This window comes from Loxodonta africana, chromosome 5 (genome assembly GCF_030014295.1).
Source record: "Loxodonta africana isolate mLoxAfr1 chromosome 5, mLoxAfr1.hap2, whole genome shotgun sequence".
Classification (NCBI taxonomy): domain Eukaryota; kingdom Metazoa; phylum Chordata; class Mammalia; order Proboscidea; family Elephantidae; genus Loxodonta; species Loxodonta africana.
Genome location: NC_087346.1, coordinates 117628217 through 117772395, shown reverse-complemented (window position 1 = coordinate 117772395; position 144179 = coordinate 117628217). Strand labels below are relative to the sequence as shown.

At 40.6% G+C, this 144179-nt stretch overlaps 1 protein-coding gene and 2 long non-coding RNA genes across 11 annotated transcripts; 2 read left to right on the top strand and 1 right to left on the bottom strand.

Annotated features, from left to right (window-relative positions):
* The first annotated feature begins 40553 nt into the window (after window positions 1–40553).
* On the top strand, window positions 40554–104139 carry RHOH (ras homolog family member H). Of its 5 annotated transcripts, XM_064285912.1 has the most exons (4): window positions 49208–50770; window positions 70838–70933; window positions 94763–94886; window positions 95209–104139. In XM_064285912.1, exon 4 carries the CDS (start codon window positions 95424–95426, stop codon window positions 95997–95999), a length of 576 nt encoding a protein of 191 aa, XP_064141982.1. In that variant the 5' UTR covers window positions 49208–50770; window positions 70838–70933; window positions 94763–94886; window positions 95209–95423; the 3' UTR covers window positions 96000–104139. The 5 variants fall into 5 exon arrangements, with proteins under 5 accessions (XP_023405589.1, XP_023405588.1, XP_064141982.1 ...); XM_023549821.2 differs by lacking the exons at window positions 49208–50770; window positions 70838–70933 and adding an exon at window positions 40554–40899; XM_023549820.2 differs by lacking the exons at window positions 49208–50770; window positions 70838–70933 and adding an exon at window positions 48732–49196.
* Window positions 104140–105715: 1576 nt separating this feature from the next.
* LOC111751054 (uncharacterized) lies at window positions 105716–143799 on the bottom strand. Of its 2 annotated transcripts, none has more exons than XR_002786129.2 (3): window positions 140673–141267; window positions 109770–110816; window positions 105716–106374 (listed from the first exon to the last, which is right to left on the bottom strand). It is a non-coding gene; the product is annotated as an uncharacterized LOC111751054 (long non-coding RNA). The 2 variants fall into 2 exon arrangements; XR_010322112.1 differs by lacking the exons at window positions 105716–106374; window positions 109770–110816 and adding exons at window positions 130834–139896; window positions 141309–143799 and having other exon boundaries at window positions 140673–140883.
* On the top strand, window positions 112999–131140 carry LOC111751053 (uncharacterized). Of its 4 annotated transcripts, none has more exons than XR_010322110.1 (4): window positions 112999–113604; window positions 123767–123938; window positions 126314–126416; window positions 126990–131140. It is a non-coding gene; the product is annotated as an uncharacterized LOC111751053 (long non-coding RNA). The 4 variants fall into 4 exon arrangements; XR_010322111.1 differs by having other exon boundaries at window positions 112999–113616; XR_002786128.2 differs by lacking the exon at window positions 123767–123938 and having other exon boundaries at window positions 113013–113127; window positions 113351–113604; window positions 126990–131133.
* Window positions 143800–144179: the final 380 nt, after the last annotated feature.

Below are 144179 nucleotides of genomic sequence, written 5' to 3'. Positions count from 1 at the left end.
AATATACTCGTGGACCTTGCCAGATGAAATATACAGGAGTGAAATTGAATACATTTGTGGAAATACAATGGAGAAGCTCAACATCATCAATCAGAACAAGGCCAGGGGCTGACTGCAGAACAGATCATCAATTAATTGTTCACACGCAAGCTCAAGTTGAAGGTGAAGAAAAGGAAAACAAATGTATGAGAGCCAAAGTACGGCCCTGGGTATATCCCACCTGAATTTAAGAGACCATCTCAAGAATGGATTTGACACATTGAACACATGGAATGACATCAAGGACATCCTACATGAAGAAAGCAAAAGGTTGTTAAAAAGGAAAGAAATACAAAGACCGAAATGATTGTCAGAAGAGACTATGAAGCTTGCTCTTGGACGTAGAGTAGCTAAAGTGACAGGAAGAGATGATGAAGTAAAAGGGCTGAACAGAAGATTTTGAAAGGTGGCTTGAGAAGACAAAGTATTATAATGAAATGTGCAAAGACCTAGAGTTAGAAAACCAGAAGTGAAGAACACATTTGGCATTTCTCAAGCTGAAAGAACTGCACACACACACACACAAAAACCAAACTTCACAAAAAATTTTAAGTCTCGAGTTGCAATACTGAAGTATCCTGTGGGTAAAAAATTGAATGCAGGAAGCATCAAAAGAAGATGCAAGGAATACACAGAGTCGTGGTACCTAGAAGAATTTGTTGATGTTCAACCATTTCAGGATATGCATATGATCAATAACTGATGGTACTGAAGGAAGAAGTCCAAGCTGCACTGAAGGCATTGGCAAAAGACAAGGCTCCAGGAATTGATGGAATACCAACTGAGATGTTTCAACAAATGGATGCAGCACTGGAGGTTCTTACTTACCTATGCCAAGAAATTTGGAAGACAGCTACCTGGCCAACCAACTGGAAAAGATCCATATTTGTGCCCATTCCTAAGAAAGGTGATCCAGCGGAATGTGAAAATTATCAAACAGTGTCATTAATATCAAACGCAAGTAAAATTTTGCTGAAGATAATTCAACGATGGTTGCCAGCAGTGCATCAATAGGGAACTGCCAGAAGTTCAAACTGGATTCAGAAGAGGACATAGAATGAGGGAGGTCATTGCTGATGTCAGATGGGTCATGGCTAAAAGCAGAGAATACCAGAAAGATGTTTACCTGTATTTTATTGACTATGTAAAGGCATTGGACTGGGTGGATCATCACAAATTATAGATAACATTGCAAAGAATGGGAATTCCAGAACATTTAACTTCGCTTGTTTGGAACCTGTACATACAGACCAACAGGCAGGTGTTCGATCAGAACAAGGGGATACCACATGGTTTAAAGTCAGGAAAGGTGTGCGTCTATGTTGTATCCTTTCACCATACTTTTTCAGTCTGTATGCTGAGCACATAATCTGAGAACTTGGACTATATGAAGAAGAATGGGACATCAGGATTGGAGGAAGACTCATTAACAACCTGCAGTATGCAGATGACACAATCTTGCTTACTGAAAGTGAGGAGGACTTGAAGAAATTATTGATGAGAATCAACGACCTCAGCCTTCAATATGGTTTACACCTCAACACAAAGAAAACAAAAATCTTCACAACTGGACCAATAAGCAACATCATGACAAACGGAGGAAAGGTTAATGTCAAGTACTTCATTTTTCTTGGATCCACAATCAACACCTGTGGAAGCAGCAGTCAAGAAATCAAAGCATTGCATTGGGAAATTCTGCTGCAAAAGATCTCTTTAAAGTGTTAAAAAGCAAAGATGTCACTTTGAGCACTAAGGTGGACCTAACCCAAGCCATGATGTTTTCAATTGCCTCATATGCATACAAAAGCTGGACAAGCTGAATTAGGAAGACCAAAGAAGAATTGATGCATTTAAATTGTGATGTTGGCAAAGAATACCGAATATACCATGAACTGCCAGAAGAATGAACGAATCTGTCTCGGAAGAAGTATAGCCAGAGTGATCCTTAGAAGCAAGGATGGTGAGACTCCATCTCACGTACTTTGAACATGTTATCAGAAGGGCCAGTCCCTGGAGAAATACATCATGCTTGGTAAAGTAGAGGGTCAACAAAGAAAAGGAAGGCTCTCAATGAGATGGATTGACATAACCATCTGCAACAATGAGCTCAAGCATAGCAACGACTGTGAGGATAGCGCAGGACTGGGCAGTGTTGTGTTCTGTTGTACATAGTGTCGCTGTGAGTCAAAACTGCCCAGACAACACCTAACAAGAACACGGAAGACAGAGGAATATGTCAAACACTATGGGGGTGCAATCATCAAAATATGGACTGTGAGAAAATCTAGCACATAGTTTCTTTAAAAAAGTTGCAAAAAATAAAAAACAGATGGAAGGGAACTTATACATTGAGACTTCAGAGATATATCAGTCAGTTGCAATGTTTTGACCTTATTTGGGTTCAATAAAATAATTATAAAAATTTTTATGACAATAACAAGACAATTGACAATGTGTGCATTGACTGAATACTCGACTCCATTAAAGAATGATTTTAATTTAGGGATGATAATGTTACATTTTTAAATAGTTTCTACTAAGAAAATATGCTGGTATATTTATGTAAAATGTTATGTTTAGGATTTACTTAAAAATAAGTTGGAGGAAGTGAATGAGAGTACTTATGAGAGAGGATTGGACGTAAGTTGACAAATGTTGAAGCTGAGGGTTCATTGTACTATATTGTCTACTTTGAATATATTTAAAGTTCATTATAAGAAGTAGTTTTGAAACATTGGTGGGATGGCTGGAGAAATGGACTCTAGACTGGGCTCTGAGAATGACTTCCAAAACACTGCACTACTGATCTTTCATAGGAGCTGCCACCTCTAACATAATTGGAAAGGTGAGGAGTCAGGAGGCCACCGTGGCACCATTGCTGTAAGTGTCTCTCAGTATACACAGAGCTGGTGACTAGGCAGCAAAAAGTGTTGCAGGAAAACCTGGTAGCTCTACAACTTGAGTTGTTTGAATCAGGAAAATCCATAACAGGATATGGCTTCCACTTGGACCTACCAAATCTCATAAAAAGTATATCCAATTGGTGAAAACGTTTATATCTAGAATCTTACCTGCAAATGGGGTCCAGAAAACGTAGTTTTAAACTTTTCAGCCTCTGCAGTGCAGAAAGGCTCATTAGAAGAGAGTGAACTTGAGGATGATTTTCAATTGTCCATGTCTACTACAGTGATGGTACTTGTCAAGCCAGCTACTAGAAATAAAATCCTCCTGCTCTGTGTAATAGTAGGTGAATAAAACTAGATTTAATTTTTATCAATAATACATTGGTAAGCTTTAGGAGAAAGACCTCCAAGATATCCAAAAGTAAGTTTCAAGAGATCCTCAGCAAAATGTCAGCAATGGAATTTGAGAACTTCCCAATACATCTTACTCTTCCCAAACACCAATACCGTTGGTTTAAGATGAATGTAAACTCTCTACAGTGAGGCTTTTCTAGTATTTGTGGAAATATTTTCTCTTCAGTCTGAAATAAGGATGGTAGAAAAGTAGGGACCAATGATAATAAAACTCAAAACCAAACCCAGTGCTGTCAAGTTGATTCCGACTCATAGAGACCCTATAGGACAGAGTAGAACTGCCCCATAGAGTTTCCAAGGAGCACCTGGCGGATTCAAACTGCCAACCCTTTGGTTAGAAGCCATAGCACTTAACCACTATGCCACCAGGGTTTCTAGTGATAATATATATAAAAAAATACTATTTTATACTATATAATAAAAAATATATATATATAATATATGCTATTATATACAGTGTTTTTCTAGACACCAGGTTAGAATAGAAATTGTTCAAATGGGTTACCACAAGGTTTGCTTACATATATATGTATATATTTAGTGAAGAGTTTTCCACTTGGGTTGACATTTTTTATGGAAGTCTTACATGTTAGCTAGGGTATGCCAGGGGGTACCCCAAGTCCAGGATAAACTTAGGATATCTTTCAGGAGCATTAATTTTATTCAGTGGCAGATAATATACATTACTTATTATTTAGTGTAACTTATTTGTTTAGCATTTCCCAGATGCAACATTTAACATGCTTGGCTGCTAACTGAAAGGTTGGTGGTTCTAGTCCACCTAGAGACACCTCAGAAGAAAGGCCTGGCAATCTACTTCCAGAAAAATCAGCCATTGAAAACTCTATGGAACACAGTTCTCCTCTGACACACATGGGGTCACCATGGATTGGAATAAGTGGCAACTGGTTAAAATGTTTGCATATTGAAACAAAAATAAATGTTGTTAGTTGCAGTCGAATAGATTTCGACTCCTGGTGACCCCACGTATGTAGAGTAGAACTGCTCCATAGTGTTTACAAGGCTGTGACCTTTCAGAAGCAGATCGCCAGGCCCGTCTTCCAAGGCAGCTCTGGGTGGGTTCCAACTACCAGCCTATTGGCTAGTAGTTGAACGTGTTAACTGTTTCTACCACCCAGGTACTCCCTTTCCCTAGAGTAGTAGTTCTCAAACTTAATGTACACAAGAATCACCCACAAAATACTTATTTAAAATATAGATTCTTGCCTCAGAATTGGCTGAGTCAGTCTCAGGATGTTAGACCCAGAAATCTTAATTTTAAATAAATACCCAGATGACCCTGGTATAGGTGGAACACACCGTGAGAAACATAATAATAACATTTGTTATACTCAGTTTCTATAAGTCAGGATTCTAGGAGTGACTAGCTGGGCAGTTCTGGCTTGGAGTCTTTCATGAGATTGCAGTCAGGATGTTGCCTAGGGCTTCAGTGTTCTGAAGGCCTAACTGGGGTCAATCACTTCCAAGTAGTGACTCACTCCCATTGCTGATAAGTTGGTGCTGGTTGTTGGTGAGAATCTTCAATTTCTCCTCATCTGGGCCTCTCCACAGGCTGCTTGAGTATCCTCATGACATGGCTGTTGGTTATCCCCAGAAAGAGCAACCAAGAGAACTAAACAGAAGCGACGTTGCCTTTGATGACTTAGTGTAGGCAGTCTCACACCATCACTTCTGCCACATTCTGTCTGTTAGAAAAAAGTCACTAAGTCCAGTTCACAATCAAGGGTAGGGGAATTAGCTTTACCTTTTGAAGGATAGAAGTCAAAGAATTGGGGATATACGTTAAAAGTATCACATCTATAATTACCTTCTTGAGTAAGCATTATTGTCCCACATGGCAGATGTTGTCGGCCAACCTAACAGGTATTCTTATTATCACAACTTCTTTGTTCAGGTATTTGTTGGCAATATGCTCAGGGAAGATTGGTCCGTTTATATTCTCGGGGTGAATTACGACCGATCTAAAAGCCAGTCATTTCCCTTTTCTAATGATTGGTTAAAGGGTGATTGTATGACCAAGCCAAAGGGATTAAGGAAAATTCTACTAGGGGTTTCTAGGAGAGGTTTCCCTCACTAATACTGAGAGGCCATGGGACTCTTGTTCATGCACTCTTGTTCAGCAAGATTTTGTGTCTATGTGATACTCACAACAGCAATGTCCATTAAACTGTGAAGAGACAAGCCTTAGGCCCAGGCCAATATGTTAATGATGATGGACCTTAAAGAGGAAAGAATGACATCATTGAGCCACTGAATTCAACCCTAGAACTGGCCTTTAGCCTTCTTACTATGGGAGACAATGAGCTACTTTTGGTTGGGTTTTCCGTTACGGCTAAAAGCATCCTAATGAATATATACCATTTTATAGATTAGGAAACATGTTCAGAGAGATTATGTAACTTGCCCAAAATTTCCCAGCTAATAGCGGAACCAGATTTCAGACTGAGATCTGTATGTCTTAAAAGCCTGGTACTTGTTTGTGGTATCAATTAAGTGATTTTTCTCCAGTAATTCTTGGAGTAAGAGAGGAGAAACAGAGAAATCAGTTGGTTTAAGCAGGGCTAGTGACTGACAAACAGGTATAGAAGAAGGTCAGTGTGGGAAAGAAGGGAGAAGGAATTCAGAGTGCTGTATGTATATGGTTAAAACAGTTGACTGAGTTACAGGCTGGGTAAGGAGTCAAGTGCAATCCAGAGGAGGCTGATAAAAAAAAAACAAACCTGTTGCCGTTGAGTCGATTCCGACTCATAGTAGGACAGAGTAGAACTGCCCCATAGAGTTTCCAAGGAGCGCCTGGTGGATTTGAACTGCCAACCTTTTGGCTAGCAGCTGTAGCGCTTAACCACTACACCACCAGGGTTTCCGAGGGGGCTGATAGACTAGGGAAATGGGGACAAGAAGTGAAGGTGTCGTTGAGGGTAAAGAGCAGATTCAGCATATGGGAGGGAGAGGGAAATTGGGAGGAGTTGTAGTGAGAGAATCTTGGTGTTGAAGATATTAGAGTTGGGAGCTTGTTTTGTTAGAAGTCACTCTTTCATGTTTATTTACTCATCTGAACATATGAAATCACTAAAATATACTTAAAAAAATCATCCAATATTATCTAAGTTTCTCTACTTATATAAACAATTGAGAATTAATGACAGCTTCCCCAAATCTCTTTGCTTAGATTCTGAAGTGGATGAGACTGTATGGAAAAAAGAGCTCACTGTCTTTATTAAGTTCCAGGCCAAGTTTTTCTTTTCATTGTTTTGTCTTCTTAGATAAAATTAATTTCTTTCTTTCAAAAATAATTTCTGGCTTTTGGTTACTTAGGAGTCTAGGTTTAAAACAACTTATTAATTTTATATTACATTCATGAAATGAACAACCAGAATTTCTGAGCCTAGTTTCTTCCGTGGCCCTTACATTTCTTACTTTCTGTCTTTGGAGTCATGTTAACAGGGTCATGTCCCTGTGTTTTTATCATAAACTGACTCAAACTCTTTCTGGAAATAGGCAGGATGAGGCGATGTTGCGTGTGTATGTGAACTGCAGACTGATTATGGAGGATTACAAATAGTAGAAAAACGGAAAAGGCTGCAATATGGATCAGTTGTAGCAGCCATCACAACCATCATTATCTCGGGGTAGCTCTTGTAATTAGTTAAGATCGGGGAATCACCAACTTCACTGCCTATAAGAACAGAAATAGGCTTGAATCAAAATAATGACCCTGTTATTAGCAAGAGCAAATCTGTCTTGGAAGAAGTACAGCCAGAATGCTCCTTGGAAGCGAAGAGGGCGAGACTTCTTCTCAGGAACTTTGGACGTGTTATCAGGATGGACCAGTCCCTGGAGAATGACATCATGCTTGACAAATCAGAGGGTCAGTGAAAAAGAGGAAGACCCACAACGAGATGGATTGACACAGTAGCAGCAGCGATAGGCTCGAGCACAACAACGATTGTGAGGATGGCACAGGACCAGGCAGCATTTTGTTCTGTTGTACATGGGGTCGCTGTGAGTTGGAAGCAACTCAACAGCACCTAACAACAACCATTATTAGCAAGGAAGATAGTTTAGTTTTTCTTGAAAAAGTGGTTTCTTCCCAAGTTTTATATTTGCTCTGCTATTATTTTTAAAAGAATATGATGTTGGCAATCTATCTCTTTATGGTATCATTGCTGACCTATGGGACCAAAGTCTGAATTGGTTACCTCTACTTTATGGCTTCAAAGTTCAAAGTCTATCTACTTATAAATGAGACTGGAAGGATTATTTTCTGATGTGCAAATGTTACATTCCTCTTGGTATATTGGTATTGCTATATTTTGGAAACACTTTACTATGTGTGATAAGGTGAATAATTTATTTACATGAATATTCCGTAGAGTCATACCTGCACTGTTGCACTTATGCAGGGGCCAATTATCCACACCTTTCTATCCTCTCCTTCCTTGCTGTTGGGTTTTCTTCTGATCATTAGCGCACTGATTTTCATAGATTGGGGAAGGGGAGAGTAAAGAGAACAAACCAACGCCAAGAAGTATTGCTTTGTCTGGAGTTCTTGGGTAAGGCTTGCTTGCATGAGGCTTGAAATCAGTGCTTAAGTAGAAGTCAGCTAAGGAGTTCACTAATATCCCAGCATCGCTTAGGGTCCAAGAGACCAATTTTCTCTGAGATTGTGGGTGACTGTTTTCCTTTTAGTCCTTTATAGATAAATGATAAACAAACAAACCCATTGCTGTCAAGTTGCTTCTGACTCATAGTGACCCTAAGGGACAGAGTAGAACTACCCCACAGGGTTTCCAAGGAGTGGCTAGTGGATTTGAACTGCTGGTCTTTTGGTTGGCAGCCAAGCTCTTAACCACTGTGCCACCAGGGTTCTTCTTCAATTACAGCAATTGAGAATTGAGTTCAATATATTTGAAAACCTTACTACAACTTTACCACTAAACCAAAAAAACCAAACCCATTACTGTTGAGTTGATTCCGCTCATAGTGACCCTATAGGACAGAGTAGAACTGCCCCATAGAGTTTCCTAAGAGTGCCTGCTGGATTCGAACTGCTGACCCTTTGGTCAGCAGCCGTAACACTTAACCACTTTACCACTAAAAAACTAGAGGTCAGAAATTAGCCCAAGAATCCTGCCCAACTTGAATCAAGAGAATGCTGATAGATAAACCAAAAAAAAAATGTATTTTCTATTTGGTTCATACTTCTGGTGAGGTTTTATTTAGTGGCCAGTGAAGCAGTTCAAAGCTCTCTGATGATGTTTGGCTTTAGCTTTGGATTATCCCCTAAGATTTAGGTGGAGTGTGAGAGTGACCATTTCACTGCAGCCTTCTCAGCTATGTGCAGTATCATAGCTTAACATCTCCCAATATCCAGAACATGTTGGCCATAATAATCCAGTTGCCGTTGAGTTGATTTTGGTTCATGGAGACCCCATGTGTGCCAGAGTAGAATTGTGCTCTGTAAGATTATCAATGGCTTATTTTTTGGAAGTAGATCACTAGGCCTTTCTTCTGAGGTGCCTTTGGGTAGACTTGAACCACCCTTTCGGTAAGCAGCCGAGTGTGTTAACCATTTATACTACCAGGGACTCTATGGATGTTTGTTGAATAAATGAATAAATGAATGAATGATTATATTGAATCTACGATGTTCCAAAGCTAAGAACTTTTTGTCTTTTTGCAAAAGCACCACTCAGTATTCTTTGCAGATAGCTCTAAGAATATATCTGGATGAAATCCTGTGATGTTGTCTGACTCTCTCCTACCTCCTCCCTCATCCAGAACAAAGGAGGTTCTCCGTCAACATCCAGTTTTACTCTTACCATCAGTAGAGGGCATCCCCTTGCGTGTCAGCCCAACTCCCCACCCAGCCCCTCCCCAGAGGGGCTCATTAGGAGTAAATTGCTCAGCTCTGCTACATCTCAGCCTAGACTATCTAGGACTCTCCAAACCTGGATGTGAGTGAAATGGGCAATTCCAAATTTGCAAAAGGTAACTGAATGGAAATGCTCCTAGGCCAAAGGAAGACTGATGATAAGGACCTTCCTCTAGAGTCGACAGAGGGAAGAAAGACTTCCCCTGGAGCTGGCACCCTGAATTTAGGTTTCTAGCCTACTTGACTGTGAGGGAATAAATTTCTTATTGTTAAAGCCATCCACTTATGGTATTTCTTCTGTATCAGCACTAGATGACTAAGACACATCCCCATGATTGATTGGGGATTGGACTGTTGTGACATAGGGCTTTCACTGGCTGAATTTTTGGAAGTAGATCTCCAGGCCTTTCTTCCTAGTCTGTCTTAGTCTGGAAGCTCTGCTGAAACCCGTTCAACATCATAGCAACACACAAGCTTCCAATGACAGATAAGTGGTGGCTAAACGTGAGGTGTATTGGCAGAAATCAGACCCCTGCCTCCTGCATGGAAAGTGAGAATTCCACCCCTGAACAACCAATGCCTCGCTGCTAAATGTCCTTTGAATATGAATGGCATGCTTGCCTCAGATGGGATGAGACACGTTTGTGCAGCTGCTGTTTGAGAGCCCTGACAGGGCAAGACTCACAGCTGAAACACACATTCCGTTGAGTTGTTGCAGCTGGTACTTCTAGTTGATTTCCAGTCTTCAGTTTTCTGTCTGTCTACAGTTGCGGAGTTTTATTTTTATTGATACAGACAAGTGGCAGAAAAGTTAAGACCATTTATAAGGATCAGAGGCATTTCCAGAAAATTTATCTATGTGACATATCAGATATTAAAACATTTAGGAAAATTACTATCATTAAGATGCAACAAAAATAATAGTAGCTAACGTTTATTGGAAGTTGCTATGTTGCAAGGGTTCTTCTGAACAGTTGGTATGTACTAACTCATTTAATCCTCACAAGAGCCCTAACAGGTATAAATGCTGTTAGTGACCCCATTTAACAATTGGGGAAACCAAGCCATAGGGAGGTTAAGTAAATTTCCTGAAGTTACCCAAGTAAACAGCATAATAAAGATTTGAACTCAAGAAGATTGACTTCAGAGAATGGACTCAGTCATTACATTTTTGCTGTGTATCTTTAAAGGAATTGTAAGTCATAAATGATAGAGAAATTTTGTTTATATTTTGGAGTTGTAAAGTCTTTCTCAGCTTAAAAACTTGGGCATGGCAAAAGACACCATAAGCAAAATTAAAAAACAAATGATAGATTGAGTGAAATTTTTATAAAATATATAGGGACAGATTATCAATATGTTTAATACATAAACGGATTTTATAAAGCAATATGAACACAATCAACGAAGATTTATAACCTCTAGTGTGGTGAAAACGCAGACAAATGGGCACTCTGATACCTCGTTGGTGGACTTTCTGGGGTGTGATGTGTTAATACCTACTACAACAAAAAATGTGTCTACTCTGAAACCCAGCAAAGCCATTTCCTGTAATTTATGCTACAGAGATACTTTGTTACACATATGCACAGTTACATGTTCAGGTTTTACATTGTTTTGCCCAAGCATGGTACTGTTTGCAATAGCAAAAAGTGAATTTACATAAACATGGACTAGTTTAATCAAATATGGTAGTTTGTTAAGATAGAATGCTACACAACTATTAAACAGTGTTCAGCTCTCTTATGTGATCATTTCTTCCATTTGCTTTAGGTACTCCACATTCAAGAGCAAGTTTCAGAGTCTCTTCTGATATCCATTTCGGTCTTTTCTTTCTTTCATGTCTTTTAAATAACATTTTACTGTATTTATGTATAATGTCCTTGATGTCATCCCACAACTCCAGAAGACAAAGTATTATAATGAAATGTGCAAAGACCTGGAGTTAGAAAACTAAAAGGGAAGAATATGCTCAGCATTTCTCAACCTGAAAGAACTAAAGAAAAGATGCAAGCCTTGAGTTGCAATAGTGAAGGATTCTATGGGCAAAATATTGAACGATGAAGGAAGCGTCATCTTCTTTTGAATACACAGAGTCACTGTACCAAAAAGAATTGGTCCATGTTCAACCATTTCAGGAGATAGCATATGATAAGAACCAGTGGTACTGAAGGGAGAAGGCCCAGCTGCCCTACAGGCATTGGCGAAAAACAAGACTTCAGGAATTGATGGAATATCAATTGAAATGTTTCAACAAATGGATGCAGTGCTCGAGGTGCTCATTCATCTATGCCAAGAAATTTGGAAGACAGCTCCCTGGCCAACTGACTGCAGGAAACCCATGTTTGTACCCATTCCAAAGAAAGGTGATCCATCAGAATGTGCACATTATCAAACAATATCATTAATATCACATATAGGTAAAATTTCACTGAAGATAATTCAAAAGCGGTTGTAGAAGTATATTGACAGGGCACTGCCAGAAATTCAAGCAGGATTCATAAAAGGACGTAGAATGAGGGAAATCATTGCTGATGTCAGATGGATCATGGCTGAAAGCAGAGAATACCAGAATATTTACCTGTGTTTTATTGACTATGCAAAGGCATTGGACTCTGTGGATCATAACAAATTATGGATAACATTGAGAAGATTGGGAATTCCAGAACACTTAATTGTGCTTATGAGGAACCTTTACATAGATCAAAAGATAATCATTCAAACAGAACAAGAGGATACCGCATGGTTTAAAATCAGGAAAGATGTGCTTCAGGGTTATATCCTTTCGCCATACTTATTCAATCTGTATGCTGAACAAATAACTCGAGAAGCTGGACTATATGAAGAATAATGGGGCATCAGGATTGGAGGAAGACTCATCACCAACCTGCAGTATGCAGAGGATGCAGCCTTGCTTGCTGAAAGTGAAGAGGACTTGAAGCACTTACTGATAAAGATCAAAAACTACAGCCTTCAGTATGAATTACACCTCAACATAAAGGAAAGAAAAGTTCTCACAACTGGACCAATAAGCAACATCATGATAAATATTGATGTTGTCAAGGATTTCCTTTTACTTGGATCCACAATCAATGCCCATGGAAGCAGCAGTCAAGAAATCAAGGGATGCGTTGCACTGGGCAAATCTGCTGCAAAAGACCTCTTTGAAGTGTTAAGAAGTAAAGATGTCACTTTGGGGACTAAGGCGTGCCTAGCCCAAGCCATATGGTATTTTCAATCATCTCATGTGCACGTGAAAGCTGGACAATGAATAAGGAAGACCAAAAGAGAGTTGATACCTTTGAATTACGATGTTGGTGAAGATATTGAATAGACCAGAAGTGGGAGAGCCAGCAACGGTCATTCTCCCTTGGCCCTGGGATTTGGCAAGCGCTGCTGTGGTGGCGGGGGGGTGGGGAGGGAAGGGGGCTGTAACATTCTGAGGGGGAGGATCCCCTGCCCACACAACCCCCAAGAAAAGTGCAGCACAGGGCCCCCCCCCCGAGCCACCTTCCCCGTCTGCCCACCCAGAATGCGCCTTAAAGCAAGGATGGCAGAACTTCGTCTCACATACTTTGGACATATTATCAGGTGAGATCAGTCCCTGGCGAAGGACATCATGCTTGGTAAAGTAAAGGGTCAGTGAAAAATAGAAAGACCCTCAACAAGATGGATTGACACAGTGGCTGCAAAAATGGGCTCAAAAATAGCAACATTTGTGCAGATGGTACAGGACCAGTGTTTTGTTCTATTGTACATAGGTCACTATGAGTCGGAACCGATTTGATGGCATCTAACAACATTAAAAGGTGAAGTTGACCTATTTGTCCAGACTTGGAAAGATGTCCATGGCATAAATTGGTAAAATCGAAACAAAGTAAGTTGCTAAACATGTTTAGAGTCGTTCTATTTCCGGTAAAAGATAAAAGTATGTATAATATGTATGTAAATGTATGTAAACAAAATACATAAATACATGTAAAATATTAACTCCAAAACCCATTCCACATTGAATGGAAAATCTAGCATTTCAACTCATTTTTCTAGGGGTCGGAGAGCTTATGTTTATTATAGGCTCTGATTTCCACTGAATGTACTGCTTTTTTGGCCTCACTTTTGCTACTGTTTTACTGTACCTTGACCCTTTTCCTTAATTTTCCAGAAAATCTGCTCACATCAGGCTATTGTGTATATTAAACATTTACTGATATTTTGGTGGTAACATCAGGAAATTACATTGTCAGAGAGTGCAATCAGTAAGTTAAAATTCCTTTTGCCGAATCTTTGCCCCATCACATCTCCCCCTGCCTGAAATCGTCATTGTGGCTCTGATTTCTCACCACGTTGCCAGGTCCTCCCCTCTTCTTCAGCTTTCTGTTCTTATTAGCTTCCCAGTTCCAAACCCCCAACTTTCTGCTCATTTCTTCTGGAGAGCATTCAGTTGATATTATTGTTACTCTTCTTCAAAAAGCAATTTTGCTAATAGATCATCTCTTAAATTTTACATCAGTTTGGATTAGATTAGGTTGTATGTAACAGAAAGCCCAAAAACAATAGTGGGATATGCAAGATAGAAATTTATTTCTCTCTTCTATGTAAATGAAGCCCAGAGGTAGGTGCTCCAGGCCTGGTATGGCAGCAAAACCATTATCAGGGACCCAGGTGCCTTCTATCTTATTGTTCCTCCAAGCTTATCTCCTGGCTTCCACTTCACAGTCCGAGTTGACTGCTCAAACTTAAGCACCTAAGAGGGAAATCACAAAGAAGAAAAAAGCTTTTCCCGTTAAGATCGTTCCTGGCTGTTGCCTGGAGCTTACTTACATCCAGTCGGCCAGAACATAGTCACATGACTACATCCTGCTGAAAGGAAGGCTGGGAAAGCCCTTTCTCTGGGCTATCATGTGCTTATTTGAAAATTATATTCAATTCTAAGGAAATATTCTATTGTAATCCACAGGATTTTAACAACAGAATATTTCTTTAGTAATAGAATGTAATTTTCAGCTGATAGTCTATTCTGGGCTAAGGTGCATTTGACCCAAGCCATGGTCTTTTGAATCAGCTTATAGGATTGAACGGTGAAAAAGGAAGACAGAAGAATTGATGGGTTCAAACTGTAGTGTTGGCAAAGAATATCAAATATACCATGGACTGCCAAAAAAAATGAACAAATCAGTCTTAGAAGAAGTAGGAGCAGACTGTTCCTTAGAATTGAGGATGAGGAGACTTCGACTGTCTTGGACATGCCATCAGGAAAGACCAATGGCTGACTAGAAAAGGACTTCATGTTTGCTGAAGTAGAGGGCCAATGAAAACAAGGCAAGTCTTCAATGAGATGGATTGACACAATAGCCAAAACAATGGACTCAAAGAGGGCTTCGAATTGGAATGGAACCGAAAACTGAAACCAAAAAACCCCGACATTTTTGCCAGAGTGAAACTAAGACCCAAATAAGAAAAAAATGCTTTTTCCAACCCGAATGGAAATAGAAAACTGTTGTTTTTTTCACTCTGCTATTTTTGATTCAATGATAATTTTTAAGTTGTGAGAAAGACCATTGAACCATTTATGCTTGATTTGCACCTGGTTCCCATGTATGCTGAATGCACATGGCTGGTAAGGGCACAGTTCCTCGTCCCGGGTATAGGTGATGTCTTTGGCTGTAGGTGATGTCTTTGGCTTTAGGTGATGTCTTTGGCTATAGGTGATGACTTCAGCTATAGGTGATGACTTCGGCTATAGGTGATGACTTCGGCTATAGGTGATGACTTTGGCTATAGGTGATGGCTACTGTTACGAGAGACAATTCACAGACCAAAATTTGTTATTTTGCTCCCTGCTTGACTCTCTCACAGTAACGTGAGCTGTGCCTACCAAAGATGTGAGAAATGCTCGGCGATTGAGAACACCCGTAGTCAGTAACCTGAAAGAGCTGGTTAACTGCATTGAGCTCTGAACAGTTTCATGTGAACAGAAATTTGTTAGGTAAGCATAAAAATTTTGAACATACATACATTATTTGCATTTTTAAGTGTGATATTTAAATTCAAGAAATAGAATAATAGTATATAATTTTTTGATGATTCCACTCTTGCATTCAATCTCAATTTAAATGTAATATCACACATTGTTTGTACTTATATGTTTAAATTTCATATTTATTTCACAAATTGAAATGTTAACAAACATCAATAACTAGTGGGAAAAAAATCAATGTTTCAATTGTGGTATACCATTATTTCACTAAAAACAACTTGATGGGATCACTGTGAAGTGAGATTTTTCTTCAAAATGTGCTGGATAAATGTACAAGAATTTTGTAAGGTGGGACTCCAAATGGAAGAAAGTAGCAAACCCTGCAAATGTAAAATTGAAATTATTCTGGCGTTTCTAATATACTGATGATACATGGCTAGAAGCATTTTATACATACTGGCTCTAATTCATTTCTACAAATGTATTTATACATTCTGTTCTCTTTATTATCAAAGTCTAAGACTTGTTTTTACTGTAATGTAATATAAAAAACCAGACAAACCCAGTGCCGTCGAGTCGATTCCGACTCATAGCGACCCTATAGGACAGAGTAGAACTGCCGCATAGAATTTCCAAGGAGCGCCTGGCGGATTCGAACTGCTGACCCTTTGGTTAGCAGCTGTAGCACTTAACCACTACGCCATCAGGGTTTCCGTAATATAATATAGTGACTATAAATTTTGCCCTAATATTAACATTATTTCTTATACCTTGAATTCTAGTATGAGACAAACCAGAAAAAAATCCATGTCAAGAATTTTCCAAGTATGAAAAGATTGAAAATAAATCGTGTGTAGAATTTGCAACACAGATATGGTTGTAGACAATGCATCGAATTTAGAGAGGCACCTGAGGGATCACCACACAGATGAATATAATGCAGTGCAAAGCAAGAAGACAAACAAGATTGAAGAAAGTGTCAGAAGTGCTCCAAATAAGCAAAAAAAAAAAAAAAAATTAGACCAGTTTGCCGTGCCAGAATGCCTGAAGTTGAAATTAGATAAACAATTGAACATGCATGTGTTGAATTAGTTACTGTTCACAATTGTTCATTTGAGTTAATTGAATATTCAGGATTCTGTAAAATTTTAAGTCCAATTGTTGCTTCAAGAGGTTAAAAATTTTCAATGAAACCAGAGACTATTAGGAAAATGATACCTCACTTGTCCTTAAAACTTCTTTCCAAAAGTAATCGTCATCTAGAAAAATGAATATTCCCTTTGAAAGTGGATGTTGCCAGTAGATTGAGTCAGTCAGTTCTAGAAATTAATGTTTAGTTCACACAAACAGTAAGATACATCTGTTGACCCTGGAAATGAAAGAATTAAAAGAAAGACACACAGATCTGTACGTAAGAAACACTGTGTATCAAATTTTAGAGAAGTACAACGTTGATTTACAGCAGATTTATTCTGTAGCCACAGATAATGGCTCTCAGATTAAATTTGTTGATTTTCTCAAAATTAATAGTGAAATGTAGTGTCAAATGTCAGCGCAAAATGGCAATTTTGAAGACTCTGACAGTGTGCACTCTGACTTGCAGGCATTAAGCATCACAGAGTGCTGTGAAAGCGACAAAGTTTATAAGAGACAATTGACTGGTATAAAGTGTGATGCACACACACTTCAATTAGTTATCAAAGACGCAATAAGGGATGCTGAACTGAAATAATTTTTTGGAGAATGTCGTGAACTCATTTGAATACTTTGTGTTCCAGCATTGTCTATCAAGTTTTTGGAAAATAATTTAAGGGTTGGATTGCCCAACAAGATGGAACAGTATATACACCATGTTAGAAAGCTTATTAGGATGCAAAAATCTCTGAGAAGTATTAAAAAAAAAATTTTTTTTTTTAAGAATAATATGAAATATTACTTTTCTAATGACAAATGGGCATACATCAAATTAATTTTGGAAACTTTAAACGTTTAAAGAAAGTTACTGTAAGATTGCAAAGTGAACAATTAACCATAAGTGATGTTTTGGGGTATGTGGGGTGGAAACTAAGATAAAATTAGGAAGTCTTTTTTTTTTTTAATTTCTCTTTTTTTTTTATCGTACTTTCAGTAAAGGCTTACAGAACAAACTAATTTCTTATCAAACAGTTAGTACACACATTATTCTATGGCATTGGTTAACAACTCCCGACATGTCAACACTCTCCCTTCTCAACCTTGGGTTCCCTATTACCAGCTTTCCTGTTCCCTCCTGCCTTTCAGTCCCTGCCCCAGAGCAGGTGAGCCCCTTTATTCTTGTTTTGTTCCATGGGCCTGTTTAATCCTTGGCTGAAGGGCGAACCTCAGGAGTGACCTCATTACTGAGCTGAAAGTGTGTCTGGGGGCCATACTCTCACGGTTTCTCCAGTCTCTGTCAGGCCAGCAACCCTGGTCTTTCTTTCTGAGATAGATTTTGTTCTACGTTTTTCTCCAGCTGTTTGGGACCCTCTATTGTGATCCCTGTCAGACTAATCGGTGGTGGTAGCCAGACACCGTCTAGTTTTACTGGACGCAGTCTGGTGGAGGCTGTGGTAGATGTGGTCCATTAGTCCTTTGGATCTTGTATCTTTCCCTTGTATCTTTAGTTCTTTTTATTCTTCCTTGCTCCCGAAGGGGTGAGACCAGTAGAGTATCCTAGGTGGCTGCTCACAGGCTTTTAAGACCCCAGATGCTACTCACCAAAGTAGAATGTAGGACACATTCTTTATAAACTATGTTATGCAAATTGAGCTAGATGTTCCCTGAGACCACGGTCCCCATAGCCCTCAGCCCAGCAATTCCGTCCCTCAGGGGGTTTGGATGCATCTATGCAGCTACCATGACCTTGCCTTGTACAGGTTATGCTGGCTTCCCCAGTATTGTGTACTGTCTTACCCTTCACCAAAGTTTCCACTTGTCTTTTGTCTGTTAAGTGTTTTTCCATCCCCACCCCTCTGCTCCCTAAGTAACCATCAAAGATTGTTTCTTTTTGTAGGTAAACCGTTTCATGACTTTTTACAGTAGTTGTCCCAAAATTAAGAACTCTTAATAATACATTTGGAAACATGTTGATTGAAAAATTTAATATCAGGGAAAAAGTTATTGAAAATTATGGCATATTAGGAGCAGTTTATCTAGATCCTTATTATCAAATTCTAATTAGTTGTGAACTTAAGGTGAAGGCCATATTACATTTAAAAAGCTTTTGGGAAATGATAGAAAATCTGATAAGGAGCAATACTGAAAATGTAACAAAAGAAAGCAATTCAGGAAATACTCTCATTTCAAATGATGATGTTGATGAGATGGAATTATTTCTCAAAATGAAATAAAAGAAGTTAAACTGAGATCAAATGACTGTACTGTTAATATTGACTCTATATTAACAAGCTTTGATGGTGTAAAAGAGTTGAGAGAAAAAAAAGGTATTCTCAAATTTTGGGAAGAAAACTGTCCTGGTTATCTAGTGCTGCTATAACAGAAATACCACAAGTGGTTGGCTTTAACAAACAGAAGTTTATTTTCTCACAGCTCAGGAGACTAGAAGTCCAAATTCAGAAAGCTGGCTTGTGGAGAAGGCTTTGTTGGCTCTGGAGGAAGGTCTGTGTCAATTAGAGGAGCCTTTTCTCAGCTGTGTCCACAGGCAGGTCTCTCTCTGGTCCTTGGTCCCTTGGCCCCTTGGCTCGGCCTCTGCCCTGCTTGGGCAAGTGTTACAAAGCTCTTTAGCTCCACCTCTGAGTGCCCAGAGATACACCACTCCAACAGGAAGCCTCCCACCAAAAGGCACTCAGCTCTCTTGCTCAGTGGGCTGGCTCCTGTGCTGCCTGGTGCCAGTCTCCTGGTTTTGCTGCTGCCATTTTTCTGCTGCTGCTTCTCACAGTCTTGCACTGTCTCTGGTGTTACAGCACTCTTTCTGTGTCTCCTGGTTCTAGGAGGTTCTCAGCACAGGGGACCCAGGTCCAAAGGGCTCACTCTTATCTCTTCTTGGTGGTATTGACATTCCTATCTTTGCCTGCTTTTCTCTCCTTTTATCCCTTGGAGGAAAAAAGGTGTGATTCAAGTGTCTTAGTCATCCAGTGCTGCTATAACCGAAATACCACAAGTGCATGGCTTTAACAAAGAGAAATTTATTTTCTCACAATCTAGTAGGTTACAAGTCCAAATTCAGGGCATTGGCTGCAGGGGAAGGCTTTCTTTGTCTCTCATCTCTGGAGGAAGGTCCTTGTCCTCAATCTTCCCCTGGTCGAGGAGCTTCTCAGGCACAGGGACCTAGTGTCCAAAGGATGTGCTTTGTTCTCGGTGCTGCTTTCTTGGTGGTATGAAGCCCCCAACTCTCTGCTTGCTTCCATTTCCTTTTATCTCATGAGAGATAACAGGTGAGGCAGAACCCACCCCAGGAAAACTCCCTTTACGTTAGATCAAGGAGGTGACCTGAGTAAGGGTGGTATTATAATCCCATGGTAATCCTCTTTAGCATAAAATTACAATCACAAAGTGGAGGACAGCCACACAATACTGGGAATCATGGCCTAGCCAAGTTGACACATTTTTGGGGGGACACAATTCAATCCAGGACATCGAGTAAGGGTGTAACTTGAATAACGGTGCTAAGAGTGGTGATAGGGGTAAGGGTGGTGTCTTGAGTCACGCCCTCTAGTAAAGTGACTCAAGATACATCCCAATCTAATCCTGCCTCATGAACATAACAGACAGCTCACTCCATAAGCACAGGCATAACCAAAGACCAAACCAAACCCATTGCCATTGATTTGATTCTGACTCTTAGCTACCCTATAGAACAGGGTAGAACAGCCCCATAGGGTTTCCAAGGAGCAGCTGGTGGATTCGAACTACTGACTTTTTGGTTAGCAGCTGAGCTCTTAACCACTGCACCATCAGGGCTCCCACTATAGGCACAGAAGCTGGGAGAATAGGATTTATAACGCATCAGAAAATGGAGGATAATTACATCAGATCACAAAATGGAGGGCAACCACACAATACTGGGAGTTATGGCCTAGCCAAATTGACACATATTTTGGGGGGACATAACTAAATCCATGACAAAAACTGTTCACATTATCTCCAGTTATATGAAATTTCTATGGTAGTTTTGGGTGCACGGGCTACTCAGGTCAGTCTTGAGAGAGCTTTCTCGGGTTTGAAATACATCTTGTGAGACAACAGGGACAGCGTAAATGAAAAAAATAGCGAGGACATTCTTTTAATTAGGTGTAATGGTGTCTTCTAAATGAACTGTATATATTTATAAATTAAATCTATATTTGTAATAAAATGTTTATTTTATGTAATGTTATGGCTATTCTTTAGCTTAGAACTTGGGTGAATATTAAAGTACTACCTATTTTATTGCACTTTGTCTTTATGTACTGATGTATTAGGTATGATAGCACACTTTGTGTTTCTGGTATTTTTGTGAATAAATTCTTATCAATTTTACGTGACTATTAGTACTGAAGTCTTGCCTACATCAAAATTAAGTTTTTTTTCAGTGTATTTTATAGTATTAAGTTGAAAATTTCCTGCTAAAAAAGTATTTCAAATCTTCAATTTAATATTTATACAGTATATTAGAAGTGTTTTTATCACAATACTATTTGTAGGGTGACTCAGTGCTGCAGTGAATTCTAGTATATTTTTTAAAAAAGGAATTGAAGTATTTTATATTGTATTTTCCTTTGTATTGAAATATTTTAAGACAGTGATTAAAATTGAACATCACTGTCACTGTAGATTTAATTATTAATGAATGTGTAGGAAAAAATAGTTTAATATTGTTACTTTCAAAACTAATTATAAAATCTTGAGATGGAGAAAATTCAAGTTAAAATAGAATTGCAGTATAAAAATGAATTTGGTAGCCATATTTCTTCAGATGAAATTGTTCCAGGTTATCCATTTGCAGAATATAAATTTGAGATCAGAGATTAAAAAACAGGTTTGAACCAGTTTGAACCAGTTCAATCATGGTCAACAAATTGAAACCAGAACAGAAACAACTTTTTAAAGTTTTGGTGAACCAAAACGTTAACCAGAATGGAAAAAATTACAGTTCGAAGTCCTGACTCAAACATACTGACAGTCATGAAAATGGTCAACAACACTAAGGAAAGGGATTTTTTGGTTGACTGGAAGTCTCTGCTGTGACTAACAATATTTTATCTCACATGCAAGAAAAGGCTTTCAGTCTCAGGCAAGAACATGCACAGAGGAGGCAGAGCCAATATGGTGCCCTAGACAGACACACCAGGCCGTCCTTTAGCAGCAAAGACCCAAAACTAAGTAAAATGGATACAAATGTCAATCTTGGAACCCTAAGCATCAAATGAAGGGATAAAGACCTAGATCAAATACCAAATGAAAGAAGAAATTGATGATTAACAGAGAATGAGCAGAGATATGGAGTGGCGGTCCCCTGCCAACTAACATGGCACAGCGTCACCATCTTGAAACATAGCCAGCAATGACCGTGGACAGAGAGCATGGGACAGCACCTTCATGGAGCTCCCAACAAGAGATAGAGCACTCAGGAACCAGAGAAACACTCTTACTTTGATTGTTAAGGTTGTGTGCCAACTTGGCTGGGCCATGATCTTCAGTGGTTTGGCAATTATGATGTAGCTTGGCAGTTGTGTAATGATGTAATCATGTCCATGATGAGATCTGATATAATGTAATCACTTCCATGATGAGCTCTGCTATGAGTAGCCAATCAGTTGAAAGGAAGTTTCCTTGGGGGTGTGGCCTGCATCTGATATATGTGGACTTTCTGGCACAGCTCAGTGGTTTTTGCTCTGCTCTGGATCCTGCATTCAGCTCATCAGCATCTGACCTCCAGTTCTTGCGACTTGGGCCAGCAGCCTGTCGTCTTACTTGCTGATCTTAGATTCAACAGCCTTCACAGCTGTGAGCTAGCAACCTGCCGTCTGATCTGTGGATATTGGGTTTGCTACCCCCTGCAACTGTATGAGTCAGGAGAAGCTCCAGCCTGAAGCCTAATGCCTGACCATGGACTTGGACCTTGCCACCCTCTACAACCATATGAGCCATTTCCTTGAGAAGAATTCCTCTCTCTCTCTTTCTCTTTTTATATATATGACGCTTCACTGGTTTTGCTTCTCTGGAGAACCCAGCTTAAGATACTCACTTTCGCCCCTTCTGCCCTGTATGCCACTTCCCCTGGTCCTCAGGTCTGCAGTGCTGCCCTCTTTTTTTCTTTTTCTTTCTCCCTCCCATCAAGCACTGTATGCCACATCTGCCCCCTTCCTGGCAGCACCAGCCTCTCTGCCATGGTTAGAGCATTCCTGGTCCCCACCACACCAGGACGACACCACCCCTTCCTTCCCACCACTTGACCATCTGCTGAGTGGTGGGAAGTGAGCCTGTACCACTCCTTGTCTGACACCTCTGCCCATCTGGCGATGGGCTGTAAATTGTCCCAAACTGCTGGACCAATATTAGGAGGCAGACAGAACCCACCCAGTCCACTCTCAGCCACCTCACCAAACCAGTATAGAGTGAAGCAGGCTCACCCTGCCTGCTGCTGCCCTGCCCACCTGGAGAAGGTGGTGAGACCACTTGTGCCCACAGACTGGCAAGCAGCAAAGCATGCCTGGCCTGCCACCCTGACATATTAAACCAAAAAAAGCAAGAAGAAAAAAATGAACATATAATCAAAAAAGAAAGAAGATAATACCTTAATGTCTCAGAGACAGCAGACAATATCAAACATAAAAAAGCAGGACAAGATGGCTCTAGTGAGTGACCAAAATGACGAATCGGATAACCTTCTGGTAGAAGAAAAGGCATTGAAGTTACCTGATATGGAATTCAAAAGACTAATATCTATGGCACTCCAAGATTATTAGGAAAGAGACCAAGGAAAACACAGACAAAACCAAAGAAAAAATAGACAAAATCATGGAAAACACAGGCAAAACCAACAAAAACATAACCAAAATCAAGGAAAGCATAGACAAAGCAATAGAAGAATTCAGGAAAATAAAGCAAGAAGAAAACATCAAAATAAATAAACAATTAGAAATCATACAAAAACAGCAACTAGAAATTCAAAAGATAAAAAACAAAATTTCAAATTGGACAACTCAATAAAAGGCTTTAGGAGCAAAATTGAAACAATGGGGGACAGAATCAGTGAGGTTGAAGATAAATCCAGGGATGCTAACTTTGAGGAAAAATTAAAGAAAAAAATGAGGAATAATGAAGAAAATCTAAGAATTATGTGTAATACAATCAAGAGCAAAAATCTGTGTGTGGTTGGAGTTCCAGAACAGGCAAAGAAAATGGAAAACAGAAAAGATTGTTGAAGGCTTGCTGGCAGAAAACTTCCCAAATATCATGAAAGGTGAAAAGTTGGCCATCCAAGAATTTCAATGAACCCCATATAGGATAGACCCCAAAAGAAAGTCACCAAGACATATAATCACACTTGCCAAGATCAAAGACAAAGAAAGAATCTTGAGAGCAGATAGAGAAAAATGAAAAGTCACAGACAAAGGGGAAATAATAAGACTAAGCTCTGATTACTTGACAGAAACTATGCAGGCAAGAAATTTGGAAGACAGCTACCTGGCCAACCAACTGGAAGAGATCCATATTTATGCCTATTCCCAAGAAAGGTGATCCAACCAAATGAAGAAATTATTGAACAATATTAACATCACACACAAGTAAAATTTTGCTGAAGATCATTCAAAGGTGGCTGCAGAAGTATATCAACAGGGAACTTCCAGAAATTCAAGTCAGATTCGGAAGAGGACGTGAAACTGGGGATATCATAGCTGATGTCAGTTGGATCCCGGTTGAAAGCAGAGAATACCAGAAGGATGTTTGCTTGTGTTTTATTGACTACGCAAAGGCATTCAACTGTGTGGATCAGTACAATTTATGGATAACATTGTGAAGAATGGAAATTCCAGAAACTTAATTGTGCTCATGAGGAACCTGTACACAGGTCAAGATGCAGCCTTTCGAACAGAACAAGGGATACTGCATGGTTTAAAGTCAGGAAAGGTGTGCGTCTGCGTTGTATCCTTTCACCATACTTATTCAATCTGTATGCTGAGTAAATAATCCAAGAAGGTGGAGTATATGAGGAAGAATGGGGCATCAGGATTGGAGGAAGACTCATTAACAATCTGCAAGGTGCAGGTGACATAACCTTGCTTGCTGAAAGTGAGAAGGACTTGAAGCTCTTACTGATGAAGATCAAAGACCACAGCCTTCAGTATGGATTACGCCTCAACATAAAGAAAACAAAAATCCTCACAATTGGACCAATAAACAACATCATGATAAACGGAGAAAAGATTGAGGTTGTCAAAGATTTCATTATACTTGGATCCACAATCAACACCCATGGAAGCAGCAGTCAAGAAATCAAAAGACGCATGGCTTTGGGCAAATGTCTTGCAAGAGACCTCTTTAAAGTGTTAAAAAGCAAAGATGTCACCTTGAAGACTAAGGTGCACCTAACCCAAGCAATAGTGTTTTCAATCACCTCCTACGTATGTGAAAGATGGACAATGAATAAAGAAGACCAAAGAAGAGTTGATGCCTTTGAATTGTGGTGTTGGTGAAGAATATTGAATAAACCATGGACTGCCAAGAGAACAAACTGTCTTGGAAGAAGTACAACCAGAATGTTCCTTAGAAGCAAGGATGGCAAGACTATGTCTCACATACTTTGGACATGTTGTCAGGAGGGACCAATCCCTGGAGAAGGACATCATGCTTGGTAAATACAGAGTCAGCAAAAAAGAGGAAGACCCTCAATGAGATGGATTTACACAGTGGCTGCAACCATGGGCTTAAGCAAAACAATGATTATGAGAATGGTGGAGGCCCAAGCAGTGTTTCTTTCTGTTGTACGTAGGGTTGCTATGAGTTGGAACCAACCCGATGGCACCTAACAACAAAAACAACAATGTAAAAATTGTAAACTATGAGATCCAACATTTAGAAAATGGACAAAAATATTAAAAACAACCTACTGTCTATTGTGTCACCCTAAGACAACTCTTTTTAGTGATTTGACTTTGTTTCTTTCAAAACATTGTTGTAATTATGGTGTATGTACAATTCTAAGTTCTTTCATCCTTTCTCTCCTTTCCTCCCTCTCTCCCTCCCTCCCTTCCTACTTTCCTCCCTCCCTCCCTCTTTCCCTCCATTCCTTTTTTCTTTCCTTCCCTCTTTCCTTCCTTCCTCTCTCTCTTCCCCCTTCCTTCCCTTCCTCTCTTTCTTTCTCACATAACATTACATCATGAGAATCTCCTCATATGGCCACATGGTCTTCCTAAATAATTATTTTTAAATAACTGTATAATGTACCAGTACAGTAATTTACTTAGTCATTTCTATATGACATTTTATATTGTTGGTCATTTAGACTGGGTATTTGCTAAGTTTCTTTTTAATTTCTCATTCAAAAATTTATACACATAATGTTTTGTGACATTAGCTGCAATTCCCACAATGTGATAGCACACTCCCCCTTTACACCCCTGGTTCCCTGTGTCTATCTGACCAGTTCCTGTCCCTTCCTGCCTTCTCATCCTGCTTTCTGACAGGAGCTACCCATCTGGTCTTGTACATCTGATTGAATGAAGAAGCACATTCTTCCTCACGTGTATTATTTTTTGTTTTATAGTCCTGTCTATGTCTGAAGAGTGCACTTTGGGAATGGTTTTAATTCTGGTTAACAGAGTGTCTGGGGGCCGTATTTTTGGGGGTTCCCCCAGTCTCTGTCAGATCATTAAGCCTGGGTTTTTTTTTTAAGTGAAATTTGAGCCTTATACATCTTTTGTCCTACTCTGTCCGGGACTTTCTGTTGTGTTCCCTGTCAGGATGGTCATTAGTGGTAGCCAGACACCACCTAGTTCTTCTGGGCTCAGGTTGGTGGAGTCTCTTGTTCGTTAGGTCCTTTAGTCCTTTGGGCTAGTATTTTCCTTGTGTCTTTGGTTTTCTTCATTCCCCTTTGCTTTGAATGGGATGGGACCAATTGATGTATCTTAGATAGCCGCTCACAAACTTTTAAGACCTCAGACGCCACTCACCAAAGTGGGATGTAGAACATTTTCTTAATAAACTATGTTAGGCCAATTGACTTTGATGTCCCCCAAAACTATGGTCCCAAGGCCCCAGCCTCAGCTACTCTGTCCCTTAAAGTGTTTGGATGTGTCTGGGAAACTTCTTTGCTTTTACTGTGGTCCAGTTGTCCTGACTTCCCCTGTATTGTGTGTTGTCCTTCCCTTCACCAAAGTCGATCCTTGTCTACTGTCTAGTTAGTGATCTTCCCTCACTTTCCTTCCCCACCCTTATAACCATCAAAGAATGCTTTTTTCTGTCTTTAAACCTTTTCTTGAGTTCTTATAATATTGGTCTCATACAATATTTATCCTTTTGTGACTGACCTATTTCACTTAGCATGATGCCATCCAAATTCATCAACGTTGTGAAATGTTTAGCAGATTCATCATTGCTCTTAATCGTTGCATAGTATTCCATTTCGTGTATGTACCATAATTTGTTTATCCACTCATCTGTTGATGGACATTTAGGTTGTTCCCATCTTTTTGCTATTGCAAATAGTGCTGCAATGAACATGGGTGTGCCTATGTCTGGTCATGTGACAGCTTTTATTTCTCTTGGGTATATTTCTAGGAATGGGATTGCTGGATTGTATGGTATTTCTATTTCTGACTTTTTAAGGAAGCACCATATCATTTTCCAAAGTGGTTGTACCATGTTACGTTCCCACCAGCAGGGCATAAGAGTTCCAATCTCTTCACAACCTCCCCAACATTTGTTATTTTGTGTTTTTTTTTTTTTTTTGGATTAGTGCTAGCCTTGTTGGAGTGAGATGGTATTTCACTGTAGTTTTGATTTACATTTCTCTAAAATGGCTAATGATTGTGAGCATTGCTTTTGTGTCTGTTAGCTGCCTGAATGTCTTCTTTGGTGAAGTGCCTGTTCATATCCTTTGCCCATTTTTTAATTGGGTTATTTGTTTTTTTGTTGTTGAGGTGTTGCAGCATCTTGCAGATTTTAGAGACTAAATTCTTATCAGATATGTCGTAGCCAAATTTTTTTTCTCAGTCCATAGGTCCTCTTTTTATTCTTTTGGTGAAGTCTTCTGATGAGCATAAGTGTTTGTTCCTAGTTATCTAATTTCTCTTCTGGTATTTGTGAATTTTTAGTTATGTTTTGTATACTATTTATGGCATGTATTAGGGCCCCTAGTGTTGTCCCTATTTTTTCTTCCATTATCTATATCATTTTAGGTTTTATATTTAAGTCTTTGATCCATTTTGAGTTAGTTTTTATGTATGGTGTGAGGTACAGGTCCTGTTTCACTTTTTTTACAGATGGATAACCAGTTATGCCAGCACCATTTGTTAAAGAAAATGTCTTTTCTCCATTTAACAGACTTTGGGGCTTTGTTACGTATCAGCTGCTCAGAGGTGGATGGATTTACATTTGGGTTCTCAATTCTGTTCCATTGGTCTACGTGTCTGTTGTTGTACCAGTACTAGGCTGTTCTGACTACCATGGCTGTATAATAGGTTCTAAAATCAGGTAGTGTGAGGCCTCCCACTTTGTTCTTCTTCTTCAGTAATGCTTTACTTATTTGAGGCCTGTTCTCTTTCCATATAAAGGTGGTGATTTTTTTTCTCCATCTCATTAAAAAATGGCCTTGAAATTTGGATTGGAATTGCATTGTATCTGTAGATTGCTTTGGGTAGGATAGACATTTTCGGAATGTTGAGTCTTCCTATCCATGAGCATGGTATGTTTTTACACTTATGTAGTTCTCTTTTGGTATCTTGCAGTAGTGTTTTGTGGTTTTCTTTGTATAAGTCTTTTACATCTCTGGTTAGATTTATTGCTAAGGGCTTTGTCTTCTTGGGGCTATTGTAAATGGTATTGATTTGGTCATTTCCTTTTTGAAGTTCTTTTTGTTGGTGTAGAGGAATTCAACTGATTTTTGTATGTTTATCTTGTATCCTGATACTCTGCTGAACTCTGCTATTAGTTCCAGTAGTTTTCTTGTATATTCTTTTGGGTTTTCTGTGTATAAGATCATATCATCTGCAAATAGAGATACTTTTTTTTTTTTTTTACTTCTTCTTTACCAATTTGGGTGCCCTTTATTTCTCTTTCTTGCCTTATTGCTCTGGCTAGGACCTCCAGCACAATGTTGAATAAGAGTGGTTAAATGGCATTCTCATCTGGTTCCCATTTTCAGGGGGAATGCTTTCATCTTCCTTGGTTTAGAATGATGTTGGCTGTTGGCTTTGTATAAATACCCTTTATTACATCAAGGAATTTCCCTTCTGTTCCTATTTTGCTGAGTGTTTTTTATTAGGAATGGGTGTTGAACTTTGTCAAATGTCTTTTCTGCATTGATTGACAATATCTTGTGGTTCTTATCTTTTGTTGTATTTATATGATGGATTACATCAGTTGATTTTCTAATGACGAATCATCCCTGCATATGAATCTCACTTAGTCACGGCGAATTTTTTTTTTTTTGATATGTTGTTGAATTCTATTGGCTAGAATTTTGTTGAGGATTTTCGTGTCTGTGTTCATGAGGTGATACTGGTCTGTAATTTTCTTTTTTTTTTGGTGTCATTGCCTGGGTTTGGTGTTAGGGTTATGCTGGCTTCATAGAATGAGTTTGGGAATATTCCATCCTTTCTATGCTCTGAAATACCATCAGTAGTACTAGTGTTAACTCTTTTCTGAAAGCTTGGTAGAATTCTCCAGTGAAGCCATCCAGCCTAGGAGTTTTTTTTTAATTACTTCCATTTCTTCTTTTGTTACGGGTTTATTTAGTTTTTCTACCTAGGTTTGTGTTAGTTTAGGTAGGTAGTGTGTTTCTAGAAATTTGTCCATTGTCTCTTGGTTTTCAAATTTGTTGCAGTACAGTTTTTCATACTATTCTGTCACGATCCTTTTAATTTCAGTTGGGTCTGTTGTGATATCACCCATCTCATTCCTTATTTGGGTTATTTGCTTCCTCTCCTGTTTTTCTTTTGTCAGTTGACCAATGGTTTGTTGATTTTGTCAAAGAACCAACTTTTGGTCTTGTTGGCTCTTTTGTTTTTCTATTCTTTATTTCTGCTCTAGTCTTTATAATTTCCTTTCTTCTGGTGCCTGAGGGTTTCCTTTGCTGCTCTCTTTCTATTTGTTCTAGTTGTAGGGTTAATGTTTTGATTTTGGCCCTTCCTTCTTTTTGGATGTGGCATTTATCGCTATAAATTGGCCTCTCAGCACTGCTTTTGCATGTCCCAAAGTTTCTGGTAAGATGTGTTTTCATTCTCATTTGATTCTATGAATTTCTTTATTCTGTCCTTGATTTCTTCTATAACCCAGTAGTTTTTAAGCAAAGTGTTGGTCAATTCCCATGTATTTGATTTTTTTTTCCTTGATTTTTCTATTATTGATTTTTACTTTTCTGGCATTATTGTCATGTAAGATTCTTTGTAATATTTTGGTGTTTTGGATTCTGTTGATATTTGCTTTGTGGCCTAAAATGTGGTCTATTCTGGACAGTGTTCCATGTGCATTGGAAAAGAATGTATACTTTGCTGCTGTTGGGTGGAGTGTTCTGTATATGTCTATGAGGCCAAGTTGATTAATTGTGACATTTAGATCTTCCATATCTTTATTGAGTTTCTTTCTGGATGTTCTGTCCTTCACCAAAAGTAGTGTGTTGAAGTCTCCTACTATTATTGTGGAGCTATTTCTCTTTTCAGTGCTGTTAGAGTTTGTTTTATGTATTTTGGAGCCCTGTTGTTGGGTGCATAGGTAATTATTATGGGTATGTCCTCCTGGTGTATTGACCCTTTAATCATTATATAGTGTCCTTCCTTATGCTTTGTGGTTGATTTTGCTTTAAAGTCTGTTTTGTCAGAGATTAATATTGCCACTCCTGCTGTTTTTTGATTGTCGTTTGCTTGATATATTTTTTTCCAGACTTTGAGTTTTAGTTTGTTTTTGTCTTTGTGTCTAAGGTGTGTGTCTTGTAGGCAGCATATAGACAAGTCATGTTTTTTTTTAATCCATTCTCTTTATTGGTGTATTTAGGTCATTTAAGTTCAGTGTAATTATTGATAGGTATGCGTTTACTGCTGTCATTTTGATGTATTTTTGTGTGTCTGTGTGTGTTGTTGACAGTTTCTTTGTTCCACTTAATTTTTTGTGCTCTTTCATTTTTCTTTATGTATTTTCTTCTTTTTATTATTGTTGATATTGTGTTTGCTGAGTCTTTATGTTTTTCTTCTTTTTTATTTTGATAGGTAGGTTTGTTAGCTTCCTTTGTGGTTACCTTGAAATTTACCTTTATTTTTCTAAGTTTAAACTGATCTTTTATTTCTTGATATCACCTTAACTTTCTCTCCTTATGGAAGTTTTATGACTACACTGTTTATTCCCTCTCTGTAGTTTTGACAGTTTCATTGTTTACATATTGATGTCTCTGGTTGCCTATTTTCACTTTTTTAGCTTTGATTTATTTTTGAGAGTTCCCTACCTAGCTTGATGACTGGTTGATCTGTCCTGTGTTCTAGTCTTGGATTGTTTTCTGATATTGTTGGATCTCTAAATGGAGGAATCCCTTTAATATTTCTCAAAATTTTGGTTTTTTTTTTTTTTTTTTTTACAAATTCCCTTAACTTCTGTTTATCTGGAAATGACCTAATTTTGTCATCATATTTGAAAGGCAGTTTTGCTGGATGTATAATTCTTGGCTGACAGTTTTTTTTTTTTTTTTTCTTCTTCATGTCTTTATATATGTCATCCCATTGCCTTCTTGCCTGTGTGGTTTCTGCTGAGTAATCAGAGCTTAGTCTTCTTCTCCTTTGTAGGTGACTTTTTGTTTAAACCTCACCACTCTCAAGAATCTACCTTTGTCTTTGGTTTTGGCAAGTTTGATTATAATATGCCTTGGTGACTTTCTTTTGGGGTGTACCCTGTATGGGATTTGTTGAGCTTCTTGAATAGATATCGTCTTGTCTTTCATCATATCAAGGAAGCTTTCTGCCAGCAAATCTTCAACAATTCTCTCTGTGTTTTCTGTTATCCCACCCTGTTCTGGTACTCCGATCACTCGTATGTTTTTCCTCTTGTTAGTGTCCCACATAATTCTTAGGCTTTCTTCATTTTTTTTTTATTCTTTTTTCTGATTTTTCCTCAAATAAATCGGTGTTAAGGGATTTATCTTCAGTCTCACTAATTCTGACTTCTATTGTCTCGACTCTGCTCCCATGACCTTCTATTGAATTGTCTAATTCTGAAATTTTATTGTTAATCTTTTGGATTTCTATTTACTGTCTCTATGTGGTTTCCATCAGCTTGTTAATTTTGTCTTTTTGTTCATGTATTGTTTTCCTTAATTCCTCTATTGCTTTGTCTTTGTGTTCCTTGGCCTGATCTGAGTTTTGCCTGATTTCCTTCCTGATCTCTTGGAAAGCTCTGTATATTAGTCTTTTGAATTCATTCTCAGGTAGTTCCATTACCTTATCTTCCTCTGGAAGGTTTCCTGGTTCTTTATTTTGGTCACTTGCTGGAGCCATCTTGACCTGCTTCTTTACATGATTTGATAATGAGTGTTGTCTCTGAGGCATCAATAAATTATTATATTTATTTATTGTATGTTTGTTTACTGTGTCCTAACTTTTTGTTTTGTTTTGATATACCCAAGTAGGCTGGACATGTGAGCTACTTTGGTTGTTGGCAATATTTGAAGCTCTCACGTCCCGTCTCAAGGTGGTCACAACAACTACTAGATGTGTGAGCCCAGGAGTCTGCTCTCTTTTCTCATGGAGTTGCGGCACAGGTGTCCAGGTTGTCAGTCACTGAGTGTGTGGTGTATTCTCTTACCTACAGTCCTAGACAGGCGGGGCTGTGTAGGGGTGTTTGGAGCAGGCACAGGTATGTGGCTGCAGTAGAGAGCTATGTGCAGAATAAGGCAGGGGGCTGACAGCTGCTCCCAGTTGCCTGGGTGAACGGCTTGTTCCTGTCCCCTAGAGTGCGTAGTGGGGGGGGGTATTGCAACACCCATTGCTGTTGACTGGAGGGACTGGATGGTACCACTTATTTAGACACCTGTTGTGGGTGGCTAGATGGAGTGAGTGGCACCGCCAGCCCTCATGTCCCTAGTGTGGGTGGGTGGGGCCCCTGCTTAGGGGGCAGGGTGGTGTCAACTGTCCCAAATCTACAACTCCCCCTTTGCTGGTGCAGTTGAAAATGGGGCTCAGGTGTATGCCCTGCTGTTTTATGCTAATGAGGTCACACAGTGTTGAACTGGCCCACAAAGTTCTGGGCCGGGGTGAAGGGTGCTACAAGTCTGTGGACCCCTTATACCAGTGGCTAAACAAAGTGGCCACAGGACTGGTGTGAGGGCAGAGGCCTAAGTTCCTGGCTTAGTGGGTATGGCATTTTTTAATACTGCAGGACTGGTGTTGGAGTGGAGCAGGGTAGGTGGTGGGTGAGGGGAGGAAGCACTTCTTCACTATGAAACTGTGGGATGGGGAGGGGTTATTTTGCCCCTGCACAGTAGGTTAGAAGCTTGCACTTAACTTTTGCAGGTCTGGTGCTGCTCCCGCCTGGCTCTGGAGGTATGTGCAGACTCGCCGCCACTTGGCCACACTTGATGTGATGAGACTCGTCCCCAAACACTGCTGTGTGCCTCAGTCTGCACGTGCTGTGCCAACTCAGCCAGCGGGGCACCGGTGATGTCATGACCAGCACTTCTGTGCTGCTTTTGAGTAGTCTCTCCTTCCCTCTGCTACTCAGTCCGACTCTTCAGTTTTGTCTTTGATGATCAGGGCTCTGAGATTGTGACATATAATCAATTCACTTGTTTTTTTGGGTCTTTGTTGTAAGAGGAATGACAGGAAGCATCTGACTATTCTGCCATCTTGGCCCCACCTAAGTTTTTTTTTTTTTACATTTTGTAAGATGTTGATAGCTTCAACTTCAGATTTTTGTTATTCGTTTCTGCATTATTAGAAGGCATTCCATTTCAAGTATTAGAATAACTGACTAACTGCAGCTTAGGTAATTGTCATGGATTGAGTTATGTCCCCCCAAAATGTGTGTATCAGTTGGGCTGGGCCATGATTCCTGGTATTGTGTGATTTTCCTATACGTTATAAATCCTGCCTGTATAATGTTAATGAGGGAGGATGGGTGGCAGTTGCGTTAGTGAGACAGGACTCGAGCTATAGGATTGGATTTTTTCTTGAGGCAACCTCTTGAGATATAAAAGAAAGAAGTGAGCAGAGAGACAGAGGACCTCATATCACCAAGAAAACTGTTCTGGGAGCAGAACGCATACTTTGGACTCAGGGTCCCTGCGCAGAGAAGCTCCTAGTTTTGGGGAAGATTGATGAGAAGGCCAACAGAGAAAGAAAGCCTTCTCCTGGAGATGACATCCTGAATTTGGACTTTGAGCTTACTTTACTGTGAAGAAATAAATTTCTCTTTGTTAAAGGCATCCACTTGTGGTAGATAACTAAGACAGTGATGAAAGTATTTAATTATCTTACATAATGAAGAGTAAAATATGGTGATTGGGTCAACAAGGTCAAGCTTCTGGCTCTGCATCTCTGCGGTTTTCTTGACTTTCCTGCTGGTGCTAATATGGCTTATGCAGCTCTTAGAGCATTTCATTCTCATGTGACATAACCCAAAGCATGAAAGGAAGGCAGTTACTTTCTGCCCGTGTCTCCCTGATCTAAGTGGTGAGGAACACCTTTCTCAGGAGCACCCAAAAACACTTTCATGAACATATCATTGACTAGAACTGGGTCAAGGGAAGCTGGGAAGCAAGGGAAGCTGGGAAGCCAGAACCAGAAGATTCTTTTTCACTGGCTTAGACCAGACATCATGATTCATCCCTTGGGGTGGGACATTTTGCCCAACCCCAAATAAAAATTCTTTTAGCAAAGAAGAAGAAATGACTTTTGGCCAGGTAGTCATCCATGTTAAGAGTTAAACCTTAGGACTTATTGTGGAGACAAAGAAAACCACAAAAATGATTTTTCAGGTTACGTTTTCAAAAACTATGTGGGCAGCATGGGCTAGAATGGAGAAATGGGTCCTCAAATAAGGTACCGTGATTTCACATTACTTTTTTTTTTTTTTAAAACCTTGAAACTACATCTGCCTTTTTTTAAAAATAAAAATTCCCAGGCAACCCAAAAAAAACTGAACTAAAACCAAATACAATAGAGCAGAATAAACTATATATGTATAACATTTTATTAAGAACAGCTTGAATTGTTTATTTTTCTGATTATAGAATTAATTCTTATTTATAGGTGAAAATCTGCAGAGCAGAAAAATTAAAGAAACAGAAGTGAAAAAATCACCCTCAATTCCACCATTCAGAGACAATTACTCTATTTGGTATAGTTATTTTTAGTCTTTCAGTACATTAATATTTTTAAAAGCCTTTTTATATTTCATGGGATTTTACTGCACAGTTTAATTTTATATCCTACTCTTCGTACCAATAAATCTATGACCTTCCTAAAATAACGTTTTTGTGTGTGTGTGTGTGGTTTTTTTTCCCCACATCTCTCTTCCATTCAATGTGCACTTGCTCTTGTGCTTTAATGAATTAATTTGGGTAAGTAATTTTTTGTGGGGGAGAGAAAATGCTAAAGAAGTAAATTGATTCAAAGAGTTCCCTCACTAACTGGCTATGTAGCCTTCTGCAAGTTGCTTAACCTTACTGAGTACTACTTTTCTTATTTAAAAAATGAAGATGCAGATCATAATAGTCATAATACCTGGTTTTACTATTTTATAGTGTTCTTGTGAGGATCAAATATGGTAATATGCATAAAAGTACTTGGTAAATTATAAATTAGACCTGAAAGGCAAAGACTCAAAGTTAAACAAAAACTTAGTAATTTGCATATTTTCCTTTCAAAGCATTTCTTAAAATCTCATTGTTTTATATTTAGAAGATTAATTTAAAAGGGGATTACAGAGAACAAAAAAAAAAAATTTCATATTTTGTATAATAAATGCCATAGAGATAGGTTTGGTTAAAACTAAGAACTGTTTTGTTTCTTGATAAACATCTAAGAACTTAAGATTTTTATTTGAAAAAAAATTTTAAGCCAACATTTGCCTTTTGAAACGTTTATGTGTTAAAAAAAAAGTAAGAAGAGCACGTAATAACGACTAATCTTGAATTTTATGTATAATTTTAAATGCTGTTTAAGCAGAAAGTACGTATTTAGGAGAAGTGACAAAGATACTTCCTTTTCTCCTAAACGATTAAAAAAATTGCACAGCTACAATAATTTAAATAACAATAATAATAAGAAAACAGTGGGTTTAGTTTGAAACCAAATCTTGCAATCGTTGACTGCATTTGTCACAAACATGTTTTCCCTTAATAAGCATCAAGCGTTTCCCACTACCTCTTTCTTTTTGAGCTCAGACACTGAATTAGTTTCCCGGAAACCTCACTCTTTTACTTCTGAGTACTTCTTTATCTTTCCCATGAGAAGATAAAACTATCGGAAAGCCCAGAATGTCTTCCCCAGGTATGATTTCCATTTGAAGGGAATTTTAAGACAGGGCTTTAATGTAAAAGTCCCTAGAATCCCTTGGTTTTGGATTCTGTATGGAAGTTGGAATTTGCATCTGGTTAGAATCATCTAAATGTGACCCTGTATAGGCAAAGTGACCAGGAAGATGACTTTGCAAGGTCCAGCTGTGGTTCAGTGATTCTCTGAGAATCAACTGCTATAAAATCTCTGGAAATACACGAACACATTGTGGCTGAAGCGGTGACAAGAGTTTCTGGAAAAAACTTAGGGAGACTTGCTCAATGCAGTAAAAAAAAAAAAAAGGGAACAATATTTTTTCCACTTGGTCTATATAAATAATAAATGCTCATTATAGAAAATATGGGAGAAACAGAAAAGCAAAAAGGTAAACATAAAAATCACTCATATTGTCACTCAGAGTTTACTTCTATTAATATTTATATATATGTATATAATAATATAGGGACCTTAGTGGTGCAATGGTTAAGTGCTTGGCTGCTAACTGAAAGGTTGGTAGTTCAAACCCACCCAGCAATTCCGAGAGAAAGACCTGGCAATCTGATCCTGTAAAGATTAAAAACCTGTAAACCAAAACTGCTGCTGTCGAATGGATTCCAACTCATAGCAACCCTATAGGACAGAGTAGAACTGCCCCATATGGTTTCCAAGGAGCTGCTGATGGATTCGAATGCCGACTTCTTTGGTTAGCAACCGAGCTCTTAACCACTGTGCCACCAGGGTACAACCTAAAAAAAAGCCTATGGTCAGTTCTACTCGGTCACATGGGGTCGCTATGAATTGAAATTGGCTTGATGGCACCTAATAACAACAACATTTAATAAACCAAACCAAACCCACTGCATTTGAGTCGATTCCGACTCATAGCGACCCTACAGGACAGAGAACTGCCCCATAGAGTTTCCAAGGAGCACCTGGGGGATTTGAACTGCCAACCTCTTGGTTAACAGCTGTAGCACTTAACCACTACTCCACCAGGGTTTCCAACATATAATAACAAGTTGAATTCGAATTCAAGTTTTGTCCCCTGCTTTTTCGCTTAACAGTCTGTTGTGGGCATGTTCTCATGTCATCAAATATTCCTTGACATTCCGTCCTGTACAATTTATGCTGAGCTGAAATTGCCTGCCTCTTTTTTTTTTTTTTAGGACTGAGCTGTCACCAGCAGCAGAGAAATGAAAGAAGTGGCTTCTCCAGGAAGAAAGTGGTTGCCTCTACTTCCCACACCTGTCTCTCTTTCATTGACGCCACGAATATTTTTCCCCATAAACAGTAGCAACCGGTGTCTCCGCTGGATGATGTGATGTTGTGTTTTGGTTTGCCAATCTATGGGCCTAATTGGAATTTCTAAATTAAGTACAAACTTTCACACAGATGTTTTAAGTTGGTCTCTCCATGAGAGATGCATCCATAATAAAGTTTGGATGGAACTCTCAGTTTTATTAATTGACTAAACATTTGTCTTGAGCAAGTGCATATTTCCAAGAAGTTATTTGGTAAGGGAGAAGGAATATGCTAATCTGAATCTGGCTTCCCAAAGCTCTGGACAAATATTCCAGATTTCCTAACAGGTCAAATATAAGTTTTCTATTGAAGTAAACGCCAGCTTTCTTGTGAAAGCTACATTCTGGGCATTTGTGCAAAAAAATTTAAAATTGCAGCATGCAACTAAAACACCTCTGGTCGTTTTACTTTCAGCTCAGGAATACCCTGATTTCCCCATATTGGTTGTAAGATCCTATAAAATTCATTTTCTTTTCTTAGGAGACTCATGTCTTTAGAGTATGAACTGACAAGGCATATCAATTTTAGTTTTGTGTGACTTCCAGAAGATAGTGACAGGCCCCTTCTATAAATTAGTATATGTGTGTAAGGGCTTCCAGAACTTTTTTCAGGTGACCACATGAAAGGGATCTTCTTTCACACACACGTCCTTCATATTGGTAGCAGAGCTGCTCGATAGTAGGTGAAATTCCTCCTGGTGAATTGATTGGTGGCAACAGCTAATAAAACTAGTATTTGAAAGGCAATGTGTCTAAAACTGGTGCCTATACACTAAAGCAGAAAACGAAAGGCATCTTAGAAATAGACAAAAAGGGGCAAAGAACTGTTCTTTCCAGGTGCAAGGAACAGAAAGAGGGCAAAGGAACATGTTTTTGTTTTATTGGATAAGAATAATGGTAACCTTTAAAGTTTAAAATAAATCTTTGTCAATGAGCCATTTGGAATTCAGGTTCAGGCAAACCAGCTGGAGAGGTTACGGTACCCACCTGGTGTAAGAGACATTAATATTTAGATGAGATAGTTATATCCTGTAGTCAAGGGTGCCAAAAATATTGGCAAAATTCAACTGGCTACCATCATAAAGAAATATAAAGATAAACCATGGAATCAGGAGGTGCCATTTATTGCCTGTGTGACCTTGAGCAAGATAATTTTAGCTGTCTGTGGCTCAGCTTCCTCCCCTGCCAACAGAGATAACAATGGTACCTACCTCATAATTGTTAGGACGATTAAGTGAGAATGCATATTAAGTGCTTAACTGGTTCTTATTAAGTGCTCAATAAGTGGTAGGCCAGTTGACTATTACTATTAAGGTATTATTACAGCTTGGCTAGGAAGATCAAGTCAGGAGAGAATAACAAGCTGATGAAGGCAGCATTGTGATGCTGGGTCTTAAAAATCTCCAAACCATTTCCTGTCAACTAATGGTGCCCCAGGTGTGTCAGAGTAGTCATGTGCTCCACAGGGTTTTCAATGGCTGATTTTTTTGCAAGTAGATCGCCAGGCCTTTCTTTTGAGGTGCCTCTGGGTGGACTCAAACCTCCAACCTTTTAGGTTAGCAGCTGAGCCCATTAATGGTTTGCTCCACCCAGGGACTCCAAAAAGCTCCTACTACCCTGGAATATTCCAGTAGGTACTTAGCTCTGGTCATGTTTCTCTTTAGGTGTCAGACGTTTGTAATGAACAAAGACTTACAAACGTTCAGAGTTGAAACTCAGAAAGCACAGAAAGTTGGAGGAGTGAGCAGTTAAGTGGAGGGGTGGGGCTGAGAGGGGAACACACGTGATCTCCTTCTAGTCCAGAAAGGGCTGTCTCACAGAGCAGTGTGGTCAGCTACACTCCGTCTCAGATTGGGTCAGAAGAGGAAGCAGGCCTGTCTGTGTCACTGAGAAGAAGGAGGGGACTTGGTCATGCAAATGATCATTAAACCTAGGGATATATGCTAATGTTAAAGACAATTAAATCTTAAAATCGCTATTGGATGTTTTTAAAATTACCTTCTGATTGAGGACTTTCCTTATTACTGTACTTACATTTGCAACCGTCTTCCCCTAACCTTCCTATTCCCCTCCCCTGCTTTCTTCTCCTCCTTAACATGATTAAGCACTATTCACTGAGAGGTTGGCAGTTCGAACCCACCCAGAGACACCTGGGAAGAAAAGCCTGATGAGCTGCTTCCTAAAGGTCATGGCCATGAAAACTCTGTGGGGCACAGTTCTACTCTGACACACATGGCATTGTCATTAGTTCTAATCAACTCGATGGCAACTGCTGTGTGTGCGACGTGGTATATTATACAGCTTTCTAACTAATCATGTTCATGGGTTGTCTCTCCAGTAGATGCAAACTTATGAGAGTAGGCCATTTTTTTCTCTTGTTGTTGTTGTTCACTGCTATATCTCCAGTGCCTAGCACAATGCTCAACAGTTATTATAGCAAGTGCTCAATAAATATTCATTGAACGAAAGAAAAAGATAAATTCTTATTTATCTTAAGGAGTTTGTAGTGTGGTAAGCAGATGGCCTCAGAAGACATTTCTGAAGTTTTTGTGATTGTTCAAGTTACGCATGAGGAATAAAATACCATTAACAACTTGCAGATAAGTTCCAATATTTCTGGATTTTTTTAAAACATGGAGACAATAAGCACATGACATTAAAATCCTACACATGATATAAAAGCTCAGTTGACTTTCTTCAACTAGAATTTGGACATTGGCAAAGCTTCTCAAATGTTTGCAGTTCAGCGGTTGTTATTTAAGGAGCGGTTTTTTTTTTTTTTTTTTTTTTTTTAGGGGTGGGGGAGTCCCTGGGTGGTGGAAATTGTTAATACACTCAGCATGTAACTGAAAGGTTGGAGGTTGAAGTTCACTCAGAGGTGCCTCAGAAGAAAGGCCTGGAGATTTACTTCCAAAAAATCAGCCATCGAAAGCCCCGTGGAGCATAGTTCCACTCTGACACACGTGGGGTTGCCATGAGGGGTGGAGGGAAAAAAAACCCAGAGGACAAAAATCCAAAACAGGTGTGTCTCATAATAAATAAAAAAAAATAAATAGCTACCATTTATTGTCTACTATATTTCAAGCACTATGTAGCTTTTACAAAACCCTTCCACGGTCGGTATTACTATACCTGTTTTGCAGATGGGATGATCAGGGCTATATCCTTAGTAATAAGGGATGCTGGACTTTATCTGAATCCAAAAGTGTGCTTTCTCCCAAATTTCAGAATGATTTGAGCATGCAAGCTTCAGCCCGTTCCCTCTGGGACTGTGCAGGAGATCTGGTATTTTGAAGAGATGACAAATGAGCACGGGTCTGCCCTGCCTTCTAACTGAAATGTTTTCAACACCCGCTATGAGCAGGTGTTCTGGGTTGCAGTTATCCTGTGATGTTTGTGCCCAAACTGAAGATCCCTATCAACGCAGCGAATAAAACATGAGTGCGAGAAAAAGGAGTGATGCCCTTCTTTTCTAAGCAAACAAGAATTCTGCATCAGAGGTGGTGTTGGGTGCCTTGCATTAGCCCCTGGAAGTCTGTGTACTTGACCCAGAGATGCTGCTCTTACCTCACGTTGCAAACTCCTCTTCTGGATTTGATCTCTCAGCCCAAAGCACAGTGTTTTAAATTTCTTCAATGATAACAAATCTTAGTCTGTTAGAGTGGATTTCGTTGTTGGAGACGGCTATTTGGAGCTACGTCCAGTGACTAAGGTGAGTGAGTAACACGGATAATATTTGGGGTCAAAAACAAGTGGTGAAGAGGTGACAGTGATACCGGTTTTATTTTGTAGTTTATTTTTGCAAAGGGTATCGTAAAAAGGTTCTAAAAGGACTTTGACTAGTGTCTGTGATGTCTGAAAAGTACATTAACTCCAAGGAACTACTTTGAAGGGTAATGGGCCTTGGGGTACATTAGCTCTGCTTTGACTTTTTTTTTTTTAATGTTGTACTACAACTATAGAGTCATAACTTGAATTATGACTTGGGTGCTTTCACCTTCTGGAACAAGACCCTGCATTGTTATGAATTATGGCTCTGCAATAAAAAAAGAACCCGGATGTGAGTGTTTGCTAGATAAACACAGTTATACGGGACAAATAAACCAAGATAAAAACGGCGGTTGAGAATCCTGGGAACCTAATATTCACTGAAACAAAAAAGCAATGCATTATGTTATGTTAAAATACTTAAAGAGAAAAGAGATGATGAGAATGACAGCAGGGGGGAAATGGTGTTTTTATGGTTATGGCTATAAGAGGAAAGAGAGAAGATGCTTGAAATGATATTCTTATCAGGTTAGAGAGGCTGTTGTTTATAACGAATTAAAATGCAGAAAGAGGAAATCATTCATGTGATTTCTAGCCTGTGGTGAATTTCTCAGATATTTTAATGTTTAGAATTTTAAAGGGTATTTCATCTGAAAGTATTTTTACATTGAAAGTGACACATCAGAATTAAGCTTTTTCTCTTAAGACGAGCTGACATTTTACAAGGCCGCCCACTATGAAATCTGTCCGTCAGAAGGGATGCCTGTTTTGTTTTAATACAGTTGTTTATCATTTAGTAGGAAGCTGGATAAGAATAATGATAGTATGACAGTAATACCCTGGGTTTGAAACTCAAAACGTTCAGACCAGGTTTTAGTCCTTGTTTCCTACCTTCACAACCCATGAACATCTTTTATTAGGTGGCATGTCACAAATGAGGTCTGTGTAAACATTAAAAGTCAGCCAGGAAATCTAAATCTTTTCAGTTAATACACTAATAGTGAGAAAGGAGTGCAGGGGGCATCTCACTACCTCAGGTTAGAAATAATTTAGTACTAAATGATTCGTAATGCCAGGTTTCAAAGTACAGGTTCGGATTCACAATTGCGTATAAGAGTTCTATCTGCTGTAAATGGCAGAATGCCTTTGAAATGAGCTTGAGTACAGGGTGCATGGACTGTTGTCAGATTATTTAAACACCCTCAGTAAAAGAAATCCTTGTTCTTAGGAGACTGTTAAAGAGAAAATAAGCTGTTCTTCTGTCATGTCAGTGAGTATTTCAAATGAAGACTTTTTTGAGAAAGCAAGTCTTTGCTTTTTAACCCTCACCTGTCCTGGCTGCTGTTTGCCTGCAAGTTTCAGTGAAGAGGGTCTCAGGAGAGAGAACATGGACCTTTGACCTCAGGACCCCGACTTCCCCTCCCTCTCCACAGTGGCCTGGCTCACTCTGTTAGGAAGCAGCAGTGTGAAGAGCCAAGACAGACGAGGGAATCTTGGTTCTGTTTTTTTGTTGGCTGTATGGTTTCACACAAGCCATCTAACCAGTTGGAGTCTCAGTTTCCTTTGCTATAGAATAGGTTTAAAATGTTTACCATAGAAGGCGATTCTGACTATTCGATGAGAATATCAATCAGCAAATGGTTTTTGAGTGACTATTTGGTGCCAGGGATACATGAGTGAGCAAGGTCAGGCTCAGCCCTCCAGGGCCTCTGAACTGGACATTACAGGGCAGGTGGGTTGGGGCTCAGGCAGTGTTAACATAGGGTGTTGTGTAAGCCCACTGGACAACACCTTCCCTGGGCTTGTGGTAGGGGTGGGTGGTAGTCATGGAAGGCTTCTTGGAAGAAGGGACGAATGTGGTTTATAACAAGAGACTTATTCCTAGTAGAAACTCCATACCCTTAGCTCCCTTCCCTCTCTCTGAGTTTCAATATATACCATGGTCTGCCAGAAGAACGAACAAATCTGTCTTGGAGGAATGCTCATGAGAAGCAAGGATGGCAAGACTTTGTATCACTACTTTGGACATGTTATCACGAGAGACCAGTCCCTGGAGAAGGACATCATGCTTCGTAAGCAGAGGGTCAGTGAAAAAGTAGAAGACCTTCATTGAGATAGATTGGCACAATGGCTGCAACAATTGCCTAAAACATAGCAATGATTGTGAGGATGATGTAGGACCGGGCAGTGTTTTGTTCTGTTGTACATAGGGTTGCTATGAGTCAGAACCAACTTGATGGCACCTAAGAACAACAACATTTTAAGTTTTTTGCTTCCTCCTCTCACCCATAATCCTGTCCATTAAAAGAATGAGATAGAGAAGAGTGCTAAACAAACAAACAAACAAAAAAGAGGGAGAGGTATTTCCAGGAAAGGAAGAAAGTTAGATCGCCATCCCTGATCCCCCTAGCTCCCAAGAAAATCCCTCTGAAATTAAACTATGTGTGAAGCTTGTTCTCGTTGTTAGTTGTCATCAAGTTGATTCCAACTCATGGCGACCCAATGTGTGCGGAGTTGAATTCTCCATAGGATTTTCAAGGCCGTGACCTTTTGGAAGCAGATGTCTAGACCTGTCTTCCTAGGTGCCCGTGGGTGGGTTCAAACTGCCAACTGTTTGGCTAATAGTTCAGCACTTAACCATTTGTGCCACCCAAGGACTGCATACATAGAGATTAAACCTACATAAAAGGCAATAGGAAAACTGTTTCTCACAGTCAGGAATAGGAGGAAACACCCAGCCCGGGGATATTAGAACGTCTGAAAGTGACAGTTACGTATACTGAGAGAACAAGTCCAACAGAAGAGGAGGGGTGGCGGGCCAAGGAGCCAGGAGGGAGAAGGAAGTATTGCAGCCAGATCTGGCAACACCCTTCCCAGCACCATCCAGGGGTTGCTGTGGCCTACAGACAGACCGAAGCTGTCCTGACCCCAGGGTGTGCATACCCTTTTGTGGAGAAGGTGCACAAGGCCTGAGGCCTTGAATTGTACATAGAGTTGCTATGAGTCAGAACCAACTCGATGGCACCTAACAACAACAACATTTTAAGTTTTTTGCTTCCTCCTCTCACCCATAATCCTGTCCATTAAAAGAATGAGATAGAGAAGAGTGCTAAACAAACAAACAAAAAAGAGCGAGAGGTATTTCCTCTCAATGATTGTGGTGCCTCGATCTGTTTCCCACAGGGCAGAGCCTGGTCTCACGTTTTACTGAAGGTAGAGGAGGGCTGTCCACGCAGGCAGCTGTCTTTTTGCTTTCTTAAAGGGATTAAGAAGCTATTCTTTGCTTTCTTAAGGGAATGCCCATCCTACCTCCAGCTGGGAAACTGAGCCAAACTCCTGGATCTCTTGCTGGAAGTACAACCGGTTTTGAACTCCTTGCTACACCAAATCTTTTATAAGCTTGGAGGAGAAAAGTCTTTTACTGTGAATTTTCTGAAGCATATTTGGAGTTGATCTTTATCTTTGGATTTAAATCAGTCCAGCAGAGCAGCGTCCTGGGACAGCCCACAGTATATGAATCTCCCGCCATAATTTCTCCTAACCAGTTGCTCAAATGTAGCAACGATTGTGAGCGTGGTGCAGGACCAGGCAGTGTTTTGTTCTGTTGTACACAGGGTTGCTACGAGTCAGAACTGACTCGACAGCACCTAACAACAACATTTTAAGTTATTTGCTTCCTCCCCTCACCCATTTTTTTTTTTCATTACCCTGCCCATTAAAAGAACGATATAGATAGACAGAGAAGAGGGCTAAACAAAAAAAAAGAGAGAGAGTGGTATCAACTTGACTCTGACTTATGGTGATCCCATATGTGTCAGAATACAACTGTGCTCCATCGGATTTTCAATGATTGACTTTTGGGAAGCAGATTACCAGGACGGTCTTCTGAGGTGCCTCTCGGGGGACTCAAACCTCCAACCTTTTGGTTGGCAACTGAGCATGTTAACTGTTTGCACCACCCAGGGACTCCATACCCTCCCCTAAAAGCACTGAAAGGATTGCTTCTAGTGACCTCTTTGGTGAGATGAAATCACCCGTCAGACAGAACAGGCAACTGAGAACAATGTAAGAAACCGTCTCACAAAACTTGTCGCTGGCTGTGTTTAGTCACTTCGGCCAGGATGGTTCTCTCTGTGAGGCCCCAGGGCAAAATTTCTCAGCATCGGGAAGCCTGGATGTCATTGTCATCTTGAGCAAAGAATTCATTTTTATTCAATAAGGACTAAATTTTCTATTTGGTAGTGTTTTTCTCTTCACATTGGCTGCTAAAAAGCTTTAGAATCATGTGGCATATGTTTTCCATATCATCCTCACCCCTGGTTTTAGCTTGATTTTTGTCTTCATTTTCCCTCTTGCCCTTATTTTTTAATTTCTTGTTTTTAATTTGTTTTATCTTGCTAAAGAGTATGTATCTTTACTGTTGTTGTTAGCTGCTGTTGAATCGGCCCCTGGCTCACAGTGACCCCATGCACAACTGAGCAAAATGTTACTTGGTCCTGTGCCATCCCCATGATGGGTTGCGAATCAGACCGTTATGATTCATAGGGTTTTCACTGGTTGATTTTTCAGAAGTAGATCACCAGGCCTTTCCTCCTAGTCTGTCTTAGTTTGGAAGCTCTTCTGAAACATGTTCAGCCTCATGGCAACACCTAAGCCTCCGCTGAAAAATGAGTGGTGTATCTTTATAAGCTGGCCTCAATTCTTTGATGATTAAAACCAAGGATAAAGTATCCAGAAGCTATATGTTCTGCTCACCTAATAACATCACAATGGTAATTTGGCTTTTCATGGAGAATTTTCTAGAAAGAGGTAATGTGCTGTCCAGAGAACTCAAGGACCTCACCTGGCAGATTGAGTTCTTACTGTATATGAACATATTGATGCTTGAGTTCATATTAGAGTTTCTTGTGAGCTTGATGAGTGTGTGTTCATCTCTGTGAATTCTCATCTTGTACTGTCTTCTCACTCCGTGACCATACTTCAGACATATTAATCTTTGTTCGCTTCCTTGAACACGCCAAGTTCTTTCCCACCACAGTACCTTTGCACATACTGCCTCTGCTTGTAATGTCCTTCCTTCTACTCTCCCTCGGCTACTTCCTCCTTATCCTTTCGAGTGGTGGCTGGCTATACATTAAAATAATTGGGGGAGTTTAAAATAATATTGATACTCAGGCCCCACCTCAGACCAATTAAATCTTTGGGGTGGAACCAAGGCACTGGTATGTTTTTTTTTGGGGGGGGGAACAGGTTAGGTACTGGTGTATTTTGGGGGGGATGGGGTTCAGAAAAACAATAATTTTTACTGTTGTTTTAAAATTGATCAGGTTTGATTCTCTGACCAGTTAGAAACATATTTTACTTTTGTGGAACTCAGTGGGAATTACCACATTTTTTCTAAATTTTTTTCTACAAGGCAAGATAGAAGGCAACTGGATCTTTAGAAGACAACTTCTCATTGTTTCTGTGGATATTGCAATAGATTTTTACCATTGCTATAATTTATAGATATTTTTTATTTGTTTTATTGTGTGATATGCATATAAAAATTTATGTTTTATTGCTTGATGTATATATATCACACAGCAATATATATATTGTTGTTGTTAGGTGCTGTCAAGTCAGTTCCGACTCATAGCGACGACCCCATGTACAACAGAACGAGATACTGCCTGGTCCTGCACCATCCTCACAATTGTTATGCTTGAGCCTATTGTTGTAGCCACTGTGTCAATCCATCTCGTTGAGGGTCTTCCTCTTTTTCACTGATCCTCTACCAAGCATGATGTCCTTCTCCAGGGACTGATCCCTCCTGATAACATGTCCAAAGTACGTGATATGAAGTCTCACCATCCTTGCTTCTAAGGAGCATTTGTATATACATAAAACAAAACACTTGCCAAGTCAACCATTTTTACTTGTACGATTCAGTGGCATTGATGCTTTCATCATGTTGTGCAACCATCACCACTATCTGTTTTCAAATTATTTCACCACCATTAACAGAAACTCAGCAGGACTGGTATTTTTTAAAAGCTTCTCAGACGATTCTGATTTTCAGCCAGGGCTGAGAACCACGGTTTTAGGTCTCAGCTTAAATATCAGCTGCTGAAAGAGGCCCTCCTTGACCATCTCTAGGAAGCGGATATTGTCTTTTCTAGCTCAGCCCCTTCGATTCTCAGTACAATGCTTACCCAAATTGTGATTATCACATTTACTTGAATATCTTTTGTTTGTCTTCCGCACTAGGGTTTAGGTGCTGTGAGGACAGGGCTTGATGTTTGTCTTGTTCTTTGTGCTTTTCTGCAGTGCATAGTATTAGGCAGATAACAGGATTCTGAGTCTTCAAGGATGAGGAATTCACCAAGTTGTTGAATACTGGTCTCTGGGACCTCCTGGAATCCACCCAAGCTTCTCTAGGCTATCATGAGACTATTCTCTAGACTGTTGCGTCAAATTTCGATGTCTACTTCAGCTTGCAAAATGGTTGCACTCGCTTTCCTTTATACCTGACTCTGGAGCCCTGGTGACAAAGTGGTTAAGAGCTCAGACTGCTAACCTAAAGGCTGGCAGTTCAAATCCACCAGCTGCTCCGGAAACCCTATGGGCTCTGTCCTATAAGGTTGCTATGAGTTGGAATCGACTTGATGGCACACAACGCCAGTAACTGGTGTCCCAGAGGAGTCCTTGGGTGGCACAAATGGTTAAGTGCTTGGCTACTAACTGAAAGGTTGGTGGTTGAACCCACCCAGAGGCACCTCAGAAGAAAGGCCTGGCAATTTGCTTCTGAAAGGTCACAGTCATGACAACAGTTAGTTCTCATAGTAGAACAACAGTTCTACCCTAACACATACGGGTTGTCAGAATGGACTCAATGGCAGCTGATTGTTGTTTTTTTCTTTTTTTGATGTCCCAGAATTCTTTGTGAGAGGTTTGGGACTTAAATAGATCCTGACTTACAGCATCTCCTTTATGTTCTTGTCTGTCTCCTTCACTTGACTTTGACCATAAGAAGAGATTCCATCTTCTACATCTTTGTGCTCCCCACCTCCACCCAAGGACCCGCCGCTGTATCTTGCACATAATAGGTGCTCTATAAATGTTTGTGGGCCTGACCGTGGTTGACATTATCCCTATGGCACGTAGGTATGCTGACCAAGATATCACCCTGGTCAGTGGCATTAATTATTTTTCTGGGATCTTAGGCACGAGGAGTGAGATCATATTATGAAAGTTACATTTGTGGGTTTAGGCAACTGAGCCATCATCTCAATAGTTGCAGTTGGTCTGTACACCTGGATTGCTCAGAAGGACAAAACAAGTAAATTTGTGTTTTTAGGCAAATGATGAAACTCTGAGGAGTCTGAAACAAGTCATAGTTAAGTATCTTACAACACAGGTGCCCATAAAAGCGTGGATGCATGATGGGGCTGCTTGAGTTCTCAATGTGACTGATGATGTTCTTTCCAAATTATCTAGTAACTATTAATAAACCAAGCCAGAACAACAACCCCCCCACCCCACCACCACCATTTTCTCTCCATAGTTAGTGTGGTGACTAAGCTGAAGTATAAGTCGTAAGTTTTTTTTTCCTCTAAGCTTAATCAATTTAGTGAAGCAGGCTCTTTTTTTTTTTTTGCTTGCTTCCATTTCCTTAAAGAATCATCTTGGTTTCTCACTCTTCTTTTCCTCAGTCTTATGTCAGTGATTTGCTGGTGGAAAATGGGGGAGGAGAGTGAGGAAAGTGGCCTGGGGGACTGGGGACCGGGTAAATTAAATACAAACCTAGCCTTGCTGCAAAGGCCTTCTTCTGCCTCTTATCTGGGGAAGTTTCATATGCTCATGGAGAGAAACGTGCACACATGTACACACACTTACACCCCAAAACCCACACAAATGAAACCCCTACGGTGGAGAAGCCAGCTACAGGAAATTGACTTCAGCACAGGAACTTGCTAATCTCTTTTGTCGCATTTGGATTGTTCCTGCAGCTCCAGGCACCACGCACACTAACGCAACATCTTGGGTTGGATTCTTTACCTGTCCAACTCATATATTTTTAGCTCTTCAAATGTCAATCAGTTGTATTCTTAGGGAGTGGGTCAATATTGATCCTAGAAGGGAATCACAGCGGTGAAAGGGCCCAAGTTGCTTTTGTTTTTACCCACCTGCACTGAACGAATTTGACTTCCGGAGTCACTCATTTTGGTGTCAACAAATTTCTTTGGCATTCCACAACAGGTAAGACTTTGGCTTCTTTTAAAGTATTTCTTCAGTGTCAATGGAACACTTTCTAATTTTATGTAGCTTTACTCTAGGCTACTGTCTTCTATCTGTTGTAAAACATGGAAACAGCTAATGCAGGGGTTGGGGGGTGTCTTAGTTATCTAGAGCTGCTATAACAAATACCACAAATGGACAGCTTTAGCAAACAGAAGTTTATTCTCTCACAGTCTAGGAGGCTAGAAGTTCAAATTCAGTGGGCCAGCTCCAGAGGACTGAGACATTCTCTCTCAGTCAGCTCTGGGGAAAGATCCTCGTCATCGATCTTCCCCCGGCCTAGGAGCTTCTCAGCGCAGGGATCCCAGGTCTAAAGGACATGCTCTGCTCCTGGCTCTGCATTTTTGGTGGTGGGAGGCCTACCTGTCTCTCTGCTTGCTTCTTTCTTTTATATCTCAAAAGAAATTGACTCAAAATATAGTCTAATCTTGTAGATGGAATCATACCTCATTAACATACCTGCCTCTAATTCTGCCTCATTAACATCATAGAGGTAGGATTTGACAACACATAGGAAAATCACATCAGATGGCAAAATGGAGAACAATCACACAATACTAGGAACCATGGCCTAGCCAAGTGGGTATACATTTTTGGGTGGAACAATTCAATCTGTAACAGGGGGGTGCTCTGGCATCCATCCCCAGTGAAGTCTGAGCAAGAGGCATGTAGTTTTTGAAGCATTAAAAGTTATAAAATTTGGCTTTTTAGTTTTCTAGATGTTCTCCTAGAGAATTCATATGCTTGTGACTGACTATGACTGAGCTCAGATATATGACCAGTTTAAATATCACGTAGTGCTTGATGAAGGAAATCTAAAGATCCTTTAGTTGTGCAAATATGAGTTAAAAGTTTTTCTAGTTTAGGAAAGAAACAGGACCGAAATCCAGATGATGTAGATTTGAATCAGAAATTCCTAGCTTGTTTCACCTGTTGCCGACACTAATGTCCTCTTTCTAAAAGTGATATATGGTGTATAAGTATATATTTTAGAATTAAATTTAGTTTTATGAGATGGTTGAATTTGGGGACATACTGGTAAGTAGCCTGGGCTATAACTAAACAAAGTTTGGGAAATCCCCAGTTTTAGGTGCTTTATGAAATTAAAACTGTTATTGAAGCATTCAAGCAAGCAACAAGTAGTTGATTATTGCTTATTGGTAAGAACCTAAGATGGTGCTGTGGAGGATATATGAGAAATAAAAAGACATCTGTGTTTGGAAGGACTTGTGATCTGGTAGTCATGGTAAGAAGTAAATTTAGGAAGCAGCATAAGGTGGGAATTAAGCGATGAATGGGTTGCATAAGCTTCAAGAGTTACAAGAGTTCTGAGAAGGGGACTTAGGGTGAACTAGGCAGGAAGACCTAGGCCTGGACGGATGTGAGGTTTAAGTAGATGGGGAAGGGGAAGTTTAGTTCAGACTGAGAGGATGTGTGGGCAAAGGCACAAAGATGAGACTGACTGCAGATGACTAGCCCACTTAAGGAGACTGATCCGAGAAGAGACGAAAATTTGTTTTATACATCATCGGGCGGTAAGTTTGGAAAGTTAGTGTGTGGACAGGTCATACAGGACTTTGAGAGACCACTGAGGAGAATGGGCTCCATTTAATGGTTCTCCAGTCTTGTTATACCATTAGACTCCTTATCAGCTTTCACAGCTCTCACAGAATTCCATTTGAGGGGGAGCCTGGCAATCTTTGCACCTTCATCCTTTGGGGCTCCTTTATGCATCTCCTCCACATCTGTGGTCCACCACTTGCCCTTCACTGTCTCCCCTTACCGGTCGCTGTAGAGTTGTTCATGACCCATATGTGTCAGAGTAGAACTGTGCTCCATAGGGTTTTCAATGGCTGATTTTTCAGAAGTAGACCCCCAGGCCATTCTTCCAACATGGCTCTGGGTGGGCTCAAATCTCCAACCTTTCAGTTAGCCGCTGAGCATGTTAACTCTTTGCACCACCCAGGCACTTCTGTCTGTCCTTAGCACACCATTTATGCAGAGAAGCTTTTCGTGTGACTTGGGATACTGGTCAGAACTCTGTGGTTACTACATTTTAAGGAGGACTTTCAACCATCTGGTAATTAAAGTGGCCTTCCTCTTGGGAAGATGAGTTGGTTGGCACGTTACAAGCAAGTCTCTATTCCTAAAAGCCAATTAAAAAATTCCATGAAATATGTTACTTGGTTTGCATGCCTGAATGAGATATTATGGATATGCTGCTGCTGCTTTCTCTGGTCTTTCCTTTAGGAAATATATATATAATAATTTAGGGCCCTTTTTTTCTGGACCATGAAATATTTGCATCCATATAATAACAATCAAAACAGTGTGGTGGATAAGAACCTGGACGTTAAAGCCAGGTTGCCTTGTGTTGAATTCTGGTTCTATTGCTTCTGAGCTGGGGGAACCTTGGACAAGTTACTTAACTTCTCACTCCTTAGATTTAAAAAAAATCTGTAACATAGCTGTAATGATAACAACAGTAATAATAACTGAAAATACCTACCTCAGAGGTTAGGGATACAATGAGATAAAAATGTCTAAAGCATTTAAGCCTAAAGGCCTGGTAGAAAATGAACTCTCAATAAATGTAGCTACTGTGATTCTTATTAATACTTTGGCTGTGGACATGAAAATAAAAATGATATGATTTCTTCCTTGGGAGTAAGATATATCTGTAAACTAACTTTTTTATGACAATATTTCTTTCAAAGTAGGGGTGACAGGTGGAGGTTGGGAGTTAACATTTTTGGAGTACTGATTATGGACCAGCCACAGGGTTTGGGTGTTTTATAGCGATAGCGCATATGAAAGAAGGCAAACAAGATTAGAAACTGATTTTTCAAGCCTTTCCATACCAGTTTGTCAGGCTTATAAGAGAACTCCTCTGAGTAACTTCATCTGTGGTTGCTGTTGCTCTCTGAACACTTGGGTGGAATTATCGAGGTGTTTGGAATTTTTTTTTTTAGAGGCAGAGAGCGCGACTCTTCTTCCTTGGCTACTTATCTGAAATAATTTAATTCTACGTTTTTTTTTTTTCAATGCTAGGAAGGCATAGCTAAAAATCCATTTCTATTCAGTTGTGACTAATTTTGATGACAGGTGCCCAAAGTGCTTATTTAGGTTCTGGCTGCATGGGTGTGGGTGAAAAAAAAAAAAAATTTTTTTTTTTTTTTTAAGGGCATGCCGTTTCTCTGTTCTTCTCTCTGGATTAAAGATTGTTTGGGGTTAGTAAATCACCTTTTAAAAATGCAAATACTGCTGGTATGTTAGTTATGCAAGGGATTCTCAATTATGTGTACAGATGAATCAAATAATAAAATTATTTTCCTTCTAGAAAACCCTAAAAACCAAACCCGTTGCCTTCAAGTCGATTCCGACTCGTGGCAAGCCCATGTGTTACAGAAAGAACCCTGTTCCATAGGGTTTTCTTGGCTGTGACCTTTTGGAAGCAAATCTTCAGGCCTTTTTTCGCGGCACCACTGGGTGATTTCAAACTGCCAGTCTTTTGGTTAGCAGCTGAGTAACCACTGTTTGTGCTACTGACGGACTTTTCCCTCTAGAGCCCCACATAAGGAAGGAAAACTTGGGCCTTTGTGTATGGAAAGGGGTGGGCACAAATCAGGATGGATTGTCAAAGTGGGGGTTAGAAGACAGCATGACAGTATTGAGTGCTGGGGGGCAGTGAGAGCAAGGAGGGCGTATCAGAGATGGAAAGGATGAATAAAGGGAGGTGAAAGGGTGTCAGATGCATATGGCTCCTCCTCCTTGGCTGTTTAGTCATTTTGACCCTAGCACCTGCTTAAATACCCTGAGCAACTTCTCGATGCCCTGACTTGAAGTTGAGGCACTATTCTCTGGAAATGGACAATCGTTCAGGGAAGATATTGATTTGTCTCGCTCTGGACTGGAATAGTGGTTCCTAAACTGGCTGAGCATCAAAACCACTTGGGGAACTTTTAAAAATAGGAATTCTTATGTATCATGCCCCAATCTTAGAATGAGGTCCGGGAAACTCCTCCCTCCCCCTCTCCCGTCCCCCTACCCAAGTGATTTGGAGGCAGTTGTGCCTTTCCAGCACTGAAAAAAAAATCATAGAATTAAATTATTTCAGGGTCCCAGGACCGAAATGATAAGTTGAGCAAGTGCTGAAATGAGACAAGTTGATCCTCTTTCTGCTGTGATTTATATGGTCACATAGAACATATTTTCACTCTTTTAAATTTATTCCTTAGGATGAATTCCTAAGAGTGGGATTACTGAGTCAAGCATGTGTGCAAGAAGATGGTTTTTGCCAACCATATTTACATTTTAACACGCAAAAGTAGGTCTTCATTTCTTTAAAAACTCTGAAGTGTTTAATAGGTAGAAAAGCTATTTGTTATTACTCAGGAAAAACCCAAAGAAAGGGATTCGCTTTTAGGCAGAAAGTGCCAAATCACAGTCCCATTCCTCTTTTCCTTTAAAATAGTATACTAATGAATTACTTTTGGAAGTTTCAGAGCATTACTGAATGCTCAGTGGGGTCTTGGAGTGTAAAATGGAGACTTCCTATCTCTGTGCTTAGTTCTTGTAAAACTAAAGTCAGCAATGACCTCTTCCCCATTTCGTAGAAAAGAAAAACCAAAGAAGAGAGTGGTTAAGTAACATAAGGTACAGTTCTCATCACATTTGCCATGAGAACTGCTTATAGTCATCCATTCAGTCCAGCATTTGAGCAAGTAAATGATTTAGTAGTTTGTATAGATGACCTCATGGAAAAATGCCAGTAAAATGAATGCCCAAGGAGAGCATTACCCAAATGGGGGATGAGTGGGCAGAATTAGTTGACCCAGATAGGAGACAGCTCTCCCATTCTATCCTTTTTTTTCATTATGTTCTAATCTGCTAACCTAAAAGCATAGCTATTGTTAGTGGCACAGATGGGAATGAAATACGTTTTCAATGCTTCAGTGAAAAACTAAGATGTGCATTTGCAAAATATCAGTGAGGCAGGTGCAGTGATGTGCGGGAGCCAGCCTATATTCTTTTGCAAGAGCTGATTGTAATATTTTTAGAAATTTTGCAAGCCGGTTATTAAACACCAAAAAAAAAAAAAAAAAAAAACCATAAAACCATTACCTTTGAATTAATTCCAATTCCTAGTGACCTTATAGGACAGGGTAGAACTGCCTGCCCCACAGGGTTTCCAAGGAATGGATGGTGGATTCGAACTACCAGTCTTTTGGTTAGCAGCCACAGTTCTTAACCACTGTGCTGCCATTAAAAATTAAATTATATAAATCTATAATGAAATAAATTATATTAAAAAGAAAGGTAACAAATATTCAAAACTTATCACTTCCCAATTATTTACTACATTTTGCAGTTATCTATGATCTTGGAGTTATTTACTTTTATTACTCCGTGTGATGGAAATATCTTATAACGAGTACCTCTTTCCAACTCTGTGTTCAGTGATGCCGTGTTACTAGCTTGAAATTGGCTGTGGTGGGAGTATTAACACCAGAGAAACCAGCAAACACTATAAATCAGGCCCCTACCCTTTTTATTGGAGATCCTGTTCTTTAATATTTACCAGCACACCACTGAAGAACTGTATAAAATGCTACAGTTTTAAAATGCATTGGGTAATTTTCAGAAGTAGATTGCTAGATCTTTTTTTCTTGTAAAGTAGCATATATGACAATTTGGCAGTGAGTATGAAGAGACACTAAAATGCTTTTATACTTTGATCTGTTCATTCTATCTCTGAAAATTCATTTTAAATAAATAATTCAAAGGAAGAAAAATAACATGCATAAAATCATTCATTGTATTTTTTTTTTTACATCAAAATCTGAAAATAGCCTCAATACTAAACAATAGATGTTCTAGCAACATTAACTGCATGGAATATTTTGTAGCCATTAAAAGTCATAATTATGATAGTTATGAAAATCTATTTGATAGGATAATAAGTTCATCATATCAATGTATTTTCGTAACTATCAATGAGATGGATTGACATAATGGCTGCAACAATGGGCTCAAGCATAGCAACGATTGTAAGGATGGCGCAGACTGGGCAGTGTTTCGTTCTGTGGTACGTAGGGTTGCTATGAGTCGGAACCGACCCTAAGAACACCTGAGAACAACAACAACAATATGATAAGTTAGAAAAGCAAGATTCAAAATTTCACTTACTTTCTGACTTCGTTATAAATGAAGATTAAATGGGAGCATAAAAAAGTGAAAGCAATCAGTGTGATAAAGAATGGTGAAATAGCAGATTTTTGTTTTAGCGCTGTGTGGGTAATGAAAAGATCTGGACAAAGTCTGTAAGTGAACTTAAGAAATTTTAAAGTTTAAGGGGAGAGGTATGAAAAATAAGCAAGATGGATGTGAAAATAGATCATTTTGATTAAAAAAAAAAAGCAGCAGGACCAAAAATAGAGAGGAAATAATTCTTCTAAATCATGGGTTCTCAAAGGTTAGCGTGCTTAAGATCACCTGGATGGATGGTGGATGTGTGAACAAATGCAGCATCCTAGGTTCCACCTCCATGGATTCTGGTCCAGTTGATCTGGGGGTTGGCAGGAATATGCATTTTTAACAAGCTCTTCAACCCCATAAAAATTCAGCTACAAATGGTCTGTAGACCATCCTTCAAGAAATACTAACAGACCAGAGGTAATAGTTTGGGTTGGTCCTGGGAATGTATGTCAGTGTATGAATGTATTGGGGTGAGGCTGTGTGGTTACCTGAAGGCTCAGCATCTAAGACTTTATGATGTACAAGAAATATGAAAACAGCAAAAGCCCAGAAGGGATACATTATTGTGCTGAATCTATCAAAACAAACAAAAACAGGAGTCGACTCAACGGCAATGAGTTTGGTTTTTTGGCTTGGTACTTGTGATGCTCCTTCATGGGATATAGTTTATGCCACAGACTTCCCTTCCAGAGTTAAACAACTTTTCTCAGACATTTGAACCAACTGAAAGTAGCTATGAACAGGGGAACTGTAAGGTAGTAGCACAGAGAAATGATCATAGGGAAGTCTAGGACCCATGAACAGTCTACTTCAAACCATTATTGTTGTTAACTGCCATCGAATTGGTTCCAACTCATGGTGACCCCATGTTCAACAGAATGAAACATCACCCATTCTGTGCTATCTTCACAATTGTTGGTATGCTTGAGTCCATTGTTGGGGCCATTGTGTATTTTGAGTGCTTTCCAACCTAGGGGGCTCATCTTCCAGCGCTATATCAGACAATATTCTCTTATGATCCATAGGATTTTCATTGATTAATTTTTGGAAGTAGATTGCCAGATCTTTCTTCTAGTATATCTTGGTCTGGAAACTCTGCTGAAACCTGTCTACCATGTGTGACCCTGCTGGTATTTGAAATACCAGTGGCATAACTTCCAGGATTATAGCAACATGTAGGCTACCCAGTATGACAAACTGAGAAATGGGTGGTGGTTTCAAACCATTACCCCCCCAGTGCCATCAAGTCAATTCATTAGGAGGTGGTAATTAAGAATAAACACACAATAGAATGTGGGCGTGATATGTCCAGAAAACATCTTGGGCCTTAAGGTATGATAACATTACATTAAAGAAGGAAAGAAAGTATAATTTTTTTAATGAAATGTAGCACTTTATATAATGGCACTCTAGCAATTAAAATAGTAACAAGAGTTAGACATATGCCATAACAACAATATTTCACAAAATAAACATATCAAAGCTAAACATCACTGTAGCTGTGATTCTAAGATTATCTACTTCACATGGCCTTAGAGTAATTTTAGTACTATAATAAGATCTCGAATGGCCTTTAACATTTTGGAGTCTTCTAACTTTACACTGCAGATGATTCTTTTACTTTAAAGAATTTTTCACACTGCCCGTCATCAGGGCTTCTAGTCTCTTGGGACATGGCATGATAAATCAAAGACTTACTCAACAACCCTTCTTAATATTGGAGGCACGATGCAGGGTCTGTTGAACGTGCAGGAGACTGACACCTGAAGTCAGACCTCCCTCAACAAGCACCTCTGCTGACTGTCCTAGTCCCCAGCTGATAGGGCTTTTCATGAACTGATTTGCTTACACTTTAACGCAGTGGTTCCTAGCCAGTTTTTGGTCACAAATTCCCTTGAGAGCTTGAGGAGAACGAAAAACTCTCTCCTGGAGAAAAAGCATATATACAGGAACATGCACATTTGCCATACAGTTTTAAGGGATTTATTGCTGCTGGTAGCCATTGAGTTGGCCCTCAAGCCATGGTAATCCTACACACAACCGAAAAAAATGCTGCCTGATCCTGTGCCATCCCCATGATTGGTTGCATATCAGACTGTCGTGATCCATAGGGTTTTCACTGGCTAATTTTTCAGAAGTAGATTACTAGGTCTTTCTCCTTAGTCTGTCTTAGTCTGGAAGCTCCACTGAAGCCTGTTCAGCATCCCAGCAATGTACAAGCCTCCACTGACAGATGGATAGTGACTACACGTGAGGTGCAGTAGCTGGAACTTTGGGTATCCCTCATGGACCCTCTAAAGCCCATGCACGGACTCCCGGGGTCCACAGGCCTCAAATTAAGAACTCCTATCTAAGAGGCTGTCTGTACATCGGAGGAGGTAAACATCACTGTAGCTGTGATACTAAGATGATCTACTTCGCCTGGCTTTAGAATAATTTTAGTATTATAATAAGATTTCAAAAGGCCTTTAACGTTTCAGAGTCTTCTAACTTTATACTGCAGACCATTCTTTTACTTTAAAGAATTTTTCACATTGCCCGTCATCAGGGCCTCTAGTCTCTTGGGACCCCAAAAAAAAAAACCAAACCCAGTGCTGTCGAGTTGATTCTGACTCATAATGACCCTATAGCGATGGCACTGAGTTTGGTTTTTTTTTTTTGGGGGGGGGGCGGGGGGCCTTAATTCTGAATTCTCATAAATGAAGCCAGGGTCAGTTCCCCTTTGGGAAAGCAGCCTTTCAAGATTTTACTTTAACGTCTTACCTGCTGTTATTTGATACCATGGGTGGTACAATAAACAAGGCAGCTTATAAATACAGATTTGAAACTCCAGAGGGTAGTGAGTGGTGTGTGGGGTCAACTGATGCCCTTCTATGAAAATCAGATAGCCAGCCAGGCTGCTGTTAGCATAATGCAATTGCTTCTGAGTGGAAGATGTAAGTTTTCTTCTCTGAAGCTGAGCATCTGGTTGGGCCCTGATGACTTTGGGGGTAGTTCTCTTCCTATGTAGAAACCCAGTTGACCCTCTACCATTAGTGGGTGCCCAACTTGTAATTCAGGGAACTGGCTGTTTTTGGTTGAAAGATCATGCCTTTGTTAATCCCCTGTTCACTGGGACCGTGATAGGGCCTAAGTCTTCTTCCCCCAAACCCACCTGTTTAAATTAGCCAACTCTTCTGCAAGTGATAAGATGAAATCATGTTATCATGTCATGGCCTTAGAGTTGGGGAGCCACAGGGTGGGGAGGGGAAATGCACCAATCCTCAACCCTCCAGAAAAAATGTATGTGTACCTGGGTAAATGAATTGTGAAATGAGTCAAGGTTCTCTTAGCCTGAGGATAGCGAAAGAATTGTAGATCTCTACTGGTTTCCCAGGGCTGCTCCAACAAATTACTATAAACTGGGTGGTTTAACACAATAGAAATTTATTCTCTTAAATTTATTCTGGAGCTAGAAGTCTGAAATAATAGTATTGGAGGGAGGGTCTGAGGGAGACTCTGCCCCATGCCTCTCTCCTAACTTTGGCGGTTAACAACAATCCTTGATGATCTCTTGCTTGCAGATGCATCACTCCAATGTCTGCTTTGTCTTCATACATCATTCTCCTGTCTGTGTCTCTGTATCCAAACCTCCCTCTCCTTTCTCTTATAAAGACACCAGTCATTGAATTTAGGGCCCACCCTAATCCAGTAAGGAACCCCGTTGGCACAGTAGTTGAGAGTTCGCCCACTAACCAAAAAGTCGGCAGTTTGAATCCACGAGCCAATCCTTGGAAACTCTGTGGGGCAGTTCTACTCTGTCCTATAGGGTCACTAGGAATCAGAATCGACTTGACAGCAATGGGTTTCTAATCTAGTATGACCACATCTTAACATGACCTGTTTCCAAATAAGGTCACATTCACAGGTACTGGGGAGTGAGGAAATACCCCTGGTGGTGCAGTCATTAAATACTTGGCTGCTAACTGAAAGGTTGGCAGTTCGAACCCAGCGGTCACTCCATGAGAGAAAGATGTGGCAGTCTGACTCTGTAAAGATTTTCAGCCTTGGAAACCTTGTGGGGAAGTTCTACTCTGTTCTATAAGGTCACCATGAGTTGGAATGGACTTGACAGCAATCAGCTGGGGGGTGGGAAGGGGGATTGGACTTGAACATATCTTTTTGTGGGACCCAATTCAACCCACTATCTTATCTTTGAGGTAGAAAATCTGTAACAATATATCCAAATAATTAGTGCACCTCAACTTCTATAACCATTTTAATTATTCTACACTTATGACTAGGTTTCCTGCCAATTTCATTATGTGTTTTAATAATCCTACTGCATCATAGGATCCTCGGTTACAGGCCTCAAAACAGGAATATTCCATGAACACCAAAAGCCTGGAGCAAACTCTCTTATCCCTCTTATCTCCTGGATATGGCTTCCCCAGCTTGTCACTCCACCTAGCAACGGAGTGGCTGATGCAGGGACCTGACTAGAACCTGTCTCTTTCCTGCTGCTTTTCCTTCCTTTCAGGGCTTCCTGCACCAGGCAAAAACCCTACTTTTTCCTTTGTCTTCCCTCACTCCTGGTCTAGCTATCGCTTCTCCAGCACTGTGACGTGCACATACCACACCATGAAACTTTTCCTCCCTTTCTTGCATTTTTTTCTCAGTTGTGACAAGAATTTTTGCCTGTCTTTGTTCCAGTCGTGACCTGAAAATGATGCCTGTGATTCCTCTTTCTAAAGAGGAAAAGGAAAACCAGATATTTGAATTCAAATTTTACATGATGTAAAACTCCCAACATCAACTACAAAACCCTTAAAAAAAAAAAAGGTTGCCATCGAATCCATTCTGACTCATAGCGACCCTATAAGAACTGACCCATACGGTTTCCAAGGAGTGGCTGGTAGATTTGAACTGCTACAGAAATTCCCTTTGATATACTGTACTTTCCTTTGGTAAACCTTGATTTTCCTTAAGCCCCAATATTTGTGGGCCATAACTTGAAGTTTGCATTGATCATCTCTCTTTCTGTGGTGGTGATGACGGAGCGTGGAGAACAGGTACAAGAGGGGAGAAGGCAGAAAAACCTTACGTATTGACTCTACCACAATTTCCTACATCTGCGAAAATCACAGCATCACTCTATTTCTAGACACAGAATATCTGGAAATATCAGAGAAATACTTGAAATAATGCAGGCTTTTAAAAGTCTAATAATAAAACATGCTTATTGTTGCAAATGTGGCCTATGCCTTTTAACTGAAATACGTTTGCGTACATTTTATTTGTATTTATTTAATTAAGTTTATCTAAGTTTTTACGCATTAAAAATACCATCATTCCATTCCTTTCCCTCTAAGATGTGCACATCTGTAGAAAGAAGCTTAAAGTAAAGATTGCTTCCCAAGGTGCCAGAAATGCAATAAAAATGCTTAAAAGGATTATTCGAATTAACAAAGGGCAAATATGGGTATTTTTTCTGAGGCTTGTTGTTATCTTTTCTTTTTGTTTAGCCTCTGCATCTCAGGAAAAACAATTAAAATATAGATCGTGGCAATGTGTCCATTAAATTCTAGAGCTATGAAAATACATGGACAGTCTTCACATTTTGGTGGTGGTGGGGCTCTGTGTAAACCTTGGATCAAAAGTTCAAAACCCAAACCAATAGTTTTGGATTTGTCCCAGGGTGGCCCATATGACAGTCATCCAGGACAGACCTGTCACACAGATCTATGGAAGGAAAAACAGAAGTGTTTCTTACAATAGGCACTAGACTCAGGGTTTTCAGTTGAAAAACTAGATTATGCAATTTTGTACTCAAGAAAAGAAATCATCAGCGTTTTCAGCTTAAGTTCATTTTCACTTTTTTTTTCTAAACCATAACCAGATAAGTTATGTTATCTTAAACTTTCTTCTGAGGGCTTAAATGATCACACTTTTTAAGTTTTCCTACGTTCATTCGCGCTATCTGGAGTCTAAATGTTGTGCTCCTTCTTTTATTCATTTGGGCATGACTTATCTTGTTTCTCAGCAGGTATGTAATTCATCATTTTATCAATTATAGTATAAGTATATTTATAAATATAAATATAAAAATCCCCAATATATATAATGTTTCCTTTGTCAATTTTCAGGGTGTGTAAAAACTCTTAAGTACTACTTATTAACTAACCAATAACTGATAAAAAGTAAGATAAATAACAAAATTCAGTTGCCTTTACAGTCTTTTAGGGTTTGAGTAGAAACAATTTTTTTTTTTTTTGTAATAGAGAAACCTAAAACCACCTCAAATGCCCAACAGAAAGATATGGTTAAATAAATTATCTTTCAGCTTATTAAACATTCATTAAATATTATTTCGGAAGAATGCTTAGTTACTCATAAAAAACTCAGAATATAAAACTCTGTGTTTCTGGTTTAAAAAAGGTTTACCTCCATATTTTACACACAAATTCAAAATATGGAAGTAAATAAACCGATACTTTAAAAGTTATTCTCTAATGTGTGGTAAGACTACATATGAGTTTTTAATGTTTTTTCTTTTTTTCCTAAATCTTATGTAATGAGCATGTATTATTTTTGTAATAAAAAAGTGTTAATAAGCCTTATCAAACCTTATCAAAAGAAAGTCAATTTATGGTATGAGGTTAATAATGAAACTAGTAAAATGAATTTGATTTAATAATTATTTTGACATTTTGAAAGAAACTACATGTTTGAAAATTTTAAGTCTAAAACTAAATCTTACTTATTAAGATTTAGAAAGATTTTGAGTTTTTCGGGTCTTCTACTTTGATAGGAGACCTGGTGGCACAGTGATTAAGAGCTTGACTACTAACCAAAAGATGGGTGGTTTGAATCCACCAGCCACTCCTTGGAAACCCTGTGGGGCAGTTCTACTCTATCCTATGGGGTCGCTGTGAGTTGGAATTGACTCAATGGCAAGGTTTTTTTTTTTTTTTTGTAATATCAGAATTTAAGCAAAATAGAAAATATCCCAGTGGTGAATACAGATGATATTTAAAAATTTTTAACATGTGCAAAGATTTCCAAAAGAATCTTTTGTAAGTGCGTTTTCCTTACTCATCATAAATATCCAATTTAAAAATAACTGATTTATGAACATTTTAAAAGACACACCTATTAGATAAATAAAGATATATTTATTCATTCTGGTAAAAAGAATGAAAATTATCTTGTCCCTTTCGTGGCCATTTCTCTATACAGTCATACCAAATAGCTAAAAGTTTGTTAGTTTTAAAATACCAAATATTAGTTGGGATATTTTGAAATTATTTGAACAGTGGATTAGTTTAGCGAAGGAGCAAGTTTTCTTTTTAAACATGTAAGGGAAACTTCTCGTTTGATTTGTGTAATATTCCTGATTACATGTTTTGTTTTTGTGCATCTTTCTTTCTCTGGTTTTGGTGTAGCAACAACTCTTACGATGATACTAGGACAGCTATAGCTCATGAGACACTATATCAGTTAGGAATGCTTTCAGCTGCAAGGTATACAATACCTGACTAACAATAGCTTAAAAAATCAGGATTTATTTTTCTTACATAACAAGCAGTCTGGAATTCTGTGTTGCTGGCACACAGTGGCTCAATGATACTCTTTTTTTCTGCGTGGTTGTTCTGACAGTCTTTTTTCATGGTTTTGAGATGGCAGCTGCAGTTTCCAGCACTGTGCCTCCTTTGAGAGGGTTGGGGCTGGGTGGTGGTGGGAAGGAAACTGAACTGGCAGTGGCTGTTTCCCCCCCACCCCAGGAAAACAAGAATTTTCCCAGAAACCTTCCAAACAGATGTCAGTTTTGGTGTCATTGGCTAGAACTGGGTTATTTGACCACCTCAGTTGTGAGAGAGACAGGGAAACAGGAAATAGAATAGCTTAGGCTGCGCATTCTTAATGGGGAGAGGGGTGAGGGATGGGAAGGTAGTGGGATTGGTAATAGGTTAAGGCGTTGTTGTAGTGGTGGTGTTGATATCATTCCTAAGGGTGAGAATTTTTTTTTTTTGGGGGGGAGGCTGAAAACATTTTACTGTTTATATATATAAGGCACAGATATATATATACAATACATAAACAGGTATATAGTCTATGCATGGTATTAAAATTTCATGGGTGGGGCGATTATGAAAATAGTGTCTAAAATGCTCTGGGTTTGTAGGGGGTGATAATGAAATAAAGGTTGAGAAACACTGGCCTAGACTAAGCATCATCTATTGCCTGAGGCTTTGCACATTGTTTTATAAACGAAACTGGTTTCTATTCCCAAAGATGAAGAAGGCACGGGTATTGAGTAGAAAACTAACAACACCTGCCACATATAATGTCATAAACTAAATTAAGGAACAGCTTATACTATCTTGTAATAGTTGGTCTTCTCCCACTGGAGAGTGAACTTCTTAAGAGTAGGAATGAGTCTTATTCATCTTTGCGTATTAGTTTGCTAGGCCCTCAATAAGCACTTAGCTGCTAACCGAAAGGTCGGCATTTCAACCCACCAGCTGCTCTGTGGGAGAAAAGACCTGGTGATCTGCTCACATAAAGATTACAGCCTAGGAAACCCTATGGGGCAGTTCTACTTTGTCATATAGGGTCCCTATGAGATGGAATCGACTAGATGGCACACAACAAGAATGAATGGTATAAACATTTTACATTTTACCTAAATATGTTTTACTGTTGGATCAACCTTCCCCAGACACCAATTTTAACATATATTCCTACACAAAAGCCTTCAATCTCTTCCAACCAAGGAACCCTGGTGATGCAAGGGTTAAGCACTCGTCTGCTAATTGAAAGGTTGGCAGTTGGAACCCAACAGCAGCTCCACAGACAAAAGACCTGGTGATTTGATTCAGTAAAGATTACAGCCTAGGAAACCGCATGGGGCAGTTCTACTCTACCATATAAGGTCATTATGAGTCAGAATCTACTTGATGGCACATAACAACAATAGCTTCCAATTTTTTACAGGCACAAGGTCCATCTTCTCATTCTCATTTCCTACCACTTCTCCAACTCTCCTCTGAGGTCCAGGTGCGCTGAACTATTGGTGCCTAAACACCTCTTGCTCCCAGGCTTCTGTCCCTTTGCACCTGCAGTTTCCCCTCGGCACCCTGCCAAACTCCTTCCCCCTTGCAACTGTCTTCAGACATCACTTCCTCCATGAGGCCTTGGGCAGTAATGCTGACCTGGAATGCCCTTTCCTCCTTCTTCCACCTTTTCAAATCCTTCCCTGCACAGAGTAGCTAGGTCCCACTTGCTCCACAAGTTCTTCCCAGCCCATGCACATTTCCATCCTCCTTAAATCCTATTGTGTTTCTGGCCTGTTTAATTCTTTTATGTATCTAGTTAAGAAATTATTTGGCTTCCCAATTATGGAACAAAATGGTATTCAGTAAATTTCAGATTGGGCCATTGTGATCCATAGGGGTTTCAGTGACTGATGTTTTGGAAGTAGATCACCAGGACTTTCTTCCTAGTCCATCTTAGTCTGGAAATCTGTTCAGCATCATAGCAACACACAAGTCTCCACTGAGAGATATGTGGCTGCATCTGAGGTACATCAGCCAGGAGTCAAACCCAAGTCTCCCCCATGGAAATGGAGAATTCCATCACTAAACCACCGTTGCCCTGAATGAAGTAATTAGGTGTACCTAATGTCTTTAATTGTTGCTGGTCTGATTCAAACATCCACAGCAGGATAAATTCCAGGAGGGTAAGGAATTACTCACAATTCTTATATGCAGTGTTGTGCATTAAAAAGACAAAAAACAAACAAAAAAAACTGCCGTCAAGTCAATTCCGACTCATGGTGACCCTACAGGACAGAGTAGAACTGCCCAGTAGGGTTTTCAAGGAGCACCTGGTGGATTCGAACTAACGACGTTTTGGTTAGCAGTTGTAGCTCTTAACCACTGTGCCACCAGGGTTTCCAAATGGCCAAGAAGTAGTTGGAAATTCTGTTTAATTTGTAGTTCTAATGCCCACTGTACAGGCATACCTCAGAGACGTTGCAGGTTTGGATCCATCAGAGGAATCACTATCTATGGCGGCTATAGCCTTATAAAGTAAGCTTCTTCAATAATAAGACTTGAAAGTTGACATTACTCCTTGATCCATGGGCTGCAGAATGGATGTTGTATTGGCAGGTACGAAAACAACATTAACCTCATTGTACATCTCCATCAGAGCTCTTGTGTGACCAGATACATTGTCAATGAGCAGTAATATTTTGAAAGGAATCTTTTTATCTGAGCAGTAGTTCTCAATGGTGGGCTTCAAATATTCAGTAAACCATGTTGTAAACAGATGTGCTGTCATCTAGGCTTTGTTGTTACATTTATAGAGCACAGGCCGAGTAGATTTAGCATAATTCCTAAGGGCCCTAGGATTTTCAGAATGGTAAATGGGCATTGGCTTCAACTTACAGTGACCAGCTGCGTTAGCCCCTAATAAGAGAGTCAGCCTGTCCTTTGAAGCTTTGAAGCCAGGCATTGACTTATCCCTAGCTATGAAAATTCCAGATGGCGTCTTCTTCCAATACAAGCCTGCTTCATCTACATTGAAAATCTGTTGTTCAGTGTGGCCCCCTTCATCAGTTATCTTAGCTAGATCTTCTGGATGACTTGCTGCAGCTTCTACATCAACACTAGCTGCTTCACCTTGCACTGTCTTATTAAGGAGAAGGCTTCTTTCCTCAAACCTCACTAACCAACCTCTGCTAGCTTCCAACTTTTCTTCTGAAGCTTCCTTACCTCTCTCAGCCTTCACAGAATTGAAGAGAGTCAGGGCCTTGTTCTGGATTATGTTTTGGTTTAAGGGAATGTTATGGCTTGATCTTCAGGTTTGATCTTCTATCCAGACCACTAAAGTTTTCTCCGTATCAGCAATGAGCCTGTTTTGCTTTTTTATCATTCGTCTGTTCACTGGAGTAACCCTTTTAATTTGCTTCAAGAACTTTTCTTCTGCATTCACAACTTGACTATTCGGCGCAAGAGGCCTGCCTTGGCTTCCAACATGTCTTCCTCACTATGCTTAATCATCTCTACCTTTTGATTTAAAGTGAGAGATGTGTGGCTCTTCCTTCCACTTGAACACTTAGAGGCCATTGTAGGGTTATTCAGTGGCGTAATTCCAATATTATCGCGTCTTAGGCAATAGGGAGGCTTGAGGAGAAGAAGAGAGTTGGGGGGAAGAACAGCTGCTCCATGGAGCAGCTAGAATACACACAATGTTTATTGATTAAGTTTGCCGTCTTATATGCGCACGATTCATGGCACCTGAAAACAGTTACAATAGTAACATCAAAGGTCACTGACCACGGATCACTATAACAGATGTAATAATAGTGAAAAAGTTTGAAATATTTACCAAGATGTAACACAGAGACACATAGCAAGCACATGCTTTTGGAAAAATGGCGCTGATAGACTTGCTCAACTCAGGGTTGCCACAAACCTTCAATTTGTAAAAAACCCAGTATCTGTGAAGTGCAATCAAATGAGGTATGCCTGTATTTGTGTTTTAATACAGATATGCCCAACATCTTGGGGATTCACTCTCAAGAGAAAAATCTAAAGACTTGACCTAAGAACTAAATACTGTCCACTAGCTTCCTTCTGCTCTCTAGTTCCTGATCCTCAATGCATGAGAGGACTGGAGGCACTGAAGTGCCATGTGAAGTACAGGACTTGATAGTTAGACAGACCTAGATTTGAGTCAGCCCTGGTTCTGCTACACTTAGCTGTGAACCTGGGACAAGTTATTTAATTTCTCTACACTTCAGTCTCATCATCTGAAAAGTGGGGGTAGTATTATCTACCATGTGGGGTTGTTGTGAGGATAAAATGGGGTCACTTGTGAAAGTCTCTGGCACCTTGCAGGCACTCAGTAAATGATGGCATGGCTTATCAGCCTCATATTTTGGGGGCAAAATTCCTTTTGTTTTACTTAGTTTGCCTCACACGTTCTCTTGAAGAGAGGAAGTCACTTAGGTAAACTTGTTTAGAAAGTATTTCTATCTGGGGTGCTGGAATAAGAGGAATACCTGATCTTCATAGCATTTGGAGGGGGAATGAAACCCTCTTGTTTTATGGATGATGAAACTAACGCCCAGAGAGGTTGAGTAACTTGCTGCTAAGAGATTGGGAGCTGCTTCCTTTGCCATTTCCCTATGGGTAGTGTTCCCCTAAGCTGGACGGCTTGATTATCCCAAGTCAAGAAGAGTGCTGTGGGGGATGTTATCAGATGCCTCTGAGCCACAGTCCTTCTTAAAAAATGAGGGGCCTAGAACACTCAGTTCTATGCAAGAGTAGCAGTGGTGACTTATAGCTGAGAAGACACTGACATTCAGCAAGGGGAAGATCATTGTTAGAGAAAGGGAAGCCCTCTATGTCATTATGTGCACAGTGGTGCAAAAAAGGAGGAGATATGGTTTAACCCAAAGATAGTCGACTCTATGGTAGGGAAGTTTCCTGGGACCCTGTTATGGAAAAATGGCAAGTGTAGGTTTCACTGCTCTGGTTCCTGCTGTTATTTCTCTATCTCTGTCTCTATCTCAACTCTATCTGTCTCTACATCCATCATCTTAGACCAGGTTAGTAGTTTCATGGGAAATGGAACCCTGAAGAGGCCACTGAAAGGTTATCAAATTTAGTCTTACTAGGTAAGATTTATTAATATGAAACTAAACAAAATCACAATAAACCAAAACCAAACCCAGTGCCATCAAATTGATTCTGACTCATAGCGACCCTATAGGACAGGGTAGAACTGCCCCACAGAGTTTCCAAGGAGCACTTGGCTGATTTGAACTGCTGATGTAGCAGCTATAGCACTTAACCACTACACCAACAGGGTTTCCGCAGAATCACAAAGTTATCTAAAATAAATAAACCTGTGTTGATTTGCAAGTTTCTGGGTCTGGTTGAGAGAAGCAATAACAGTAACAGACGTGAAGGAATAGTTACCAAAGAGTCCCTCTGTTGAGAGAGGCGGTGGAGGAAAATTCCAGTTGGTGCTTGGGGAGAACAAGTGTTTTCAGCTATACCCAGAAAAAAACCCAGTGCCATTGAGTCGATTCCGACTCATAGTGACACTATAGGACAGAGTAGAACTGCCCCATAGAGTTTCCAAGGAGTGCCTGGTGGATTCGAACTGTCGAGCCTTTGGCTGGCAGCTGTAGCACTTAACCACTATGCCACCAGGGTTTCCAATAAGGTTTTCAACCAACACGTGGTGGATTTGAACTGCTGACCTTTTGGTTAGCAGCCATAGCTCTTAACCACTACATCACCAAGGTTTCAGCTATATAATTCTAAAACAACTGCCCCTATTCAGCTGTACCTTACCCTCTTCTAGTTCATTTGGTTTAAAAGTTTATTTGCACAAGCTTTGTATATTGTAGGGGTACTGTGAAGATTTCCTCCTTGTAATGCAAGTTCTTTAGTTTCTACAATCTCCTCTTTGGAGATTTGGTCAGAGGCCTGTGGTATGGGTGGCACTTTTAGAATGGTGAAGAGGAAGGAAGCTTTATTATGGATGTCTGCATGGTATATGTGAGTGTGCACCAGATAACATACATAATGTACAAGTGAAGAGTTGGTTAGAGGTGGGTAGAATGGTGGTGGGGTGATTAGCTTCTGGTGCATTTCAGCTTCTTTTAAGATTATGGGATTAAAAAAAGGGTTAGCTAATGCTGGTGCCCAGGGTGGTCTCTTTTGGAGTTTTCCTATTGTCTCCTTGAATGTAATTTGAGGAGGGCTTTTGAATTACTAAGGCAAGACTGGGGAAGCCTAATACATGAAGATGACATTTCCTGAGAGCCAGATTTAAGTTGAGGATTAAGGTCTAAATTAGCATGTAATGGATCTAAGTATTCACTGTCAAGAGCTGGAATCGTTCCCTAAATGGAATTGTAGTCTGATTGAAGAAAGTAATTTATATGTGTGAACGTATTATATTATGTAAGAACTAATTATATAATATAGAATATAAATATATATCATTTATATTATTATGATATATTATTATATAATAACTAATAATATAATATGTAAAATTATATATGCAGTCATGTGCCATATAATTGCATAATAGCAGTTAGGAAAACATTCGATCACATATACGTCTGTGGTCCCCTAAGGTCTTTTTTTTTTTCCTAATGGAAATATAGCTTTCCTTTTGTTTATTATTTCCCCCTAATGGTTTTTAGGAGCCTCTGTGCACAGTGGTTAAGAGCTTGGCTGATACTCAAAAAGGCTCACCAGCTACTCTTTGGAAACCCTATGGGCAGTTCTACTCTGTCTTGTAGGGCCCCTATGAGTCAGAATTGCCTCCATGGCAACGGGTTTGGGGTTTTTTTTTTTTTTGGTAATGGTTTTAAAGACCCCAAACCCTCAGAGTGAAAGAGTAGCAGTGCTCCAGCGCGCATCCCAATACTCCAGCGCTTCCTCCTCTGCCTCCTCCTCTTCCTTCCATTCCTCCTGGGTTCATTCACCTGCCCAGCAGCCTTGCGGCTTGGCAGTGCCTGCCGAGGCTCCTCCACTTCTGCCATGGGTGCTGAGGATGTGCTGGCTAGCTCAGGGCACTTGCAGGCTGCTGGCTCCGTGGCAGCAGCTCCACATGATTAGGAAGCAGCTGCACCCAGGGTGGCAGCTGCCAGGGCCATCACCACCAGCCTAGCTCCTGACACCTGCACATCTGCTCCCCACCTGGTCCCTGCTGCCACCTCTCTGCGCCCCCGCATGCAGCCTCTACTGTGCCTAGCTGTGTGAAAAGTCCCCATCTGGCTGCCTGAGTAGCGTTTGCCTGGCCACCAGCTGCACACCAGTAAGGCTGGCCTCTTGTATCCAGTGGATACAACTCTTGAGCTTTGTCTGATGAGCTCCCATAAGATTTTAATAGGCTTTAGGGGGGTTTGTTGGTAACTATGGTTTTTTTTTTCTTTTTATGGGTTGTATGGGGACTGCCCGTATGTAGTGTGTTCCCACAACGTGCAACTTGTATAACATCCTATTTCACAGGACGTATCATGGATGTTAAGCGACCTTGACTATAAATTATAAAACAAGAAGTTAATCAGAAAGCAAGGTTTATTTTTCATGAAAGCATAGACAACAAGAGAGAATGAGACTCATTCTTTGGCACCTCCCATCCATGCATTGTCAAGAATCTTGGCTAATGGACTTTCTGTATTTCGATCACATTGACAAGACCATCCTTATCAGGAAAAAGGATGCTTTAGGTTGAAGTATGTCCTTAGATCATTCAACTAAGTCCTGTCACTCTGAATCCCTGCTGACCAGCACCGGTTTTCATTATAGTTTGCTTTCCGATAGCTCTCCCTATGAAGAAAGAATATACAGATCGTGTTGATGGTTTCAGTGTTCTAGCCTTTATGATAACTGCATATCTCATTGTCAACAAGTGAATCGGTATGTAAACAAATCTCATGAGTTTGGTTAAAGTGAGTTTCCACCTGGAAAGTCAGATATTTTCTTGGTAATTGTCAGAATCAGATTTTGAGGCTATGAGGTAAGGCCAAAAGCCATAGAAAAGTCATTAAGTTGACGAGAACTGCCTGATAAGGCTGCCCATTTTCTTTCAACCTGGAACAAATATATTCATGAAGTTTAGTCTTCATCAGACATCAAGAGTGCTGGGGGCAGGGGGGCGGGGAACAAGCTGGTGGCAGGGGAGATAGGAAGGCAGTTAATTTTGAACACCACAACAATTTCCCTTCCATATTAGTCAGTCTTGCTTTGGGTAGTAATGCATGCCTTAAGGGAATAAAAATGGTGTCTTTGATGGCACGTTGCCCTCTATCCTTGAAAAATTATTTGTATGAATTTGAGGAGCCCCGCTGGTGCAATGGAGCCCTGGTAGCCCAGTAGTTAAGTGTTAGGCTGCTAATCAAAATGTTGGCAGTTGGGATTTATAAGCTGCTCCTTGGAAACCCTACGGGGCAGTTCTACTCTGTCCTATAGGGTCACTATGAGTTGCAATCAACTCGACAGCAACAGGTTTGGTTGGTTGGTGGTGCAATGGTTAAGTGCTTGGCTGTAAACTGAATGGCTGACAGTGACTTTGCTGGGGTGGGGGTGGTGTGCGGGGGATGCTGGCAATCTGCTTTTGTAAAAATTAAACTAAAAAATCAATCCGTTGCCATTAAGTCAATCCCGACTCACAGAGATCCTACAGATTACAGCCTAGAAAACTCTATGAGGCAGTTCTACTCTGTCAGTATGAGTTGAAAATTGACTTGAAGACACCTAACAACCACAACCAAGGCTTAGGATGAAGATGCTTTTCTTTGGAGAGAATTTGAAAACTTCTGCCATGTGCCTGGGTTTGCCAGGTGCCAAATACATTGGGCTGCAAATCCCTGGGAAGGTCTCTGGGTACGATCTTTCAAGGACAGATTTTCTGGTCCCTTTCTTCCTTACCTCCCGTCCTCCTTCCCTTCATTTCCCCTTCTGTCTAAACAAGGCCTAGGTAATGCCCCCTCCAGTTCCTTGGGAATAGAATAGATGGTGGGTTTATCTCTGATTCACCTGTATCCTGATGGTATGCCCTTTGATGTCCCAGCTAATACACGTGTGTGAGATCCATTAGTTTATCCACCCTGGGGAGGAGGGGACTGGGCTTTGACTTCTGCCATTCTTGCCCCATGAGACCGTCAGGACTGCAGATCATTTTTCATTTTTTCAGCTCTGTTCTCCAGGTAACACGTGCTTCAGGACTAAAGCTTCTGCTTACCGCATCAGGTTCTCCTTTTCTGTTAGGTTTAGCCTGGGAGTTTGTTATATTTTCAGCTCTTTGATACTTCTAAAAAGATGATTTTTATATTTTAAAGAGTATTTTTAGTTTTTTTTTTTTTCCAAGAGGGAATTGAGGCAAAAAACACAGCTCTACATTATCGAAAGCCTGATCATTAAAATGTTTTCTTTATCCTTGCTAATCAGAAGCTGACCGGCTGCTAACCAAAAGGTCGTGGTTTGAATCCACCAGCCACTCCTTGGAAACCCTATGGGGGCAGTTCTACTCTGTCCTATAGGGTTGCTATGAATTGGAATTGACTTGACCACAATGAGTTTGTTTTTTTGAGTCAGAAGTTGTTTACTTTTAGTCTCTATTAAGAAAACTTTAAAAATTTATTTTTTTAAACCTGCAGAGCCCTGGTGGTACAGTGCTTAAGAGCTCAGCTGCTAAACAAAATGTCAGCAGTTCGAATCCAATAGCCACTCTTTGGAAACCCTAGGGGGCAGTTTTACTGTGTCCTGTAGGGTCACTATGAGTTGATAGACTTGATGGCAATGGGTTTGGTTTGGTTTGGTTTTTGGGTTTTCTTTAAACCTGATTTGGATGATTAGAAGCGTGAATTTAGTTAGAGTAATATTTTGTTAACCAAATAACAGGCTAGTGTACCGGTATCAAAATAGCACTCGGATCACATTGTTTCAGTATTTCTTGCAAATTTAAAGTGAAAACTTGTATGAGATATATTTATGGAACTTATGCTTTATGAAATGGATCAGTCCAAGTTTCTTCAACAAAATTTTTATTTTGTCTAAGTATAGATGATATTAAATCTTCAATGGAAATAAAGTATGAAAGTGCCATATTTGACTAAACAAAGACTAAAAGGAGCCTTAACATTTTTGGAAAGCAGGTCCTTATGAAATAATGATTCATTACCGCCCTGTTAATTGGTATCAGCAGGAAAGAGCAAAAGATGATTATAATCTCTTTGTGTTTCTGCTCCATCAACAAAACCAAGTTGGCCTGCTCCAGAAACTGTCTACTCAACTGCAAGTTAGCTGAATTATTTTGGGGAGAGGCCAAAGAATAAAATAAAAGAGAAAAAACAAAGCAAAAAAGAAAGAAAGAAATATAAGATCTTCTCACATTAGATATGAGTCTTTAGGCAAGAGGTTTACTTCTTTGAGTGTCAGTTTTCTAAGTGAAAATTTTGAGGATTAGACTGGATATGTGTTCCCCAAGCATGTTATGCAAACCAATGATAATAAGCAAGATCATTTTAGGGCAGGCATTTAAAAAGGTTTTTTATAATAATTATGTGTTTATTTTAATGTTTTCAAAAATATATATAATTACCAAGCAAATCTATGATTTCATGAATTTTATTGCTTAGGGCAAGGGCAAGGGCAGGTACAAAATGTGAGTTTATTTAGTGATGATTTTTTTAAAAACCAAGTAAATAATAGTTTGGCTACTTATAGGTATGGCAAAAATGACAAGTAAGGCAAACAGGTGACTAAAATTTGGGGTTGGATGAGATAACCTTTTAGATTTCAATCAACTTGATCATTCTGGGAATCAATGACAAAAGGGAAGTTTCAATAAATTCTGAAAGTGAGATCCATGCCCGTTACCTAGAAATCTCTTTTCCTAGGAGTTTAGTTGCCCCAGGAATTTTTCTAGCATGCTAAGCAGGATGGTCTGGCCACAATCCAAATCACTGGAATATTCTATGCTTAGAAAAAGATTTTTTTGTTTGTTTGTTTAAACTTGAGTAGTATCTGAAAGAGCCCTGTTGTGAGGAGTTACAGACTGAGAATGAGAAGGGTCCTTATGGACCCAGTGGTTCTATCTGCTCATTTGACAGATGAGGTGACTGTGGTGGGTGAGAGAGGGCCTTGAACTTCTTGAAGGTCATTTCCTTAGTCAGAGTCTCAGGACCCAGGCCTCCTGTGCTACTTTTCTTGGAAGTACTGTCCAGTGATACTAACAAGTGGTGCTCTTGCCCAGGGAGGAACTTCAGGATGCATTTATATTTTTTTTACCAAAGGATCTTGAGATTTTGTTTTTATAACTTTTTTGTTACAAAAGTAACATGTATGTTATGAAGGAAATTAGGAAAACATAAACACATAAGAAGAAAAAGCAATCATGTCAGTGAGAGCATTGTTAACATCTTAGTGTATTTTCTTACATCCTTTCTCTTTCTCTATTTTTTTAATTAAAAAATAAGGATCCTATTGTTTTGAGCTTGCTTTTTTTTCATGCAAGAATGTTGCCATACACTTTTCTCCACATAATTAAATGTTTTTCTATATTGGTAAGGAGTTGAATGACAAAAGAGATGGTCTCCCTTTCGCCCATGTGGAATGTTACCCTGTGAGGCACGTTGTCTTGCATTTAAAAAGTGGATGCAAATGAAGGCAAAAACAAACAAAAATGAAAAAATAGCACCAGTCAATTCCACAGTCAAGGACTGTGTTTTCTGAAAAACTCTGCTGTGAGAACAGATTTAGGATTATGCTTCTTGGTTTCACACACATTGATGATAGCTGTGTAGAGGCGTAAGCATTGGCATAATAGATGAATGTCAAACTCTAGTTAGGAAAAAAAGTTAGGAGCTATGGATAATCTAATGAGAGCTGCAATTCACTCTGCCAAGGGCAGATTGTTATCGAGAGCACCTCTCCATGATAGGGACTATACTAGTTGCTTCCTACAGGCATCTGGCCAACAATTTTTGGTTGTTTTAAGGCAATGGAACACTTGGCCTAGAACTTGCATCTTTGGTATGGTTTCTAACGATAAATGAGTGAAGTGGCCAATGGTAGCCTTTTTGTCCAAGAAAGCCACAAAGGTGTCTTAGAGAACTGAGGGATTTCATGGAGCCCAAACAATACTCACCTTTGGGTCTCTTGGCCTATTTGAACAACTACTACTCTGCTGTTGAGGGTCTTCAAATGGGTGGTAATTTCTCCAAATAGTCTCTGAGAGCTCTCTAGGTTCTCACTAGTTGCAAGTTCCTTTTGTCACAAATTAGGCCTGAGAACTCTAAACTGCATTGAGATATATTCCCAGGGAAAGGTGTTCAGGTTCTGTTTCTATCTTTTGTAAATCAAAGATGGTTCCTACCAAATGGAGCCTTGAAGTTAGACATACAAGAGGGCCTCTTGTGCTTAGTTTGGAGAAATCATCCATGCTGAGGGGTTCTTGGGACTCCTGCCTTGGAGTCAAAGTTGGGGATGGAGAAGGAAGGACAGGAAAGAGAAGGCAAGCCAAGACACGGGAAAAAGCCTGGGAGTCCAGAAGGCCATTTGTGGCAGATACTTGGGGATGTCTGCTCCTTCACCCTTTTCTCTGTTAGAGCCTGCTCTCAAGACAGCACATATGATATCCTGCCTTACTCTGGAGGCTCTGCTGAAATCTATTTGGCATCACAGCAATATACAAGCATCCACTGACAGATGGGTGATAGTTGCACATAAGGTGCATTGGCTGGGAATCAAACCTGGGTCTCCTATGTGGAGGGTGAGACTTCTACTACTGAATCACCAATGCTTTCAGAGAAACACAGAATATCAGCAGTGAAGGGACCCTCAGAGCCCATCTAATTCAATCTCTAATTTTACAGATGAGAACACTGAGGTTCAGAGAGGTTCAATAGCTTGAGCAAGATTGCACAGTTAGTGGTAGAGCCAGGATTTGAACCTGACTCTCAGCCTGGGGCTCTAGTCACTACAAGCTGCCTCTAGTGACAATACTGTGTGAAAAAATCTGGATTACTGTGCTGACTCTGCTAGGGGTATTTACATTTAAGATTTACCCATAACCAAGGGGGGATTTTTTAGTCCTCTATTACATCAGGCAACTCAAAATCTACCGATAAGGAAAAAAACTCCACCACATATTGTTAAGTGAAAAAGGCGTCCCAGGGATTATAGTGTGGTATGCTACAATTTTTGTATAAAAAAAAAGGATATGCGTGTGTGTATATGAATGATCTTTATACACATACATGTATACATATATGCATGTGAGTATATGTAATAATGTAATAGCTTTGGAAAAAATGCATGGGAATCGTCATTGCTTCAGAGAAGGTGATCTTCAGCCCCTGAGGGCCACCCTGAAGGAAGGCATGTTTTCTACTTTTTTACTCTTTGAAGTTTACTATATAAAAAAAGGCATGTACTAACTATTAAAAAAACTAAACATAAAGATACTTGAAGGTGATATGTGAACTCAAATAAGGGAGAAAAATAATACTCATTGAGGGTTTCTGGGAGGCCTCGTGAACAAGGTGGCATTTGAGCTGAGCTCTGGGGTGGGTAGTACTTTACCAGGAAGAGTCGGACAGGGAAGTTTCAGAACAGCTTGTACACTTATTTCTGTACAAATGGGTGCTTTCAGGAGGTGAGAACAGCACAATTGAGGGTATTGAAGCAGGAATAGCAGGGAGAGCTTTGGGGAGCTAGGTAGTCTGGACAGTTCGCAGCAACAATTAGGTAAAGGAAGGACAAGGAAAAAGAGAAAAAGGAAACAGAGGAGTCCCTGGGTGGTGCAAATGGTTAAGGCGCTCAGCCACTAACTGAAAGTTTGGAGGTTCGAGTCCACCCATAGTTGCCCAGAAGAAAGACATGGTGATCTACTTCCTTAAATTCAGCGAATGAAAGCCCTGTGGGGCATAGCTTTACCCTGACACACAGGGGGTTGCCACGCATTCGAGTTGACTTGATGGCAAATTTTTTTTTTTTTTAATGAGAGAGAAGGCTGAACGGAGGGTACATTCCACCTTAAGTTGCCATAAAGGGCTCTTTTTCAATTGGCTCAGGTGTCCCTTCCCAGGGTCACCTCCCACCTCTGCTTCAGCCGCGAGGACCAGCTCTCTGCTCCTCAGATGCACAGCCCTGTCTTCCCACACGCGCACCTCAGCACCAGCTGCATTTTCTGCCCGAATGCCGTCTGCCAATTCCATTTTCTTGCCCTCCGTGGAGACCCAGTTTAAATGTCACTCCTCTCCGCCCCCACCACCCTGGCAGATTTAAGCCCTCTGTCTTCAGTGTTCTCTTGGCATTTTGCATTTGCCTTCATTGCAGCACTTGTCCATTTACATTTTAATCTTTTGTGGGATGAAACCGGGAGTGAGATCATTTGTATGCAGAATGTTGCTTTTCTTCTCTCTAATTTAAAATCTCACTCTCTGAGGTCCCAGCTAGATGGGGCCTTATTATGATGAAGTACAGCCACAGTCATGCTCTCTTTGCCCGGCCATTGAATTACCTCTCCCCATGAAGTCACTTCTCCTATAATTAAAAGTCAGAAAACGAAAAAAAAAAAAAAAAATGAGAGTCAGGGACATTATCAATTAAGTAAAAAAAAAAAAAAATTAAGCCTCGAGTCCCAGTCTAAACTATATTAACATTTTCTTTGTTATTTTCTGTCCCCATTAGGCTCTTTACCAGTAGACCTAATTTAAAGCCAATTAGAGGTAGCTATTTTTTTTATCCTGCCATTTTTTCAGACCTCTGTGAATTTGGAACTTAATGTTAATAGAATATTATATATGCATAAGTAGTCAATCAAACAATTAAATAAGGATTTTGCTCTGGAGTATCCTGGTACTTTCAGGGTCATTATGAACTTGTGTCTCTCAATTTCTGTAAGTCCTTGTTCAGAGCAAAGCATTTAGAGGAATATTTAATCCTATCGCTATGTATTACATCTGCAATGTAATATATATATAACATATATATATTATATACATAGTGTTATTAGGTGCCATTGAGCTGGTTCCAACTCGTAGTGACCCTGTGTACAACAGAATGAAACTCTGCCCAGGTGTGCACCATCCTCACAGTCGTTGCTATGCTTGAGTCCATTGTTGCAGCCACTGTGTCAATCCATCTTGTGGAGGGTCTTCCTTTTTTTTGTTGACCCTCTACCAAGCATGATGACCTTCTCCAGGGACGGGTCCCTCTTGATAGCATGTCCAAAGTATGTGAGATGTAGTCTCATCATCCTTGCCTTTAAAGAGCATTCTGGTTGTACTTCTTCCAAGACAGATTTGTTCGTTCTTCTGGCTGTACATGGTGTATTCAATGTTCTTCATCAACACCATAGAACAAAGGCATGAATTCTTCTTTGGTCTTCCTTATTCACTGTTCAGCTATAGCAAATAAAAAGCACCTATATCTTATGGCTTCATAGGAATAGAGTTTTTGTTGGAGGTGATGACAAAGGTTTGAAAATAGTAGCAATGATTGCATAACGTTTTGAATGTACTAACACCATTGAATTATACGCTTATAATTGGTGAAATTGCAAATTTCCTGTTGTATTTTACCACAATTAAAAACAAAAAACACTAAATGACAAAAAAATAGACATACATCTATATTCCAAAAGCGGATTTTAAAAAATCTAAGCAAATATGTTCGAACTGTGTTCTTAGATTATTCCTCTTTGTTCCTCCTCTCCTTTAGACAATTTAAGAACTTGCTGTCCTCCTAGAGCAGTTTTATTTACAGAAGGACATTTGTAAGGTGAGCTGAGAATTTATCACAAGGCTAAGTTTGCCCACCATTACACACAGATAGACCTGTCCTTTGCCTGGAGCAGGCAGTGCACTGCTAGGCAAGGGAAGACAGTTCCCACCAAGGACACCAGACTGGGATTATGCATTTATTTCTATATAAATGGGTGCTTTTTTCAGTTACTAATATAACATGGGCATCCTTACTGAACAGTACATATGTTGTTGTGTGAGCTGCCACCAAGTGGGCCCCAACTCATGGCAACCCCGTGCATGACATGCACAACAGAACAAAATGCTGCCTAATCCTGTGCCATCTCCATGATTGGCTGCAGCTTGGACCTTTGTGATTTTTGGAAGTAGATCACCAGGTCTTTTCTCCTAATCTGTCTTAGTCTGGAAGCTCTGCCTAAACCTGTTCATCATCATAGCAACATGCAAGCCTCCGCTGACATACAGGTGGTGGCTTAGCATGAGGCGCGTTGACTGGGAATTGAACCCATGGATCCCACCTGGATCAACTGGACCAATAAGCAACATCATGATAAATGGAGAAAAGATTGAAGTTGTCAAGCGTTTCATTTTACTTGGATCTGCCATCAACATCCATGGAAGCAGCAGTCAAGAAATCAAAAGATGCATTGTGTTGGGCAAATCTGCTGCAAAAGACCTCTTTAAAGTGTTGAAAAGCAAATATGTCACCTTGAAGACTAAGGCGTGCCTGACCCAAGTCATGTGTTCTCGATAGCCTCATAGGCATGTGAAACTGGGTGATGAATAAGGAAGATCGAAGAAGAATTAATGCCTTTGAATTGTGGTGTTGGCAAAGAATATTGAATATACCATGGACTGCCAAAAGAACCAAGAAATCTGTCTTGGAAGAAGTATAACCAGAATGCTCCTTAGAGGCAAGGATGGCGAGACTATGTCTCACATACTTTGAACATGTTATCAGAGGGATCAGTCCTTGGAGAAGGACATCATGCTTGGTAAAGTAGAGGGTCAGGAAAAAAGAGGAAGACCCTCAAAGAGATGGATTGACACAGTGGCTGCAACAATGGACTCAAGCATAACAATTGTGAGGATGGCGCAGGACTAGGCAGTATTTTGTTCTATTGTGCATGGGGACTGGCTCCACAGCACCTAACAACAAGGGCAACAACTCTTACCTGGAAGTCAAGAATTCTACCACTGAACCACCAAACCTTCACTATTAGAAATTAGGCTGGTAGTAAGAAACAAATCACCCACCCGGACAGAAACGTCTTTTCAGCTCTCCTTCCTCGCCTCCTACCTTTATTTTAGGATTGCTTACTTTCATCAACGAGGAAACCCTGGTGGCGTAGTGGTTAAGTCCTACAGCTGCTAACCGAAGGGCTGGCAGTTCAAATCCGGCAGGTGCTCCTTGGAAACTCTATGGGGCAGTTCTACTCTGTCCTATAGGGTTGCTATGAGTCAGAATCGACTTGATGGCGCTGGGTTTGGTTTTGGTACTTTAATCAAAGGAGCCCTGGTCGTGCAGTAGCTAAAGCACTTGGCTGCTAACCAAAAGGTTGGTGGTTTGAACCCACCAATTGCTCAATGGGAGAAAGAAGTCTGCTTCCGTAAAGACTACAGCCTGGGAAACCCTATGGGGCATTTCTACTCTTATAGGGTGGCTGTGAGTCAGAATCGACTTGACGACAATGGCTTTGGTTTGGTTTGGTTTACTTTCATCCAGGTTACCAGGTGGGCAGTCTTCACCCAAGTGAAAGGCATGTTTGGTGTGTGGGAGAGGAGGAAGAGTCAGCACAATGAATGGCCTCTGAGGCCAGACTGCCAGGGTTCAAACCCAAGCCTCCCTTATCAGCTTGTTATATTGGGCAAGTCTGTCCTTTACTTCTCTGTGCCTTAGTTTCCCCAGCTGTAATATAGGACAAAAATGATATCAGTCACACAGTATTGCTGTAATTATTATATGAATTACTTTTTATAAGGAACTTAAAACTTGCCCGGCTAATGGTAAGCGCCATGTGTTTACTGTTACCATTATCTACTAAGAGTCAGACACTCCACTAGGCAATGGAGATAGTCTTTTTAATTGCCTTCAAAATCCTGTAAACTATGCATTATTAGCCACATTTTACAGTTCCAGTTATATGACTCACCCAGGGCTATGTTGCTAATCAATTATGAAGATGAGAGTCCTACCTACTCTATAACCTGGGCTCTTTGCAAACGATCGGGTATTGGCAGTTTTATACATAGAACCTAAAATTAAGCCACCTCATTTCATTTACTGTTTCATGCTTTATGAAAAGTGTTTCCTCCCCTTCCCTAATATATGAATCGGTCTGGGCTAAATACCCAGAACAAAATACTTTTTCCTTCTTTTATAGTTTAAGCCCTTTGTAAACTAAGGATTTATCCAAATTCTAGAGGATGTTTGAAAGCTTAATGATTGCCCCTAAAAAGAGCTATCTTCTTGAAGGTAGCTAATGAGAAAGGGAAAATCTGTTTGAAAAATATTTCTGTATTAAAACCAGGTGCACACTTTTGAATAAAAAGTCACCAGTATACAGTAAGATCTTTCTCTAAAAAAAAGCAAAACTGCTGCTATATGAATGATTTGAAATATCTATCTAGCTATCTACATGGCTTTTGCACTTAAAATATGAAGGAAATTTAGCATGGGCTATAAAATGTAGACATACTATGTATTTGAAAAAATTATTTGTAGATGGAAAGAGTGCTGATTCAGCTGATCAAGTTTCTGGGTTTTGAGTAGGGCCCTTCCCCGCATCTCTCATCCCCTCCTCCCTGCTCCCCATACTTCCCTTACTTAAACCGTTTTTCTTTAGTCATTGATATTCTCATGAGAGAAATGAGTGGGCTAAACTACATGACCTTTTAGGCATGCGATGATGCTAAGTTTTTTTCCATAGGGGGAGACACATTACTTTGCATTCTGTTTAGGAGTTGCTTGGTGATGGGGGGAGTACCAGGAATTTGGGGAATTTCCCAGAATACTTGGTCACAAAATGTATTTAAAAAATTGCAATTTGTTTAACCAGGATAGGATTAATATCCTTAATCTCTAATGATCTTTTAAAAATCATTAATAAAAGATGACTGCCTTGCTAGCGAAGGCCATAAATGGATGATTTCTAAAAGAAAAAAATGTAAGTGGCCAGTAAGCATATAATAGAATTTTAGTTATCACTAGTCAAAAATGAAATGCAAATTAAAACAAATCAAACTGGCAAGTATTATACCCAGTGATGGTGATAGTGTGGTGAAATGAACACTCTCATACACTGGTTTTGAAAATCCAAACCCGTTGCCATTGAATTGATTCTGACTCATAGCGACCCTCCAAGACAGAGCTGAACTGCCCCATAGGGTTTCCAAGGCCGTAGTCTTTATAGAAGCAGATTGCCACATTTTTCTTTCGTGGAGCACTGTGTGTTTGAACTGTCGACCTTTCGGTTAATAGCAGAGCACTTAACCACTGCGCCACCAGGGCTCCTTCTGTGCACGGCTTATGGAGTATAAACTGGTCCAATCCTTTGATCTCTTTTGTCCTAGTAATTTCACTAATAACTATCTATCCACCCAAAATCATCATACACAAAATTTATATAAAAATGTTAATTTAATGTTATTGTAGTAAAACAGAAGAAATAATTTAAATGCCCAAAATAGACAGTTGGTTAAATAAATGATGTTACAGTCATAATGAAATACTAAGTAGTCATTGAAATTTTGAAGAATCTTTAATGATATAGGAAATATTTATGATAAAATGTTAAATAAGAAGGCAAGATGTTAAATGGTATATAAAGCATGATTAAAAAAACCGAGCGCTGTGATAGTCGTTTAAAAAAAAAAAACCAGGAAAAGGTACGTTAATATCTTAACAGGTTTTAGTTCTATATGGTAGGTGGTTTTTGCCTTCTCCTTTTGATCTTTCATTGTTTTCTAAATGTCCTATAATGTATATGTACTGTTTTTATAATCAGAAGAAAGGATATGTAGAAATGGTTCACAGAAAATGAGTAGAGAAGTTATGGAGAATCAGGAGACCATCTTCAGTCTGATCGGATCAGCAAATAAAAGGCGACCTGCTGTTCACCATCAATGGCTTGAATACGTGGGTTGTATTCAAGAAACTCCCCACCGCCTTTTCAGACAAAAAAGACCCCCGGGGCAGAGGGAACTCCCTCACTCTCAGAATTACTTTGATTTGTCATCTGGTTTTGTTGGGTAATACATTTTCACTCTTGAGTTTCTTTTCTTTCCTTTTAAAGTTATTTTCATTATGACTTATTGCTCTTTTGGAAAGATGGAGATGCTCTGCGGAAATAGGGCAGGGAGGGCCAAAGGAAGTTAGTGAACGTAATTATATAAGTTAGGAAGCAGAGTTTGGGTAATCTCAAAGTAACTTCAAGAGGATCCTTTCGCTGGAATAATTTCTAGAGGTGGCTCCTACTTCCCAGGGCTGGATGGTGATGTCCTGTTGAGATGCAGCTAGAGTCTGTAGTTGAAGTACAAGGTTTTCTTTTTGTGACTTGCCTGAGGAACAGTTACCCAGGGCTGTGGTTTTTCTTCTTCTTTCCCTTTCACTGTGAGTGAAGCCTTCAAATACTTGAAAAAGTCGACATAGCATAAAGAATACTTTTTAAAAAATTATTATTCTTTTCTGCATTTTTTCTATAATTAAAAAGTGAGACTAAAACTACAGCTTGGATGCAGTGCTATAGAAAACAAAAGATTTCACTTTTAAAAACTTTTATGAGAAAAAATTTTGAACATACACAAAAGTAGAGAGAACAGACTAGTGAACACTCATATACCCCATCACCCAACTTCAACAGATTCCAACATTTCCCCAATCTTATTTCATCTGTCACTGTTACTTTGTTATTATTTTTTCTTTCTGGAATAAAAAATCCCAGATATATTGATTTCACCTGTAAATATATCAACTTCACTATCAGATAAAGACTTTAACAATATATATGACCACAATATGATTATAACCTCACGAAATTAGCAATAGTTCCTTAATGTCATCTAATACCCAGGCCATATTCAATTTTTTTTGACTGTCTAAAAAGTTGTAAAAAGGACTTTTTTTGAGGCTCCATTGGCATCATGGACTCAGGCTCCTATCTTCATTTATTTAAATAATAGACTTAATTTTTTAGAGCAGTTTTAGGTTTACAAAAAAATTGAGGAAGTTGAGGCTTAGAGGTTAACTAACTTTCAGAAGATCGCACAGCCAGGAGGTAGTGGAGTTGGGAGGCAGTTTGCTTTCAGAGTTCATACTCTTTAATCACCATATTATACTGCCTCTCTTGACAAAGGAATTGAGGCTCAGAGAGGTCAAGTAATTTGCTGAACGCCACATAGTAAGTGGCAAATATTGGAGCCAAATCCAAGACTGTGTGACTCCAGAGTCTGTACTCTTCCTGTTACCCTGAGCTGCCTGTCTTTATTGCGGGGGTTGACAAACTTTTCCTATAAGGGGTCAGATATTAAATATTTTAGGCTCTGTGGGCCATAAGGAAACCCTGGTGGCATAGTGGTTAAGAGCTACAGCTGCTAACCAAAAGGTTGGCAGTTCAAATCCACCTGGTGCTCTTTGGAAACTATGAGGTAGTTCTACTCTGTCCTACGGGGTCGCTATGAGTCGGAATCGACTCAATGGCAATGGGTTTGGTGAGTCATAAGGTCTTTGTTCCAACTTTGTGTTATAGTGATAAATAATACATAGATGAATAAGTATGGCTGTATTCCAATAAAACTATTTATAGACATTGAAATTTGAATTTCATGTAATTTTCACATATCACAAAACAGTATTCTTATTTTTTTAATCATTAAAAATATGTAAAAACCATTCTTAGTTTGCGGCCCATACAAAAACAGGCAGTGGGCTGAATTTGGCTACCGAATGGGCCTTAGTGTGACAACTTTGCTTTATAGCATCATTGCACCATAGCACAATTAGATATGCATGGACCTGCTTCTTCATTCTCTCTTTCCTTGAACAATTCAACTCAGACTCTAAACATGTGTACCCAACTCAGAAAAATAAGGGGCCTTTGGTCAATGAAATTCACATTCCTTAGAAAGAAGTTCAGGGACAATGTGGTCTCTGTAAGCATGCCCTTGGGATTTGCATCTCCAGCTCCAAGCAGCTTTGCAGAGTATTTCTTCTAACTGCTTTGGGACAAGTTGCAGTAAATACATTTTTCTATTGCCTTAGATTTGAGAAAAGAGTCTCTGGGTGGTGCACATGGTTAATGAGCTTGGCTGCCAACCAAAAAGTTGGAGGTTTGAGTCTACCCAGAGGTGCCACCAGAAAAAGGCCTGGAGATCTACTTCTTGAAAAATCAGCCATTGAAAACCCTCCGTAACAGAGTTCTGCTCTGACGCACATGAGATCACCATGTGTTGGAATAGACTGTACAACAACTGGTTAAAAAAAAGTTTTGAGATGAGGTTTTAATATCCCTTAAAGATTGGTGCTATGGGCAGTTGCCTGGTTTGCTAGGCTTGTAATTTGACTGAACTTGGACCAGGCTGAGCACCCTGAGTTCAGGCAATAATGTAATTATTGTGCTACTTGTTGTGGAAGGAACCATTCAGGTCAGGGCGTCTGGAAGAGAAGAGATGCCAGGTTCCTCCTTGGCCTGGGGCATCAAAGGGGCATGGCTTATGACTCAGAGGGGCTTCAAGAACTAAGGTGCTAAGATATGAAAGGTCTCAGGACTTGAGATGCTCCATATTAATTAAACTAAATATGCTTTCAGCTTAGGAAGGTAAATACTGCTTAGAACCTTGACTCTGGGGAACATGCACTAAAATTTGCAGACTAGTGGCTTGCAAATGAACTTTCAGAACAAAATTCATTTGGAACCGTGATGATCCATGTATACAAATAAAATGACGTAAAAGTGGTTTCTTTTTTTATTTGGAGGAGAATTTAATGATTCTTTATAGCAATTAAAAACATGCTGGAGTATTAAAGTAGGATTGGGAATAACTGAAATAAACTTATATAAGACGAAATTTAAGGTTAAATACTCCTTGAGAAGATGTTCACTGCAAAGACAATAGCCTTACTTTAAAAAATATTCTTTATTGATATTTAAGATACGTACAGAAAACGAGCACATTGTAGGTGTTCAGCTGAGTGGATTTTCACAAACTGTGACACTTGTGACACCAGCACCCAGATCAAGAAACAGCACACTTCCTTTAAAATATCAACAACTGGTTTCTTTGTAGGAAGGAGATACGCATAGTGACCTGGATGGAAGGGGTGGCTGGGAAAAGTGTCTTGAGTCTGAGTTTGTGTAGGAAACATAGTTGTATTTGGGACACCTTTACAGGAGGCTGATAGAAATTATGGGGCGTCGAGTGATACTTAGAGTTACTGCTGCTTTGGAGTCAGACTCTGACTGAGTATAATTTACCTCTGCCACTTCCCGGCTGTGTGACTGTAGATAAGCTTCTCAACCTTCTGAAGTCTCTGTAGTTGTGAAACCATAATCGCCGTGAAAATAGCGACCATCTTGTTCACTATTGTGTCCTCAGGACCTGTTCTATTGCCTGTCACTCAAGATGTCCTAAACAAACATTTGGTTGTTTGTTTCTTTAGTTTGTGTAAAAAAGAAAATAAAAAATATATATCAACTCAACATTTGCAATTTAACATTTTTGAGGTGCATGATATCAATTACAAACAAATGTTTTTTTAACAAATATTTTTTAAAACGAACAAAACAACTAATGAAGCACTTAGCTTCTGGTAGGTTGTCAATACATGTAAATAAAAATGACAAAATGACCCAACAACCTAGCAATGGCACATTTGTGAATATATCTTCCTAGAAAATACTTCTACATCAAAAGTAATTTTTATGAAACTCTTAATGGCACAGCACAATTGTTAATTATGATGAAATCCTGGAACTAATTCAAAGCCTATGCTAACAATGGGGAATGACAAATTATGAATTATTGAATCAATGGAAAGCTATTTAGCTAATACCTGGCAAGTGCGTAGACAACATTGAGGATAACCTTTTTTTAGATATGGAAAAATGTATAGAAGGTATTATATACCAGTGTATATTTATTAGAAAATGAAAACTGAATAAGAATTTGGAGTAGCACATGATTAAGGTAATTGACATCACTGAATTATACATGTGAAGAATGTTGAATTGGCAAATGTGTTATATATATATTTTTACAATTAAAAAAAAGAATTTGGAGTGATAAAATTCAGAGACGGTTAGATTTTTTTTTTCTCTTTTATGTTGCTTAAGATTTTTTGAATTGCTCCTCTTTCCCCCAAGAAAGAGAAACGAAAACAAAGTCTCCCCCACCTCTTGCCAGATGGGTTCACCCATCCTGAGCCAGGCCTGCCCCTTGCTCTGGTCCCTGCTAGGCTGAGGAGGGACCACTGAGGGAGGGCGCTGGCAGCAGATGAGCTGCCGAGCAGTGGGAGGATTTCCTAATCATCTAAACGTGTTGGAGTTGTGGCGCTATCAATAACCTTAGTGAACGAATTGGTCGGCTCAGGTCCTTTGCCAAAAGCTCTCTGAGGGTTTTGACATTTAGATATCTTCTCTGTAATTGACAGACCATGCATGACTAATGACTGCCACGGGTTCATACTTTCTAACAAGAAAACTGAGGATTCCATCAGCATTTTGGAGTGAGCCTTCAGCCAAAGAGCCAAGACCCTCCTTATATTGAATCCTTATCATAATTGGATGATTCATTTTAGGAAGAAACCAAGACTCAGAGAGGTTAAGTAATTTGGCCAAGGCCATGTGTTTAAAAAAAATGAATCCATGAAAATCATGTGAATTCATTATTTGATTACTCATTTTTAAGGTGTAGTCCATTTGCAGAATTCTCACCTTCCATGGCTCCTTATAGGTCCCTTTGACTTCCAGGCAAAGACTGCAGCAGGGAGTGTGTTTGAAGAAGGGGTACTAGTTAGAATTGGCATCTGCCCAGCTAACCTAAAACCAGTGATAATAATAATTAGTTAATCTTATGTTCATAATTTTACCTTATGCTGTATCATTCTGAAGGACCTTTCTCACAAAACAAACGGAAGCATTTCCAACTGTACAAAGTGCTGTAAAAGCACAAGCCCAGGTTATTGCTGTGCTGTCTTTTCCACTTGAGCCTTACAAGTTCTGGGCAAAGAAGGTAGGACGGATCTCACTCGAGTTTTACAGGTCAGGAATAAACACAAGAGGACCAACAATTTCAGCAGAGTGTAATTATTGCTATGTTAGAGGTAACCAGTTGCCGTCAAGTTAGCTCTAGCTCATGGCAACTGTATGTGTGTCAGAGAACTGTGCTCCACAGGGTTTTTTTAAAAAAAATTTTACCGTGCTTTAGGTAAATGTTTACACTATAAATTCGTTTCTCATTGAAAAATTTATACATGTCTTAGTTATCTAGTGCTGCTGTAACAGAAGTACCACAGTGGATGGCTTTAACAAAGAGAAATTAATTTTCTCACAGTCTACTAGGCTAGAAATCCAAATTCAGGGTGTCAGCTCCAGGGGAAGGCTTTCTCTGTTGGTGCTGGAGGAAGGTCCTTGCCATCAATCTTCCCCTGGACTAGGAGCTTCTCTGCACAGGAACCCCGGGTCCAAAGGGCACGCTCTGCTCCTGGCACTGCTTTCTTGGTGGTATGAGGTCCCCAACTCTCTGCTTGCTTCCCTTTCCTTTTATCTCTTGCAAGATAAAAAGTGGTGCAGGCCACATCCCAGGGAAACTCCCTTTACATTGGATCAGGGATGTGACCTTAGTAAAGGTGTTTCAATCCCACCCTAATCCTCCTTAACGTAAAATTACAACCACAAAATGGAGGACAACCACACAATACTGGAAATCATGGCCCAGCCAAATTGATATACAGATTTTTTGGGGGACATGATTCAATCTATGATAATACACAAGTTGTTTTGTGACATTGTTTGCAATCTGTGCGGTGTGTCAGCACTCTCCCCCTTTCCCTTTTCCTTTCCACTCTGGGTTCTCTGTGTCCTTTCGTCCAGTTTTCCTGTCCCTTCCTGCCTTCTTGTTTTTGATTATGGGCAGGTGTTGCCCATTTGGTCTCATATACTTGATTGAACTAAGAAGCAGGTTTCACACGTGTGTTATTTGTTTTACAGGCCTATTTAATCTTTGGCTGAAAGGTGGACTTAGGGAGTGGATTTAGCTCTGAGTTAGCAAGATGTCTGGGGGTCATTGTGTCGGGGGTTCCTCCAGTCTCTGTCAGACCAGAAGGTGTGGTCTTTTATTGTGAATTTGAATTTTGTTCTACATTTTTCTCACAAGGCTCTGCCCAGAACCCTCTATCGTGATCCCTGTCAGAGTGGTCAGTGGTGGTAGCTGGGCACCATCTAGTACTTCTGGGCTCAGGCTGGTGGAGGCTGTGGTTTATGTGGTCCATTACTCCTTTGGACTAATATTTTCCTTGTGTCTTTGGTTTTCTTCATTTTCCTTTGCTCCAGACAGGATGGGACCCGTACATGTATTTCAGATGGCCGCTCCCAAGGTTTTAAGACCCCAGATGCTACTCACCAAAGATGGATGTAGAATGTTTTCTTTACGAACTGTGTTATGCCAATTGACCTAGATGTTCCAAGAGACCACGGTCCCCAGCCCTCAGCCCCAGTAACTGAGACCCTCAAGGTGTTTGGATGTGTCTAGGAAGCATCTATGACTTTGCCTTGGCCGAGTTGTGCTGACTTTTCCTATATTTTATAGTGTGTTGTCTTTCCCTTCACCAAAGTGAACATTTGTCTGTTACGTAGTTAGCCTCAGAGGAGCAGCCTAACGTGGTGTAGTGGGTGACCTCACTCATGTAGCTATCTGAACTCTATCATATTGAGAGATCTATAATTGGGCCTCCCCTGCCAGTTAGCCACTTGTGAAATACACCTGGAAACCTGCTTTTATTTTTCACCCTTTTGGGGTGAATTTCTCCCTTAAAAAATATTCCGCTGAAATCAAGCCAACCGACCTTACACACTGACGATGTGACCCACGCTGGCTCAGTCGTAGGCACATGTGACACACCTTCTGAAGATTATCTATCATGACTATATAGGGTATCGCTCTAACCTGGGACTAGCGTTCCTCCTCCCTCCAATTCCTTCCAGCTCCATATTTGGCCATCTGCTGAAGGCCACGCATTTCCTCAGGGTTTAGCATCCATCTTTATTTAGCGCTACAGAACGATGCTGTGGTTTGTGTTCTTGTATTCACTGTAGCAGGTAATAAAGTCTCCTCCTTTGGCTTATATTTTAATAGAACCACAGAGAAAGCTAATCTTGTCTAACCTCAGATAAGCTTTTTTTAGTTTGGGAAACCAAGGCCCTGAGAGCTGACTTGATGTGCCTCTTAATGTCAGAACTGGGAGGTGCGTGAAGGTCACTTGACTGAGCAGAGCTTTCTCTCTCGTCTGACTCTTCGGAGCTCTCTGGCTGGCAAAACTCAAGACAAGAATTTCTTTGCTTGCGTCAAATTTTTATTTTTATGCTACAAGAAGAATTCCTGTATTTTCCTGGCTAGGTATAAGACATACAAAATACCCTTTGCTAGAAAAATCTCTTTAGTGCTACTTTAAATTTCCCACTTAAAATTAATGCTTGTTTATTATTTCAGTTAATAATTGTTATTTAACAACGTTATTAGTAATAAAGACTGTTGCATGAAAAAAAATTTTTTTTTTATGTTTACTATGTGCCAAGAATTCCTGGTGGTGCAGTGGTTAAGTGCTCAGCTGCTAACCAAAAGGTTGGTGGTTCAAACTCACCAGGTGCTCCACGGGAGAAAGATGTGGCTGTCTGCTTCTGTAAAGATTATGCCTTTGGAAACCCTATGGGGCAGTTCTACTCTGTCCTATAGGGTTGCTATGAGTCAGAATCAACAGCAATGGGTCTGGTTTTTGACAAGTTACTATGTACCAGGCACTATGCTAAACGTTTTATAAAACATTTTAGCACATTTAATACTCTCAATAACCTTGTGACATAGACATTTTTACATTGATTTTTCAGAGGAGCTAACTGAGACTCAGGGAAGTTAAGAAACTCTTCTTTGGGCACACGATAAGCTATCAGGCAGCCAGGATTCAACTTCAGGTCTGCCAGACTTTGAAGCCTGTGTTCTTAATAATTGTCTCCTCAGCTTCCTTTTGCAGATAATCACTCAGGAAATTTGGCTTTTATTCAATTAATCTATGGACAGATTCCATTTAAATAATCAAAAACCTGGTATATGCACATTTTTCTTAGTTCTGGTTCTGCTGCTTTGGGTTCAAAATAAAATGTCTTTAAAGGTCTTGGCTCTGGACTAATTAACGAGGGAATCACAAATGCTTGTGTTTAAGACAGCCCTAAGTCTGAGGGGAAACCCTGGTGGTGTAGTGATTAAGTGCTATGGCTGCTAACCAAAGGGTCGGCAGTTCGAATCCGCCAGGTGCTCCTTGGAAACTCTATGGGGCAGTTCTACTCTGTCCTATAGGGTTGCTATGAGTTGGAATCGACTCAACGGCACTGGGTTTGGTTTGGTTTTTGGTCCAAGTCTGAGGAATGAAAACCTAACTGGAACCTGACAGAGCCCCAAGGAGACCTTATTTCCTCAAAGGTCTGGGGACAAATGGGTGTCCAGGACCATGGTGGCTGAGAGTGACCCAACTTGCGATTTCAGATAGAGTTCAGCTGAGAATTTGACACGCCAGACCCTATGCTATGGACAGTTAATATATGGTATTTTTAATATATAGTAGTGAAATAGATAATGTGATGGCTCCTTATAGTTTCCGTTCCGTGCTAAGCAAGACTCTCCTTATATTGAATCTTTATAATAATCACATGAAAAAGGTGCTTTTCTCGTTTTCATTTTATGAGGAAACCAAGACTCAGACAGTAAGTAACTTTGTCGAGGTTACCCAGCTTAAACCCAGCTTATGTGTGTTTAAATAAAACGAATCCATGAAAATCATGTGAATTATTTATTTGATTAACTCATTTGCAAAGGCTAGTGTGTGGTTCAGTTCTACTCTGTCCTATAGGGTCGCTGTAAGTTGGAATCGACTCGACGGGATTGGTTTTTTTTTTTTTGGGTAGTGTGTGGTTCAGTTGTAGAATTCTCGCCTTCAAGGCAGGAGACCTGGGTTCAATTCCTGGCCAATGTACCTCATGTGCAGCTACCACCCATCTGTCAGTGGAGGCTTTCGTGTTGCTATGATGCTGAACAAGTTTCAGTGGAGCCTCTAGACTAAGATGGACTAGAAAGGAAGGCCTAGCAAACTACTTTCAAAAAATCAGCCAGTGAAAACTCTTTGGATCACTACAATCCAACCTGCAATTTATCCTGGGGATGGGACAAGACTGAGCAGTGTTTCGTTCCCTTGTGCATGGGGTCATCATGAGTTAGGGGCCAACTCAAAAGCAGCTAACAACAACATTGTGTAAATTAAACAGAGACTGTGGGTTGACAAGGGTAGATAAGTCTTGGAAGGGAACATCAGGACTGATTTTTTAAAAGTATGTCTTGAAGCTGATCTATAGGTCTGCTTTACGTTGCTTTACATGTGGTGTGTCAGGAAGATCTTAAACCAGGGAGATTATAAGCTGTTAAAATTAAACAACTCCCCCAAAGCCTGGACAATGCTCTAAAACTTCTGGGTGTCTTATCATTAAACATACCCCTCCAAACCAACCTCATTAATCCCTCAAGAATGCCCCTTCTTTTTTTCCCAAGGACCTTGCTCACTTTGAATAGACAGTAGATGTTTAGCCTAAAACTTCCTTTTTTCCCCAGTCTGGTATCTCTAGGATTTTGTGTATTCCACGTGACTTGTTCTGCACTAGTGTCTAACCATCAAAGAACCATCCATATGTTCTTTCTTTTATCACAAGATTGTAAATGGCATATAAGCAAAAAAAAAAAAAAATCTGTGGTGGTCACAGCAGTTTCTCCTAGAACTGACTGCCCGTTTCCAAACGTCTGTCTTTCTCCCTCACTCTTAATAAATAGTTGATCTCTGTAATTGTCAAAGTCTTATTGTTTTTAACAAAGCTCTGATTTTATTAAAAACCTTTACTCTGAATTTGGGTCTGAAAGATGTTTTCTTTGTCTGAAGCTGGATGGCCTCTCCCCAGAGCTGATCTCATCGTCTGGTGCTCTTTCACCTTAAGCGAATGAGAATTTATTTGACCCTTTCATGAAATTCAAATTTTGCCGACATTTTTTTTCTCTTGAATTCTTTATTTTTTTTAAATAATTTTTATTGTGCTTTAAGTGAAAGCTTACAAATCAAGTCAGTCTCTCACATATAAATTTATATACACCTTACTACGTACTCCCATTTACTCTCCCTCTAATGAGTCTGCCCTCTCCCTCCTTCCAGTCTCTCCTTTCGTGACCATTTTGCCAGTTTCTAACCCCCTCTGCCCTCCCATCTCCCCTCCAGACAGGAGATGCCAACATAGTCTCAAGTGTCCACATGGTGCAAGTAGCTTACTCCTCATCAGCATCTCTCTCCAACCCATTGTCCAGTCCATTCCATGTCTGACAAGTTGGCTTCAGGAATGGTTCCTGTCCTGGGCCAAAAGAAGGTTTGGAGACTCTGACCGCCGGGGTCCTTCCAGTCTCAGTCAGACCATTAAGCCTGGTCTTTTTATGAGAATTTGGGGTCTGCATCCCACTGTTCTCCTGCTCCCCCAGGGGTTTTCTGTTGTGTTCCCTGTCAGGGCAGTCATCGGTTGTGGCCGGGCACCATCTAGTTCTTCCAGTCTCAGGATGATGTAGTCTCTAGTTCATGTAGCCTTTTCTGTCTCTTGGGCTCATAATTACCTTGGGAGCTTGGTGTTCTTCATTCTCCTGTGATCCAGGTGTGTTGAGACTCATTGATGCATCTTAGATGGCCACTTGCTAGCTTTTAAGACCCCAGGCACCACACTTCAAAGTGGGATGCAGAATGTTTTCTTAATAGATTTTATTTTGCCAATTGACTTAGATGTCCCCTGAAGCCATAGTCCCCAAAACCCTGCCCCTGCTTTGCTGACCTTGGAAGCATTCAGTTTATTCAGGAAACTTCTTTGCTTTTGGTTTAGTCCAGTTGTGTTGACCTCCCCTGTATTGAGTGTTGTCCTTCCCGCCACCTAAAGTAGGTCTTATCTACTGTCTAATCAGCAAGTAACCCTCTCCCACCTTCCCTCCCTCCCCCCGCCATAACCACAAAAGAATGTGTTCTTCTCAGTTTAAACTATTTCTCAAGATCTTATAATAGTGGTCTTAAACAATATTTGTCCTTTTGCAACTGACTAATTTCACTCAGCATAATGCCTTTCAGGTTCCTCCAGGTTATGAAATGTTTCACAGATTCATTACTGTTCTTTATCGAGGAGATTTTGCCGACATTTATTCAACACTGCATCATCCCTGTTTAAGTGATAGGCACTGAATTTGGTTGCTTTCAAGCCTATCGTTTTGTTTCACAGGAACCTAGTAGAGTCCCTGATACATAGGTGGCCAAGCCCAAACAGTGAAAAATAGAATTTAATCCCTGCAACACCTCTGAGAAGTAGTCCCTAAATTTATCACCATCTTGCAGATGTGTAAACCAAGGCTCAGAGATAAACTGCTCAAAGCTGTAAGTGATGGGGCCTGATTTCAGACGCAGAAAACTCCAAGGACAATGCCCTTTCTCTTATACCTCTAGTCAACTGTCCAGTTTCCTGGAAACATTGATATTTTAGAGTTTGGGGAAATCTCAAGGGGAAAATTATAGCAAACTTATAGGTCTGGTGATTTCTTTTCTCCTTCCTCAACATGAATTCCCACATAAGACAAAGACTGGGTGACCGATCAGTAAACGAAGGGGAATGCTTGTACTATCTGTCACTCATTACCTTTCTCTTTCTTGCAGTTCCCAAGGCGGCTGGAATCCGTCAGAAACTGAGCAGACAGTGAACACTCTCAGCTGCTTTCTTCAGTCGTTGGAACTGAAGCCAACACAAAGCAGTTTGAAAAACGTGTGATTCACACACCAGGTTGTTATTGAGGTCTTTTTCATGTTGCAATGGGAGCAGTGGCTTGTGTGTGTGTGTGTGTGTATCGCTAGGTTGATTTTAGAGATAAAATCAACTTCCGCTTCTTGACCCCGGGGGGAGTTGGGGTACATGTGCTTGGGAATAAGGGAGTCAAGCTTTCTTTGTCAAGGGGAAGGGAACTTGATCTTTAGATGAGCTTAGGGGGAGTGGCTACACTGCTATGGGGCCTACAGTTGATGAGTTTGCCCAAGGAGGAAGCCCCCTGCCATCAAAAAAGAAAAAAAAAGTGCTCAGTTTTTTTCCCTTTCTCTTTTGGTTTCAGCTAAAGACAAGGCTTTGGAGGTTTTCAAAGTAGCCTGTGCTTCTTCCTTGGATGGACAGGGACAAGTAAAATTTTACAAAGTGCCATCAGAGGCCCTGAGAAGGCAAACGCATCTGGTTTTCATCCCCTTGCTGAATGGGGTTTGCTGCAGCAGCCCACTGAGGGCTCTTTTCCTCAGGATTCCGAACTTATAATAGGAAAACCAGCCTGGGAAGATGCTGAGTTCGATCAAGTGTGTGCTGGTGGGAGACTCTGCTGTGGGGAAAACGTCTCTGTTGGTGCGCTTCACCTCAGAGACCTTCCCGGAGGCCTACAAGCCCACAGTGTACGAGAACACAGGTGTGGATGTCTTCATGGACGGCATCCAGATCAGCCTGGGCCTCTGGGACACAGCTGGCAACGACGCGTTCAGAAGCATCCGCCCCTTGTCCTATCAGCAGGCAGATGTGGTGCTGATGTGCTACTCCGTGGCCAACCATAATTCTTTCCAGAACTTGAAGAACAAGTGGATTGGTGAAATCAGAAGCAATTTGCCCTGTACCCCTGTGCTAGTGGTGGCCACTCAGACTGACCAGCGGGAGGTGGGGCCCCACCGGGCCTCCTGCGTCAATGCCATAGATGGAAAGAGACTGGCCCAGGATGTGAGAGCAAAGGGCTACCTGGAGTGTTCAGCTCTCAGCAACCGGGGAGTGCAGCAGGTGTTTGAGTGTGCCGTCCGAACTGCTGTCAACCAAGCCAGAAGGCGCAACAGAAGGAGGCTTTTCTCCATCAATGAGTGCAAGATCTTCTAAAGCCCACAGAGACCCAATGCTCATTTACTCACCCCAGAGACTAATGGGTAGAGGGAGCGTAGGCAAGCTGGGAAGAGTTCATACTCTTCCTGGATACATCTTGAGCAGTGTTTCCTTTTGGGCACACTTGATGATGAGGCTTGGCCTCTGAATGAACTCTACAAACTAACTTCTTGCCCAGTTCAATAAAAATTCTTTGGGAAGCTATAATGATTATTCATTCCATCTTCGATTAAAAAAAAAAAAATTAAAATGAGGGTCACCCATGTCCCTTTAATTTTGGACAACAAAGTGAGTTTCCCAAAGAACTTCGTATTTAAAGACATATTTTATTTAAATATTAACAAAATGCATAACTCTTGTATATAATTAGGTTTAGAAAGTCTTTTCATATGTACTTACAAACACAAATTCCTGTTTAAGTGAAATTACCTAATGGGGCTCTGCCATATGTTTGTAGCGTTATTATTATCTCCTGAAGTGGTAGTAGTTTTATTGAATCCACTTGCCTGGATTTTACTAGGTAATCAAATTTAAAAAAGACCATAAACTCATCCTTTTGGTTAATTTTCCACCTACCTATCTTATTTAAAGCTGTAAATAAAAACATAGTTCAATAGTGTATTTCAATACTGCCTAATGTTTGTGTATAAAAAAAAAACAGCATTAGGCAGTATTAAAATACATTATTGAACTAGATTTTTAATACTGCCTAATGATGTAAAGGAGCCCTGGTGGTGCAGTGGTTAACAGCTACGGCTGCTAACCAAAAGGTCAGCAACTCGAATCCACCAGCTGCTCCTTGGAAACCTTATGGGGTAGTTCTACTCTGACCTATAGGGTCACTATGAGTTGGCATCCACTTGATGGCAATGGATTTTTGGAGTGATTTAAAAATTATCACCTACATTTCTCTATCATTAGAAAAATCTTTTTAAAATTTACTGTATTACCTTTCACTCCATGAACTCCAATTATACACTAAATAGACCTATCTCATTCACCAAGAAAGACTGAAACCTTTCAGGTGGCTAATCAGATTGCTCCAAGTAATAGCTGCAGAACCTGGGACAGAGCCACTAACAAGCTGAACTTATTAACCCTGTGTACCACTGAAGGACTCTTCTTTTTTTTCTTTATTGTGATTTAAGTGAAAGTTTACAAATCAAGTCAGTCTCTCATATAAAAACTTTATACACCTTGCTATGTACTCCTAGTTGCTCTCCCCTTAATAAGACAGCACACTCCTTCTCTCCACCCTGTATTCCCCGTGTCCATTCAGCCAGCTCCTGTCCCCTTCTGACTTCTCATCTCCCTTCCAGACAGGAGCTGCCCACATAGTCTCACGTGTCTACTTGAGCCAAGAAGCTCACTCTTCACCAGTATCATTGTCTATCTTATAGTCCAGTCCAATTCCAGGGACTTTTCTTGATGGCATTTATTTCAGTGTCTCAGGGCCTAGCACTGGGAAGGAATAGGAGCTAAACAAAAGTCTGTTGAACCAAACTGGAGAGAAAAAGACAGGTATTGGGCTGTTGTGCCACCTAAGTGGTTATGGGAAAGAAGCAGACCCTAGCCGTCCTCACAGGGGTAAGAAGCAGAATTAGTCATTTTGGTGGAATCCATGTAATTGTTGTGATTTATAAGTATGTTCTACATGTGTGTATATTTATTTTTGCCTGCCTAGATTCAGGCATATTCTTATTCTTCAAAAAAGTCATGATACCTTTTCGTGGACTAGATTGTGTGTCAATTCTTAAATATACCAAGTAGCGACATTAAATATACCCTTGTTTATATTAAAGAGTTGGCAATGATTTGAGTGGCTGAGTGATTCATCCTATTCCGTCTTGCTTTATTCTGACTATTTAAATGAGGGGCAGAATCCAAAAAAACCAAGCCCATTGCTGTCGAGTCAATTCTGGCTCCTAATGACCCTACAGGACAGAGTAGAGCTGCCCCATAGGGCTTCCAAGGCTGTAATGTTTGTGGAAGCAGACTGCCACATCTTTCTCCTTCGGAGTAGCTAGTGGGTTTGAACTGCTGACCTTCTGCTTAGAAGCTAAGCACTTTAAACTCTGTGCCACCATGGCTCCTTAGCCAAGTCCAGTGTGATATAATTAGGCTGAGTGACAAAAAGCTGAAAGCACCCATTCCTGATACATGTAAGATATTATATTGTTGTTGTGATCCATAAGATTTAAAAAATTTTCTAATTAGTTTTGTTGTTGAGGCTGTACACAGCAGAACATACACCAATTAAGCCATTTCTACAGGTACAATTCAGTGACATTGATTACATCCTTTGAGTTGTGCATCCATTCTTACCTCCCTTTTCTGAGTTGTTCTACCTCCACTAACATAAGCTCACTGCCCGCTAAAATCCCTATCTGATCTTTTTAGTTGCTGTTGTCAGTTTGATTCCATATAGATACTTCTAAAAACAGCATAATGCTTAAGGCAGGCATCCTTTACTAGTTAAGCTAAACTGTTGTTTGGTTTTAAGAGGACTTCAGGGGATATTTCTGGTTTGAGGTTTAAAGATTATCTCAGTGCAATAGTTTTCAGGGTTCATCCAGCCCCCACGGCTCCAGAAAATCTGGATTCCATGAAAATTTGAAATTATTTTCTCCATTTTCTCCGTTTTGATAAGAATTCTTCTATAGAATCTTTGATCAAAACTTTCAGTAATGGTAGCCGGGCAACGTCCAGTTTTTCTGGTCTCATGGCAAAGAAGGCAGTTGTTCACGGACACAATTAGCCACACATTCCATTTCCTCCTCCTATTCCTGACTCTCCTTTTTAATCTGTTGATCCAGGCGAATACAAACCAATTATAGTGCCAAAAGACAATAATACTGATGGTTAAAATCTGTCGAATGCTTCAGAATTGCTGGGCACTGTGCTAAGCACTTTTGTGTGCAACAACTCATCACATGGCATGTAAGTGGCCACACTATGAGTCTCATCCTACTTGATGAAACTGAGTCTCAGCACATTGATGCAAAGAGTCCAAGGCAATACAGCAGGTGAGTGGCAGCACCAGGAACCTCAAGCAGGTGTGTCTAACTCCAAAGCTGTGCTCAAAACCACCATGCCTCACTTCCTCCCAGAGCAGCTCGACTGCATGGCTTTGCCACATCCTATCTCATGTGACCTTGTAGACCTCATCACTAGCAGCCAAGTGGCCTGTATTTTAAAAATTATTTTTCAATAAAACATTCTGAGTCTGAGCTTAGTCTTTCTCTTTCATTTTTCTTTCTGGCAATGAGAACAGGATCTGACTAAGTCACAGAGCACCATCATTTGTAAAGGTCCTTATCTGCTATGGATTGAATTGTGTCCCCCCCAAAAATATGTTGAAGTCCTAAATACTGGTACTTGTGAATGTGACCTTGTCTGGACAACATCTTTGAAGATGTTATCAGTGAGGTTAACATGAAGTCACAGAGGAGTAGGGTGGGTCCTAATTCTGTATGAGTGGTATCCTTATAAAAGAGAAGATACTCAGACTGGAGGACAGGGGAACGATGCCATACAACTGCAAGCAAAGAAATGCTGGGAGCTACCAGAATCTAGGAGGAAGGCATGGAATAGTTTCTCTCTCAGAGCCGTCAGAAGAAATTGACACACTCAATACCCTTATTTAGACATTTAGCCTCCAGAACTGTGAGACAATAAATTTTTGTTCTTATAAACTACCCAGCTTGTGGTATTTTGTTACAGTAGCTCAGGGATCTAGTACACTACCCCAATCTTGACTTTTAAGTATAATTTCAGAGGTCGATTGCATGTGAATTGACAAAGATGAAATATACCATGACTTGACACTTTAAAAAACGTGGGAAAATTCTTTTTCATGTCTTACTTTTCCAGCCCTCAGGTTTCAGGTATTTCCTTTAGATGAGGGAGTAAGAGGGGGAAGAGGGGTGGATTCTTTCTTTCTTAGGATTTGGCACTAAGGAACTGCACTTCACCCAGAATGAGATGTGATGGGAGGATTCCACTTGGGAGATCTGTAGGGTTTTGATGCAGCAGAGGGCACAGGCGTTTGTGAGTGTTTGTCCTGAATATTGAGAAGACAATCCTTGGAGTTGAGTCAGGTCAGCACAACTCAATGGTAGGGACATTTTTCCTGAGGCTGTGTCTCTCTCAATAAAGCAGAGAAACATAATCACTGACCAAGATCTCAAGCAATTTTTCACAAGATAAAATAAACCGTAGAAAAATTTTTTGATGTATATTCATAGAGTACTTGAATAAATCTAAATTCCACATTAACTTTTCAGTAGATTCTAAAATATATCCTGACATGGAACCTAGTATTTAATGGAAGATAGAGAGCCATCCTTGAAGTTGTCAAGGATTTCATTTTACTTGGATCCACAATCAACAGCCACGGAAGCAGCAGTCAAGAAATCAAAAGATGCTTTGCATTGGGCAAATTGGCTGCAAAAGACCTCTTTAAAGTGTTGAAAAGCAAAGATGTCACCTTGAAGACTAAAGTATGCCTGACCCAAGCCATGGTGTTTTCAATCACATTATATGCATGTGAAACCTGGACAATGAATAAAGAAGACCAAGAAGAATAATTGACGCCTTTGAGTTGTGGTGTTGGAAAAGAATATTGAATATACCATAGACTATCAAAAGAATGAACAAATCTGTTTTGGAAGAAGTACAACCAGAATGCTCCTTAGAAGCAAGGATGGTGAGACTAGTCTCATATACTTCGGACATGTTATCCGGAGGGATCAGTCCCTGGAGAAGGGTATCATGCTTGGTAAAGTAGAGGGTCATTGAAAAAGAGGAAGAGTCTCAATGAAATGGATTGACACAGTGGCTGCAACAATGGGCTTAAACACAACAATGATTGTGAGGATGGCGCAGGACCAGCAGTGTTTCGTTCTATTGTACATAAGGTCGCTATGAGTCAGAAGTGACTCGATGGCACCTAAAAAAAACAACAACAGACAGCCATCATGAGGGACTAAGAGGTGGGACAGGTGGAGTGTATTTTAGAGTCAGAAAGTCTGAGCTGTGTCTTTCCCCCTCAGTTTTCCTTTCTCAAAACAGAGATACTAATTCCTGGGTCACTCTAAGAATTAGTACAACAATGATTGTGGAAATGCTTTATATCTGTAAACTGTCGTTCAACTGGTGATGTTATTATGTTTTTGATAAATCCCTATACAGACAAATAGGCTGAATAGTCTAGATTAGGTTAGAATATTCTAGAACTTGTTAATAGTATGCCACATGTTGGGACACCCCACACAGAAGCAGGCTCCAGTTGAAGCAGTGTTAAATAGAGTAAACTCACCACCCAGTGCCATCGAGTCGATTCCGACTCATAGCGACCCTAGAGGACAGAGTAGAACTGCCCCATAGAATTTCCAAGGAGCGCCTGGCGGATTTGAGTAAGGTGAGTAAAATACCACATGATGATAATCACAATAGCAACAAACTACATTTGAATGTCTACAGGTTCCAGGCCCTGTGCTAGGCTCTTTACATACATCATAACATCCTCTTAAAATGCTCCCAAGGTAGATATTGTTCTCTCTTGTTAAGGAAACTGAGGTTTAGGCAGATAAATGGGGATATTTCCCTTTTACAGGTATTTTTCACAATGTCCCAGTTTTACCATGTAACTTTGGTATAATTAAACTTCACTAGCTAAAAACGACATGATTGATTATATTTAATGTTCTTTACACTTTAGTGTAAAGAACATTAAATATAATCAACCAAGGTGGTTAAGAACGATCCCTGTTACACACTGTAGGGCTGTGCTGATGATTAGTGCTTGGCAGCCTTCCTGTGTGAGCTTTCTTTTGTTATTCTTTCTGGAAAAAATCTCAGGTGTTTCATATCTCACTGGACTGGCTGGTCTTTGGATGCTTATAAATGTTCCCTGTAGCCATACCATAGCTCTGCAAGAAGTACCTTCATTCAAGTCTCTTCATTTGATCCATTTGGAATCAATTTCTTATTCTGTGGGACTTTGATACACTCACTAAATATCAAAAGGCATCTATCTGTTCTGGCACTTAGTGACTACTCAAGTCCCCACTGTAGGGGACAGAGCCTAGGTAACTGTTCTGTCCTGAACCTCAAAATCCAGGAAATATTGCTGTAGACATCTATTTGCTTGGAAGAGAGAGGGGAGAAATATGTTGGTTAATTCCAATCTGAATAAGCAGAAGAATAATTTGGGGATAGCAATTTTCACGAATTGTTGGTATTCTAGTGAGACATTTATATTAAGAGGAGACCTGTGGAGAAGTGGTTAAAGTGATCGACTGCTAACTGAAAAGTCGGTGGTTCGAAATTACCAGCGGCTTCTTGGGAGAAAGATGTTGCAGTCTGCTTCTTTAGAGATTTACAGCCTTGGAAACCCTGTGGGGTCACTTTGAGTCAGAATAGACTAACTGGCAGTGGGTTTGGTTGGGTTTCCTATCCATATTATATATATATAATGTGTAAAGAACTACTATGAATAAATAAGACAAACACCTAATTTAAAAATAGAGATTTCTCAGAAGAGAAAATATGTATGACCAATAAACAAGAACAGGAGTTCAATCTCATTAGTACTCGGGGAAAAGCAAAACAGACAAAATAAAACAACAAAAAAACTCACAGTGTGAGTTTTAACCTTTGACATGGATTGAATTATGTTTTCCCCGAAATGTGTCTATCAACTTGGTTAGGCCAGCATTGTGTGGTTGTCCTCCATTTGTGACTGTAATTTTATGCTGGGAGGATTAGGGTAGGATTGTAACACCACCCTTACTCAGGTCACTTCCCGGATCCAAGGTAAAGAGAATTTCCCTGTGGCCTGCACCAGCTTTTATCTCTCAAGAGATAAAAGGAAAGAGAAGCAAGCAGAGTTGGGGATCTCATACCACCAAGAAAGCAGCGCCAGGAGCAAAGTGCATCCTTTGGAGACAGGGTCCCTGTGCCTGAGAAGCTCCTTGACCAGGGGAAGTTTGAGGACAAGGACCTTCCTCCAGAGCTGACAGAGAGAGAAAGCCGTCCTCTGGAGCCGACGCTCTGAATTTGGACTTTTAGCCTACATTACCATGAGGAAACAAATTTCTCTTTGTTAAATCCATCCACTTGTGGCATTTCTGTTACGGCAGCACTAGATGACTAAGACAATATTTTAACCACCAAGTTGGCAAAAAATGAAAAAGTATGACAATATCAAATGTTGACAAAGACGTGAAACAATAGGAACTCATACATGCTGCTTATGAGAGTGTAAATTGGTATAAGTTGCAGGCATTATTTAGTAATACTGAATATTCAAATACCCTTGACCTAGAAATTCCATGAACCAGAGATTTCCTGGGAGACATTATAAGAATGCTCTTAGTAGTATTGTAGGTAATAGAAAAAAGTAGAAAGAAACCAATGTGATCAACAGAGAGTGGTTAAATAAATTTTGGTGTATTCACACACAGAATACCATGTGGCAATGAAAAGGAATGAACTGTAGCTACACATATCCATACAGATATGTGGTGCAATGGCTAAGGGCTTGGCTGCTAACCAAAGGTTGATGGTTTGAATCCACCCAGCTGCTCCATGGAAGAAAGACCTGGAAAACTGTTCCCATAAAGATCACGGCCTAGAAAACCTTATGGGGGCAGTTCAACTCTGTCACATGGGGTCGCTATGAGTTGATAATGGACTCAATGGCACCTAACAACAGCCAATGTTGAGGGAAAAAAGCAAGTAGTAAAATAATACGTACTGTATGATTCCATTTTTATAAAATTCAAATGCAAGCGAAATTTACCAATACAATACTTATGATTAAAGTTTTTTTTTTTTTTTTAAAGCAAGAGAATGATTAACATAGCATTCAGATTGGTAGTTACCTCTTCCAGGGAGGGAGGGGAATATGATTGATCAGGGTTACTCAGGGGCATCACAGACATTGGTCCGTTCTATTTCTTAAGCTTGGGAAGTGGATACATGAGCTCTCATTTAATTTTTTTGGTCATTATTTATTATCTAAACTATTCTTATACGTTTTATATACTCATTTATGTGTATGATACAATTCATGGTTTAAAATGTAAAAAAAAAAAACATGTTCAAGTTCTGTAGTCAGACTGCCTGGACTTGAATCCCAGCTCTGCCACTCACTAGCTGTGGCCTTGTGAAAGTTCCCTAACCTCTCTGTAATTCAGTTTTCTAATCTGTAAAACGGACAAAATAATATCATTGGGTGTTGCTGTTGTCGTTGGATGCTGTGGAGTTGATTCCAACTCATAGCGATCCCATGTGACAGAGTAGAACTACCCCATAGGGTCTTCCCGGTTGTGATGTTTATGGAGGCAGATTGCCAGATCTTTCTCCTTTGGAGCAGCTGGGTGAATTTGAACCACCAACCTTCCAGTTAGCAGCCAAATGCTTAACCATTGCACCACCAGGGCACCTGGATTAAAAGAGCTAATACAGTAAAGGCTGTACTATGTCTAGTACATAGTAGGCGTTCAATAAATAGCAGCCACATAATTCAATTCCATACTGCATGTCTCTGAGCTGGAAGGACTCTGCTGTTCTAAGGATGAGGACACTTAGATGTTGAGAGTGCAAACCGAGTTGACCGAAACTCCGTGAGTTGATGGTGGACCCCGGGTACCTCACTCTTCCTACCACCCTTTTTACTGCTGTTTTCTAAGCTTCTGAAATAGAGATGAACATGGAGTTTTTCATTTGTTCACTTTTCGTAAGTTTGCTCTTTCTTTCAGGTTTCCTGTACTTTATAAATTGTTTTATTGTTTCTTAGCACAAAGCAGATGCCTTTTAGTATCTTGCAGAAGGGATCAACAGAGGCTTTGCTCTTTATTGTAAGTGAAAACCCATCTCTATTCGCTTATTTATTCATTCAGCATTTATTACAGTAAATGTGCATGAGGGATCAGTGCTATAAAGAAAACACAATAGAAAAAAAAAGAAAACACAATAGGAAAAGGGAGAGAGAATATTTCATAGTTTAATTAGGATAATAAAAATCAAGCCAGTTGCCATGGAGTAAATTCCAATTCATGGAGACCCCATGTGCTTCAGAGTAGAACTGTGCTCCACAGGGTTTTTGATGGTTCTGATCTTTCAGAAGTAGATTGCCAGGCCTTTCTTTTGAGGTGCCTGTGAGTTGGCTCAAACCTCCAACCTTTTGGTTAGCACCTGAGCACAGTAGTTGTTTGTATCACTCAGCATTGCCATCAAGTCAACTCTGATTCATAGTCAGCCCTATAGGACAGAGTGGAATTGCACCACAGAGTTTCCAAGGAGCACCTGGTGGATTCGAACAGCCGACCTTTTGGTTAGCAGCCGTAGCACTTAAACACTATGCCACCAAGGTTTCCTTAGGCAGGAAAGAGAGGCCTAATTGACAAGAAGTCTGCTGTCCTTGATAGACCCCATCAGTGATCTGGTTTTAAAAGAAACAACCTCTCTGAAAAAGAAAGCAGGCTTAACATTTTCCCTGCTGGCCCTGGGAGTGGGGGACACACCCCTTTCACATTGACTAGTGTTTAGTATTGCCCAGCCGCCTCCGGAAGTGACCGATTGCTTTGGGAATTCCTGTTGGGTTTGACTGAATGAGGGCAATTTCAGGGGATGGATTAGCAAATAGACTGAATAGAAAATTTAGGTGATTCACAGAAACAGGGTGGTGCTTGAGCTTACACAGGGAAGTGGTTTTGAACAAATTCTGGACAAAAGGAAGGAAATGACTAGAAACAAGTGTGTAGATAGACTCAAAGTAGAGCCAAGAGCTTGCCTGCTGGGCTCTGTGAAGCTAGTTCAAAAATGTGAAGGCCGTATGCTTACGTGGCAGCATGGGCTAAAGAAGCAGCAAGGAAGGTTACAACACTTGAGAGCCTGACTGCCTCTTTTTGTTGTTGTTAGTTGTCAAACTGACTGACTCGTGGCGACTTTAGGTACAACGGAACAAATGTTGCCTCATCCTGCACCATTTTCACAGTTGTTGGTATGCTCCAGCCCATTGTTGCCACCACTGTGTATTTTGAGTGCCTTCCAGTTTTTTTTTTTCCAGTCTAGGGGGCTCATCTTCCAGCACCGTATCAGACAGTATTCTGTTGTGATCCATAGGGTTTTCACTGGACTTTTTAGAAGCAGGTTGCCAGGTCCTTCTTCCTAGTCTGTCTTCGTCTGGAAGCTCCACTGACACCTGTTCACCGTAGGTGACCTTGCTGGTATTTGAAATACCAGTGGCATATCTACCATCATCACAGCAACACGCAAGCCATCATGGTGACACAGAATGACAGGGCTGCATCTTCTAGAACTCAACAGTTGATGCGGTTGGATGTGCCCGTCCTTTACAGGCCTGTGGTTGAAAAAGAACATAGTAAAGCGCTCCAATCTGTCTGTGATCTACAATAATTGAAACAGACAAGGGCTGTAACTTATAAGTGATTCACCAGTGTTAACTCAAGGGTAGTTTTCGCGTTGTAGAGTTGTGGTTGTAGAGAATTGGAGGTTTTGACTACAGATACTGTAGTAGGTTGAATTGTCCCCCCGCCACACCCCCGCACCCCACCAGCCCAGCAAAGTTAGTCCACCAGGAAGCTCAGAATGTGATCTTATCTGGAATAAGGGTTTTTGCACATGTAACTAAGGTAAAAATTTTGAGTTGAGATCATGCTGGATTAGGGTGAGCCTTAAGTCCAATGACAAGCCCTTATAAGAGAAGAGTGCGAAATGGATGGAGAGACACAAGGAAAACAGCCACATGGAGACAGAGGCAGGAATTCATGTTACGCAGCCATTAACCAAGGAATGCCAGAAGCCACCAGAAGTTGGAAAAGACAAGGAAGGGTTCTCCCCTAGAGCCTTTGAGGGGAGCATGGCCCTGCTGACACATTGATTTCGGACTTCTAACCTCCAGAACTGCAAGGGAATAAATTTCTGTAGTCTTAAGCCACCAAGTTTGTGATAATTTGTTATGACAACCCTAGAAAACTAATAATAAAAAAAAAAGTTCAGGGTGCTCCAAATACATCATTGTACATGTGTACTTCTCAGATATGTCTCTTCCTTCTTCCCCTATTCCTCCTCACCATCTCTGCTCTGAGCAGCCAGATACCTCTCTGCAGCCAGGTACCTGCCTTACCCATTGTTACTCCTCCCATCTGAAATGGTGCCATGCCCATAGTAGATGCCGAACCACATTTCTTGAGCGAATCAATCCTAGTCATCATTCTCCATTTCCACACATTAATTCATATAGCACTTTACAATTTCCCAGTGCTTTTTGATGCCTTATGATAATAACTGGCAGTGATTGTTTATCACTCTACAGACTGTAAAGCACTGCATATACATTGTCCCACGTGACCTCAAAACAATGCTGTGGGATATTACTATCCAGCTCATTTTGGAGGCACAGAAGCTAATACTCAGGAAGGCTAAATAACTAATGCTCAGCAGAGTTAGAATTTGTACTCAGATCTCTCTTGGCTCCAAACTCCCTCTTCTCTTCTTCCACCATGATCTCATTGGAGGCTCCCATGATCTTGTGAAGAGGAAGTGGGAGAGATGAGGTTCAGGAAAGGGATGTAACTTGCTCAGGCCATGAACACAGTTACTGACCAGATATGAGGTCTCTGGTTCCAAGTCCTGGTGGCTCTTATCATCCTTATTATCAGAATGCACCACTGTGTGGTTGTGGGCTAAAGACGAATAAGGTGAGTTAAACAGACAGGAAATTATCTGTATATTCAGGCCCCAAACCGAATTTGCATTAATTATCTGGATACTTCATGCAAGTGCACACTAATCCTTTTCTCTCCTTCTTTTAATGTGAAATCCAACATGGCCAGAAATCTTCCTTCTGCTTCTCTATTATTTACTTCTAACTCAATTTCTGGTGGTAGAAGAGGCCTCAAAGAGGACAGAGTTCAACCCCATCACTTTACAGATGGAGAAACTGACGCTTGGAGGTGCCCAAGGACACACAGCTGGCTCTCGGCACAGCCAGAACATGGGCACCAAGTCTCAACTTCCGGGCCTCAGACCTTCCAGCCTCTATCCTTGAGATCTGGATTCTGTGTCTTTTTGTTTCAGGCGTCATTGATGGGAGCTAAAGGTTTACCCTTTGCTTAATATGTCAGGGCATCAGTAGATGATTAAATAATTATAAAAAGAATGAAAATGTCAGAGACAAAGGGCAGAACATGGAGCCAGCAGCAATGGGAGAGCAGGAAGACACAGGACGCTGCCTTGCCCGTTACTAAGAAGCTCAACATCTGGGAGCGAGGAGCCCTGGGCATCTCGGGGCTGGGGCCTCATGAGCTCAGGGGGACCTCAGGAGGGAACCTCATCCCTCTACCCAGATGCTCCGAAGGTAAATCTGCAGCCTAGCCTGGCTGGGGAAAGCTAAAGGAATCATAACAAAAAAAGGAATCATAAAGAAGCCCATTAAATCTGTTGCCATCAAGTCGATTCCGACCAATAGCAACCCTATAGGACAGAGTAAAACTACCCCACAGGGTTTCTAAGGAGTGGCTGGTGGATTCAAACTGCCGATCTTTTGGTTAACAGCCAAGCAGAGATTCTTTATACAGATATGGTTTTCTATACCAGTCCTAAGAAATTATACATGTATCTCCTGCTTACTGATGAAAAGATTAGAAAATAGTGCCAAACCCAAAGACAATAATGAAAATCACTCTGATAACCACCCTCACCTCATTTTTTGTATCCATCCTTCCAGACACATGTGTATATTTTTACAAAAATAGGATCATATGGCACAATCTGATTTGCAATCTGCTTTTTTTCTCTTGTTATATTGTCAACAGCTTTCAATGTCAGCGTGTCAATGGAATATATGTATTCCTATGTCGCTGCATGTGATGACTGCATGGTGGCTAGCCCAGATTTTTTAAGTAATCTGTAACCACATATGTGTTACTTGTATTTGTGGGCTATTGAGCACTGAACTGGAAAGTGTGTGTGTTTGTGTGTGTGTGTGTGCGTGTGTATCCTTGCTTAGAGCCACAGTAATAATCCGGCACTATGTGCTCTACAATGAGCCCTGGTGGTATAGTGGTTAAGAGCTCAGCTGCTAACCAAAAAGCCGGCAGTTCAAATCTACCAGCAGCTCCTTGGAAACCCTATGGGGCAGTTCTATTCTCTCCTACAGGGTTGCTGTGAGTTGGAATCGACTTGACGGCAACAGGCTTTTTTTTTTTTCCATGTGCTCTACAAGGAGCCCTGGTGGAACAATGGTTAAGTACTTGGCTGCTAACTAGAACATTAGCAGTTTGAACCCACCAGCCTCTCCCTGCAGAAAGATGTGGCAGTCTGCTTCAGGAAAGGTTACAGCCTTGGAAACCCTGTGGGGCAGTTGTACTCTGTCCGTGGGATTGCTAGGAGTGAGAATCGACTAAACGACAACGGGTTTACATGCTGTACAGAGCCCCTGGGTGGGGCAAATCGTTAATGCGGTCGGCTGCTAACTGAAAGGTCGGAAGTTGGAGTCTACCCAGAGGTGCCTCGGGAGCAAGTCCTGGTAAGTTACTTCCAAAAAACCAGCCATTGAAAACCTATGGAGCACAGCTCTACTCCGAGACACACGTGGGGTCTCCACGAGTTGGAACCAACTTTAAGGCAACTGGCTTTGGTTTTATGCGCTTATGTATATTAATTCATTTACTTCTCACAAGCACCCAGGATAAAAGCACTTATCATCCCCATTTTACAGATGAGGAAACTCACCCAAGGTCAGCCACCTAGCATGTGTCAGAGTCAAGACTCAATTCCAGGCAATTTGGCTCCGGCCTATGGTCCTCTAATTTGGTTCTGTGCTCTAGCTCCTTGGTTGCGTAAGCTGGGAGGGCCTATGGGGACCATCCAGTACCAGAAAGAAAACCTTGGTATGATGAACGTGAAGTCTAGAGGCTTCTTTGGTTTCCTATCAAGTCACCTGTAAGTTCGTTACAGAGTCTGATGACCGTCCATCCAGTTCTACACTCTCTGGTCTTCTCTTCCTCTTCGTGCCACCTGCCACCCCCTCCCTCCATCTTCTTCTACCTTCTCTGCCCTTCCCACAGGTTTGGGCTCCATACCGAAGGTGCCCTGTCTGGTTCCTTTTGTCCCTGGACGAGCTTTAAGCCCTTCCAATGATCCAGAGTAAAACAGCTGTGAAACAAACATGTGTTTCCCTTATTCCTATTAACATTTCTCACATCTATGCATTACTATGCTTTTAGAGTCACTGTTCTCCATCTTACCAAAGACTTCCTCCCAGGAAGGGCTGGGGTGGGGGCAGACGGGAGGAAGGAAAGGAGGGGGTGAGGGGGGAAGAAAACCCCCATCCTGCCACAACACAGAGCCCCAGATTTTGCTCTGCTTTGATGCTAATGTCTCTGATTCTCTTCTGGTTCGTTCTGAAGTTTGGGTTGGGGCAGGGCGAAGAAAGGGAGCGAGTGCTACAGAGTCTCAAACTATCGCAAGGCTCCAAGAAGCGTTAGAAGAACCCTAGTGGATATGATCTCCCATTTTCCTTGTCTCCAAAAAAGACTAGTCGTCTTCAGTAGGGCTGTTGTTAGATTTGACTGGCTGAAGGTTTGTGTATAGGCGACACAGGGTCTCTTTCTCTGCCAGGCTTTTTGCTTAGGAATTTAACTTCTCGTATGATGAAGAAGCCTGACCTTTCCAATTGGACTGTGCTCATTTGGTCAAACTGCTGTGGTAAAGGACCAGTTTTGTGTTTTTAAATTTCCAATCATTTCAGACCAATACTGTTAAAAACACAATAATTTCCTAGAAAAAAAGAAAAAGAATTAATAGATAAAATGAACTAAAAAGCAAAGAATAAATAAAACACAAGCTCTCATTTTTATTATTAGATTCAATACACATTGTCTAATTGCCATAAAACCTTCTGAATACTTACTCTCAATTTCTGCACTTAATCTTGTTGTGTTCAGTTTGCCCATCTGCCCTGGTCTTTGGACTGAACTATCAACAGAGTTGAAGTAGGGTACTAATTTTTCCTTTGTTTAGGGAAGCTCATTTATTTGATTCTTCATTCACTCAATAAATATTTATTAAGCACCTGTTACAGACGATGTTATATACAGGATTCCAACTTTCTCTGTCCTCAAGAGATAGGTGCGATACCGTGATTATGAATTGTTATTGTTAGGTGCTGTCAGCCGGTTCTGACTTATGGTGACCCCAGGCGTAAAAGAACGAAACACTGCCTGGTCCTGAGCCACTGCCACGATAGTAGGTATGTTTCAGCCCATTGTTGCAGCCATTGTATCAATCCATTTCTTTGAGGGTCTTTCTCTTTTTCATTCAACCCCTACCAAGCATGATATCCTTCTCCAGGGATTGATCCCTCTCAATTATAGATTAGTATTATAGAATTAAATTGAACAGTCATCTATTACATCAGTATAATGTGATACTCACCATAATAACATTGAAAAGAAAAATTATCTCAAACGGGGTCTGGGATAGAACTGGTTTCTTTTGTGTGTGTGATGTAATTTACAACCTTTTAGAAGAGAATCAGTGCTCCTGATAAAATGCCTAGGTTATAGGGGGCACTGAGCTTCTGTTAAAAGCGATAGAAAAATTTGGAAATGGATAGTGGTGACGGTTGCACACGTTTTCATTGAACTGTTCATGTGAAAACTGTTGAAATGGCAAAAGTCTTGTTATATATATGTTTTGGGAAACTAGTCGCCATCTCCTGTCCCCACTAGCCGTCTTTCTAGTTGACCATTAACCAGATATTCTTTTCTTTCCGTGACTAGTCTAATAATGATTTTCTGACCATTCTCTTATCCTGTAAAATTCTCTATCAAGTATGAATCTTTGAAGTGGACTCCTAGAGGCCTTTTGCCCTGAAGAAAGCTGCAATACAATTTGGATCCATGATCGCAATTAAAGTGTCCGTGAAACATTTTTCTGAGTGTACAAGAGGAGAGAGTAAAGAATTCTAATGGGTTGGAAGAGTTGGTGGGAGCAATTGCTCCTGAGAAAGCTCTATAATTTCTTTGAGCCTCAGTTTTCTTAACTGTGAAACTGAGGTAATAATAGCTCATGAGGTGTTTGTGAGAATTTAGTAAGTTATTGAAGGGAAAAGGCTTCGTACTGTGCCTGAAGCATAAGAAACACATCGTAAATGTTCACTATTATCATGACGATGGTGATTATGGACTACTGGTCTCCTGTAACGAAAAAGTCCTGTAGTACCAGGTCAGGGGTGGGGCGGGGAGGGCAGTGGTCATTCAGTGGTAGAATTCTCACCTTCCTTGCTGGAGACCTGGGTTCAATTCCTGGCCAATGCACCTCATGCATAACCACCACCATTTGTCAGTGGAGGCTTGCCTGTTGTTGAACAGGTTTCAGCAGAGCTTCCAGACTAAGACAGACTAGGAAGAAAAGCCTGGCAGTCTACTTCTGAAAATGAACCAGTGAAAACTTCCTGGATTACAATGGTCCAATCTACAACTGATCATGGGGATGAAGCAGGAGATGGCCGCAGTGTGTTCTGCTGCGTGTGGGTCCATTCGGATGGCAACGACAACAGGTCTTTATTTGTTCTATGCTTTAGTGTGTCCTCTCAGGAATGAAACTAGAAGGAGCAGTTCCACTATGGGGCTCAGGAAGCAGGGGCCCAGTCCCTCAGGGTGAGAAAGGGGCTGTTGGTAGCAGGTAAGTTGGCTGGACTTGCATATGAGGTAACCATTGACATTTCTCACACTTTCAAATTTACTCCTAAAGTAGAAGAGAGGAGGAAATACAACCAGACAGAGCTTGGAGCTAATTTTGGTGAGAGGACTTACAATGGGGCCTGTCCCATAGAAGGCCTCCTCCCCTAGACCACAGCAGGTGTGTGAGCTGGAGCCCAGCCAGGCCTGCTCACCAGCTGTGTGAGAAGGTAAAGCCCTCCTGTGGTTTTAATTCTGCGGCTGTTATTCAGGTACTGCTTATGGGTCGTCCTTTTTCACAACTTTTTTCACTGGGGCTGAGGGGAGGAGGGAGGCTGCTGTATTCTGTTTGTGTTTGTGTCTTTTCTTTTTTCTGTTGTTGGTAGAAGAATCACACTTGTCATATAGTAAGTAATTTTCCTCCTTCAACCTTAATTTACTTTCTCTGAGAAAGTGAAGTGTGTGTGTGAGAGGCTCTGGGAGAAGGGTGTGTGTGAGAGGCTCTGGGAGAAGGGTGAAGGAAAGATGGAGGAGCAGAATGTAGAGAGAGGCGGGGAGAGGGAGGGCTTCCTAACCCATGTTACATTGTGGAGACCTGTGGAGACTTACAACTATCAAAATTCTCCACAGCAGTGAAGGCAGAAGAAGAGATAGAGTGGAGCACTAGGCAGCACAGCACCTACGTGAGATTTAGAAAATTGTGCCTGTTCTGGGTGCAGCTTGCAGAGCTTGGCAAGTAGAGCACAGCCTGGGTTTCAGCCTCCACCGTCACCTCTACCAAGAGGGTTGTTCAGTGAACAGCTTTCACAACTGCGATCAGCAGTCTTGGTTGGGGGAAGCCTGGTCACAAATGCTGTGGAAGACGAGGACCCCCAAGGAACTGAGTAAGTGAAGAGGTAAAATTTGCCCTTAATTATGTACAATGTCTGATGGATGTAAACGTATAGTCCATTTGGAGGAAGAAAGGCAGTCTTACTCCTCAAGCATAGTTCTTCCCTTTCCCCATGAAGTTATCGGTCAAACCCTGCAAAAGCCAGCCTACTTCTCCTCCTCCTCTATCACTACACTTGGGCTGTGTCCCTGGCCCTTCCCTGCATTGATTCCTTTTGGTTCCACAGAAAGAGACCTCTTGGACTTCTGAGTGACGTTTCTACCCACAACTTTTCTTTTGCTCATATTCACCATCTCTTACAGGAAAACTCTGACGCCTTATTGTGCCCAAACCATCTTTTTTATCCCCTCCCCCACCCTTATCAAATGACACCTCTTTAAGAAAAACGGACAAAAAAATGACATGAGGGTGAGGGACACTAGAGTGGAATAAACCCTTTTTAAAAAAAAAAATTTTTTTTTTTCTTTACTCACACACAATGTTCTTGCTTTAATTCTTTTTTTTTTCCTTTGAGAGAATATCTAAAGCTTTCATCTGATTTTCAAAAGGGTCCATGACCCAAACATTTCAAGAGCTACTGCTCTAAAATGATTCATGAAATCTAAACAAAAAAGGCATAGAAAGTTCAGGGAGGGTTTATTAAATTTATTTTATCCCCCTGTCTGGTTTTCAGCAGGTTATCTCATTTCTTTTAGGCCCTGAGCAGAAGCATCATTGTTTATTATCCTACCTGGCTTGGATGGTCCCCAGAATCACATTACTCTAATTGCCAACTAGCAAGCACCCCATTCTTCAGTCCCTCGCTGTCCAAGCTACCCTCCATTATGTCACCAGAGTTGTAATCCTAAAGCATGTCTTTTATCCTATCCCCACCAAACTTGAGACTCCAAGTGGGGGTAAACTCTTCCATCATTTCACAACGTGGATGAACGTTTTAGAATATTATACTGAGCAAAATAAGTCAGTTGCACAAGAACAAATGTGGAGTAATCTCACTTATATGAAATAAGAAAATATATAGAAACTAAAAAGTATTAGTGGTTACAGTGGTGGAGGAAGGAGGAAGAGGGAGTTTTTGCTTAGGGGACATGGAGTTTATGTTTATAGTGGTAGAATCGTTTGGAAAAGGATAGCTATAATAGTTGCACAACATGAAAAATATAATCAGATTCACTGAATTATACCTGTAGAAATTGCTGAATTGGCTGATGTTTCTCTGTCTACATATTCACCACAATAAAATAAATAGTAGTTCTTTATGCCATTTTGTTAGGGGAGTAATAACAACACCCATCTCCATTAGGAGCCTGCGTTAACTTGAAGAAGGCAATCGATGCTACTGAACTGTATGTGTAGAAACGGTTGAGATGGTGTATGTTTTGTTGTGTATATTTTCACCACAATAAAAAAGAGCCTGTGCTAAAATAAACAATCAAACAAAAAAACTCCTCCATCACGTGGCCTGCTGATCTGTTTGACCTTATCTTACTCTGTTCTCCAGCCAGCTCTCCATGCCAGCCCGGCTGGTCAACTACCTACCCCTCATTACATTGGGTATCATGGCCATTTGTCCCCAGGCATAATGTCCTTGAGTCCCCTTTCTCCTTGGTCCTCCATATCCTACCCATTCTTTAAGACCAGCTCTTCCAAAGCAGAGTGCCCTGCCTCTGTGCTCCCATAGCACCCCATTTCTCCTACCAGGGCCCCCATCACAGTGTTATAATTGTGGACTTCCTTCTCTGTCTCTCCCACTGGTCTGTGAGTTGCTTCATGAGACCCGTGTCTTGTTCACTGGTGTCTGGCAGTGTTGCCAACGGTACCTGGAACACGTATGTACATGGTAAATGTTGAATACCTGAAGACTTCCCTGAAAATTACAGTTCATTTTGATCTTGTATTTCCTCAGAGTTCTGCTACATTTACTGTCTCCATCCGTGGCTGATGATCAGAATTGCTGTAAGAGTTCTTATAAAATACAAATTCTCAGAGCTCCATCCCAGTTGTAGTGAATCAGAATCTAGAGGGTGGAGCCCAGAATCTGTATTTTTACAATGTTCCCCCAGGGGATTCTGATAACATAATTTGCTTTATATTTGCAGTTTTCATATTGTTTGGTCTTGGGACCACGTAACAGTCCTAAAACGGATTGAGAAAACCAGAGAATTTTTGTCAATGTGGCTTGTAGCTATTAATATTAACCATATTAAAATTCCAACTGATACATCTTTTAAATTTGCATATTAACTAATTTAAAATAACAATTATAAGCCCACTAAGTGGTACCCTAAATGACATTTTTAAATAAAAAAATAACTATATTTTCCTAAACAACAAAAAATTTTGTTAGAAAAGTAGCATTGTTTTATATTTTTGCAAATCTCTTTAATGTCTACCAATAGAAGATAGCTGGATTCTCATATCTGCTTCGGCATTCAATTTGATGTAATTTACTGTTTAGGATACAATATATGTATTTCACATATATATGTAGTTAGAACAAAGAGAACTATTTTGATTGCCTTTTCATATAATTACGCATATCCTCTTTGATAGTCCTACAAAAATTGTAGTGGTAGTTTCTTGAGGGTTTGTTTTAATGTAGAATCTGCAACCCTATCAACAAACTTTTTGGACTTTCTACACTTATAAAGGATGAGAAAGAAATAGACAAGTAAGGTCTTAGTATTACTGTGAAAATAGTTTTGACCTCATGGACCCCTTAAAAGAATCTTAAGGAACCTCAGGGATTCCTGGACCACACTTTGAGAAGCACCTTTAGATTCCACAACATTCAGCACTTATATCTTGTTCTAAGATTGTTTTATATTCATTCATACAACAAATTATTTGTTGAGCGCAGTTACATGCCAGGAAATGCCCTAGTCACTGAGGTTCAAAAATGTAACCTTGATCCCATGACCAAATTGCATTAAGTGTTGCCTCTTGAGGCCCCAATTTCATTGGCATCCTTGGGAAAATTAGAAAAAGTCACCTTCTCTGAAGAGAGGGATCTCATGGGCACACACTTCTGCAAGCAGAGCCCTCTCCCTCAGATGGATATAACCCTGCCTTGGACAAACGGCTTGGTAAGAGGAACACGGGCAGAATTTCAACCACCATTCACCCCTGGGCTAAGCACCTTTATGCAGTGAACAACTTATGCAACTCTCCATGGTAGCTCTGTGTGTTTTTATATTTCTCTTCTTTTCTAAGCTGGTAAGCTGCAGAGCCAAATTGTGAACCCAAGCAATGAGACTCTAGAAGCGCCTGTGTCCTGAACCATTAAGTATGCAGCTTCTGATGCGTAGTGGAGGCCCAACAAATGATGAGGCTATGGGTTGTTGTTGTTCGCTGCTGTTGAGTTGACCCCAGATTCATGGCCACTCCATGTGTTACAGAGTAGAACTGCTCCACAGGTTTTTTTTTTTGGTCATTGTTATTGGTCATTGTATCAGTTCTGATTCACAATGACCCTATAAAGCAGTGTAGAACTGCCCCATAGGGTTTCAAGTCAATTCTGACTCACAGTGACCCTATAAGGCAATGTAGAATTGCCCCATGGGGATCCCTAGGCTGTAATCTATATGGGAGCAGATCTCCAGGTCTTTTCGCCCGAAGAGCAGCTGGTGGGTTCAAGCTGCCAACCTTTTGGTTAGCTGCTGAGCACCTAACCATTATGCCACCAGGGTTCCTTTCCACAGGGTTGGTTGTAATCTTTATGAAAGCAGTTTGTTGCTGGTTGGGTTTGAACCGCCTACGTTTAGGTTAGCAGCTGATTGAAAACCACTTGTGCCATAATATTACATCTTTTAGCATGGGATAGCAACTACTTATATTATCTCTGAAGGGTTTCTATATAGACTCAATAAACTTGGTGCTTCCTAAAGACAATTAAAAAAAAAATTACTTGAGAAGAACTGAACCCATTCCATAGAAAGACCTATACACAGTTAACAAAAGTATAAATATATTTTTGACAACTACAAAGAGTGCCAGTTATTTTGATGTTAACTTCCAAACTTTTATTATTGGAGTATTGATGAACTCCTTAGCCAAGTGACACAGTTATTATTACCTAGGTACTGACCCTGTGTTCAACTTACTGAATGCTACTGACAATTCAGGTAGAAGAGAATTGAGAATTGTCCACTGGATTTATCGACACAGAAATAACCTTATCAAGAGCAGCTTCAGCAGAACAATGGTGGCAAATGATAAACCAGAGTACGTTCACTAGAGAATTTTCTGTCTAGGTCTAGCTTAGATTTTAAAGAATGGGGACTTCATCAGCTGAATTTCTATAGATCTCTTTATTTTGTTTAGTTATATATAATTTTTTTTTTTTTTTTTTTGCTACTGCATGAATCTGTGCAAAGGTTAGAGATGCAATTCTCAACCAGTTCTGCAGACATCTTGGCTGCAGTTGCCTTCAAACAGGGGACACCCTTTTTGGTGCAAGGGGTAAGAATGTCTAGGGTGTGGTGGGCAAAACATAGCTTGGTTTCGAGGAGGTGTCTCTCCCTATTTAATCAAAGCTCACCCTGCAGACTTTCCTGCATCTTTGTGCCGAGCTCTATGAAAGCAAGCACCCCAGCAAATACAGAGTGCTAGACGATGACCGAGGGCCAAGGATGTGGTTGGGGTAGCAAAGAGAGAGATGGGGGGGGCCGAAGTTTTCAAAACTCCCCAAAACCACTTTAACAGAGCAGAATTTAAAGTTCTGTGAATGGCCATAAACAGCCACCTTTTTCTTGTGAGATCCGGAGTCCTGGATGATGCCCAGCTATCATTACTGAACAATTTGATCAAAGATTCTATAGCAGAATCTTGATCAAAAGGGGTAAAAATGTGGAACAGAACTTTAAATTCTCATGGAATCCAGACTTTCTGGAGCCATTGAGGTTGGAGGAACCCTTGAAATCATTGCCCTGAGATAATCTTTAATCCTTGCACCTTAAACCAAAAATACCTCCTGAAGTCTTCTTTAAACCAAACGATAGTTTAACTTAATTAATAACGAATGTCTGCCTTGTGCACTGTGCTCTTTTAAAGAACTATCTATATGGGAACAAGTTGATAACAGCACTCAAAAATTTAGATAGAAAGCTTGATCGCATTGAGTTTATGTCACTGGGTGAGGAACAATTCTGAAAAGAAAGGTGAAAATGATTGCACAACCTGAAGAATGTTACCAATGTCATTGAATTGTACATGTAGAAATTGTTGAACTAGTGTATGTTCTGCTGTGTATATTTTCAGCAATAATAAAATAAATTATTAAAAAAAGAAAGAAAGAAAAGCTCTGTGGATGGGATCAGGAGATAACTCATCAAAGCCTGGGCAAAGTCAGGCTGTACTGGGGCTCTGTGTGTGGCTTTGCCCTGACGCTCTGCTCTGCGTGCCACAGTGCCTTCAGTTATGAAAGGAGGGGGTTTATGATTGTGAAAGTCCCTTCTGGGGTTTGAGTTGATATCACATGACTGAAAGTGCCAGGGACTGAGAGTAACGTCTAAAAAACCTTTTTGGTTTTCTTTCTCAAATGCTTCAGGTAGGGAAGAATGTTCCAGACATGAAGTTTATTTTGGAACCCAATAGTGCATACAAAGTATAATAAGATGAAACTGCCTTTTCTTTCATTATGTTTCTAATATGTGTGCTCCGGCTTTTAAAAAATATTTAACATGCTTTCCTATGTTGCTTTATAAATTTATATCAAGGGCTTGTGGTGTATAGGTTTAAAGCCAGGTTTTGACATCATCAGATGGTTCTGAGTTTAAGTTCTTTCATGGCCACTGACTAACAGTGTGGCCACAGGCAAATGATGTGACTTCTCTGAGCCCCTTTTCTCAACTATGAAATGGGGATAATACAAATACCTTTCTATTGGAGTTTTTGTGAAGATTAAGTGAGATAAATTCATAAGAGCTTAGCATAGCGTCTGGCACATAGCAGGTATTCAATCGGTTAGCTGATATTGCCACTACCAGCACCAATTGTGAAGTAGGGAAGAGCAAAAAGAATTAATCCATTTTACAGATAAGGAAACCTGAGCCCACATACTACTGGCAAGATCTAGGAAGAGAACTGAGTCCCACCTAGTCATCAGTGAAGCTATCTTTATGCAGTCCTGTCCCCTCCATGATTAATATAGATCATGAAAGTCCCCACACCCAAGAAACCCATGTTTCTTTCTCTTTTGGAAGAATGTTGGGGTAGGTGGAGAGGGGTCTGCTCAGTGGTAGCATTTAAGGAAGAGGGAAACGGTCCTTTTCATATGCAACCCCAGGGTGACATGTTGAAAGTTGGGTGTGAATGTCCTATCAGATAATGTGGAGCCAGGGTTGTGAGTCCCAGGAGGACTGAGATTCTGCTCTTCCATAATTGGTAAGGATGGAACATTTGTTGATTTCCCGTGATTATAATCTGACCTGGAGCTAGAGGCCCTGGGATTTTGTTCTGTTCAGTTTTTAACCACAAGGAGGGATGAAATGTGAGTGTGAGAGTGGGACTGAGGGAAAGACCTTAACTGTAACCATGCAAATTGTAGATTTTAAGAAAACAAAAGTTTTTTTTTTTTACTTAATAGCTTGTTCTTATATCTACCAATAAAACATTCCAATGCTCTAAATTTATTGATAAATGCCAATAAAATAATATATTGTGATACCCTTTGAGTAATGCGCTACAAATACTTAACATTTTTATGATAATATGTTTTCATAATTTTCCGAATTTTAATATTGTAGTATACCCGTTAACAATTTTATTAAAATTTTATAAACTTGGGATAGCAACTGCTTATATTATCCTACACTGTCTTCCAGTTGTTTTCAATGTGCAGTTATATTTTTGTAGAATTGCAATTAATGCATATATGCCATTTTGTGTATCATTTTTTTCACTTAACATTATTTTCTAAACAAATTGCCATGTTTCCCCATGGTGGTGTTTATTCGCTTGAATGGATGTTGTGAATATCTCTGTGTTTTTGCCTTTGTATTATTTCTTTGGTATACCTTCAGAAGATGTTTGTACCATGATCAGAGGTATAACTCTTGTAAAAATTTATTTAATACTCAGCGAATTGACATTGTCTGAGTCTCTATCGAACCTTTGGCTATTTCTAAAATGATAATCTCATTTAAAATTAGCTTTGATTGCTACTAACTTTATGCAATGATACTAAGATTAGAAATAATTCTTACAGGGAAATGAGACTAAAGTAGCTTCACTGAGCATCTATCAGGGTTCTAGGTACTATGCATGGGTTTATAGTTACTAGGTGGTAAATCCGGGATTTAAATCCTGGCAACCTAAACCACTATGTTATTCTTTGAAATCTAACTGAATTCTTAAAGAATCCTCTGAGACATGTGTATTTAACCCCATTTTACAGAGAAAACTGAGGCCGAGAGGGATTAAATCAAGAGCTCAAACTGAGTTGCATACAGCGGTCAAGTGGGCATATGCGATTGGTGTAAGATTGTTTTTCCTCCACAAAGAAATATGCACTTTACCATTTGTTTGGAATACATAGCTATCTTGATCTCTTTTGGTAGACAAATCTTGATAGACAAGGATATAAGAACTCTTTGAGTTTCCTGTTAATCCAACTATGAGAAAAACAACACATCAAGGGATAATTAATGACAACTGTCACTGGGCTACAATGTTGGAGAGACAATAGAGAATGCCAGGAATAGTGGAAACTGCAAAATTCAGGCTTCACCTAAAAGGGCTGCTCAGCCTCAGCTAAGTATTGCCATGAGGGACCGAGGGCCCAACATGTTGTTGTTGCTGCTAGTTGCTGTTGAGCCGATTCTGACTCATGGTGACACAGTGTGTGCAGAGTACAACTAACTGCTCCACAGGGTTTTCAAGGCTGTGATCTTTCAGAAACAGATCACCAAGCCTTTATTTTCTGCTGTGCCATTAGATGGGTTTGAACCACCAACCTTTAGGTTATCAGTTAAGCACAAACTGTTTGCACTATCCAGGGACTTTATGGGCCCAACATAGCCGGCTTTATCAGTTATTGCTGCGTAACAAACCACCTCAAAACTCAGTGGCTTAAAACAATAAGCAAGTATTATTGTCCATGGGTCTATGGATCAGAGGGGTGGTTCTTCTAGTCTTAGGTGGATTCATGCATGTGTCTCTAGTCAGCTGGTGGGTTAACTGAGGTTTGGCTTTACTGATCTTGACTAGGCTTTTTCTCATGTCTTGGGCCTTGGTTTTGACAAAGAGACAACTTGTCTTTGTTTTATATGATCTCTTAGGTCCAGCAAGTTCTCCTCAGATATCCAAACACGAGAGCAGAAGCGTGCAAGGTCTCGTAAGTCCAGGCTCAGAACTGGCATGCTGTCATTTGTTACATTGTATTGGCTAAGGCAGGCCACAAGGCTAATTCAGAGACAAAAGGTAGAGAAATAGACCACAACTTTTTTTTTTTAATAATTTATTTTGTTGTTGTTCTTGAGAATATACACAGCAGAACATATACCAATTCAACAATTTCTACATGTACAATTCAGTGACATCGATTGTATTCTTCAGGTTGTGCAACCATTCTCACCCTCCTTTTCCCAATTGTTCCTTCCTCATTAACATAAACTCACTGCCCCTGTAAGTTTCCTATCTGATCTTTCAAGTTGCTGTTATCAATTTGGTCCCATGCAAATAGCTCTTAAAAAAAAGCACAATGCTTAAAGTAGACATTCTTTACTAGTTAAACTATCGTTTGGTTTTAAGACTTCAAGTTTAAGATTTAAAGACGATCTCAGGGCAATAATTTCAGGGGTTCATCCAACTTCCATGGCTCTAGAAAATCTGGATTCCATGAGAATTTGAAATTCTGTTCTGCATTTTTTCCCTTTTGATTCTTTTGATTCAAAATATTCAAAATTGGTCTCTGGGCATCATCCAGTTCTTCTGTTCTCATGGCAAAGGAGGCAGTTGTTCATGGAGACAACCAGACGTGCATTCTCTTTCCTCCTCCTATTCCTGATTTCCCTTCTTCCTTCAGGTGAATGGAGACCAATTGCTGTACTTTGGATGGCAGCTTGCAAACTTTTAGGACTTCAAACACTACACAACGAACTAGGAGGTAGAACAGAAACACTAAACATGGTATTAGGCCAATTAATTGGGATGTACCATGAAACCATGACCTTAAACCTCCAAACCAAGGAACCAAACCCTGTGAGGTGTTTGGTTGTACATAAGCAACCTCAGCCTATGTTCCTTCTTTTTTTCTCATTTTTACAGGTGTACAGCTACTTGACAGCAATTACATTAATTGGCTGAGCAACCCTACCCTTAATCAATATAATTTTTCCATCACTGTAAACTGAAATTCAGCATTCCGTAAGCAATAAGTCTCCCCTTTCCCCTTCCTTCCTACCACTGGTAACCGATAATAAACTTTGGTCCCTATACATTTGCCTATTCTTGTCTTTTTATAAAAGTGAAGTCATAAAATATTAGTCTTTTTGTGATTGACTTATTTCGCTCGGCCTAATGTCTTCAAGCTCCATCTATGTTGTAGCATGTATCAAGACTTCATTTCATTTTCTGGCTGAGCAGTATTCCGTTGTATGTATGTACCACATTTTGTTTACCCATTCATTCACTGATGGGCATTTAGGTTGTTTCCACCTTTTGGCTATTGGGACTAATGCTGCAATGAATATTGGTATAAATATGTCTGTTCGTGTTGCTGCTTTCAAGTCCTTTGCATATATTCCTGGCAGTGTAGACTTCAACTCTTAATTGGGTGGAACCATAAGGTAACATTGCAAAGGGTTTGGACAAGGAAGGTATGAAGAATTTAAGCCATTTAAAAAAAAAAAATTGTGGTGAAATATGCACAACAAAACCTTCAGCAATTCAATAATTTCCACATACAAATTCAGTGGTGTTGATACATTCTTCATGTTGTACAACCTCTAATGTTATCCCTTTCCAAGTTATTTTTCCCATGGATATGAACTCAATGTCCCCTAAACAAAACTATCCCTTTTCCCCTCCCTCCCACCCCTGGTAATCACTAATAATCTTTTATTTCTACGTATTTGCTTATTTCATACAAGTGCAATCAAACAGCATTTGCCATTTTGTGACAGACTTTTTTCACTGAGCATAATGTTTTCTAGGTTCATCTACGCTGTGGCACGCACCAAGACTTCATTTCTCTTTATGGTTGAGTAACGTTCCATTGTGTGTATATACCAAGTTTTGTTTATCCATTTGTCTGTCGATGGACATTTTGTTTTTTTCTATCTTTTGGCTATTGTGACAAGTGCTGCAATGGACATTGGTTTACAGGTAAGGCCATTTTTGCAATCAATCTACCATATCAAGTCTTCCAAGTTTTCAGGAGAAACCAGAAATCCAAATTTTTACCTGAAATCTCCCAAGTTTTAAATGTTGTCAACTTATTTATAAAATTGTAAGGGTTGGTGGACATCACCATGTGGACCAAACAGATCGTGTCTAAGCTGGATGTGGTTTGTGGTGGGTCACTGGTTTGCAACCTCTGAGTAAATAATTTTCTCAAGTTTATGCATCCTGTAACTGGCAGAGAAGGAGATTTGAACCTAGGTTTGTCTGGACTCTGGGTCCATATCCATTTGACACACTTTTACATGCCTTCTGTGTACAAGGTTTTGACAAAGAGTGATAAATAAAACACAATCTCTTCCTTCCCTCAATGGGTTTCTGGTTATAAGTGGGAGATGTATATGTAAATAAATATTTTATCCATGTGAGTAAATGTTATAAATACTCGTTAATGGGAAACATTTCCCATTCCTAATGCATTCAACTCCAGTTGCCGTCAACTCCAACTCATGGAGACCACATATGTGTCAGAGTAGAACTGTACTCCATATGGTTTCAATGGCTGATTTTTGGAAGTAGATCACCAGGCTGTTCTTCTGAGGTGCCTCTGTATGGACTTGAACCTCCAATCTTCTGGTTAGCACCTGAGAGCATTAACTACTTGCACCACGCAGGGACTCCTTCCTACAAAGGGATCTTGAATAATGACTCTGGGCCTCTCTCTGTCCTTTTACTCCTGCAGGTGGAGTAATTTATCTAACTGGTAAATTTGGGAAAAACAACTGGACATACTCAGAGCATGGTTTCCCCTGGGTGATGCAATTGGTTAAGTGCTCTGCTACCAGCGAAAGGTTGGCAGTTAAAACCCACCCAGACCTGGAGATCTGCTTCTGAAAGGTGATCTGCTTCCGAAAGGTCACAGTCTTGAAAACCCTATGGAGCACAGTATTACTCCAACACGCATGGTGTCGCCATTGGTTGAAATTGACTCAATGGCAACTAACAACATAACAACAACAATATTTAGCTTAGTTCCTTTTTTTTTAATTCCCTTGGGACCAGCCATGTTCTCTGCTTCTTATGCTGAAAGTCTTCCCAGAGCAGGTCCTCTGCGTTGGCCCTTTTCAGTTCTGACTGTAAATGGAGGGAAGTCCTCCTGGTTCTAAGGTTCAGGAAGCAAGCTCATGTAGCTCTCACACAAAGCTAGGTCCTCCCATCTAGCTTTACCAGCAATAAAGGGAACATCTTGACTTCTGGTTTTCTCTTCTATTTCTTGATTTGTTCAGAACCTTCTATTTATTGGGCCTCAACAATGCTCAGAGGTCCCAGCGGGCTATGACAAGGGCTTTATTTACAGGGCGTAGTGAGAGCCTGGCTGTTTATATCCTTCAACATTTTGCCTCCCAGAGCTCTTAACCTTGAGTTTGATTTTGCTTGGGTGGGTTCATAAGTCTCATGTTCAAGCAAAGGAAGCAGGTATGTTCTCGTTAAGTGCCATCGAGTCATTTCCAACTCGTAGCGACTCTAGGTACAATAGAACTAAATACTGCCTGGTCCTGAGCAATCCTGGCAATTGTTGCTATGTTTGTGCCCATTGTTGTAGCCACTGTGTCAATTTATCTCATTAAGGGTCTTCCTCTTTTTCACTGATCCTCTACTTTACCAAGCATAATACAATTCTCCAGGGTCTTACCATCACATCACAAACCTACCCATTATATTTAGGCATGTACTTCTCATTTTAGGAGTCTCTCTATGTATAATCAGGTCCCTGAGTGGCACAAATACTACTAACCTAACGAATGGTGGTTCAAACCCACCCACGGAAGAAAGGCCTGGTGATCTGTTTCAGTGAAGATTACAGCTAAGAAAATCCTTTGGAGCAGTTCTACTCTGTCACACATGGGATCACCATAAGCTGAAATCGATTTGACAGCAACGGGTTTGTTTGCTTTCCCCTAGATGTCATCTTTGATCCCTATGTTGGCTTCTTCTCCCGAGTCGCGGCACCTGTACATTCTTAAGCACATGTCTCACAGGAGGAAATGGGCTTGATCTCGAAGGACTCTTTAGTCTGCCTTCTGGGTCTCAGAATATCATGAGTTTAAGGGCACTGAGCACCCAGTATGTGCTGGGTGCTGGTCTGGGTGTTGGGGGAACTGCAGAATATGCAGCTGCATCCCTACCCTCAGGGAGGGAGAGCTGATGCTGAGAGCAAGAGGGAAGTAAGTGCTCTAGTTTTGCTAGGGCTGAGGGCCAAGAAAGCTTTAGTAAGAGGCTGAAAGGAAAACTTAATGAGCGGCCCTCTCATTTCTACTGGCATAGTTCTCGTTTCACAGTTTTCTTTCTTTTCCTGACAGTGCTCAGTGTCTGCTGTGTTGTGAACACAGCTTGAGGCGAACCACCCAACTCTACATGTTTTCCATCTGTCAGACGTGAGTGACAGATTGTCAGATTTTTCAGGTTGGTGAAGCCCATATTCCTTACTACCCACGGCTAGCAAGCTCACCCATTTGCTTTCTTTTCTTCCCTTTGTTTTTCTTCCCTCCCTACATGCTGCGGCCAAGATGAGTAGGAATTTAGTCAGTGAAAGGAATTTTATTTCTCTCTAGCAGTTTAACAAGATAAGCTTGAAAGAGAAGCCACATCAAAAAGGAGGCTGCTGCCCCCATTAGGTGTCTGCAGTGTGTATGAGTCAGTTGGAGCCTACGTTTCCATGAGGCATCTGTAGCAAGCTTAGAGGCAGTTAATATTTTCCATTCACAAAGGTAACTGTGACCATTTTACAGTATCTGTATAAGAGTCTCCATGATACAACATTACCCACATCACCTCACTGTTGACAAATCAATTCTGGGAGAAAGTAAACTTTCTTCTAACTGCCACTAAAAGTTTCGAGACCCATTCTTTGACAAGTAGACAATACCTAGGAAAGTGAAAGCCATGGAATCAGATGACCTGAGTTTAAAACTCTGAGTGATCTTGGGCAAGTTATTAACCTTGATAAATATATCAGTTTCCTTTTCTGTAACATAGGGATAATAATTTTACCCACCTCAGCCTGGAGCAACAGAGGAAGGGGAATCAGAAATAGGAGGAGAAAATGGAATGTGTGTCTAATTGCCTCCGTCAACAACTGCTTCCTTTGCCATGAGACCAGAAGAACTGGATGATACCCCGCTACCATTACTGAACATTTTAATCAAAGATACCGTAGAAGAATCCTGATCAAAAGGAGGAAACGCAAAACAGAATTTCATATGCTCATGAACTCCAGACTTCCTGGAGCCACGGAGCTTGGATGAACCCCTGAAACTATTGTCCTGAGATAATCTTTAAAACTTCAACCAAAAAAAGTATTATGCTCTTTAAAGAACTATCTATATGGGATTAAAGTGACAAGAGCAACTCGAAAGATTAGATAAGAACCTTAGGGGGCAGTGAGTTTATGTTAGTGGGGGAGGAACAACTCAGAGAAGGACGGTGAGAATGGATGCACAACTCAAAGAATGTATTCAATGTCACTGAATTGGCCATGTAGAGACTGTTGAATTGATGTATATTTTGATGTGTATATTCTCAACAACAACAACAAAAAAGAGTCTTAGGTCACATCTTTCTTGAATGTTAGAGTTCTACCGTATAGTAAAAGCATAATGGGACAACAACAACAACAAAACTGTGGAAATAAAGAATATTTTAAAATGTTGTAATAAAGAATATTTGTAAATAAAAACGTAGTGCCCACAATGCAATGACGAAGTTTAAATGGAGTAATATGCATGCAATACATTTAGCGTGTTGCTGGATCATACATTGTTGTTGTTGTTACTTGGTGTCTACACAACAGACACTGAGCTCTATGAGGGAAATGAAATAAACACCATGAAATGAAAACTTTGTCAGCAGAGATGAGAGGGCCACTCATTAGGTACAATAGAACAAGCATTGCCAGGTCCTGCACCACCTTTATGATTGTTGGTATGTTTGAGTCCTTGTGTTGGGCATCGTGTCAGTCCATCTCACAGAGTACCACCTCACCTTTACCAAACATGACGTTTTTCTTAGTGATTGGTCTCTCCTAATGACACGTTCAAAGTAGGGGAGCCACAGTCTCACCATCCTCCTAAGGAGCATTCTGGTTTCATTTCTTCTTGTTCAAAATTTTATGGATAGTTGGATCATACAGAGAGTCAGCATCTATCATTTCTGGTCCTCAGTCTTGCTGGTCACAGTGAAATAAAGGGGTGGGAAGACGCATCACTTGTCTAAAACAGATTGCCCACAGTGCACTTTGCCCCCAGGGCTTTGAAATGTTTTCCAACCCAGTAAAATCTTTGTGACTGGGCGAAAGCCTTAAATAAAGCAGGGCACAGAGCTGATGACATCTTCTCCCATCCTGGGGGTAGCAGGTGAAGGCAGGTGGGAACATTCTATATTCCAAATACTTCAGGCCAAAGTAAAGGCAGGAAAGAAATCATGAGAGGTTTCCTGAGGGTATGGGTCTGAGGTCAAATTGCTGGAGAAAGGGTGAAAAGGAGAGAAAACAAAGAGAGAGTGAAAACTGAAAAGGTTTAAACAAACCCTCAGCCTCTGCCCAATTCTCCATTTCTTTTCTCACCTCTTGAAATTGGGAGGAGCCCCTGGGTGGTGCCAACAGTTAACATGCTCTGTTGCCAACCAGAAGTTCGAGTCCACCCAGAGGTGCCTTGAAAGAAAAGTCTGGGAACCTACTTCTGAAAAATGAGCCATTGAAAACCGTGTGATGCACATTTCTACTCTGACACACATGGGGTTGCCATGAGTTGGAATCAACTCCAAGGCTATTGGTTTTGGTTTCTTGAAATTGCAAAGGAAACTCTGCCTGGCTGGTTGGGGCTGTTTTAGGACAGTGAACACTACAAACACCTGAGCCCTTGTTTAGATCCTTATCTACTTTGGGGAGAGAATTTTACAGCTAAAATCAACGGTAGATTAGAAAGGCCGGCCCAGGAGCACCCAGACGTGCTCATCAGAGCTTCTGCCCTCACAAAAAGACACGGAGTCCCTGAGGGCTGGCTGCATGGGCCTGCCCTGCAGGGCAGCTTTTAGCACCTCAGGGAGCTGGGAGGAGGAGGGACGCAGCAGCACTTGGAGATGACTGAACACCTCTCCTGCTTACACTGATTTGGGATGATTTTCACTGTTGGACTCTTTACTACAAGCCCTGGGAGTGGGTTGCCATGGTTATGCCAGTTTTAACAGGAAGTTAGGGTCAAGTGGCTTCCCCAGGCCATGCGGCTTTTAGCTGCCGCATTTTGGAGTCTAACTTCTCCTTGGAAAGCCTGCTTTGCTGGGGGAAGGATCGTGTGGAGAGGAGGGTGAATTCAATTTGAAATAATTTATGCTTTATCCATAGACAGGAGATAGAAAATGGTGGTGGGTAAGTGTAAGGGGGTTTGGAGTCAGATAGCTTTGTCATGTACCACCTATGTGACTCTAAGCAAATTACCTAACCCTTCTGAGAAACGGGAGCCCAACTGTATGCACTCCATAGGAGAGCCATGAGGGTTAAGTGAAGTGATGTGTGACCCATGGAAAGCTCCAGGGTGTGTTGGTTTACCAGGTCCTTCCGTGAACATTATCTCAAGGGCTTGCAGAATAGCCCTGGGAAGCTGGTGTTAATGCCACCCTATTTTTACAGAGGGGACCAAGGCAGGAATTCAAGGGCTTCCTATGTTGGCCTTCAAAGGCGTGCCTGTGTCTCTAACCTTATCCCACCACACTGTGCAGTAGCCAGACCAGCCTCTGTGCCTGGTCCATGCCATGCCCAGCCCTGCCTCAGGGCCTTTGCTCTTACTGTCTGTCCCCTCCTGTTGGGACACTCTTCCCTGACTTTTCATGAGACCAGCTCCTTTTCTTTCTTTAGATTTCAGCTGGGGTCACCTTCTCGGGGGGACTTTTTGTCTTCTAGTTACCCTCATTACCCATTGCTGTTGTTAGTTGCCGCCAAATTGATTCTGACTCATAGCGACCTTATGTGTGCAGAGTAGAACTACTCCATAGGGTTTTCCAGGCTGCCACCTTTTGGAAGTAGATCGTCAGGCCTTACTTTCTAGGCACGTCAGAGTAAGTTCGAACCGCCAACCTTTCAGTTAGTAGTCCAGCGCTTAACCATTTGGGCCTCCCAGGGACTCCTTGCTACTAGTTAATCTCTATCATCTCACTTTATTTTCATTAAACAACTCATTCTAATATGAGATTAACTTGTTTATCGTCTTTGAACAACTCATTGCAATCTGAAATTACTGGGCTTATCAGTCTTCCCACCATTAGCACATAAGTTCCTGTGTCAATCTGGTTTCCTTCTGTGTCCTCCTACATTTAACCTTAAACTGGAGACCCTCTGGAATCTGTGGGTAGAATTAAGGCTCTATGAATCTGGAAAGGAAAAAAAATTGCATCTTTATTTTCACTAACCCCGTAACTGAAGCTTAGTATTTCCTTCCATTATGACTGTAGGCAACAAACCACGGTAGTATCAACTGTACTTGAGGCTGTCACACACCACAGTTTTGCAGATATCTTGAAATATATGCTGATCACTAATATGATGTACAGTATTTAGATTCACTGCTGGATCTTGCTATTTAATGCAATAATAAAGAAACACCTGTGTTACCACCCACCACCCATCTGTCAGTTTGTCATATGGTTGTGACTTGCATGTTGCTATGATGCTGGAAGCTATGCCACAGGTATTTCAAATAGCAGTAGGGCCACCCATAGTGGGCAGGTTTCAGAGAAGCTTCTAGACTAAGACTAGGAAGAAAAGCCTGCTAATCTGCTTCTGAAACTTAGCCAATGACAACCTTATGGATCACAACAGCATATTGTTCAATATGGTACTAGAAGGTGACATAGGACCTGGCAACGTTTCCTTCTGTTAAGCACAAGGTCACCGTGAGTCGGAGCTGACTCTACAGCAACTAATAAAAACAACTTCACAAATAAAAAAATATTTTTATATATTCAATATATTTTATAATTCCATGTATTTATTTTATACATTTGAGAAGCATTAGCCTGAATCCATAGGTTTGACCAGATTGCCAATAGAGTTCTTGGCACAAAAAAGGTTAACTATCTCTGTGGCCTACAACAGTGCTTGACACATAATAACCAAAAAACCAAACCCGTTGATGTCAATTCCGACTCATAGTGACTCTATGGGACAGCGTAGAACTGCCCCATAGAGTTTCCAAGGAGTTCCTGGGGGATCTGAACAGCCAAACTTTTGGTTAGTAGCTGTAGCACTTAACCACTACACCACCAGGATTTCCTTAGCACATAATAGGAGCTTGATAAAAAATTGTTCTCAAATAAGAGTTACCTGGATGAAGGGATGTAGAGCAGGAAAAACTGTCCTTGATAGAGGAAGCAGCATTTAAAGGCTAGAAGCTCTGGTCTAGAAACAGAAAAACTGCCTAGTGTGGTCGGAGCTGAGAGAGCCAGGGAGAGTGTTGCAAGCTGAAGTTAAGCAGGTAGTCTGGTTGGACTTTACCCCAGGGGTAGTGGGAAGCCAGGTGAAGGTATGAAGCAGAGACAGGCATGATTACATTTCTGTTTTAAAAAATCTCTGGCTGCAGAGAAGAGAAAGAAATGAAGGGGGAAAGTGTGGACACCAATTTAGAGGCTATTGTGGGTGACGTGACGTAGGTTGGTGGCAGTGGAGGTGGGAAGAAGTGGATAGAGTTGAGAGTAATTTAGGAGATGAAATAGGCGTCCTTAAGGACTAATTGATATGGGAGGAAGGAAAGACAGGAAGCATAGGATGGCTATGGCTTTCTTGCTTGAGTTCCTTAGTGGACGGTAAGTTGTTTACTTAGAAAGGGAACACAAAGGGAAGATGGAGAGAACAATAGGGCAGGCCTCTGGGCAGCCTGAACCTTGAGGTAGAAGTGTAATTATTTTGTTCTCTGGATCTGCTAAAGTGCCTGGGGATTCAAATCATGGCAGGAGGCCCAGGTTTTAGTTCTAGTTCTGCCCCTAGCTTGCTGCCTTGGACACCTTTCCCAACTTCTCTGTTTTCTCCTGTGAACAATGAGCTACTGATACTTGCCCTGCACACCTCGCATGCTGGAGTGACACCCTTCTCTCTACCCCACATTCCTCAGGTCAAGAAAGAAACATGAGAGTGTACGACTTTGCAAAAGAAGTCTCAACGCTTGTGATTTTCCTCTAAGCCTTGAAAAAATGGTTTGGATTTCGTATTAATATTGTTATGGAATTTATGAATGTTATTGTTAATAATAGAGGTTAATCTTTATGTGATTCCACAGTATATGTCAGGCACTGTGCTAAGTGTTTTATGTACATTGCTATTGTTGGTTACAGTTGAGTTGGCACTGAATCATGATGACTCCATGTGAAGAAGAACGAAGCCATTGCCTGGTCCTGCACCATGATGTACATTATTCCATTTAATTTTGAGCACAAAATGTAGAGTGATCTCAGACAACACCGTGAGGTTGATATTGTTATTATTATATTCAATTTACTGATTAGGAAACTGAGGCTTAGAGTTTAAGTAACTTCTCCAAAGTGACACAGTTTTAAGTGGTAGAGTAGAAATTGGAACTCATACAGTCTGCCTTTAGAATCTGCAGTCTTAACCACTACATATTCCTGCCTTCTTGGGTTAATTGCTCTGTGTTTGGTCTAGGTGTCCATTGAGGTCATCCTGCACCCTTTGACCTAGATTGAATTGGATCATCCCTCCATTCCATGTTTTGTATGCGGTCCCCTTCCTGTGATTTCTGTGAATTCAGGTGTACTCACATTGTCATTGTAATCTTTGGCTCAGAGCTCCTGCTTCCATGGAATTACTTTAGCTTATAGACCGTCTAGCACGTGTTCTTCTTGGTCTGTACTCTGTCAGCCCAGCTACGGGACCCAGTTATTTTCCTTGATTTCTACCAAACCCCTTACTTGCACAAAGCCTTTATGCTTGTAACAGATCTTGCCCAAAGTCAAAAGGATGAGAGTTTACAACAGAGAAGATAAAATTTTTTTTTTAATTGAATAATAGTTATCTATTTTTTAAAAACCCCGCAGTGATTTCTGCCACTGTATTTGTTAAGATTTAGGCTAAGGTGCTGGAACAAAAAGACCTTTCCCCGCACTGTTGTTGTTAGGTACTGTCACTCACAGTGATTAGAGTAGAATTGTCCCATTAAGTTTTCTAGACTGTAATCTTTATGGAAGCAGGTTGCCAGGTCTTTCTCCCATGGAGCTGCTGAGTGGGCTCGAACCACCAACAACTGTTCAGTTAGCAGCTGAGGGCTTTAACCTTCCCCAGACTACCCAGACAAACTACTATGGCTTTATTTCTCTCTTCCAGTCCAGAGTATGAGGCTGCTCTGCTCCACACAATCACTCGGGAACCACAGTCCCTTTTATTTTGTCATCCCCTGGGAGCTGTCCTCATCTGCATGATCAAAGCTGGATCAAACCACATTCACCAACAGCCCATGGGAAGAGAAGAAGAGACAGGGAATAGAGGCCAAGGATTTCCTACAAAGGAAGCAGGTACATACACTACTTCTGTTCTCATTCTATTGGCAAGAACATAGTCACATGATCACACCAGCTGGAATGGAGCCTGGGAAATGTAGTCTCTAACAGGGCAGTCATGTGCCAAGCTAGAACTCTATTACTGTGCAAGAAAAGGAGACAGCTTTTGGTGGGACAACTAGAAGTCTCTGCATTAGCCAACCTGGGTTTCAGCTTACTGCCCATTACTTAATCTTGTGCTTTTTTTCTACTTCTACTCTCTTTTTATCTCAACTCTCTCCTTCTGCCCCCCATGCTTGTTTATTTCTAAAGCAGAACAGTTTAATCTCTCATTTTTTTCTCTCTCCTATTCTCCCTTGTCTCAGGGTCTACTTTCCATTCCAAATGACCTATAAAGCTATTGTCCTGAGCAAAGACAGTTCACACTCAGAGAGAAAGCCTGGCACCAGTGTTCACATGTTTTTTCCAACCTTGCTATATGGTAAAAATAAAGCAAGATATCATTTTAAGACACTTTCTCCAAAAACACGGAGTTTAAGCTTTGAAGAAACCCATTGGTGTACAATGTAGTCATCACAAATCATAAGAGACTTAACAAACCCTCAAGAAACACAGGCTGCTCATTGCTTAAAATGAAATAATTTCACACTACAGCAGAGTGTAAAATCTGGACTCTCAAGAAAAAGTTTGAGAAGGGGCAGCTGTTTCCCTTATTACTTGAAAAGTAGAAAGACCTTCTTGAAAGAGTCCCACATCCTTCCTCCTCACCATCGTAAGACCACTTGCCTCAGTTCAAGAGAAGCAGGGCAAAACCATCCAAGCATTTAAAGATTCTGCTAGGAGGGGCATATGTCACATCTGATTGCATTTCATTTGTTAAAGTAAGTTAGGTGTTGTTAGGTGTCATCGAGTTGGTTTCAACTCATAGCAACCGTGTGCACAGGAGAATGAAACAATTCCCCTTCCTGTGCCATCTCCACAATTGTTGCTACTTTAGAACCCATTGTTGCAGCCATGGTGTCAGTCTATCTCACTGAGGGTCTTCCTCTTTTTCGGTGACCCTCCACTTTACCAATCATGATGCCCTTCTCCAGGGATTGGCCCTTTCTAATAACACGTCCAAAGTCTGCAAGACAAAGTCTCGATATTCTTGCTTCTAAGGAGCATTCTGGTTGTACTTCTTCCAAGACAGATTTGTTTGTTCTTCTGGCAGTCCATGGTATAGTCAATATTCTTTGTCAATGCCACAATTCAAATGCTTCAATTCTTCAGTCTTCCTTTTTCATTGCCCAGCTGTCACATGCATATGAGGCGATTGAAAAGGCCATGACTTGGGTCAGCCACACATAACCCTACATACGCCAACCTAATTTTGTTTATTTTATCTCTTGGGTTCCTACATATGATCTTTGGTTTGAAGAAAGGATTCTGTGGGGGAAAGAAGTTTGAAGAGTACTCTTTTGGTAAAACCAATTGCTTGTGGTTTATTGTAGCTACTGTGTCATTTCACACTTCTGTTCCTTTACCAAAACCAATTGCTCATGGTTTACTGTAGATACCACGTCATTTTGCACTTCTGTTCCTGCCTCCAGGAATGCCCTTCTTTCTATGCCTGGGATTAGCTCATCCGTCTAGCTTAAGCTCAAGAACTCCACTTCAAAGAAACTGATCTGAACCCCAGGGTAGTCAAATGTGCTTTGCATGTGTTCCCACTGAGCCCTGCATGTATTACTATACTGGAATTTTCTGTATTAAATTGAAAGATGACATGCTTACGAATGTACTTTCCCCATTAAGTAGTAAGCTGATGACAGAGCCTTTCTTTATTCCCTCAGCACCTGGAGTAGTGCTCTGGCATGTAGTGAGAGCTCAAAACTGTTGTGGGTGACAGTGTATGACAAGATGGAATTGGTCATCTGGAAAAAGCACCCATCTTCCTACGTCTACCATGAGCCTCACCACTTTCAAGAAGCCTACTATGACTGCTGCAGTCCTCGTGGTCTCTCTCTAATGAACTTCTACATCTTGCATCTGTACCACATGGCTAAACATTAATTCATCCTCTGTGTCCATCTTCATAGACCTAAAAACTCCTCTGATTAAGTCAACTTACGAAAAATTGAAACACTAAAAAATAAATTAAAAACATTGGAAAAGTTATCCATACTTCTACCATCTTTGCAATAACCATTTCAATTTTTTTAGGTATCCCTTACAGTCAATTTTGAAAAAAAATTTTTTTAGTTAATGAAATACAAGGTCATTATAGGATGTTTTAAAAATATAGAAGAAGATAAAGAAGAAAACAGAAAGCATCCATAATCCTACCACCCAGAGATAACTGTGGACTCTGGTGTAATTTCTCCCAGTTTTTCTTTGATGTGTGTACGTATATGTTTAGATTATTAATAACATCACACTCTATTCTAGTGCTCCAAGTATTATTCTAAGCTCATTTACTTTCAACAATCCCATGTGGAAAGTATTATCCTCATTTTAGAGATGAGAAAATTAAAACAAAGAGAGGTTAAGTAATTTAAGACACACAGTTGATAAGAAGTAGAGTCTTGTGTGTATGTGTATTTGCATGTGTCTGTCCCTGGGCGGTGCAAACGGTTAATGTGTTTGGCTATTAACTGAAAGGTAGGAAGTTCAAGTTCACCCAGAGGTGCTTTAGGAGAAAGGGCTGGCAACCCACTTCCAAAAAAACAACCATCGAAAACCCTATAGAACACAGTTCTACTCTGATACATATAGAATTGCCATGAGTTGAAATCAACTCAATGGCAACTGGTATTGGTATACATATTAATGTCTATATACCCAGATCAGAAAACCCTGGGGTTCCAGGCGCTCCTTGGAAACTCTATCAGGCAGTTCTACTCTGTCCTATAGGGTCGCCATGAGTCAGAATTGACTAGACGGCAGTGGGTGGATACCCAGATCAAACCTGTTGCCATGGAGTTGATTCTGACTCATGCCGTGCTACGCTATTTCCATTGCTGTCAAGTTGACTCCGACTCATAGTGACCCGATAGGACAGAGTAGAACTGCCCTATAGAGCTTCCAAGGAGTGTCTGGTGGATTTGAACTGACTGTTTGGTTAGCAGCCTAACAGCTAACCACTGTACCACCAGGGTTTCCAATGTCTATATAGATACCCAATTTTTTTTCACAGCTGGAATTTTTAGACCTGTAAGTGTTGATGAGGACAAAGTTAGCTCCTAGAAAACACTTGACAGTGGCTAAAGGTTTACAGGCAACCTCTGCAATATTATTTCACTGCCCAGCATGCTGAAGTGGCCCAGATGTCTTAGCTTTCTAGTGCTGCCATAACAAAATACCACGAGTATATGGCTTTAAATATATGGCTTTAAATAACAAAAATGTATTGTCTCACAGTTCTGGGGGCTAGGAGTCCATATCAGGTTATTGGCTCTAGGGGAGGGTTTTTTCTTGTCATCTGGATGTTCCTTGGCTTGTACATGGTTCCTCACACAATCTCTTTTCTCTGTATATGTCTTTGTATGCCTGCTCTGCTCTCTTTTTTTTATATTTTTAAGACATCATTAAGAAGAGGTTAGGCGTAGGACTCATCCTATTCTGGTATGGCCTTAATAACCAAACAGAAGAAAATCCGTATTCCCAAACAGGGTTACATTCACAGGTACAGGGATTAGGACATTAACATCTTTTGGAGGACATGATTCAACCCATAACTACAGGTATTGATGTTCTGCTTCTCTATTGCCACCTCTCCTGCTTCAAAAACAACTTCAAGGATCCATTCATTCTAAAGCTTCCCAATTTTTAATGGCTTAGGGAGCTAAAGAATACGTTCCAAGCTTATTCCACCAAAAGACTGTTTAATTGCTTTTCCCTCAGGAGAACATATAAAGTGACTAATGTTTCCAGCCCTTATGACATGGTTATTTTGAAATGAATTAATAAAAATGATTACTGTGGATCATAAAAATATTTGATGAGTATCTAATAAAAATAATTGTTATCCTCCACGAAAACTAATAGTTTCTAAGAAATAAAAATCAAGAGTAACATGAAACTCATGGTAGTTAACAGCGACCCACAGGCAGAGCTTTGTAAAATCTCTTTTAGTATTCCAGTTATTTACTGCAGTCTAATGAACCACCCTAAACTTGGCAGCATGTCATGAATTATGTCCACCTAAAATGTGTGTAACAATTTGGCTGGGTCCTGATTCCCAGTATTGTGTGGTTGTCCTCCATTTTGAGATCGTAATTTTATGTTAAAGAGGATTAGGGTGGGATTGTAACACCCTTACTAAGGTCACATCCCTGGTCCAATGTAAAGGGAGTTTCCCTGGGACTGGCCTGCACCACCTTTTATCTTACAAGGCATAACAGGAAAGAGAAGCATGCAGAGAGTGGGGGACCTCGTACCACCAAGAAAGCAGTGCTGGGACAGAGTGCGTCCTTTGGACCCAGGGTCACTGTGGAGAGAAGCTCTTAGCCTGGAGGAAGATTGATGGAAGGCTGACAGAGAAAAAACCTTCCCCTGGAGCTGAGGCCCTGAATTTGGAGTTTTAGTCTACTTTACTGTGAAGAAATAAATTTTTCTTTGTTAAAACCATCCACTTGAGGTATTTCTGTTATAGCAGCACTAGGTGACTAAGACACAGCATAAACACAGCAATCATTTATTGATGACTGGGCTCATGGAGGGTTCTCATTTGAGGTCCTTCATGAGATTGCAGTCAGATAACAATGTAATGACTGGGGCTGATGCCATCTCAAAGGCTTCCCTGCTCAACTATTAGGCAGTGGTGCTGGTTGACTAGGGCCTTAATTGGGGCCGAGGACTGGAATATCTATGTTTGGCCTCTCCATTGTCACCTGGCCTTCCTCACACCATGGCAGTTAGGTTTGAAGCACAAGTCCTCCAGGTTAACACACTTTTATAACCTAGCCTTGGAGGTCACAGTGTTCTATCTGCTGAATTCTATTCATTAGAAATTATTTACTAAGTCTAGACCATATTCAAGGGTAGGGCAATTAGATTCCCAACCCTTGATGACAGTGTCAAAGAATATGCAAACATGTTTGACAACTACCATATTAGAATTTCTTCCAACTAAGAAGCAAAAGTCAAGAGTAACATGAAACTCATGTAGCTAACAGTGGACCCACAGGCAGAGCTTTGTAAAATCTCTTTTAGTATTCCAGTTATTTACTGCAGTCTAATGAACCACCCTAAACTTGGCAGCATGTCATAAATTATGTCCCCCCAAAATATGTGTATCAGTTTGGCTGGGCCCTGATTCCCAGTATTGTGTGGTTGTCCTCCATTTTGTGATTGTAATTTAATGTTAAAGAGGATTAGGGTGGGGTTGTAACACCCTTACTAAGGTCCAATGTAAAGGAATGGCCATTCCTCAGTCCGCTCCTCACAGTGTTCTCATTCTGTGAAATGTCCTGGGGCACTATAAAAATGGTGTGGAGTCAGACCTCCTTGTCTAACTTCAGGGAGAGGAGAGAGAATCAAGATCAACATCAGCCCAAGGCTGATTCCTGTGAGGTGGAGGTCAGACATGCCTTGTCTCTCCAAACTTTCTGACACCAGCTGTCCCTCCCACAACACTCTCTACTTCTCAGCTGGGTTCAATAATTCAACAATTCATTGCAATGGCCACATAGAACTCACAGACCATACTACTGTGGGATTTATTAGGTTACAACTTAGGATCAGGACCAGGAACAGGAAGCACGTAAACAAAGTCTGAAAGTCTCCCCTGAAGTGAAGAGCACATCCCTCCCTTCTTCAGTGCACAACAGCTCTCTCTCAGCTATTCTTGGCTGTGCAAGCAAGCAGCCCCTTCTCTCTGCTGTGCATGCCCGCTCTCAGCCATGCAGGCCTCCTCTCAAGCCCCTGAGGACAGGCTTCTCTGGGCTCCCTGAGGACAAGCCTCCTCTTGGCCCCCCTCCCCCCCAGGACAGGCTCCTCTTGGCCCTGACCTCTGCCCTGCTTGGGCAAGTGTTACAACTCTTTTTTTAGCTCCACCAATAAGTGCCTGGAGGCACCCCACTCTGCAAGGAAGCTTCCTGCCTGAAGATGCTCAGCTCTCTTGCTCCTTGGGTCAGCACACGCCACTGTAGCCTCCTTATTCTGTGGGCCAGGAAGCCCGCTGTGCTGTCTTATGTCGGTCTCCTGGTTCTGCTGCTGCCATTTCTCTGCCGCTGGACTCTGCTGTGCTTGCTGCTGTCTCTGGTGTTACAGCTCTCTCTGTCTTCTGGGCCTAGGATATTCTCAGTGCAGAAACCCTGGGTCCAAAGAATGTGCTCTACTCCTAGCTCTTCTTCTTGATGGCAGTGAGGTTCCCCTCCAACCTCTGGATTGGCTCCTTTTAAGCCTAGTGGGATGGCAAAACTGATCAATCCTTTACAAGGGTTCCACTCAACTTATTTGCATTAGCAAAACTGTCCAATCCCCTTGGTGGGTCACAAGCACATTATCTGCATAGTCCCACCCAATCACTTTGTGGTAGTTACAAGACCATGGCTAGAAGGGCCATACAGAAGTAATTCACTGTACCACGGGCACACATTGATCTTCAGCTCACTTTGGCTTGTTTACCGAGGTCTTTATATCAGTATATAAGGGGTCACCATGAATTAAAAATCAACTTGATGGCAACTAGTTTTTGGAGTCCCTGGTGCAGAGAGTTAATGTGCTCAGCTGCTAACCAGAAGGTTGGAGGTTTGAGTCTACCTAGAGGTGTCTTGTAAAAATGGCCCAGAGAACTACTTGCAAAGAAATCAATCGTTGAAAACCCTATGGAGGACATTTCTAATCTGACACACATTAGGTTTCCATGAGTCAGAGTTGACTCAATGGCAACTTTTTTTTTGGTACTGGTTACATCAGTATATCACATTTTTTGATAGGCAGCCCTATGATGCCCTCTACCTCCTGTATTTTGTCACTGTCTTCAGAAATGCTCGATGGCTCTGAAAGTGCTTTGTGGGGCCTGCCACGATTTCCTCCATGAAGCCCCAAATCTCTTGAGGAGTGTTTTTGTCATTGTCTTAGGCTGGGTTCTCTAGAGAGGCAAAACCTGTAAAGCATATAAACATATATATATATATATATATATAGAGAGAGATTTATATCAAGGAAACTACTCACGTGGTTGTAGAGGCTGGAATGTCTCAAGTCTGTGGATCAGGATAGAGGCTTCTCCTGATTCACGTAGCTGCAGGGACTGGCGAACCCAAGATTGGCAGGTCAGAGAGCAGGACTCTTGCTCACAGGCTATGAAGATCGATGAATTCCAAGTTTGGCACGTAAGCTGCTAGCTCAAGTCCCAAGAACCGGAGGTCAGATGAATGGGAACCACCTGCAGGATCCAGAGAAAGCAAAAAGGCAGAACATCTGCTTATATTCAGATGCAGACCACACGCCCGGTGAAACTCCCTTTCAACTGATTGGGAGGTCCTTTTATGAGCTGGGCACCAGGGAATATATATTACCTGCATTACCTCACTTAATTGCCCTTCTTAACAACCGTAAATGCTAGGCACTATTTTGTCCTCACTTTACAGATAAGAAACAATGGCCAGTGTGGACAAGTGACTTACAGAAGGTCACACAGCTACTAGCTTCTCACAGCAGATCCCATCAGGGGAGTAATCACATATAAACACTGAGAATCTTGGCCCAGCCAAATTGACACAGAATCTTAACCATCACCGTCATCTAGGGCTGCTATAACAGAAGTACTGCAAGTGAATAGCTTTAACAAGGAGAAATTTATTCTCTCACATTTTAGGAGGCTAGAAGTCTGAATTCAGGGTGCCACCTCCAGGGGAAGGCTTTCTCTCTCTTTTGGCTCTGGGGGAAGGTCCTTGTCATCAATCCTCCCTGGTCGAGGAGCTTCTCAGCACAGGGACTCTGGGCCCAAAGGACACGTTATTCTCCTGGCTGTCGTTTCTTGGTGGTATGAGGCTCCCCCCGCATCTCTCTGCTCACTTCTCTCTTTTGTATCTCTGAAGACAGTGATTTAAAACTCAACCGAATCTTGTAGATTGAATCCTGCCTCATTAACATAACTGCCGCTAATCCCATCTTATTAACATCACAGAGGATTTACAACCCATAGGAAAATCACATCGGGTGACAAAATTGTGTACAATCACAAAATACTGAGAATCATGGCCTAGCCAAATTGACTCACATTTTTGGGGGACACAATTCAACCCATAATAAGGAGCATACATTTTTCTCTGTCTTCTGGGCTTCCTTTCCTCAGATCAGCTGGATGGGGTGCTAACATAAATAGAAGGCTTTTCTTAGTTCAACAACAGGTAGTAACATCCACAGGAGAACTGGAAAGAGGAGAACTTATTAGGGAAGTAAAGACAAAGTGGACTGATCCTTTGGGCCATGGTTATGCTGCTAATAATATTTAGCGTTTATTGAGGTCCTTTATGAGTTGGGCACCAGGGTAAATATATTACCTGAGTGACCTCACTTAAATGCTGTTCTTAACAACCATAAGTGGTAGGCATTATTTTCTCCTCACTTTACAGATAAGAAACAATGGCCACCGTGGTCAAGTGACTTGCCCAAGGTTACACAGCTACTAGCAGATAGAGTCTGAATTTGAACTCAGGTATGTCTGACTCAAAAGACCATATAGTGCTTATGAGTTTGAACATTGGGGTCAGATGCCTGGTTTTGAATTCTTGCTTTGGGTAATCTTTGACTATTAACTTCTTAGTGCTTCAGTTTCTTCATTCTCACAGAGGATAAAATATGTATACAGGGGCTTGGGAGCTCTGGTGGCTCAGTGGTTAAGTGCTCGGCTGCTAACTGAAAAGTCGGTGATTCGATCCCACCAACTGCTCCGCAAGAGATAGGTGTGGCAGTTTGCTTCCATAAAGAACACAGCCTTGGAAACCCCTTTGGGGCTATTCTACTCTGTCCTATAGGTTCCTAGGAGTTGGAATTGATGGCCACAGGTCAGCACTCCATAAATGTTAATTACGCCCCCTCCTTTTCTACCTATGTATCTGCTGAGGTTGGTGATCTCCTCAAACAAATACCAGCACCACTTTCAGCTGAGTCAATGCCAACTTGTGGCGACCCCATGTGTGTCAGAGTAGACTGTGCTCTGCAGTGTTTTCAGTTGCTGATTTTTCAGTAGATCTCCAGGCCTTTCTTCTGGAGTGCCTCTGGGTGATCTCAAACCTCCAAACTTTTGGTCAGCAGCCAAGCTCATTAGCCATTTGCACCACCCAGGGACACCACTCAAAAGAATAATATGCTGGAAATCCAGAGATCTGAGGAAGCGCAGGATGAGGAGTCTGCCATAGGCCCGCTGTCCGCCCTTGGCATTCAACGATTCACTTCAATTCCTAGTGACTCTGAGTTCCCATCTGCAAAGTGGGCACAAGGATGAAGTTTTGTGAGGACGAATTGAGGACTGGAAATACTCCATTACTGCATCCTAGTCCTTTCTCTACTTCCAAGTCCAACTAAACTTGCCAGCCACTCACCAAACCAAACGAAAATGATATGTAACTGAAATTGATTTAGAACTCAGAGGCAGATTGGAGGGCTGGTGGCAACCCCTCTCTGCCCTGTTGCTGAGTTCAAAGCACTGCCCACTTCTTAGAGCGGCCAGATGTCTTCTTTTTGGGTTAAACCCTGCAGAACGGGGGCTATGAGTTTTCAAAATGTGTTCACACTGGAACCAAGCTGTGTGATCTGCAGCGGGATTTTCGTCGTTGTCTATGTAAGTAGCCATGACACTTCGGCTGGAAAGGGCCCAGGGCAGTGTCCCGTGGGTGGCGTGGAACGTTCTTTTCCATCAGCGTTGTTCAACTCCAGATCGGTGCTGCCTTCGGAACCCGAACCCAAAGAGGCCGAGAGGTTTCTACATAGGCCCCACGTCTATGTGTGTGGTTGAGCCCCTCCCAGGCAGGCTGATTTGTGAATGTGCTGAACTGCGATGCGCTAGGCTGCCTAACCACAGAACGCTGTTTTCTTTCTCGACCGGATACACCTGCCCCGAAAACAGGGTTCACTCATGTTGCAGGGCCAAGTTCGTTTTACTTTTAAGAAGATTGCACCCTCCAGATAAACCAGAGGGTACAACTGTGTGCGCGGAGAACATGCTGGGGCTGAGACATTGACTTTCTTTTCTTTTGGCTATGAGGGACAATTGTATAATTTCTTTTTTTCCTGTCTAAATGAGCACTCTCCACTTTCATATCAGTCAATATTTCCCAAAGTGCAACCACACAACAGGGCTTAAGGAATCCAGGGACACAGCATTAAAGAGCATTGAGTTACATACTGAGAAAGTCTCTTTGGAATTTTTTTTTTTAATCTTTCTGGTTTTGTCAAGAAGAAAGCTCTTCATTTGAAACTAGTACATCTTTAACACCAAATACTTGCTAATCTTTTTTTTTTAAATAAAATGAATGTATATCCCAGATTTAGAATTTTTAGTTAGATATAGTGTCTAGTTAAATGTGATAGTATTACCCAGATAAAATTGGATAATATTGTTTTGATTTTATTATAGTTATTTTTAGGATCCCTTTAAATTTTTAGTGAGGAATAAAAGTTTCCCATTTACTTTAGGGATTTTAAGTTTCCTTTTAAAATAAATATATTCAAGTTTTA

Bases quoted from the DNA above. Each gene is read 5' to 3' on its own strand.
- RHOH (XM_023549821.2), top strand. From the start codon at position 95,424: ATGCTGAGTTCGATCAAGTGTGTGCTGGTGGGAGACTCTGCTGTGGGG.